The following is a 144,179-nucleotide window of genomic DNA, read 5'->3' on the forward strand; positions in this document are numbered from 1 at the left end:
AATCAAACTGGGAGAACAGAGGTAAAAAATAGAAGGGATGGATGTCCTGGGCACTTCTTGTTTGCGATACAATTTCTTTTTTTTTTTTTCTTCAAGGGTAAAAGGTTGATAAAAGGCAAGCAATAAAAGTGAGCCTGGGAAATTAAAAAGTGTGTTTCTGAGAGAAAAACAATTTTTCTTTAGGTCTATTTGTCATCGTTGACACAAAGATCCAAAGCTTGATTTAGAAGTAAGAACAGAAGCGGAAAGAGTGTGCAATTGTATACCACAGTGACAAAAAATGTCAAAGAAGCAAAGGCGAGTGACCAGTATGTTTCTGAGAATCATGAACTTACTTTGCAGTCATTTCCACTGAAGTATTTCCTGAATGACCTCCTGACTGGCTGTTATATTAGAAAATAGAATGATAATACATACGTAGAAATCAACATAAGTTGTGTTGCTGTGCCAGTTGCCTTTATCCTGTACTTCAGTCCTTAGTTTATAATTTTTTGTTAAACTTTAAATACATCCATTTTACATCTTCGTTGTTGAGATGCTGAACTAAAACTGGCAACTGTGCTTAGCTCTCTGGTTCCTCTTATGGAAACACTGAATGGCGTAGTTTGAGCTCAACTGCTGAAATGTTCTTTTGCTGTTGTCTGTAATATGAAATGTACCTGCCAATACAATCTCATACTGCTATGAAGAACATTGTTAGGACCAATTACTACTCCCAACCTCTGCACCCGCAGAAGGTGTAGACACTCGGCACCTTTGAGACTGCAGTCCTGCAGCATCCAGTCTGTCACGCACATTCAAAAGTCTGATAAAATCACTCTTTTCTTAAAAGTCTTTCTGACTTGATCTACTTGTTGAGAAAATTACTGTTTTTTTTAAGTCATGATTTGTTGGATTTCTTATCCTTTTGTGGTGTCTTCAGATCTTTTAATGTGGAGACAAGGAATGTAAATTCAGACAGTGCAAGCTGAGGAGGTTCTTCCCAGACATGCAGTGTGCCAAATTGCTGACGTGAGCTGTAGCTACAATGCCTCTGAAGGAACTAAGTATTCTGCCAGAGTGCCCCCTCCATCCTGCATTCCCAGAACAATTTGGGTGTTCTGTCATAGCCATGTGCCATTCTGAGATCTGCACAGACTTGCACATTTTCCACTCTGCAAATTAAAACATACCCAGCTCTGAAACAGGGGTGTCTGGGGGAAGAGGAGGGAATGTGCCCCTTCTTCCCCCTGGAAAACCTCAGTGCCTTCCACGTTTTCTCCCTAAATAAGGCAAAATATTCAAAATGTAGTTCTGTGTGTGTACATTCTTTTACTGAGTTATGTGCGCAGCTTTTCTGAAAACTGTGCATCTAGATAATTTATATTAAAAAACCTACTTAAATTTAAAGTCTAATAATAAAAATCTAATATATAACCACTTCATCTGTTGCTTCTTTGCTTGGTTCCTATTCCTGTTGTGTGATGACTTGAGATGAGATTATGAAACCTTTGAAACAGAGACAGTCTTTTAGGAAATGTGTCTGAAGGTGGTCTATCTTAGTATCCCACTTTCCCTGAGTGCTAATACGGCTATGGATACGATGCATTTTCCTTAACTTCAGAAATATATGTCTAAACCTGTCTTCTGGCCTGGCTTGGTTAGCAGTAGAGGAAAAGCAGTCATTTCTAGGCTGTGATTCCTCCTGTTCTCGGGTCGAGGACCATGTGGGCGCTTGGTTTCCGTCCCTGCCTCTGAGAAGCACTGAGGTGTCGTGGATAGGTTTATTTCAGGTTCCTCTTTTGTTAATCCAGTGTATGTGATTTCTGTCCTGATTATGGGTAAATAGGAAGTTGGTAGTTATTTGGTTACCAACAGAAACTGTAACTCTTCTGACTGAAAAAGATCCAATTCTAGATTATTGGTAGCCTTTAAGGACAAAAATGGCAGATTATTTTAAATTGCTGTAATACAGTTGTTTTTAATGTCATTCTAATGTGTGATTTTACAGCTGTCTTTAACCTAGTCTGTCAGTTACCTTTCAGTTATCCCTCAGTATCTTTAAAGTTACAACCTGTTTTACTATCAGGACCTCAAAGAATGTGTTCTGTGGTTTTGATGTGAGTTGATGTACAGTGACTATAATAATCTACCTAATAAAGCCAGCGGTTCTTTTCTTCTTGTGAAAGCTCTGAGACCCCATTGTCACCTTCTCCATTTGCAAATTACCCCAGTGAAGCTGTCTTTGCGGCTATTATTGTGTTCCGTTTTCTGAAAGTCGTAGATACCTGTAGCAAATTCATTATTTGAAATGTCTTCTGTATGATTTGTTAAACAGATTATATAGTGTTATTTATTTCTCCTTCCTTTATAAATAGTCTTATGATGCATATTTATGGTGTGTATAGTGACATATCAAATTAATACATTAAAAGGGCTCAAGCAGGCAAAAAGTTTTAATTCCCTGTGAATCACAGTGGTAGATACAATGAATGACAGAAAGTTGAGGGGAAACAAGCTGGAATGCTGTTTGTATTCAATACTTTCTGACTGAAAATTACCAAGAGATACAGATAGCTTTAATCAGCTCTTTGTTAGATTGCACTGTGTGCACTATTGGCTGCAAGAGGGATGGATGCAGTGTACACATGATGTGTGATATGGAGAGAAGGAGAAATTTCTGAAGTAGAGAGAAAACCTTAATCCTGCTCTGCTTTATATCCATCTATATTTCTTCTTCCAGTCTGGTATCCTTGGGCCACAGAGACAGCCACACTTTCTCCTTGGACAGATTCCCGGAAAGTGGATGAGGTAAGAGAGTTCCCATAGTATACAAACTGAGATTGTTTTTTTTTTCCCGTGTTGTTGGAATACCTTTACCAAAAAAATGTTTTTTGTTGTTTTGTCTGCCACTCTCAATTTAGATTTGATAATTTGTTTGATAATGAATATTCAGTATTGAATTCCTGGCTGGGTTTTGGAGTGGTTGAGGAGTGTCCTCCTCTTCCTTTGATTCCTCATGGAACTGCAGGATCCTTTGCAAAAAGCAAGGACTGTTTTTCAATGGCAGCTATCTGTGGATTTCTCCAGTTCTAGTCATTGTTTTCAGATTCCATTGGTGTTACAAAGATGTGCTAGAGCTGTAAAGCTGCTTATCATCTGTGATGTGTTTTGATCAGTTGCTTTTATTCCCATAGTTTAAATTATGAATGGGTGGTTGTAGCCATGGTGTTTGAATTGTTCTGTTTGACTTTGCTCCTTAAGTCATCTTTCTCTATGATTCAGCTTTGACTTTTTTCTAACACGTGCGTATGTTGGAGGAATTCTGAGCAGTTTTCTGGGAAAATAGTCTTTAGCTGCCAGTGCCCTAATGATGCATCTCCAAGGCATCTTCCTCTGCGATTATTGAGTGTTCATTCAAAGACAATGAAACATTCTGCTGATGCCATTGAATAGTACTCTTTGTGCTGCACTACTTGCAGATATTTATGGGGTTTGTTTTGAATTCTAAACACTGGCTTGGCTTACCTAGTAAGAAATTGTTTTCCATTGGTTCTTTATTTATCATCAAGATCGGATATTCCAAAATAACACCCACTACATCCTTTGCTCTGCTTAAATTTATTTGTTCTTCCACCTCCGTAGTGAGTAGGAATTTCCTGAAATCAGAGGTACTTCTTAAGGTATATGTTGCTGATTCCTTAAGGAGCTTTATATCCTTGTGCCACTGAAGTACACAATGGAAGCTTAAAGGGGTTGGGATATAGCTCCAGCTTTTTCAGATAGTAATCTGTTAACCATTATCTAGTAACTCCAAATCTTTTCATGCTGAATTTTTATTTGTCTGTAAAATATTGCTTGAGAGAGTGTTACGCTATCTAATTAAATATTCCTGTCATTAATTTCACTTATTCCAGTACTGTTCAAGCTGTAACTTTTTTTTTTTTTTTAATTGGCTGCTGTTTGGGTAATACTATACATTTGTTTAGGGCCCATCCATTTTTCTGGAACTGAATTAATGATTAAGTCTTCCTGCCAAAGGATAGCAATGAAGAAATAAGTCCATACACATTTCTTCCTATTAATACCTTCCAACCCAGGCTGATATACAAAACTATTTGCATTAACCTTCCTGCAGTATTCTATAGGAGCATCCAAGGCTGCTTCCGAGAAAAATCTCCACCTGCTCTGATACAAAAATGATCAGAATTATACTATTTTCTGTATATTTTATTTTCCTCTAATTCTTAAAAATACTTTTTTCTTTTTTTTCTTTTTTTTTTTTCATTTCTTGAAAAGCAAGCCTGTATATCCAGTGTGCTATAATCTGTGTGGAATGTATGTGCGGAAATGGAGTGGGTTGCACTCTGGTGTCTGATACAAGCCTGAAGTAATTCTGTGGGGTGAGGTTAATCATGGAGCTTAGCGTCGTCTAAATCACTGTGAGTCTGCTATTGTAGCTGACCTACAGTTATTGCAAAGGCATTTCAAACCTACGTATTCCATTTTTCCAAACATGAATAGACTAGGACCTAATATGAATTTCAAAATCAAGTCTTTCTTTTTGCATGTGGTCAGAAGCCCTTTAACGTTTTGAAGCTAAGGCTTTGGTACAGAAACAATGTTGGTTTTGGTGCCAATATTGAATTGCAACTGTGATTTGGATGGAGGAACTCTGCAGCTGCTTGGCTGCTAGCGTGCCCCACGGTTTGAGCAGCGGTGACAGATGAAGAGAACGGGCGTTCCGAGCTCTTGCTGTGACTCGCCTTCCTGAGCATCGCCAGGCTGAGCAGAGTCACAACAACTACCTGTATCAGCTGTTGCAAAGGAAAGCACAAGGAAGTTGGTGAAAAGCATTAACTGTTCATCAGTTTGAGAGTCCAGAGAATGATCTTCCCCTTCTACTTTGTAGGTTTGGAGAGAAGAGTAGATTAGGAATCCTAAAACAAATATATTAAACCTCTATTGTATTTCCTGAGAAAGGGATTCAATACAATCTGTCAGTTATCGTGGGAGGTTATGAAAGCTTCATAAAAACCTTTTTTCACTTTAGTTCAGAAAAAGAGATTACCTTCTAAGGAAAATATTACCTTCTGCATTCATAAAGATTATAATCTTTTAATGGCTTCATCAGATGAAGTTTTATCTATCTTATAAGAGCATCATCTTTAGCAACTCAGTCATCTTTCCACATTAGTTATCCAAGTGAAAACAACTCGCCAGTCTCCAGTGTGCTTTGTCACTGGGACAGCTGCCTAAATAGAAGAGATTTCAGTAGTAACAATTTTTTCATAGTAAAGCATTAGTGGGAGCATTAGGTTGGTATGACACCATCTGAATACATTCTCAGCCTCAGAACAATCAAGTTATATTCTTTATTACACACATAGGGTGTAATGTAGATACAAAAATACCTCTTGTGGGAAAGCTATGTTTTCTCTCCTAACTATTTATTTCAACTGCATGACTAATCTGGAATTGTGAAAAACATAAATGTGATGCCGTATCTGCAGTTTGCATATTTATATTGATAGTTTCTTTCTAGTTCCTATATAACTTGGGCAGATTTACATCATCTTTGTATGCCATGCTTCACTGCATGTCAGTTATGATGCACATTTGTGTTAGGATGCGCTTTAGAGAAGCATATTCTGAAATGCCAGAAAATAATTGAAGTGCTGCTTGCTGGCATTCTGCCTACCTGAAAAAAAGGCTGCTGGGTATATGGGATAACAGTTTTTTCACGCTGGTTTGGGTTGTTACTGAGCATATTTTTTATGTCCTTTTGGTAAGGAAATAGAGATAAGGTTTCCAGAACTTATCAGCAGCCTTCCCAAGCCTCCATTCTGCTTTGCTGATTACCAGTCTACCACTGGGACCCTTGATTTTCGTCATGGAGCAGGGAGGGAGCCATCAAGTGTGAAGCTGCATTGCAGTTGATGACAAGTGCTGTATGGATGGATTAAAATTTCAGACGTGTTATACAGCGATGACATCTAGAAAGAGGCACAGAATTATAGAGGGGTAGCAGAGGATGAGAGGATATGGAGACATTTGGATGAAGTGCTGGTTATATGGTGTGGGGAGAGACTCGGTAGCAAGCTGGGAGAGTCATGTCCACAGCCCAGGAAGACAGCTGCTTCTGCCCCTTTGCCACAAAACTCTGCTGTCAACTGATTCCTGACTTTCAGAAATACGGCAATTTCTTGACAAAGGTGGAACTCATTGTGTCCTGGCAAACTGAGCACAGTAGTGCCCAGACTGCTGTGTAACCCGGGGTATAGGCAGCAGCTTTAGAGCAGTTCAGAGCTTGCGGCAGAATCCTATGACTCTGCCAGCTAAGCAGGTTCCATACCACAGCCTTGGACAGAGTGTTCGCAGTGATCCAATGGCCCATTTTTTTTAATGAACAACGTTCAATTTCTTTTTGATTGTAATGCAGAGAAAATCCTGCAAGATTAGACAGATGGGGAAACAAGAGTGCTGTATTGCTTCTGTTATTCTCCAAATGGCAGCTCATGATTATTATGCTCTTCTGACTCAATCGTTGTGTTCTGAAATGGACAATAAAGATGAAGAATTGCTGTTTGTTATGCTGTATGGTCTCCAGAGTGAAGTTCTATTTATGTTCTCAGAAAGAAAGCTTTAGTTTGCTGTTATGATAGATACTTACTAGTTTTATGATATCTATGGAATTATAAACCAAGCTTGCTTAAGATACATTGTCTTCTGGGAATTTGTATGCAAAGACATATTTCTTTTTTTGTACCTTCACAAGATTAATACTATAAGCAAAACTCAAATATGCACTTCTATGATAAGCATTTTCACTTCAGGACATGGTTTAGCAGGCATAGGCATGGTGGTGATGGGTCGATTGTTGCACTTGATGATCTTAGAGGTCTTTTCCAACCTTCACGATTCTATGATCTAAGCTAGGATATTAACTGCAGAGTAAACCATTATTCTGGTAATCTTTAGTGGTATCAGAAAGACTATTCACGTGTAAGTAGCATTTTGTGATAGCTTCAGAATAGTCTGCCGAGGCCTCAGAAGTGATTTTTCAGGAGGTTTTTACATATTTGGTTTTGTTGTTATTCCTTAAAATGTCAATATTTTACTGATGGAACACATTCTAAGACTGTTCATTCTGCAAAAAAATACACACATCTGTAGTTTTACATAGAGCAGATTATCTGCAACAATATGGTAAAGAGCTCAAGCAGTAATTTAAACCTCAGTGAGATTTTTTTTATGGACATTTCATTGGAGGCTAGTAGTGGGAGTATAAATAGAATCTGATAATGAAGCTGCTGTTCTGTCAGGGGTTTTGGGTTGGGTTTTTTTTTTAGCCAAATTAAGTTTTAAATAGTGTACTGGTTTCTGAAAATGCCAGTCGAGGCATTAGATTCCTGATTTTGTTTTGTAAAATATAGAAAGCTGAAAAACTTACTGTGAGATGGCAGCAGTTGAGCAGAACATATCCAAGACAGTGTAACTGGTTCCTAGACCATAAGGTAGGAAGTATTTGCACAATACAGTGAAACTTTTTTTTCCCCAAATCTGTCTGCCGTACACGGTGAAAAAGGCATTTTGGATATGTTTGCAACATGTGTGAGCTACCAGCCAGATCCCGGTGATCCTGTATTACTGCACACACAAGAGCAGACTTTTAAGACTGTGCAGGGATGGTGCAGGACATCTGTTCAGCAGTTCGGCAGAGATGAACATTGCTGGAGTGCGGTGCCAAAGGAGACCACAAAAATGATCCGAGGGCTGGAGCACCTCTGCTGTAAGTAAAGGCTGAGAGAGCTGGGGCTGTTCAGTGTGGAGAAGAGAAGGGTCCGGGGGGGCCTTAGAGCAGCCTTCCAGTACCTGAAGGGGCCTGCGAGAGAGCTGGAGAGGGACTTTTTACAAGGGCATGGATTGCTGGGACAAGGGGTAATGGCTTCAGACTAAAAGAGGGTGGATTCAGATTTAACATGAGGGAAGAAATTTTTTACAATGAGGGTGCTGAAACACTGGCACAGGTTGCCCGGAGAGGTGGGAGGTGCCTCATCCCTGGAAACATTCAAGGTTGGGTTGGATGAGGCTCTGAGCAGCCTGACCTGGGTGAAGATGTCTCTGCTCATGGCAGGGGGGTTGGACTAGATGGCCTTTAAAGGTCTCTTCCAGCCCAGACTGTTCTATGATTCTGTTCTGGGGAGCCTTACACCTTTGAATGTGTGATGATCATCTTCTCTCTCATCTGTCCTTATGGGATGAGATGGAATGAGGTTTGTCCCCTGTACTTCCACCCTGCTCTACCCAAACCCATTACTGACAGTTTCAGAAGGAAAGAGTCTCCAACGTGCTGGCAGGGGACATCCATGCTTTTTGCAGTAATTTTTCTATTTTAGAGAGATGAGAACTTGACTATGATGGAGTTGTTTTCCTGTCTTCGCTTCTCTACTGTGCTTAACCGACTGCAGCAGAACTGCATGTATTAAATTCCAGTTTGACTTGCCCTGTTAGGCCACCCTTCAGTGCGCCGTGGGGTTAGTGTGAATTGCAGGTCAATGGCATCGTTAGGATTTCTGAGACAAAATGTGGCACCTGATGTGCTGAGAACTGTCACTGACAAAGCCAGGATCAGGAACCCTCTCTCCTAGGAAACTTGGCATTCGAAAAGCTGTGAATGTCTTGAGATCCATTTGAAATAGCAACAGGGTAAGACAGCACAATCGTTTTGTCTTTGAAATGGAAATGTCAGCATTTTAAATAACTTTTCTAAAAGACAGTTCCGAGTTGAGAAACTTCCACAATCTTCACGAAGTCTTCACATTCGATTCAAATCTGCTGTTCTTTGCAACAGGGAAATTCTGCAGAATTCATTTTCTTGTCTTTACTGTGAATTAATCGGGACCAAAACCTGTTGTGTGTATAGATACCCCACGCCACGGAAGGGTCGGCAGGAATGATTCGGGAAAAGCCCGCGCTCGGGCATCTCGGGCTGCGGGGCGAAGCGCTGCCGGGGCCGGGCGTCGGACGCTCTTCGAGCAGCTCGGCGCCGCGGCGGGCTGCGGAGCGGGCTGCGGGACAGAGCTGCTCTCACCGCGCGCTGCCGCTCCCCGCGGCCGCCCGGCCCCGCTCGGCGGGACGGACCAGGACGGGCCGGGCTGCGGGGGCGGCGGGGCTGCCCGGGGGCCCATAAATCCCTCCCCGCCCGCCCGCCGGCGGCCGGCCGGGGCGATGGAGGCGGCGGGCGGGCGGGCGCTGCGGTGGCTGCTGGCGGGCGCGGGGCTGCTCTCGGCGCTCAGCGCCGCCGGGACGCTCTTCCTCCTGGCGCAGTGGCGGGAGCTCGGCGCGGCGCTGCGGGAGCTGGAGGCGGCGCGGCCCGAGGCGGCCTCGGGCTCCCTGCGGGGCCTGCCGGGCCCATCCGCCCCGCCGCCCGCCCCCCGCAGCAAGCGGAGCCGCCGCGGGCATGTGCGCGCCGAGAGCGAGGAGATGCTGATGATGCTGACCTACTCCATGGTGCCGGTACGGCGGAGGCGCTCGGCCCGGCCCTGCCCGCGGGCGGTGGCGGCGGGGCGGCCCCGCCGAGCTGGGGCCCGGTGGGAGGAGGGGGGGGCCCGGCGGCGCCGGCCCTCGGTGCCGTGGGGGGGGATCCGTGTGCGGGGCCGGGCGCGCTCCCGCGGTGCGGGGCCCGGGGAAGGGCCGCTGCCGTCCGCACGCGTCGAGGTGTGAGGAAGGGCGGGCGGCCCGTGCGGCTTCCCGGGGGCGATTCGGCTCCACGGAGGCCGGTTACCCAGAAGAGTGCCGGGAAGGGCTTCGGCCGCTGGCGGCCTACGTTGAATGAAGCTGGTGGAGTTTCGCTGCCGTAAAAAGTCAGACAGCCTTCCCGGGTTTCGGGTTGTTAACTCTCCTTCCCGGTGCGTTTCTGCAGCTCGGCGGCCTGCCGTGAGGCGCCGGGTAGCGCCTTACCGTCGCGCTCCTGGGAGACCGGCCGCGCCCTCTCGGCGAGCTTTAGATCCCAGGGGAGGGAACCGTGTGGCCTGGCCCTGGCAGAGCCGCACAACGGCTCCGGGGAGAAGATTATCCCTGCTCCGTAGGAACTAGGCCACGTGGCTGAAAAATTATACAGGTCATATAGCTGAAAAATACTGAATAGCTTGGACAGCTTTTGAGTTCTGAGACAGAAGAAATGCAAAAAAAATGCTACTGTTGAGGCACCCTTGGTGGGAATCCTGCCCCGGTAAGGACTGCAGGCCTAGGCCCACACAAGAGCAGAGCCAACTCACGCTCTTACTGATGCGACTAATATTACTGGTTTAAAAAATTACTTACAGAAAATACCTTTCCAGTAATGTTCTGCTGGCATTTTTGTTAATAAACCATTGCAATGATATTTTACAGTGATAACTTCCCATTGATATTAGAGCTAATGAGACTGTAGAGCGTAGGTGTTCGTAGCATAGTGCTTTGATAATGCAGTTGTCTGGGATTTTAGAATAAATAATTCCTTTTTTTTTTTTTTTTAAGCTCAGAACACCCAAGTCTTGTGCTTTGAATGTAGAATTTGCAATAGAAGACGTGTGCAATTCAAAGATGAAAGACGAAGCTCCTTGCAGTGGGTGAGCTGATCCCCGCTGCTCTGGTGGGCCGCAGGGCGATGCCCGGCCCCTGGGCAGAGGCCTGGCCTGAGCAGGGTCCCTCTTGCAGCGGAGGCACAGGTCTCTGCAGGCTGGTACTGCGGGCGTAGGGATCCTTCTGCTCCACACAGCTGCTGGTCGGGGGAGACCTGTGGTGGCCCCCACTCAAGAATCTTTGAAATAATGACTTTAGGCATCAAAAATTATGTTTTAGCTTTAATAGTCTGAGTATATTTTTGGTTCTGTGCCTTTTGTTTATTTATTTATGTATTTATAAATATATATTTATTTTTTAAGAGAATAAAAATAAGAAATTGGCAAATCTGCTGCTGTACAAAGGCTGATGGGAAGGTAACAGTCCAGCAAGTTTGTGAACAGTAATTTTGAAAGTGAGATTTAAAACAACGTACGAAGTGGTGACTTGTGGACATCTAATTGTCTGAGTTGTTGCCGCACCGTTTAGGTTGTCTGTCTTTCTTTTTTCACCCTTCATGAGAAAACTAAGCTTTTAGCATTAAAGTAAGGTACTTTTCTCTGTAGCCGTTCTTCATGGCAAAGGTGATGCTGGCTGGTGCGATGACTGGTCTCCTCAGCTGTCATAGTGAAGCTGGAGGTTTGCTTGTAGGCTGTTTGCTATGACACACTCACTTCTTGAGTGCCATGGTTTTTAATTGTCACCTGAATTGCTCTGATTGGTAAAAATAATGCTGCTGAGATAATTGGAGGGCCCCAAAGCAAGCTGTAATCACTTTAGCAACCTCAACAAAACCATTTAGATTAAAACGCAGTTTGAATTAGAGCACACATGGACAATGTGTATTTTACAAATTACAGGGTAGAAGCCAAGTGTTTTTGAGCGGTGTGAAGGGAAAGAGAACAAGCAAATTCTGGTATTCAAAACCAGTTATCTCTTCTCAGCTAATTTGAATCTAAAACTTCTAAATAGAAGAGCTGTTCCAGTACAGTCTGGAATTGAGTAAATTCTCGGTATATATCTGACAATTGAAATCCGTTGTCAAATATAGTTTGATTTTGCAGCAAGAGAATACTTGCCATCAGAATAATTATCCTTTATTTGAGTCTGTTGGATTTGTCACTAGAAGCTAATGATGCATTAAAAACAAAGATTGACCATGGCGAATAACCTTGCTGGGATTAAACATCAGCCTGCCTCTCAGATTGACTGGCGCTTGTTCTGTGTTTTGGGACTAGTGCGTTCCATCATGTGTAAATAGAGTAATTGTACAAAGGTGAATACAGGGGCAACTCTGGGTAAATATGTTAATGAATTATCATATATTGCACAGCCCTGGAATTATAATCTTTTTCGTTCCTGACTATAAACATTAGGCTTTCGCATAGAGTTGAGACACTTCCAGTGCTCATATTCATAATGTTCTCATTTCTGCTGGATGTTTTGATGAGTTGCAAAACATTTTAGGGTGTCGACTCGCAGCATGCAGGTCGTAAAGTGACCATTTGCCCAGCCAAAACCCATGTATTTTGTAAAGATGGCTTTTTAATTGATAAATTTGAGTCTACTCTAGGTTAAAAGCATCTGTATGAATGTCTCTTCCAGCTTGGTTTTTATAAAGTCTGGCATTGTGGGATGAAGTATTCTGAGTGGACCAAGTTCCATTCCACGTTTGGAGATCTTGGTTATTGCAAGACAAGAAATCGCTTGCTCGGAACATAGGTCATCTTTCTCACTGCATATGCTATGTTGGAAAAGTATCCATCATTTGATACGAATACAAAATAAAATTGAATGTAACTTTTATTGGTTGATGTTGGCTTTTAATACCTTCCAGTGATAGAGTCAACGCATGGACAGTCACACATGTCTCACAGTAACGTGTGAACTTTGGTGCTTAGATGACGTATGGAGTTGTCGACACGGTATTTTCTTCATATCTTCAGTAAGGTTTAGAATGAGATATATTGAGCAGATTCCTATGAGAGAATCACTGCCTGAAGAGATGAATGGTATCACAGTGTTAAGGTAGCTCTAGATAGTTTATTCTTACGGGCACAGAGCAGAGAGTAGTATCTCTGGTTCTGGGATAATTTCTGTAGGCAAAGTAAATTAGATACTTTTATGGCACGTGTTGTTTACAACTTTACTTTCTTTGCACTGTTAGGTCCGAGTGATGGTGGATTTATGTAACAGCACAAAAGGGATTTGCTTAACAGGTAAGTTGATTGTCTAAAGCATTACACCTATGTTAGTTACCTTCAGGAATACAGAAGTACAGTGTTTTCAAAGAACTTGAGGTCAGCGACGACATCAAAGAACTACGCTATTTACTCTATCAGAATTTACATATCAATTGGGTTATTTATTTAAAAAAAATAATGGGTGCTACTTTGGGACTTATCTATTTACTATAAATGCTGAAATTTAAGGAGCTCAGTTGATGTTACTTGGAGCTGTTTCTTTCCCATTTAATTTTCATAAGCAAATCATACAGACTTGGGTGTTTAAAATACTAGCTGAGGTTTAGTCTTGGTATTGTTGTGTATGTCCCCACACTTCAGAGCTAACATGGAATGAACATACAGGGTGTAGAAACTTGCTTCCATTGCTGTAAGTGCTGTGGGGTAGTGGGACGTAGATGAGCAACGTGTTTGCTTCCCCTGCCTTGGACCATGGTAACAGGATGCTGGGTGTCACGTGTTACTGGTGAGGAGCTGGAGCAGCCGCTGGCTGGGACAAGAGAAGGAGGAGGAGTTGTTTCTATGCGATTTGGTGAAGAGAATGTCAGGTAGTAGCCAATTTAAGGGCTATGGTCCAGCTTTGAAGTCTATAACAGATAGAGTTGTGTTCTTTTTGAAATGAGAAGATAAGAAATAAGCTGCTTTTTAAGAGTGAAAGTACTTCACTTGCTGCCTGATTTGTATTTTCAACTGATTTTAGCATAATTGAGAATTATCGTAGTACTCACAGATGCTAAATGCTACTTTGGAAACTGTAGCTCGGCTCTGGCTGCAACTGAGGCTGAACGACAGACAACCTAAAAGGTTGTTTCTTTGGGCTCCAGACTTCTGAATTCATGCTACTTGGTGCCTTCTCCAACTTTTTGCTCTCTTGACACTATTAAATTTTGTATCTAATACTGGATTTCTCTACTATAGGCCTCTGTGATGTTTGCTACTTTTCAAGCACCTTTCTTATCTATCTTATGCTTATACAACGATAATCAAGATCCTCAGTTTTTGAGATGAGGAAGTAATTGAATGCACTAATGGACGTAACATCGTAGTGTGGGAAAAGTGGTCATTTACTGGAAAGTTGGCAGAAAGATATTAACTGCCTGTACTGATTAAAAGGGATAATTGCTGTAATGGTATTGTAAAATGGTTTTCACTTTACTCGTAGTGCTTTCTAATTAATGCTGAAAATTGTAATCTTTAGGGAAATCCAGTAATTACTGTTATTTTCTGTTGTAGAGAGTTTTGTTGAAACCAGACAGTACTTGTTGGCTGGATAAAAATGTTCACAGAACTAACTTGGCTCTTTAATTGCAACTACCACCTATCCTTGTAGTCTTCTAATGTGCTTTTCCTGTTTGTGTTTTTTTTATTTTAATGTGTATTGGGGATGACGTAAGATGAATCTTGTTACAGAAACATTTTCTGCTTTACTCCTGCCTGCTATGCTTTCTTCTCATTAAGGCCCTATACTTGAACTAAGAGAGAGCGAGACAGATCTTATTGTATTACAGGTTGCTGAATAACTGAAGCAAGTCCAGTCTCTAATACACTAGCCAGGTTCTGTGGGGAGATTGGTCCAGGCTGGAGAACAATTACATGTGAAAAGCCGGATTGTGATTTAGATGTAGTTAATAGGAATGACAAGACTTTTTTTTTTAATTTAAATAGTCTGAATCCTAAACTGCAATGAAATATCCATAAAACACAGAGAAGTGTAACATGTATTTTTAACGTGTTTATTTAACAGGATTTTTGATTGTGACATTGATCAGCATTGTAAAGCTATTCTTCTTCTACTATAGTAGGATCTTGGAGATCACTTGTGTAAAGGAAATGTAGTGACTGTTAGATGCCTTGCATCCACAGTATTGTAAAGGCACCTGAGCCCCTGACAGTGAGATTGCATTGCAGACGTGGTTGGCTGTCAAACTGTTGTCAAACTTTTATCAACTGAGATTTGCAAAAGGCAAAACGTGCATATGTAATTGCTTTTAAGGATACCCTTTCAGTAAGTCTGAGTTTCTGCTAATGCTCAAGTAGTTATTTATAATACAAAGCAGTGAAATCCATAGGTGTTAATTGTGAAATTTGAGGGGGTCCCCCCTCTCCCCCCCCCCTTTTACTGTTCTCATCTAATGCCTAATCAAATGAATTTGCCATTGCTTTTTGTTTTCTTTCTAGGTTAATCTCACCATTTCTCCTTTCTTGTGTTCTTTTCTTGTTCTTGTTGTAGGCCCCCCAGGTCCCCCAGGTAAGATACTTTGACAATTGCAGTAGCATTTTGGGGTAATTGAAACAGTTTCTGGTACAAAATGTTGAAATGTATCTTTTATAGAACAGTCTTCCTTTGCTAATTAGAATGAGGGAGGATTGCATGACTGATTTCCTTTATAATTTTTCTATTTAGGTCAACTCATCCGTTCTGAGACAGGGGGGAGGTTTTGGGCATTATGCTTTTCGGGTGGAGGGAACAGAATAGTTTCACATTTGCCAAAACATACTTGATCAAAACCAGATTGAATTAATTAAGAGTGTTTAAGTAGCATTTAGCTGAAGAGATGAGCATGTATTAAAAAAACCCCAAACCTCGAGTAAACTGATACTATAATTTAACACTAAAAACATCTCTAAAAATGTTGGCTACTGATTGCACTCTCCCACCTCCCTCGTAACTTTTCTTCCTTTCTTATTTAACTCTCTCTTTCTGCTCTCACTCACGTGGTTGCTAGGCTATATAAATGGTTACTTGCTTTATTCTATGCTTCTTTAGCTGTGGGTCTGTTTAGAATAATTCTATCAGAAAAGTATCAGGTACTTTTTGTTTGTGGGGGTTCAAATAGTGACGAAGAGGGAGTGATGTCTTCTGTATCAACCCATCATGGTTTGGCTCTACGTTATTCTGGACAAGTAGGTAAACGCTTTTGTGTGTTAGATTAGTCCAGCGAATATCATAAGAACATGAAAGCTTGTGTGGCTTGTGGAAGGTGTTATAGTCACTGCCAAATTCAGAAACAGGATGGGTTAAACTGTGTTTGTCAAGAATCATAGAATGGTGGGGGTTGGAAGGGACCTGTGGGGATCATCTAGTCCAACCCCGCTGCTGAAGCAGGGTCACCTACAGCAGGCTGCACAGGACCTTGTCCAGGCGGACAGAGAAGGAGACTCCACAACCTCTCTGGGCAGCCTGTTCCAGTGCTCCGTCACCCTCAGAGGGAAGAAGTTCTTCCTCATGTTCAGATGGAACTTGCTGTGTTTTAGTTTGTGTCCGTTGCCCCTTGTCCTGTCGCTGGGCACCACTGAAAAGAGTCTGGCCCTATCCTCCTGAAACACACCCTGAAGATATTTGTAAGTATATATTAGGTCCCCTCACAGCCTTCTCTTTTTCAGGCTGAACAAGCCCAGCTCCCTCAGCATCTCCTTGTAGCAGAGATGTTCCAGTCCCCTCACCATCCTTGTAGCCCTCCTCTGGACTCTCTCCAGTAGCTCCTCATCTTTCTTGAAGTGGGGAGCCCAGAACTGGACCCCGTACTCCAGATGTGGCCTCACTAGGGCAGAGCAGAAGGGGAGGAGAACCTCCCTCAACCTGCTGGCCATGCTCTTCTTAATGCAACCTAGGAGATCATTGGCCTTCTTGGCAGCCAGGGCACACTGCTGGCTCATGGTTATCCTGTCATCCACCAGGACACCCAGGTCCCTCTCCACAGAGCTGCTCTCCAGCAGGTCTCACTGAATGGCAGCACAGCCTTCTGGTGTTATCAGCCACTCCTCCCAGTTTTGTGTCATCAGCAAACTTGCTGAGGGCACACTCTAACTCTTCATCCAGGTCGTTGATGAGTAAGTTGGACAAGACTGGGCTGAGTACTGACCCCTGGGGAACCGCACTAGCTACAGGCCTCCAACCTGCCTCTGCGCCACTTGTGACAACCCTCTGAGCTCTGCCATTCAGCCAGTTCTCAATCCACCTCGCTGTCTGCTTATCTAGCCCACACTTCCTGAGCTTCCCTATGAGGGTGTTATGGGAGACAGTGTCAAAAGCCTTGCTGAAATCGAGGTAGACAGCATCCACTGCTCTCCCCTCATCCCCTGCTCTACCCAGCTGGTCATGCCATCATGGAAGGCTATCAGATTGGTCAAGCATGGTTTCCCCTTGGTGAATCCGTGTTGACTGCTCCTGATAACCTTCTTTTCCTCCACTTGCTTGATGATGACATCCACAATGAGCTGTTCCATAAGCTTTCCAGGGATGGAGGTGGGGCTGACTGGCCTGTAGTCCCCTGGTTTCTGCTTCTTACCCTTTTTGAAGACTGGAGTGACACTGGCTTTTCTTCAGTCCTTAGGCACTTCTGTTCTCCAGGACCTTTCAAAGATGATGGAGAGTGGCTCAGCAATGACATCTGCTAGCTCCCTCAGCACTCGTGGGTGTGTCCCATGGGGCCCATGGATTTGTGGATGTCCAGTTTGTTTAAATGATCTCCAACGCAATCCTCCTCGACCAAGGGAAGGTCTTTCTTTCTCCAGACTTTCTCTCTACCTCCAGAGACTCAGATACCTGAGGGCTAGCCTTAGCAGTAAAGACTGAAGCCAAGAAGGCATGAGTAACTCTGCCTTCTCTGTATCCTCTGCCACCAGGGCACCCACCTCATTCAGCAGCAGCCCCACATTTTCCCTAGTCTTCTATTTGCTACTGATGTACTTGAAGAAGCCCTTCTTGTTGTTTTTGACATCTCTTGCCAGATTTAATTCCAGGTGGACCTCAGCCTTACTTGTTGCTTCCCTGCAAGCTCTGACAATGTTCCTCTATTCCTGCTGAGCGGCCTGTCCCTCTTTCCACATTCTATAGACCTTTCTCTTCCATTTGAGTTTTCCTAGAAGCTCCTTGCTCATCCATGCAGGTCTCCTGCCTCCTTTGCTTGATTGTCCTTGAAGTGGAATCCAAAAGGCTGATCTGAGCTGGCCTTAATGCAAAATGTGTGCCGTATTCATTTCAGTCATTTTTCTTATGGTAAGGCCACGGCAAACAAGCACCTTACCTGTAAGTTTGGTTTCATAGTTTTTGGTTTGTTTGCTGTGGGTGAGTGTTTTTTTGTTTGTATTGTTTGCTTTTGTTTGGGGTGGGTGTTTTTTTCTGGGTTTTGTTTTTCTTTTTTATGGATGATACTCTATTGACATGGGGAACGTAATGGCCAACTAGAGGATTTTGTATGTCTAAGGAATATATATATATATAAACATACTATATGTAAATACAGTAGATTTAAGGATAAATTACATTTAACAATGAAAATTCAAGTTTGCTGTTTGGTTTGTTCAGGGCCTCCTGGACTTGATGGGCTGCCTGGCTACAATGGATCAGATGGAGTCCCAGGTATACCAGGACAAAAGGGAGAACCAGGAATAAATGGAAGAAGAGGAAAAATAGGTATTTATTTTTTTCTTTTTGTGGTTGTTTAGAAAAGAAATCCTTTCTCATTGTTATATTCAGATGTAGTTACTTTTAGACCTTTGTACAGGGAGAAGGGTTTCAGTGTTTACAAAGAAGTTTCATGTTACAGAATTCTGTAGCATTCATTGTCTTACACCAAGCAGTGGTGGGTTACTTCAGATTTACTCCACAGTGAGGAAGACGGTATAAATACATTATAGAATATTGCAAATAAAAGCTATTGAATGCACTTAATTGAATCTCAGTGTTCTGAACTTGCTGGTAAATACTGTTATTGTAAGAATATTTCCCTTCCTCAACCTGCCAACCTAATTGCCCTTTGACTTCAGATATCTTAAAAAAAGAGCCAGATTTTGGGGGTGGAAGTTGTTAGACGTTACCATGGTTTTGGTTCCAGATTTGTAATAACTATGGTAGGAACAGTATATTTCCATATTTTTCTTTTCTCTAGTGTTCATTTAGGCTGGAAACTCTTGGAGCAGCTTTTTTTTAGTCTCAGATAAACTTTGTCAGTAGGGTCTCTAGGTACTATTTTAATGTAGTTGACACAGATGGAGTAGCTCTGCTATATAGCCCGTAGGCTGTGCGTAGCCCACAAGCAATTTTTCCGTGCTGGTCGAGGGAAACCATTTGACCTGACTTACTGATTTCACCATGACGTGTTTCTTCTAAGAACAGAGAGAACCAGCAGCAGGAGTGCTGTCGTCTCTTGGCTGTCCAGCTCAGGAGCACGTGAGGAAATGGGGCAGGGCAAAAGCTGAATAGAACAGGAGTAGCCCTGGCGTGTCAGATTCAACAGGTCACTGCACGGTAGCTGAAGGGACAGATAGGCACTTGCTGTGCTCAGAGCCTGTAAAGTGCTGTGAAATTGTGAAGCTGCTGGCTTATCTGATGTGCAATAGCACTGTCTGCAAGCATTGGTGTGTAATTGGTGCCTTCAAGGCAGAGTGAGAAAGCAGCAGGTTGGGCAGGGAGGGAGGAGGGTCAGGAGACAAAAGGGTGTCAGAACAGTGGAACTGAGAGAGTAGAGAAGAGGAGGGGGATGTTGGTAAGTAGGCAGGCTGATGTTAGCAGGTTGGTGTTTATAGTGGCCCATCTGTTACTCTGGCTCTTGCACCTAGCCTGTGGGCTTGCTGGCAGGTACAAGTGGAACAATTGTCTGCTGTATCTTGAGACACCACATAGTCTGTCACTTCAGTATCCTCAACAAATTTTTAAAATTGGAAATGAAAGTGAGAACCAGTCCTCAGTATCAGGTGGCAGTTGTGCCAAAGACACATTTCGTATTTCACCCCAAAACTAATTCTGTTTCTGATTTCACAAAACCAATTTAAATAGTAAAACCGTAAGTAGAAAGCCAAGCATTTTCTTGTCAAGTATTAAAAAATATAATTTACTTGAAACCTATGCCTGCAAGAGCACTGACTTTTCTGTTTGTATGACTGTTATGCTTCTCTATCCTGAAGCAAGAAAGTCCTAACTGCCGCAAAAGTAGAGGGTGCAAGGTTTTGATGGGTCAGTTGTACACACACACAATTGTTGTCCTTATTGCAGAACTAAATCACACAAGACAAAGGAATATCATCTTAAATATGTTACTTTACTACATGATCAAGCACAACATGTATGTGGACTCATCATGCTTCTAACAAGTGTAGAGGGAGGGTTATAGCAGCTGTGTGGGAGTGTTACAAGGTAGCTGTATCTGTGCTGTGTTGGGCCAGTGGAAAATATTACAAGTGCAATGTGTGTTGTAATGTTAGTGCATAATTACTTTAAGATAAAGTCTAGAGGAACCATGAAAATGCCCTTCATAATGCCTTGCAAAGGTGAGATAAATGTATTGCTTCACATCTTTCCTTTAGTATTCCTACTTACCCAGAAATTCTCCAGCCAGTGTTAATGAGGCGCAGGCCTGTGTATTTCATGTCAAAACTCGGAGGTCACTAGGTAAGGAATGTATTACTTGCACCAAACAGATTGTACACAGTTTCCCTTTGTATTAGGTTACAACGTTGTTTTGAAATCAGAACAAATTACAGCTACCCAGATAAATACAGGTGAAAAAACCAACTAGAGTTGACTATATTTTGTATAAAAAAAAAAGTATTGACTGATGCTTAATACTGGAACAGTGTTCTTGGTGCTGAAATGCTTTTTATTCCTAGGTGTGCCAGGACCAAAAGGTGATCAGGGACAGAAAGGAGAACCTGGAGAAATGGGTTTACCTGGCAAGGATGGTATGCCAGGAGGAAAAGGTGCAAGAGGAGCAAAGGGTGAAAAGGGGGATGCAAACAATGACGTGATATTAGAAGGTAGGAAGAAGTGCTCTTAGGAGCTCTCTTGCAATGGTGGACTTGACAGAAAAAAGATAAACTCTGCTTCTAAAGCATGAATGTGATCTGCAAGAGCAGGACCAATCCACATAACCGTGTTATCCACAGTGAAGTTCTTGAGTATTGCTGCAGTTCAGATACTTGTGTCCTTCAGTAATAGTTTCAAAGGTGTGTGTAGCTCCAAAAGTTTAAAGCTCTGTCCAGGAGATTACGTTCTCTTTTTAATGCAAGTATCCACAAAAACTTTCTGCTTGGGCTTTGGATTGAGGTGTACGTGAACTCCTCCCTTTCCAGGACACTTCTAGACAGTTCATTTCCTGCCCTTTCTTGCAGTGTAGTGTTATTTTTCTGTTAGAAAATGAGGTGCAGATTTCCATTCAGGCATACATGAAGCAGCCACAGATATAAGCTGTGTAAAATTATAGCACTGTAGCCTCTGAAGTTGAGGTCTTAGAATGCAGTAAGTAAAAGGCAACGGTACTTTATAACTCTAATCTGCCTGTAGTCCAGAGGGGTAAATACATTGATGTCCTACAATTTGTGAAGTTCTGTATGGTTGACCTTCTAACAAACAGCTTTGCGGTGAGTTTATTGCACTGTGTTTCTGTACGCAGAAACTTAAGAGAGATGCTGTTTTAGAGATCTCTCCGAGTCCCTCACGTGGACACGTGCAGTTCTCTGCAGGTTGTCTGTTGCCTACAGGGCCTGTGATGTTGTACTCTGTTTTGTTGTACTGCTTTGTACACAGGTGCAAAAGGTGAACCTGGACCCCCAGGGCCCCCTGGACCACCTGGACCCCCAGGGCCTCCAGGAAAACGTAAAGGTAAAGCACAGCTTCAGGAGAACATATACAGCAGCAAATGCACAGGTGAGTTCTTTCCAGTGTTCTTTTTAGTATTATAAACAGGTTCAAGACCGAGCCTGCAGTTCCGACTCTCACAAAACAGTAAGCATGTGCTTAATTGTGCTGGCGTCAGTAAAACTGCACACGCTTAAAGCTGAGCATGTGCTTAGGGGTTTTGAGGAAATATAATCTGGATAAGGCAGCAAGCTATCTCCAGTGTGTATTAGTCTTTTAATCGTGCTATGCCAATGTTCAGGCAAAGCATTTACACATGGTGTTTTCTGTTAGATGGGGTACATTTGGAAAGTAAGAGAAATGCAGTTGAAATTTTGAGCTTTTAAATGCTGATTTTTAATTTTACATGTAAGTATTACACCTGTTAGCCAGGCTACATTTCACTATATTCTAGAAAATGAAATTGCCTGGTCATTGGCAGAACTGAAGCAAGGTTGAGCCAGCTAGGACTTTTAAAAGCTGGAGGAATACAAAAGGATTCTCTGAGACTTTGTGTCCATTTGAATATAAAAGTTTTGGAGCCAAGGTGCTCTTGAGTTCTTTTCCATTGTTGCTATTTATCATTGTATCCTGAATGACAGGTGGATCATGACTCCCTTTTATTTCCATTACTGTAGCAGTGTTGGTGAGGTTTATGGCTAATTCTAATATTCAGAAAGGAAAATAAAAGACCGTAGATTCTCTTCAAACTGTGGCTGCAAATTGCACAGCAGATACTGTCAGAACCAAAACAGCAGTATCCAGACTGCCAGGTCATAGACTGTGTGCTGAAGCATAGCAGCTGCTACACTTTTTTTTTTTTTAAGTCACTGATTACAGTGCTGACATAATTGTTTGCCATGAGATATCTCTGGTATGATTTTCAGGTGTGCTGCACAGCAGTAAATCCCCATGGATTGAACTTGATGTTGTGGGTTGTTGAAAAATCATGTCAGTGTTTCATGTCACAACTTCCATCCCTGTTTTAGATCTTTTTCTCAGAAAGATTAAAATTGTGCCTCAGATAAATCCCACGTGTGTGTGCATGTGCCCATGTGTGTTTTTCAGTGAGTAAAGCGCTGGCTCTGCTGTGTGGAGCATGTACAGAGAAAGTTAGTTGGCACATATCTCTTCCTCCAGCCCGTGACTGGCTGGAAGTACTCTGCTGTCTTGAACAGTGTATTTTGTAACTACATTGATGGATATAGTGTACTGAGCATGTTTTTCCATGCCTGAAGTTTATATGGATTTAAATGTATTAATAATAGCTCAATACTTTGTGGAAGAAAGTGTTGGTGTCAACATGACGGGAAAGACTATATTAATATTCTAAAAAACCTTCTGTAGTAAACACATTTCTTACCATATTTTTACAAATATTTATATTTGTCATGGAAAAATTGCATTTTAAACTGGATTCTTCAGATAGGCTTGAATCCTTTTTGCATGTTTGAGCAGGAACAGCTTCTAAGAAATTAACAGGGACATTGAGACTTTCTAAAAGTGTTTGCAACTTTTGTAATCATTTTCAGCAACATTGAAAAGAAAATGTAATCTCTGATCCTTCATTTCTCTAAAGCTCTAAACCATTCTAAACAATTCTGTTTTTAATTAGAAGTATTAAATGAGGGTTTGATTTTTCTAATACTTCTAGATGTTAGTTCAGGCACGTTGCAGGGAGGGGGAAGCGGGCGCAGCTGGGAGAGCTGGTGCTTGGAAATAAAGGATGCTTGTACTCATTTTGTTGTGAAAATCAGCAGCCATGTTTTAAAGGTATTTCGAGATGGATGTCTGCAGTTGCTGGACTTTTGAAAAAATGTTATGCATTCCTGAAAACTCTCTCTCAAAAAAAATCTAGCTTTGAGACTTGTATTTCAAATCATTTCGATGTACTGGAAGAGGAGAAGACTTTTTTATTTTTCCTTTTTCCCCTATAAAGGATTAGCAGTAGAGCATGAGAAGAACTGGTGGTTTGGATGCTCAAAAGCATGGGTTCTACAAACATTGTGGTATTGTGCTAACTGGAAAATTTTGGTTCAAGCTGAGCATGGAAAGCAAAGCGAAGCTGGTGCAAGAACAGCATTGTGCTTCTAGCTTACTCCAGCTTGAGAACAGAAGCAAACTTTTGGGTTTGGATCTGTGTCCTGAGCTAGCTGTCCTTGTCCTTTACCCCTGGACGGTATTGCATTCAAGACAGTGGCGGCTGTCAGTGACTGTTGCTACCCTCAGAGTGCTGGGATGAATATTCCTCCCAGTTGAGATGCCTGTTTTCAGGGAGGTCAGAGTGATCCTATAGAAGAATAGCAAAGGATGTCTCAGTTACTAATCTTTCACATTTCTGGAAAACTAAGAGTTATCTGTGACAGTGTTCGGTAAAGTGGGGTTTCTTTTGTAAGTGGGAGTGTAGTTTCTTGATAGGCGTACCAAAAGGGAATCGCACAAGAACTTCATGCAGTCATGAAGTGTGAAACAAGCAGAGCACTTTGTATGTCACACCATTAATAAGGTGATATGTTTCCATGTCACCATCATTCTGCACAGTTTTCTCAGATGAAAAATCTTTTTTTTTAATTATTATACATGCTATTAGCCAGTGAATATTTAATACTGGGTGAAGCATCTATCAATTATTTCCACCTCTTATTTTTAATACAGCACGTAATTGTAGTAGCATGTAAGAACCTCAGTCAGGAGATGCTGGGTATTGAAGTGTCAGAACAGAGCCCCAAGAGCCTCCTTACAACGGAAAGTAGATAGCTGGAGCAGAAATCTCATCCTATTTGAAATTATGAAACGCATGAACTGTTGTACAAGATATAATTGGAACATTTACTCTGGTAGCCTCTTTTCAAGTGTTGAAACAGACTGAAGTGCTTTGGAGGATAAGCACTCTGATGGATTTCTGATGGATTTTAAATCCCAGAGTGCAAATGGGGAGTTAAATAACTCCACAAAGAGATCTTCCTCAGTGAGCATTTATGTTTTATGAGTCAGTAGGCTGTGGGATCTTATTACCAAAATTCAAAGTATAAAACAGATTTTGTAATTAAATACTTGTATCCCTTTGAAGAAAAGAGAATACATATGCTGATTTACAACTGTAATTAACTTAGTATATAAGAATACAACAATGGTTTCTTCAAATTAAATTTTGAATCAGGTAAAACTTTTATTTCTTTAAGAGTAGAGAATAATTAGTTGGAAGCTCACGTGTATTTGTTCTCAATGGTACTTTTAGCTAATTCTAAAAGAAACAAAACATCCCTGCTCCACACTCCCTTGCTCCATCCTTCCCACCCTCCCCAGAGAGACCAAATCAATATTTTTAATGTATATAAACTCCATTAACTCTCAGTCAGAATATTTTATGATCAGAATCAGTACGATATGTATCTTTTTTGATGGAAAGAAAGCAGTGAAAATTTCACATAAAAGTCTCTGATTGAAAACTGTCTTTTTAATCTTATTTGCTTTGTGTTTCATGCAGCTGAAAGTTCTCGGAAAGTATTGCAAATATTCTCAAATCCAAATAGCGTACTCAGCTTCTCTACAAACACTGACCTGGTCCTTGGCTGTTCTGTAGTATTAAACTACTGTATAGGGAACTGCTCATTCAGTTAACTCTATCTGTTGGACTCAGCCCAAGAAAAAAAACTTGTGCATTGCAACTTCTAATTTCTGCTGAGTAGATTCCTTTTATGAGATCTATTGAGATTATTCTGAGATCAGAAGCTGGAAAGGGATCTACCAGGATTGCTAGATTCTAGCTATAGGCATTCATCTTCCCATGGCTGGATTGACTGTGCCTTATTTTGGAGATACACCGTGAACATTTGCAAACTTTCAATGTCATATCACCCAATGTCCTAGATAAAGGGGTGGGAGGAATATGTGGTGTTCTTGCTCTATCTTGGAGTGGTTTCCTTCTGCGTGAACAAAGAGAGGCTATAACCTGAAGGAGAAAATAATGATGCAGTATGATCTGTCTTTTCTTTCCTGAATGTCACGCTACCCTTTCAGCATTGCTTTATATTTATGTCATATTTTTACTATCTTTCTCATTTAAACTTCATCTCAGCCCTGTAAATCCCAGAAAGATATTGGAAGGCAATAAGGAAAATGCACGTCCGAAAGAATTCGCAGCCTGCATGTCAAACAGTGTGAAATGTTTAAGGAGATGAGTTAAGAATGGAATTAGAAAACAAGTCTATGATGAAATCTTCAGCAAAGAGCTGAGAACTGTTCTTTGTGGTTACTCATTCTCAGCAAACTGAAATGTGTTGCATTGTTTTAAAAGCAGAAGAAGTATCTGGGTTTATAGAAAAAGGTCCATAAATAATTTCATTCAGGCATTATTTTAAGAGTAAATGCTAAGAGAAAACCCAACCAGTTACTCTTTAAATTGTTGAAGGGTGGGAAAAGTGTTTCCAGGTGTTTATTTGTCTCTAATGTGAACCATTTCTATGTGTGTAAGGAATATGGTGTATGGTTTCCCTTAGTCTTCCATATTGCTGCTTTAACGGCACGGATGACTGATCTGCATTCTTACGCATTGTGTGCTCAGCGTATGTGTTAGTACTTTATTGCTGTCTTGGGCATTAAGAGCGTGAGCAAAACTTCCAGTGTTGCCTACAGAATATACTGCCGCTGCTGGTCTATGTCGATTTGGGCATGAAGCTTTTGAGTTTAGCCATCACTCATTCCCAGGAAAGCATTTTGGTATTACTGCTAAACCAGCCAGCTGCCAGCTATCTCAGTTGTCTGAAGTCAACTAAGGAAAGGGGCAACTCTCTTTCTAAGCAGCTACTCAGAAATTCGCAGCTAAGGAATTAAATCTGTTGAGCAAAATTAGTTCCTCCTCAGAGCTGACTGTCAGCCTGACAGTTTTGAGGAAACAAACCAGCCTGAACACTTCATTCCCTTGGCAGAAGTGAGAAGCTCATCTTTTGACCAAACCAACCTAAGCGTTTTTCCCCAGATGAAACAAAATGCCAGTTGTCATTCCTTTATTTTAGTGGAGTCACTGATGTGCACATCTGTCATGTCGGATACAGAACACTGAGATGTTTTACCCTTTCTCTCTCAACTCTAGGTGAGACATGTGCTGTGCCAAATGATGATACCCTGGCTGGAAAAGCTGAAGACAGAACCCCTAGTCCTTCAAAAAAAGCTGGTAACCTGCTACAGAGCGTGATTAACTGCTTACTGTGTTAATGTCACAGACAATGGACGTGTGCTTTTTCTCTACTAGAATGTGTCATAACATCTGTAGGAAGTCCTGTTCACTTTGTCAGTGTACAGCAAACGTTTGGAACTTGGATGCGGGAACCGGCAAATATAAGCGATGAAAGGATTTGGCTTACCACGCATTTTTCAGGTACGCTAGTAGTAGTCACTGATCAAAAATTAGCTGTTATACTAACATTGCTTTCTTAATTCCTTCAACCTGAACTAATATTTCTAGTCAAGTATGATGGGCTTCTTACCCACATTTTTTCAGAATATTTTCCATATTACCTGTATAATACTTGACTATGCATACGGTTATATACATTTGTAGTATCTTTAGACATTTTCAGAGTCAACATCAGATTTTGAAAATAGTTTGAGGATCTTAGGGTTTTTTAACCAATCCAAGTTTAAATGCCTGTTGTTCATGCCTTTTTATTTTTTTTTTTTTTTTCCTAAGTTTCCTATGGCTTTACTTCCCTACATAGTAGCTAGGAGTTCTACCTTTTCATTTAGCTGAGCATGCAGATAAATCAGGTGCTGCATGAACTACATTTAGTGCAGGAAAATATCTAAGACCTAAGTGGAAAAAGGAAATATTTCTTGCGTATTTACCAACTGTGTTCAGAATTAGGGCTCATCAGGTCAGTGGGAAATGGACACTTGAAGACCTCCATAGGTTTTTTTGGTGTTTGTCTCTGGATTGTTTTATCATGTTCCAGCAAGTTGAATCACGATTGAAAATGCAAATACGATTGTTATCTGTCAGATATTTCATTGAGACTGACTTTCAGTAGAGACTGAATTTTAGGTTAGAGATTTCAAAATTAGATGAACCAAATGATAGTCCTTTTTGTCATGTTTTCCCCTTCGTTTAGGAACATCTATTAAAGAATATGAGAATTCTAATGCCTTGCTGAATGACAGCTACAGGATCATTAACATCACAGGATTGTTCTATGGTTGTGGTCATGCAGTACAAAACAATCATCTGTACTACCACAAAGGAGGAACCAATGTCATTCTGAAGTAAGTCAAACACAGTTGGCTTAAGGCAAGCGATGTTGTGGAAGGAGAGGCAATGGGTTAAGAGTGGCAGAGGTGAACCTCAGAAAAGCAGACTGCTTTCCTTGTACCATTTTATGTTTCCTTTTGGTCCTACCTAGAATAGAAAGAGTATGGAGGAATGGTTCAGAATTCTTTCCAGAACAGAGCAACTAATTTTTTCCCATCTCTAACCAGAATGTGGGCCACCAGCCTTCCAGCTGTGTGTGCAGATGCTGTGTGAGGAGGGGAACTGCCAGGGCAGGGCAGGGCAGGTCCATTGCTCTGCTGTGACAGTCAGTTCTTTAAGCATTGTTCAGCTCTGTGTGCAAGTGGTTAACTTGAGTGGTTACTATATGATATGACAACTGGGCCTCCAGATTAACAAGATGCCATGTGCACAGGTGACAACAGATTTTTGGCTGTCCTGGGGTCCAGCAGGTTTCTGTTATACATTACATTGCGGTGGGTGTTCTTTGCTGTGTTCATAATTGCGAGAAAGAAATGGGAGCCAACTAAGGAATTTGGGGGTCAGAAAAAAGTACTTGATATAAAAAAATAAGCTGTGCATCTGCCTGCATCAGAGTAAGAACTGGTTCAGCTGCAGCTTTCGGGTAGTACTGTTCTTAGCTGGTCGGGGTTCAGTTAATGCTGCTAGTGCAGAGGAACGCACCAAGGCACCAGCTGAGGACATGGCGACCTGGTGAACTGCGCATTCCATTGTGGAGGAGTGGCTCCGCTGTTTGATTTCCTCGTAATAAGAAGTTCCTACAACTCTCCCAATGTATCTCCCTGAATTACATCTCTGTTCCCTGGGAATTACATCTCTATTTCACAGAATCACAGAATCACAGAATGGTAGGGGTTGGAAGGGACCTCTGTGGGTCATCTAGTCCAACCCTCCTGCCGAAGCAGTTTTTACTGAGGATAGAGACACACAATAAAAATCAAAACCAAAATCTCATCTTCTGGGAAGAGCCAAAGGAAGACAGTCCAAGGGCAAGTGAAAGATTGCATCTGCTTTCAGGTTCTCTTACATGACTCTGATGTGCGAGCCAAGAACATTACTATACTTTGATGTCTCTTCCCAACCAGGTGTGAGTGCCGCCTTCCTGTATTCATTTGGATGCCAAGGAATGTGAGCAAGCTGCTTGGATTCTATAATATTTATTCTGCCAAAGACAAGCCCACTTTTTGGCAACCTTTAAATATCTTTAAGGGCTTTTTGTTTATACATCTGTAAAAGACCATCTCTGTCTAAGCAATACACAGTGATAGGACAGAGGGTCCTCACCTTTGCTTGGGTACTGTTAATTGGGAAATGCCTTCATGTACAGATGAATGCAAGCTATTCGTGGAATTTTAGAAACCTCTCTAAGAAGTTGCTGAGAGATGGCCTTTCTGTTCTGTTATTCACTCTAAGATTATTTACCTTCAGTACAGATAGGATGAGGAACTATGACTTCTGTGATGGTGAAGTCCTTGATTATGGGCTGCAGAAAAGCTTCTGGGAGTTTTTTGTATTGATTTAATGGAAAGAACAGATGAGGATCTGTTTGGTTCGTTTTGCAAATGTTGAAAAAAATATTTAAAAGGAGGTTCCTGTCATATTTAAAAACTTACAAAACTAGGTTTGTCTGACCTTTGGCAGGTTTTCTCATGATGGTCAGATCCCTGATGATTGCTTCATCCTTTCTTCCTTTGTTTCATAACATGCTTTCCCACCTCTGTTCTTTGTGGTTGACTGCGTTCATCTTAGTGATCAGAGAGGTGTTTGTAGCTTGAGTTCTCGCAGCTGATGAAAATATTACACTATAGCTTGTCATTTACCTCAAGGTGCCAGAATATTAAGAAATTTATGAACCATTTGGAGTTCTAGGCTAGACTGTCCTTCACTGGAGGAGTGGAAGAGAACCTCAGGAATGAAACTTTGCTTTTTTGCTGCCTTCAGGATTTTCAGATAAGAGAGGGAAAGACAGGATGTTCTGTGTTGCAATTCTTGCACATTTCTAATGAATCTTGAGATGCTTTTTATCTTGTTGGCCTTTTATAGAAAAAAAACCTGAAGAAAATCTGCATTTCTATGTGACGACTACTGCTAATGGCTGTCCTTCTACCCCTTGCATGAGGTTACTCACAAACATGAAGCAAGATTAACTGGGTTGACAAACATTTCTCAGAAATCTTCTCCGGCCCTGAAGCCTTTTTTTATTGCACATACATGCTGCTGGAATATGGAGTTGCTGCAGACATGAGTTCTACAAAAGCTGAGGGGAATCGTCTAGTTCTAGTCATTCCTTACTTTTCTTAGGATGATTTTTCCAGTATATGCTATCAACGTCTCTTCCGCAGAAAAATTATTCTTCCAGTATTTTTTCTTCTATTGTAAGTTCCTGGATCTGAAATGTTCCTGTCATTGAGCCTGTCTTTTCAGAAAACTTTTGTAACTGTAGCAGATTCCTGTACTGAGTAATGTTTTTCCTCTATTTGAGGAACGGAGCTATACAGTTAGAGAGAAGTCAGACAATGAAATGTGCTTCATGACAGAAGGCATTACTTGAAAGGAAAAAGCATACTTTCTGCCTTTGCTAAAGCACTGCATTATTCAGTGATTAAATGCTAACTGCAAATGTGTCTTGATGGTAGCTGATTATCCTCTTAAACTAGTAGAGGAAGTCAGTTTAGCTGCTCAGTTCCACTGTCCTCAGATTATCATCCTATTAAGGAATTTCAAGGAATAATAGAAATTTTATACATCAGAGATGAGACACACAGGCTGTCCTGTTGGAGGCCAGCATGAGGTCAGAATTTTGGCTCTGCAAAAGCAGAAATTTTATTCCTTTGATGTTTACTTGAGTAAATCACTGCATTATCTGAACTGTTTTCAAAAGAGGAATTTATGAGACTAGGTGAACCTGCCCAGAATTCATGCTGGTTTGGTCAATCACGTTTTCTTCCTTTAGTTCCCACCTAGTAGAAAGCAAACTTCTGTACAGATTTCACTCCACAAGTCTGGGCCTTCATCTGGTATCTAGTTCTTTCTCATACCCATTCCTTTTAGTTCCTTCTTGCATCCTAGTGATAATAAAGCTCATAGACTAAATAATGTGAAACCTACCAAAGTGAGTTCATGCTCTGTACACCTTTTTAGATTGGGTATTACTTTGGAATTTTCTCCTGGTGTTTTGGAAAGTGCTCTGAGTGGAGTACTTTGTCTTAAAAGACGTCAGAATGGTCCTTGAACTCAAGTATTTACAACAATGCTTCTAGCAGTAATAATGAACTCTGAATTGATTCAACCAACTGGTGTGCGTAGTAATGAATTTTTAACACAACGTACTGAATACTTTATCTCATTTCAGACTTGGGCTTGATAAAGCATCGTTGGGCACACTGCTAATTGAAAATGCCTTATATCATGGTCGTAACTACCTCTTTTCTAACTCGAAGACGTATTTCAACGTAGCAGTGGATGAGAAGGGTCTTTGGATTATATATGCTTCAAGCACTGACGAAAATATAATAGTGGCACATATTGATGAAGAAACATTTTCAGTCATTCAGCATATCAACACTACATATCCTAAGTCCAAGGCTGGTAACGCATTCATAGCATGTGGCATTATGTATGTTACTGATACTAAGGATATGACAGTAAGTTTTGCTTTTGATTTATTGAAAGAGAAACAGATCGACGCAAGGTTTGAGTTACGGTCTTCACAGTCTGTTCTTGCTATGCTTTCTTACAGCCTAAGAGATAAGAATTTGTATACATGGGAGAATGGGAGCTTAATGATATACCCTGTGCATTTTGGCAGATGAATATATTTTAAAATGTCATGTATGGGAGCCATGTTTGACTAATAGATTGTTTAAACCTATATGATATACACATAGGGGTCTCTTCACTTCGTGTAATTTTCTGTTTGCTGATGGTGGTTTGTCTGTGCGTAAAAGGGAAATCAGGTGTCTTTGTATAAACACACTTCAATTACATAGGCCATTCTTGTCGTTCTGAAAGATGAGCGGCAGTATTGCAGCTGGCGCACAGTTAGCAGAGACTTGCTTTTGTTTCTCCCCTGTTATTCAGCTGATAATTGTATCTAATGTACACTGATTATTCCATGGTCATGTGCTCAGCAGAGACTATTTATAACTTTCAGTTGCAATCATCTTATCTGCAATCGTTTTCTAGTCAGTGATTATGGTCTAGTATAAATGTCTGTAAAATGAACTTTTGTGTATAAATACCTGTGTCATTTTCATTTAATACTTTCCACTGATTCTCTGTGAACATTTGTTTTTTTTGGACAAGGAGCTGTTAAAATAATGGGGATGGAAATAGTCGTTTAAATAGAAAAAAACCCAGAAGGCTTCAAATTTGACAAGTCCAGTGAACTGTTACATAATCAAAAGCAAAATCCAGCCCAAGTACAAGGAGCGTGGGAATAATGGCATTATTAAATACTGAATATACATGAAATTGTGTTTAGTAAACAGAGCGTGGAAAGAAAAGTAATGAGGTATAAAATTGAAGATGTAAAATTTATGATTAAAATTTCCTTTTTAACAGTGTTTGAGTTGCTTGTGTTGCTGCAGGCTCTTCTTTGCCCCTCACTGCCTTGTAAACTATACAACTATAACTTGCTTTATAACTATACTTAATTGTAGTAAGATATGTTTCTAAACAAAATTTTCCCCACGTTCGTCCATAGAAATGAAATCCTAAAAGGAAAGGTATACTTTTTTGCTGCTGTTCTTAGAAAAATAAAGTATCTGCAGCAGGAATGAACGTATTCATTGTAGTGCTTAGTGACTTAATTTGTTATTAATCTTAATTCAGAGGTTGCTTACATTCAAATTTTTGAGAGCTAGAGGTGAGAAATAACAGGAACTTTTTGATTTTAATTCTGTTTTGGTATTTCAGATTTCTAGATTTAACATTGAAACATAAATTCCTACTGTTGCTTTGTGTATCTACATTCAACATCACGCTCTCAGAAACCCCTACCTGAATTTCTAAGCTGCCTGCGTAGATTGGTAAAGTTCACAGAGCTCATCCAAATATTTAGAAGCAAAGTATCACTTAAACCCTGAACTGCACTGAGCTGCTTAATACCTATGTGACATCCAGCCACCATCAAAGGGATTAATGAATTTGGGAATGTCTGTTCCTGCAGAACCTTGTCTAGCAAATGTGCCGGAAAAATCCCTCTGTGGCAGCTAAGCTTCAGTGTGGGATACAGGGGTGGTTGGGCCTGGACTGCAGCCTCTTTGCTCACCGTACTTGCTTGTTTTACTAAGGCCAGGATTCAGGCCTCGCATGCTAAGGAGAGAGATACAGAGGGAAAGAAAAAAGCATAATTAATACTGTGAAGTGGTATATACATCAAAACTCATATACCAAGAATTCTACCCATACCTTCGAAGAGTGCAAAACTTCACAGTCTAGAGCTATGGTTTTGTCTATGTGGGCTTCTTCTGACTTTTGTGGGGGGTGGGGTTTTTTTTTTGGTTGGTAGGTTTTTTCCGAGTTTTTTTGTTGTTCCGGTGGTGTTTTTTAAATTGAATTTTGGTACTAATAAAGTAGATGTTTTGGCTAAAAAAAAAAAAAGCTTGGCAATATACTTGGGCAAATGCAGTTCAAGCCAGAATGGCAGAACTCAGAGGGTTGTCGTCAGCGGTGCTGAGTCTAGTTGGAGGCTGGTAACTAGTGGTGTCCCTCAGGGGTCAGTACTGGGCCCAGCCTTGTTTAACTTCTTCATCAACGACCTGGATGAAGAGTTAGAGTGTACCCTCAGCAAGTTTGCTGATGACACCAAACCGGGAGGTGTGGTAGATACACCAGAAGGCTCTGCTGCCATTCAGCATGACCTGGACAGGCTGGAAAGTTGGGCAGAGAGGAACTTGATGAAGTTCAACAAGGGCAAGTGCAGGGTCCTGCACCTGGGGAGGAACAACCACATGCACCAGTACAGGCTTGGGGTGGACCTGCTGGAGAGCAGCTCTGTGGAGAGGGACCTGGGAGAGCTGGTGGACGACAGGTTAACCATGAGCCAGCAGTGTGCCCTGGCTGCCAAGAAAGCCAATGGGATCCTGGGGTGCATTAGGAGGAGTGTGGCCAGCAGGTTGAGGGAGGTTCTCCTTCCCCTCTACACTGCCCTAATGAGGCCCCATCTGGAGTATTCTGTCCAGTTCTGGGCTCCCCACTTCAAGAAAGATGAGGAGCTATTGGAGAGAGTCCAGCGGAGGGCTACAAGGATGGTGAGGGGTCTGGAACATCTCTGCTACAAGGAGATGCTGAGGGAGCTGGGCTTGTTCAGCCTGAAGAAGAGAAGGCTGCAAGGGGACCTAATATATACTTACAAATATCTGAAGGGTGGGTGTCAGGAGGATGGGGCCAGACTCTTTTCAGTGGTGCCCAGTGACAGGACAAGGGGCAATGGGCACAAACTGAAGCAGAGGAAGTTCCATCTGAACATGAGGAAGAACTTCTTCCCTCTGAGGGTGACGGAGCACTGGAACAGGCTGCCCAGGGAGGTTGTGGAGTCTCCTTCTCTGGAGATATTCAAGACCCGCCTGGACAAGGTCCTTTGCAGCCTGCTGTAGGTGACCCTGCTTCGGCAGGAGGGTTGGACTAGATGACCCACAGAGGTCCTTTCCAACCCCTACCATTCTGTGATTCTGTGATTCTGTTTCTAGATAATGTGCCTGTCTTAAATCATGTTAAAATTTCTGAACGTCATTGCTGAGCCGCTCAGATCAACCTCTTGGAGAAGAAGGGCCACCAAATTCTATCTTGTCTCAGTGACAGAACCAGGCTGTGTTTCTTGCAGCTGCCTTTGTTGGAGATGAAGAACTAAATTCTGTTAACCTTATGCTTTTCTAGGACAGCTGAAAATAAAATGCAAACAGCTGATCCTTTTTGTCTCAGTACAGTCTGAGGTCATGTTAAAGCTAGCTCAGGCAGTATCCAGTCAATCTACTAGAGGTATAGTTAAATCTATTTAAATATAAGGAAGAGTTCTGGAATGGACTGTTCCATGAAATAAAAGTAATTTATTTAACTTACAAAGGGAAAACTAAACAATGACATTTACTCTTCTTTCTTTTCATACTTTCCGTACTTCACAGCTTGCAATTTAAAATCACCTTTGGAGAAAGGTGCTTTTTATTCTAGTATATTTTACAATACAGCACAGACGTCAAAATTTTCATTGGAGGAATAAGACAGTTTTTTAACATTTAAATACGCAGACATCCATTCCTATCTCTTAAGAACATGTTTTTTGTTTACAACAGAAAAATACATCTGACAACAGTAGCTAGTTATATTACAAGCAAACAATATTGAACTCTGCATAGTTTATACAATATATGGTGGTAATAATTTAATTACCAGTTTTATCCACTATTTACTAGCTGGCCACATAAAGCCTGACATTCATCTGAAGTGTGGCATTATATGTTCCACTGGTATTCTCTTAACAGCTTCATTTAACGAAGTATTTTCTGGACAAATGAATTTTAAATCAAAGCTGACTAGAATCATGGGTGTCTTCACTATAAACATTTAGTGCTTACAATACATTCCTAAAGTAAAGGCAGGTGTCCAATAGAAAACACAGCTGTCAGAAAGAAAGGAAAATATTGTGCAAATTAAAAAACATTGCATTTAAAAATGTGTTGATGTGCAAGTTACAGTATGAACTGTGTATTAATACTAACTGGGAAGAAAAATCTCAGCATAAAATGATAACGTCTCACAGTACGTTCTTGATTGCACATGTTCCACGGCATTTGCATCCATTACACTTTCTTGCAAAAATCAAATACACAGAGTACCCTTAATTAAAACGAAACTATTTTACAATGAAAAGTTGTACACATGCTTGAAATAGTGGGAAAAACTGGAGTAAAAATAATCGGAATCATATCAGAAATGCTTATTGACTTGTAGAGCCACAGTGCTTGTTAAGTGACAGAATTGTCAGAATCTTTACAATACACTTACTAAATGCAGATTGTGGGTTACTGAGCAATAAGCCCACCTGTGACTGACTGTACTGGGTTTAATTCTTTGCTTTTACAATACAGTACATGCATTTCCACCTCAGTGATCCTTGTGGGCATACTCAAGATATACCTGATGTGAAAGTGGGTTTTTTTTTTAAATCTTTTTCCCCATAATATTTAATGCTGCAGTAACTGCTTTGAAAGGAAACAGAATGTTACCTTTCCACAGTGCATATCACTGTGATTTTAGCTACTTAAGGGGACATTATATAAAACCAGGATTAGCTCGCATAACTCTACAGAATGTCAAAAATGCCTGAAGGTACATTGAAAGCATTGGGAAGAACCCTCATTTTCAGCGTGCCATCTGCTCCACAGGAGAAGATACGATTGTCTTGCACAGTTTCAATCTGGGTGACACCAGCACCAATATTTCTGAAAATGGACTGCTTAGCATGTTCATTTTTAAATGAATGAATTAAATTATAGCCAGTCAGTCTCCACACCTGTATCAAAAGAATGACAAATGACAAAAGGAGATTAAAATTAGGATTTGTATTTTTTCTCTAATGTTTCAGATTCCTGGCTGTTCTAAACCTTATTCAGCAAGATAAAGGGTATTTTTTGTTGTCTATTAGCGACAATTACAAGTCCAAGAGTCTTGAAAGGCTCCTGATGGAGCATAAGGCAAGACAGCATAAGGCTACCTTAATAGGGACCAGCTGGTTACTCAGCAGGCTGAGGCTGCCCTGTGCTACCTGGTCAGTAGTGCCCCTCCCAGCTTTCCCCCCATGAAAGCTGCAGAAACGCACAGGTTGCGTTTTTATCCCAGATGACTGCTGTCAGCTTTCCAGCAGCTGGAAATGCTTTTCTGCTAAGGAATGCTGCAGAGAGTAAGCTGCATAATTAATAAGCATGCAGAGTGGTAGCACAGCTGTCTGAGCTGTCTGTTATGTCCGAAGTTGCAGGAGCAGTTGATGTTGTTTCTTTCTCACTACTGTGACATCTCAGTAGCTATCTGGGGCTTACAGCATCAGGAGAAAAAACAGAGCTTGGTGTTACAGAAACCTCACACGATGTTAAAGCTCCTGAGCGCCCTCTGTATTACAAAGAGAAACAGCCAATGGCAAACAGAACATTGTAAGAGAGTAAAATAAAACTAAGATTTCAAAATAATGCACTTCACTTTATCCACTTAAAATCCAGTCACACAACTTTAAAAAGACTGTTTAATCTTCTTTAATGGAGAACAAAACCTATTTGCTTTAGAAGGATAGCAGTATATTTCAGTTTACATTATAAGTGTAAGGCAAGCATTCTGTATATCAAATGTAGGTTTGGGTTTTTTTGGGTTTGTTTTTGTTTTGCTGCCACATTCATCTGGCTATTTACAGCATGCTGATCAACATCTGTCAATACACTACTTCAGCTAGACACTCTCTTACACAGCTCGGCTCCTCCGGTACCTTACCTTCATGTTGCCTTCTGCTGAGCCTGTGACAAAATAGTCCTCAGAAGGATCCAGTGCAAGGGCCTTAACAGCTGAGTCGTGTGCTTGGAAGGTGTAAAGGGTTTGCCTCTGTCTGATGTCAAAGATGGAGATATGTCCCTTCCTACCTCCAGAAATTAGCAGTTGATGTTTAGGTGCATACTGAAGCACTGTGGCACCGTGATCATGACAAGTGAAGGCTAAAGAAGAACAATATCAGAATTTAATAGATTTGAAACTGTAAGTAGCTTTTGATCTTAACATGCATTTCTTCTACAAATTGTAATCTGAGTGTTTTCTAACTTGACAGATACATTCCTTCATATGGGTAACGTCGTGTCAGCTGACAGTTTTTTGCTCTCCTAAGAGCTATACAGATCTAATGCACAAGAAAGCATGAACATGCAGTCTAATTTATTTTAGAATACAAGCACGCACCTGAATTTAAAAAATCTAGAAAATATAAAATTTACCATATTAAGTTCAGTTAAATTACTAAGTTAAAAATAGTATAGCTGAACTAAAAAATTAAATGTTAATTACCTTATAGATATGTATTATTATATTCTAATTTCCTAACCTATTTTTCATAGGAGCCCTGACTCAGTTTGTTTAAAATGAGGCTGAACTTCTGTGAAATCTGCTAGTTTTAAAATATGAATCTCAGAATACACCTATTGCTTATTCAAGTACTTCAGATGTTTATGATGATTGAATTTGCTCTTTTGAAATCCCAGGATAGTATATTTGGATTTATATGTATTTTTCTTTTACAGCACAACATGATAGAATTTTGTTTTAGTTTGTTACATGAAGATGAAATTATTGAACTTGGTCAAATAGGCACCAACATGTTTTTAAGAATCCAGTCCAAGTGCTGAAAGACAAGGACAGTAGACAGAAGGAGTTGCTTCTATTATTACCTATAGTTGTCTTTTCCTCTGTGCTTCAACAGAGTACTGGATATATTATTTAAGTGCCAGTTTAAGTGAAAGCCTGCATACACATAAGAGTTCATTAATCCAGCCTTAGTCAGCTGTTCAGGACTGTATTCAAGTATTTCACATTTTATTAATACTGTCACAAAACCAGCTTTGTGTATGACCTTCTTCATACTTTTCTATACAGAGCAGCTTAACACCGTGCTAGAGACTACATAGTACTAGTTCTGGTGCACGCATTAGTGTGCAACACGTATTTAGACCAGTTCCCCCCATGCAAGTTTTTCCCCTTGCCCCACATACATACATATGCTGTATTTGCTTCGTCAATAAGTAGAGGTTTAATTTTCACTGCAGTACTTACCATGTACAAGACTGTTACCAGATGAAACCAAAGTATCCCAGAGGCACACATTTCTGGGGGGAGGAAAAAAGTAATTATGGCCTGTTGCTAAGTGATTCATGGGGTGACATGACTCAAAGCGTTCACATTGTATGTCAAAGCCCAGAAGGTAGAACTGAACAAGGAGCCCTCGACTTTCTGCAGTCATTGGAGAGCATATGCAAAGAGTTAAGTGCTTTAGATCTTTCTGTGCTCTTTTATGCTTCTTAGTGGAACTATACTTTCTACATTTAACTTGTGTATAATCCTAGGTTGTACCAAGAAATTAAAGAAGTTGTTCTTTTCAGAGAAAAAGAATTATCTTGCCTTTGCCAAACATATTTCTCCCTACAGCAACAGCTTCATGTCAAACTAGTTGTATTTGGAATGCACCTTGAAAAAAATGGTTAACTGTTGACCACTTCTCTCAAAAACTAAATTTAGGAAACAAACAACTGAAGGAATGATGTTCAAAGAAATCATCTGGCAAATTCAAGCTGCAACAAAGCTTAGAACACTGAGCCTTAAAATGTCAGCCACACATTAATGCACAAGAACTAGCAAGTTAATGAAGATGGAGAGGTAGCTTTGGTGAGATTCCTCATTGTTTCTTTAAACACACCTGTTATCATTGGACTGTCCCGATGTAGCAACTAGACTTGACGAGGTTATAAATGCAAAGTCACTTGTGGTTTTACTGTGGCACTGCCAACTCTATTAAAAACAAAACAAAAAAGATGCAATCTTACGAGCTGTAGTCTGCATCAAAAGTTACTATCTGTCTGATGTCACTGATAGCATAACACAAGCAGTCTTTTAAACAAAGTTTAAAAACTGACTGGGCAACGTGGTTTGAAACATCAGAGAATGAAGCAATGGATTAAAAATCCAGTATAAAATAAAAAGATACTAAAATAAGTGAACTATAACAAATCCACAATATAATGTATCACAATAGCCTGAATTTCCAGTTAAATGTGGTCTTCGTGCACTGTTAAGAAGCAGTGAAAAGAATAGAAGAGTGTATTTTTACTAAGTCTTGGGGTTGTAAAGTTATTACTGTCAGCTCTGATTTTTAATTTAATCAGGGGTAATGCTGAAGTAGTACTTGTAATTACATTGCAGCTTATGGTTATTGTACAGTTTTCCAAAGATGTATCATTGAAACTCTACAGTTGTTTTGATTAAGCATGCCAATTAAAAAGCAGCAAAATTAAATATGTCTCTTCTGCTCTTGGCCTATCTGAAGTCTCAAAGACTTAACTTTCCTCTATAAAAAGAAAGAAATAAACCCAAAAATTTCTGTTTACTTACCAGATAGGGCTTAGGATTTGAGGTGGTTTGGTTTACTTGCCAAATACTAAGAAATCCTTCACCATCAGCAACACCACACTGCAAGGATCAAACTGCATTTATTAGCGTAATGTACTTGTTACTGGATGCTTACCTCATGACAGTAAATGGCTGACGATGAGGAAAAAAAAACACCTAAAACACCAAACCATTGCCTGCACATTAAACAACAATGATTGTCAGGTACAGAAAAGTAGTTTAGAAGCTAAGTGAGTTCAGTGCTGATTGTTTAATGATTATTTAATGATTGATGCTCTCCTACATACCTAACTCTTTTCTGGAAATGGAGGCTTTTAAGTCTGCAAGCTTACCTTTCAAATCCTGATTTTAAATGCTAAAGCTCACAGAGGCATCATTACTCCATGACTCTACTTGTAAATGTTTAGTAAAGGAAGATGCATGACAGCATGCCATAAAAGCATGGTGAGAAAAATTATGGAGGGACTGTGCTATATGATGAATGGTAAAATGACCGAGTTATATTTGTTAACCAAAACGCATAACAATTAATACTGTATACTCTATACAGCATATTCTATACCTATAAATATGTTACAAGATGTTTTAGAAAGATTTAGAATTATTTTTTGTATTTTCTCCATTTAGTCAGCTTTCATAAGTACTGCCTAAGTAACCTCCATGTGAAGCAGTAGGGACAACTAGTACATCTTAATTTCTTAGTTAAAATTGATTCCCATATAATGTTAAGATTGCAATATCTCAAAACATAATCAAAACACTGATTTTTAAAAAATGCTGAAATGAGATTTTATGCTAGCTGAAAGTAGGTATGCCGGGAGATATTTTGTATTTCCAGCTATTTCTAAATGTTATATAGCTATCTTACAGTCATGCCCAAACTCCTTTAATTCACTTTTTATGGCTCTTAACTATAATAAACTTAAAATAGTTTGTCAGTAAAATGCAGACAAGACCTGCTAAAACAACAGAATGGGCAACATGAAAAACTGAAGAGCTGGGTATTCCTCCCAATTTCTTTCTTTGTCCACTCTGTTTTCTGCATCTCATATAACTCACAGAGTCATTTCTGGCCAAAGTATGTGGCTCTCTCGTACTCTCTCTCTGCTCTCCACTATACTGAAGTATACTTACATTCTTCAGTTAATAGGCTGTATTTTTTCTATCTATCTGTCTGTCTGTCTGTCTGTCTATCTATCTCTGCTAGGTAATGCATTCTGTCAAAACTTTATCTTGGCCAGAATGCAATGTGTGAAGCACTTCTTGAAGACCCGTGCCTAGGTTGATACAAACTGGCTTGTATGAAGTAAGTAAGCTCAGTATTTTCTGAATGTTTAATTTAAAAAGGTCACCACACGGGAATGCAGATTTCAGAACAGGGAGAACAAAAAGTCTGAAAATGTGGCAAATGGGATATCAGGATAGCGGTGCGAAGCTGAGAGAAGAGAAAGGAGAGTAAAGGTCAGTGTTTAATATAAAGCTTCCATGTGCAGCCAAAATGAATGATATGATAGTACTTATGCCATCACTCTAGGATGTGTTAACAGTTTTGTGTGTCACCGTTAAACTGTTTTAGAGGTTTCAGCACAACCAAATGTTTCCTTATGCACAACAAAACAAAACAAAACAAAAAAAAGGAAAAATCCTAAATGTTGTACTTACCTTATTGCCCTGGGAATTGAAATACATTCTTGTAACCCTGGCATTCCCAGCCTGCCGGAAGCATACCAATTGCTGTGGCCTTGTCCACTCAAACATTCGAACACTACCATCTTGTGCTCCTGTAAGATCTAACATTAAAAGATAGATGTTCATTAACACTACAGTATTTAATAGAAAATTATCTATTCTGTACTAGTACGTGTGATTCACTTACAATATTGATGGACTGGGTGTGAAGCCATTCTCTTGACGTTATTCAGATTTCTTTTAATAAGCTTCATATAGAACAAATAAAAATTAAAATAATTTTGAAAAAAATGACAGAAATGCACTTTTCAATTTTGTTTATCCTACTACATGGTAAGTGTCCGCCAGTTAAAAAAAGCCTGTTAAGCTAACATTATTTGCATCTAATTATGTTTAATTGCAATATAGTAACTAAAGGCTGTTTCTGACAGCTTTTTTTAGACAGGAAATTTCAAATAGTATTAAAATTATCTTCTCATATACAAAGAACTTAAGCACGTGCTGATGTGTATGCTTTTGATATTAGTCCCGAAGCAGGAATTTAAAGTTTGGGATTGTTCTGGGTTTGGTTGTCCTTTTGTGTTTGTTTGGTTTGTTTTGTACCCAGAAACTCCAGGTCCTACCTCAAAGTTCCCATAAGACAGAGAAAAGACTGACTGTCCCATTATTTTTTGTCACAATAATTCTATGCCATAATATACAAGAAAATGCTTAGTTTAGCCTTCATTTTGGCCAGGTCTTGGTCATTGCAGGCCTTTTATGTCAACATTGAATTAATAGAATGGTGACTAATGGAAACTAGGTCTCTCTACTAAATAATACACTAAAAAAAGTAACAGTCTCCTGAGCTGCATGCAACAGAAGTACTTACCACACCAGCTCCAGTGCTAGTTTGACCGCTGCCTAACCATGGCATAGATGAAGATGGTTGTATCTGATTCACTCCAAAAGATGGTGCAGTTGACTGAGTGAGTGTTGTGGTAGAACCACGAAAGTCAATATCATCAGAACTGTGAAAGAACAGCAGTGTTGTGCTTTAAACAAATGTTCCTTTGCTACCAATGCTGTTTGCTTATCTCAGTGTCAAGAGACTAATGGCAGAGGGTAAACAAAGTGATTCTAATGAGACTATAAACTGTAATTCCTCCACTTACATTGTAAAAACACTTTCCACATCCTCCAAAGCTATTGGTGTTTTACCTCGACAGATGATCCTAACTGTGGTAGACAGATGTTAGGAATATAAGCTCTCTTGAGAAGAATATTGTTGGAATATTCCTTAACTGTGTGTCTATATCTATTTTGTGCAGTGGAGCATGGTACAGATGAGTGCTTGCTGTAGCTGATACATTCACAGCTCTCAGCACAATAATGGAGGAGACAGTAATTCAGGCCGTTGCATTATACAACTAGGATCAGCTACCACTAGCCTCGACACTGCAATGATGCAACTGCAGTGCTTCTAAGGTAGCACTTCCTGTATCAGCTTGCACACCATGGGATTTTACTTCACTGTACAGTGCAGACATGCACAAAATACTCAAACCCTTCAAAATCTTAGTTTCTCCATGTGTAAAACAAATAAAGTAATATTGTTTTGGCTTCACTCCTTTGTAAAGCAATCTGAAATGAGCAATTGATTTTTATTTTGTATGATCCACTTGTGCTTACACAGGTATTAAATATGCAGCCTCACAGGAAAATGATACTCTTAATATAACCACAAAGAAACAATCCTACCTTTTAGACTCTCTGTCATATTCTTCCCCAATCCATATAAATGACTGAGCAGCCAGTAATGCTGAAATATCAAGTTCTTGAACATCATGTGTAGATGCCAAAACAACTTCATTGCTGTTTGCCTATGCAGCACAAATAAAAAAATTATACTAACTATAATTAAGATGTTTTTATTGCACTTATTGTAGAATTGTGGCTTACCTTATTAACTGCAAATGCCATTATCATATCTGATTCTTTGTGAATGATTTTTGCTTTTCCTCCAGGGTAGCCAAGATCTGCTTCAACCTACAAAACATTTGTAAGAAATTTCAATTAGCACAAAAATCCATTTTGTAGTGGTATATTCAGACTGCAAAAATCTATACAAAATTCATGCAAGAAAAGTTCAGTGGCCTCAGCATTGTTTAGGAAGCTAAACTTTAGACTTCTCATACTCTTTGGTGTTCTAGAAGCCAAAAGATACATTTGAGTATAAGAAACACAAAGTTGTGTGTGCAAAACTATTTACAAGGTGTTCACTCATCCCAGTTATCAGGACATCCAGAGTTAATTCACTGATTAAAAGCCTGCCACACAGACTACACAGAACATATAGCTTCTGTTAGTCACATTAGAGAAAGAAAAGCCAGTTCCACAGAACTTTTAAGAATGTGCTAGAGGTTTGGGAGAAGAGATACTACCTTGTTTTTGTGATCTTCTGCTACGCAGTTTTGTTTGACCTGCTCCACACGATCTTCTACAGACTACATAACATCACACAGTCACAAACACAAAACACATGCACAAACAAATATAAAAAAGAATGAAACATTCCAAACTAGATTTTAAAGGCCACTCTGTCAGTAAATGATGACAAATGTATTTTTAACTTTTTATAAAAGGCACAGAAACTAAGACAGGAATCTAAACAAACTCACTTGTAATGCCTCCTAGATGAACACAAAATGTATGATATAGCAAATAAATGGAGGAGTAATACACACACAAACTCCATACTTACAGGAATTCTAAAAGATATTAAATAGTATACTTATTTCCCATGGTACCTATGTGTTGGTTTAAATTTTCAGTTACAACTTGTTACAGTTATAACTGGTACAATTTGTAGAGCCCCATATTATATATTACTATATAATATTTATATGTATATATTACTCATGCATATATACATATACACAAAGTAATAGCATATTTAAATTTCTTTTTCAATATGACACACACACAAAATTATATGAATACTCAAATTTTTTACTTATTTCCCTTATTGCAAACATTCTGTTTCTTCATTCGGATAGAATTCAACTACATAAAGGTAAGGTGAGATATGTATTGTCTAAAAATATTCTGTTCAGTTGATACTTCAATAAACAACATGACAGTCATGTTGATTTAAAAAAAAAAATCCAAACACTGTTAAATGAAAGAAAGGAAATTAAAATGCCAACATAAAAATGGAAAGAAAAATTAAAAGAAATACTGAAGACACTGAGGAACAGTTATAATTGAGCTTTGTTTAAAAAAAAATTACATCCTTCGTTTACCTCACTTTGCTTTCTTTTCTTCGTAAATATATATCTTATGAAAGTCTCCTGAAGAAGTTCTTGCTTCACAAGAAAATGCCAGAGCCTTTTTGCTGGAAGAGCTGAATAATCCTTTGATCTAAGTAAAACAGAAAAGGGGGGAAAAAAACAGAACGGAAAAGCTTCAATGTAATTAAAGGTGGGGAAAAAAATATATCTAAAGAAAGACTCTGAATTACTTTAGATGAAATTCCAAAAAAAAAACCAACCAAAGTTTAAGCTCTGATTTGTTCAAGGCAAATATCAAATGATACTTTTTTTTTTTATGTTCTTTTAAAATCCACATTATGTTATTAACTTCGAAGTACTACAGTTCAATGTGCTGACTTGCATTTATGTCTATATTTGCACTCTACTAAAGGTGCATTTATATTGGAATTATGCTTCATTACATATTTTTTTCAGTATTCAAAAGAATTCTCAAAATATTTAGCTCATATATGAGACAAACAAAATTCATTGCCTCAGATTCGAGGATAAATATTTCTAAACTAGTGCCTATTTGTAAGAATATTTTAATAAAACTCTATAGGAGTATCAACCATGCAAATCCAAAGTCATATATAGTCAGCAAACTTAAAGTTGGATTTTAGTATGTTGAGAAAAGCAAATTATTTTGTAGTTAAAAACATGGTTCACTATCTGCATTTAAAGATACCTGCAAGACTGACATTGGTCTAAACACAGGAGGACTGGCTTTACAAGGACTGTACTACAACTTTCTTTCTCTCCTCCTCCTGACATCTGCATGTATTATACTTTTGTTGCTGAGGTGTGGTAGGAGACAGCTGCTACTGGAGAAACAGTAAAAGAGGTTGAATAGGGCCTTCCCAGCAGCAGCTGCTGCCCTTGATTTGTAGTCCTCCATGCTCTCTTTCTTGCTGCAGTTGTGAAAGGTGCAGCAGAGTAAGTAAAGGCTGCTGGAGAAGACAGCGGCATAAGAAGGAACAAAGGGACATGGGAAAGTGGTTTCTGTAAAGGTAGAACTAAGATCTAGCCAGCCTTTATTTGTCTGTTTAACTTTAGGTGGAAATACTTTTCAGTATTTCTACGATCAAAGAATATGTTTTTGCTAGGAAAAAAACACTTACTTGAATGGTGTGTTTTCAGGTTCAATCATTGCTTTATTGCGGAGAATAGCTGGTCCTGCACCTACACCAAGGTCACTTGGGTAAGTATTGATGTAGTTTGGTGGTGGGCCTTCAAACTGGTCCATTCTGTCTTGAAGAATCTGTTCCCAGTGTTCCAAAGTTTTTATTACAGCAATGCCCAATGGTGATGTTACAGGCAGATCTAAACAGAAATATTAATACAGTAAGGCTTAGAGAAAAAAATAATTTAAGTTACAGCGTGTATAAAAAACCCAGAATAATACAACCATCCAAAAAGAAAAGAAATGTACTTGTCAACAATTGTAAAAAAATAATGTATTAAACTATTTAAATTTAAAAATGAAAATTAAAAAGTAAAGTCTGACAGAAAGCTACCTATCCAGACAACTAAAACTTAAAGCAGAACTTAACATACCCGTGAACTCGAGACCAGCAATGGGAAAGAAGTTCTTAACATTGTGCAGAACTAATTTTACCATTGTCAGATGCAGAAGAGCCCAGCTGTATAAAGAGAATAGATTTAGTTGTGTTAAAACAACATTAATACAGTTATCTGCAGAACATTTTTCTCCTACCAAGGATACAGATTAGAAAAACAGTGTAGATGGTTCACTGAGGTTTACCAGACACATAAATACTTATATATCAGCTATGCTTATTATATATCAACGATGCAACATAAGGTTGCTTCTGAGGGCACATTGCTGTAAACACATAGTATCCCCTTCTCTCTTTTGCAAATCACATTATTATACTCTTCCCCCAGATAAAAGAATGTGTGTGCGTGAGCCTCTGCAAGACTGAGAATTAAGTACAAGCCCCATGAAACACATCCTGAAATTCTCCATGAAATCATGATGAATACAGTCAAGACTGTATTCTTGACTGGCTTCAAGTTGCGTCAGGGGAGGTTCAGATTGTATATTAGGAAAAATGTCTTTACTAAAAAGAGTGGTCAAGCACTGGAACAGGCTGCCCAGGGCAGTGGTGGAGTCACCATCCCTGGAGGTGTTTAAAAAACGAGTAGACGTGGCACTTCAGGACATGGTTTAGCAGGCATGGTGGTGTTGCGTTGATGCCTGGACTTGATGACCTTAGAGATCTTTTCCAACCTTAATGATTCTATGATTCTGTAAGACATTATTTGACATTGATGTTCATGGCAGAAGCTTTCACACCGAAATGGTCTCACAGATATTAAAAATACAAATCCTGTACAGTATAGCTGTAACGACTAATAAGAGGCTTGAAGAATGCATAAAAAAAGCCATCATTTTTCTCCATTATTATAATGCTGAGGTTGTCCATTATTTCATTTTATCTTGCAACATTTTCTCTTTTAAGTGTTCTATTTAATCTGCCCCTCGCTCAAAAACTAAAGATCATGCTTGAATCAGTAGTCTAAACCATTATTCTAGAGCTGGCATTGTGGTATCTCATGTTCTTTCTGTCTTTAAAATGAAGATAGGTTTTTTTTTTTAATCTGTTTCTTCCCCTCCCCAAAAACTACGAACCACACAGCTTTGACTTCCTAATCCTGTTTTTTCAGGCAAGTAAACGGGGAACTGTTACTGTGATGAGAATTTGTCATTTACATAATCCCATTGCCACAGGTAAGTCTATCTACAGTACTAAAATTATTTGACTTTAACTAGAGGGTGCAGAGGACCTGTATTTTCTTTAATTTGGAAGAAAATGTAAGCACATGACATAATTATTTTAAAACAGTGGCAAATTCTTCTAACCTGTAAGAACTGGCATCTTTGTGTTCCTGGATCTGTACATCAGAGAGGAAAGCATCATCCTCTTCCTCATCACTGTGAATGCTTTCATCGGAATCATATATAACACCGCTATCTGATAAAGGAAGAAATGGCTGCAATGCAAAATAAAAGTCTGCTGTAAAAGCAATTTTATGATCTCTTAATATTCAATTCTTATCTGAGCTGTCACTGTCATAGAGTTTAAGTGACAACAACTTAACCTCTATAAATAAGTTTCCCTAAAACAAAAATAAGCAGCAAGAGGAAAAGTGTTAATCTCTATTATTGGAAAAGAGACATGTTTTGAAAGTTAATAGAATTGCAGGCTCTTCATCTTTTATTACGAGGACAGTATTCTGCAGCTTACTATGAAGAATGCTCAAAATTTTCACATACTTTTTGTCCTTAGAACTTAACAGAGAAGAAATACGCTTTTATGAACTATATTTTCCCTTTTAAATTACCTTTGCCATAAAATAGTCCCACATGCTGAGCTCTGGAGGGATAAACTTTTCTTTGTAAGAGGGTCTTTCTGCAGGTACAGGTGGTGGTACAGTGCTGTCTTTTACTGGTCTTCCTGGCACTAGCATTCTCATATTAAACCGACGACGATGTTTATCCATTTCTTCTGATGGAAGAGGTGGTGCTAAATTCAGGTAATTTGAAAAGATGATGTTGATATTGCATGTTTAGAAACAGCTGTATTTTATAGTCAAAGCAACTAAAACCATTGTTATTGGTACTAATTTCTGTTGACTCAGAAGTCAAAGCCAGCCTAAATAAAGTAAGTGTAATCACACAAAGAGTTCATGTAGGATAAATTCAATACCTGTGGCATTTTTACATTGGATGTACAATGAGAAATACGTTTTATTATCTGGATTAAGTTCTCAGGAGATAAGCTTTTAAGAAAAAAGCTTTTAGCTGAAAAATTTGTCAAGAAAGATATTAAGAAAGAAATTAAGAAATTTTGTTGAGAAATAAAAGTACTATATAAAATTTCACTAAACTGTAAACTGCACAAGTCGTGGTTGTTACTCAAAATACAAGCCGAGGAACTCTTAAGACAGCGAAGAAAATTTGAATAGAGATACAGGCTTTCTGACAACTGAAGTCTATTTTAAAATGTTATGATTTAAAATATCTTAATGGTTATCAAAATATTAATGTGGTATTTGTTTTTCAAATTGTTATTGGCCAGGCAGCATTGAAGATCACACTTACTTTATTACAAAGGAACTGGATATTTAAAAACTTTTTTTTTTAAAAAAGCCACTACTAACGTTCATCTACACTGCAAGTTTTTACAAACCTTCATTACCATCCTCTGAAACATCAGAAGCTGTAGCAGCTTGTAGGTTAAAGCAAAACAGAATACGTCTCAAATGAAGACATGACTTTATGCAAGTTATTCATATTAACATCTTGTAAAAATAGCTGCCCTAAATGATCTTAAGTTATTCTATGAATGACAAATAGCTATTGTGTATACTTATAATGGTGCATTGCCTTGTTACTATTTTGTTTTGTATTTCAGATATGAAACATCTAATTTTTGCATAAGTTTCAAGCCTATCATTGTTTTGAAAGTCTGTGTGATACGATTTTGAGTATTGTTGCAGTGTGAAGTCTATGACAAATGGTTGTATTTGCCTTTGTCTCCAGAGCCTGAATTCAGTCTCCACTTTTGCTTTTCCTCATGCAGTACATGCTCATCTGTCTTTGCAAAATTTCTGGTTTTAGTTGGAGCTTACATATACATGAACTATTTTTCTGACAGATGAAACTGATATTTCTTCTTTGTGGTCTTATGCAAGGTGACATCATATCTTGCAACAGAAATCGGTTTCAGAAATACTGTTTACAAGTTACTGCAGTTGTTAAACAATAACATTCATCTCACATACAGAAAACCACAGCTACTAACACTGATTTATACCATCTGTTTTTTCACTAAAAAATAATGACTGAAAGTCCTGAAAAGTGTTACAAGTAAGCATCTAATAGTAATATTAGCCATACAGTAACTGTACATTTTTATGGTAAATTCAAAATGTGCTGGGTGCCAACACAAAGGACAACTGCGAGACTAATATTTTTTCTGCTTTTTAATTATTGTAAGAGTTTTCTTGCCAGTAGACACGTAAATTCTGCTTGCTTGGGTTTTGTCTTTAAAAGGAAGGAAATCTCTCCTATCAAGTTACTAAAAGGTATAAAATGCAAATCATTAGTATGACCTTTAGAGAACAAAGTACCTGGAATATTTTCTGAGTGCCTTCGAGGTTTTACAAGAAGTTTTGCTCCTCCACCAAAAACAGCAGCCCACATTCGACTGTTCAAAGGATGTGCTGCTAGTCGAAATAATTCATTACATGCATTGGTTGCAAGGGCATGTATAAGGAGACTCAGGTAGACAGCTACAACAGCTTCACAAAGTAGGACGTTTAACTTTGGTTGATCTTCATCCTGAGCTGAACTTAAAAGATTTATAAGTGAACTCACACCTGCAAAGAGAAAAGAGGAAAAGTTCTACATTAAATGAGTAGGAGTACAAATGGAAAAAAAAGGAAATGTTTCATCTGTTCATTTTATGTTAAACATATACCAATAGCCACGTGATACTTCTATTCAGATGAAACATACTATTAATATTTTTCTTAAATTCATAAAGATCAAAAATTTAAAAAAGCTTTCTTTGTTTTGGGACTACTGCATTGTACCTCTCTGCAAATACTATGAGCAGTTCAGCTTGCCTGTGAAAGTCCCGCACTGTTTCCACAGCTAAATTTATGCTTGTACATTGGGAGTAGCTGTTCTGATAGCTATACCAAGTAAAGCACAGATGAAAGACAGTACTTTACAAACAGCTAACAGAAACAGCTGTGCCTGGGGGGTGAGGCAGACTGGAGAAAAACATTTTAGGATGACAAATTATCAGGTTACTGAGTTTATCCTAAAGATCATAGTCTCTTCTTCAAGCAAGATGTTTGCCATATAGAAAGTTTATTCTTATTTATTTTGATATGTGAAAAAGTTAGAAGCTGTTATTAATTTGAGAACTAAATCAGAAACCCTTATCCATGGATGACCATCAACCATTTCATCTATCATATTACAGGACAGTTAGACAATTTTAAAATGTGGATCTGGTCCAGTGGTGCTTAAAGTAACTTTATTTTTTTCTCACCAGGCCACTGTGCAGGAGATGAGTTTGGAGTTGCGTGCTCTTCAATACTTTCTGTCCTCAGTCTGCGTCGATCACTTAAAAGCAGTCCTTGATAAACCATCCCTGTAAACTGATTCGCTTCTGTTTGACTGCTAAATATAAATTAATTTTTTTCTGATGAGAAAGGATTTTAGAATATTTTTGTCATAAAGTATAGTATACATACATGCCTCTCATTTAAATCAGAAAATGCAACGTTTAAAATTCTATAGGACTGTCACAAATTTTATAATTTCACAGTATACAAAACACATTTTTTTATTAAAACTTGAAATGTTTCCCTGCAGCATTATAAATTTTAATGTTATGTGCATAGCTCCAGATATGAAAAAGGCTTTTTCAAAAATTTTAATAATAAATTTCTGAAGAATATTTTTTAATGTTTTTACAGCATTCTCTATATTCCAAACTGGAACTGGAAAACTGCCTGAAACCTGAGTTTGGTTAGGTTCAAATGTTTCCACTGCACCCCTATTCAGCAGTGAATGTGCTGTGGAAAACAGCATTCAAATATTTTTCAGAAGCATCCCAAGTGAGAGTGACACCAGATTTTCTTATTATTTATTGGAAAAAATCTGAACGATTGGTGTCATTTTATCTGCGTAAACCTCATCTGGCATATCAAAGCTATCAACGTGTAAACTGTATAAGTATCTATATCCATACACAGATAATTAATCTGTTTTTTAGACACCTGCATGAAGAATTTCCATTTTGGATATGCAAAGTATACTCTAAATGTAGGACTGTAAGAAAACTTCTGTTTTTACCTGTAGCTGTGGCTGTCACATAGTGCTTGATAAATGGATGCAGAAAGTGAAGCTGCTAAAGAATGAAGTGTGTACACCTGAAAAAAAAAAGAGCCAATAGGCTATACGTAAGTTATATATAAAAGGTGAGTCAAGTACAGTTCTTCCTAGACAGCATTGGAAATGTGTTATGAAGGAATGTCCTAGTTTTAAATCAAGTACAGGAAATAGTATCTGAATGTTACTTTAATTTTACAGTACAGTACTTTGAAAATCACAGCTGCTTTTTCAAGATCTTTTGATTGCAGTCAAAGCCTTCTAATATTACATCAAGATAATTAACTTTATTCTAATACATTACTGCTGCAATGAATGAGTATACTGAAGGACTGTTAAGTATGTCCTGTTGTGATAATGAATTTGATAGAATGTTTTCTGGAAACCTCATTATATAACATTGCAGTTCACTGTAGTAGTAGTTGCTCAATATGCATAAAATATCAAAATTTGTGTAATCATTGTATGATTGTTTTATCTATAATCTCTTTTTACCTCAGTTATGTGCTTATAAATTTCCAGAAGTCTCCAGGAGTAACAAGAATAATATTCTGTTATTGCCTCACAACGCAACAGAAACACTCCAGTTCTTAAACAGAAGAAATGCAAGGATTTCTTGGAAAGTCCAATGAAATCCACAGCGTGAAGAAAATGGTACTGTCAAACTGTTAAAAATGTAAACTCTTTTAAACCCACCCTGTGTTCATTTCCATCTTTTCCTACCATCTTTCCATTTAATCAAATGCTAGACCTTAGATTAAAGCTATGAATTATCTAGGTAGTTGTTTTGCAGTTAGGAAGCGTCAGCTTTTATTTCTGAATTCTCTTTTAAAAGAAAATGCATGTGAAGTATGAGTTTTTAGAGTAAGAAAGATGCTTGCTTGTAGCATAAAGCAGTATGGAAAAGGAGTCAACTGATAGAGAAAATGAGATGTAAATCAGCTTGAGTTACAGTTTTAGAAACTTAGCTGCCTTGCAGGGGGACAACCCATTTAGTTTCCTAATTTTTCCCTACTTTCATTTAGTCAATAGAAATTCAAATTAATTTAATGAATAGTGATCTAAATGCACAAAATAATAATTTAGCTTCTTACTAATTAACTGTGTCATAGTCTCAGGCTCTGGCCTTTTTCCCCACCTCTCTTTACTGAATCTGAACAGAATTTATTCACCCCCAAGTATGGAGTCAGATAAAGTAATTCACCACAATTCCTTAAAAACCACTATACTTGAGCAAATTTGCGCTAGAGTAAGATTTATAATATCTGTATTGATAGAAGGTTATAATGTAACTTACAGTGTCCCATCTCTACTTTCATTAACGTCCCTACAGGATTTGACCAGAATGATAATAATTAGTTATATTACATGATCATGTTGTTTTAAGAGCCAAGAATTCAGTGTTTTAGTGAACATTCACATTTGGAATAGTTTCCTGGGAATGACCAGAATTTGGATGAAAGGGAACTAACAGGACTCAAAAAACTGTCAGAAAGCAAGTGGTTAAGTCTGGTGAACTGAAAATGCTGGTTAAGGGAGAAGGTCAGTACTGTGAAAGGGTAAGTGTTGGAAAGTTAACTCAAACACCGCATTTTATTTTTCGCATGCTCTCTCCCCATTTTATAAACAAATCAATTAGCATTTCCTGAAAGCTTTTCATTACCTTGACATCTTCAATATTAGGATGTGGTGGTGATTTCATCTGCACAATAGTGTAGAGAATATCATGGATGTGGTTGTTTAAATACAGCACAGGATTAGCTATCACGGTTTTTGTGGATGCTATACTTGCAGAAAGCAACGGTAGTGTTGTGGGTAATGGAAGGGGAGACTGAAGTTGTTTTACAGTAGTTTCCTGTTTAAGAGAAAAGATTTTAAATTACTGCTTTGAGAAAACAAGTTAAAAAAAAAAAAGAGAGATACTTTTACATCTTAAAAGTTTTTCTAGGGTTATTTATCCTCTTCCACTGCTGTCTACTCAGTACAAACAAGATTTTACTGTGACTGATGTCAATAGCAAGTTCTTACTTACTGTAATAACATGGATCAAACCTGATAGCCAAGTTTGCTGGAACACTTTTTGATTTAGTGCGGGAAGAGTATTTTCATGTGTTCATCAGCAAGTGTTGGGATTGTCTACTAAAAAACACTAACTAAAAATGCACTTACAGTCGCATAAGTTGACGTAATACTCTCTGGTCTGAGTTTAATAACAGAAGACAAATTTGCACTAATCTGAGTTTCTCAAGTGGAAACACAGAATTTTTTTTTTATTCTTTAAAGTCCAAGACTAGTACCACCAAAACAGTTGTCTACTGCTCTTATTTGAAATGTGAGAAATCTAGGACTAGAGCAAGTGAAATGACTTGCCCAGTATCAGATGATCTGCTGTAGCTCAGGTTAGTCATTAACATTTGCTGGAAAATATCTTTCTTTGTATGTAGAATGCAGAAAATGCCATACTATAGTAAAAGGGAGCACTACCCTGTCTGTCTTGGTATTATTTGTTGAGCCTTGCAGCTAAGATCTCATTCCTTGTAACTCCCTTGCATGATTTGCAGAGGTGTGGGGAATGAGATTTTTGTCATATTTCAGCAACTGTGAATTTAATTTATTATGTAGATGACCAGAATATTGTGATCAAAATTATAATTTCATTGGAAAACACACATAATGCTGCAGCTATAATATAAACAGCAACATTTATGTTCCATAATTATAGGTAGCCTAATCCTCAATGTCATATAACAGATTCATAAGAACCAAATAATCAGGATGTGGAAAAGCAGCACACTTAAATACCATGTTGTTTCCTCAAGAATGTTAAAATTATCTTGACCATTAGACTTGCAGAACATAAGAAGCATCTACCTAGGTACAAACTTAAGTGTTTGAAAAAACTGATACTTGTGAATAGAACTTAATTGAATTTGTTTTACCTGCTGTGACTCTTGCAGCAAGAACTTCAGCTCCATTCTTACAGATGCTAAACCACCACCTTGTGCCCCATGAAGACTACAATAACTTAGAAAGACTCTTAGAAGAGCTTGGTTCTTCTGCAGCCACCACTTCCGTCTTTCGGCATGCTCTCGTTTTGCTTGTAACCTACGTCTTTCTATCTGGTGCCTTTCATACGAACCAATGTCTGGTTTATCCATAATATCATCGTGATCAAGTAGATCCCCATTTACTTTGGTGTATGTTTTACAATAGTCCTTGCCCCCTGCGTCATGGTTGCATATTTCATGCATAGCAGCAATCTCTTTTTCAAGCCAGTTGTACAGCTGAAATCTGAGCTTTCCTCCATCTACTTCATAACCTGTAGCCAAAGTCCTCAGTTCAGTCATAAGGATCTTCAAACAGGCTCTGAACTTCAGTTGTTCAGCAATAACATCAACCTCTGCGTCTCCTGCATCAGTCGTCTCCCCATGTGGTGTTTGTGGGATGTCGGCATCTGAGGTTCTCTCATCATCTTCTCCATTCTCAAAATCAGATTTAGATTTTTTCATCATTATACCAACATCCTTGTCCTCTTCATCTGACCCATTTTTGTCTTCACCCCAATCAAGAGTAAGGGGCTCATCATCAAATTTTACTGCTGGCTGACTCCAGTCAAATTGCGCTGAGGATTCAACAGTATTTTCCAAAGCAAAAGTTGTTGAAATTGGCTTTGACCAGTCTATGTCACTACTTCCAGCACCATCCCTTAGGGCTTTGGAATCTGAAACACCAGGCTGTATTGGAGGACTAGATGAATCTTTCTCTGCAGGTACAGTAGACTTTTTTCTTACTTTTGGAATTTTGGAAAGGACTTCAAGAGCTAGTACAGGGCAACCCACTTTAAAATGAGCATTTGCAGTAGTGAAGAATAATTTTCTTTCTATAAGATTAATTTTATCATCAAAGCTTTTGTCAGTTTTTAGGCCTAAGGTGGCCAAAGTCCCTTCTGGTGAGCTGAAATATCTTCGGATGAGCAAAGGGTGGGTCCGAAGATAATTGTAAAAACTGAATACCACAGGATTGCACGACTTGACGATAGCTAAGGAATTAAAGATGAAAATGGCTTTAAAATGGTATTATTCTGTTTTGCATATTTCCTGCATTACAGAGATTTGTCAAAACACAAAACCAAAGACAGTTTTGGGTCTACTTGCCAAAACAAAATGAAAGAATTACTTATTCCCCACATAAAGATTAAAGGTATGAGCAGAAAGATACTAAACTTTCTCATTTGCCTTGCTGTTATATTCCACTTAGCTAAGCCTAAAAAAAGCTGAGATCAGTCAGGTAGAGATTTCCCCAAGGGAGGCAATATGCCACAGAAACCTATGTAGCCACCTGTCACTTTTAACATTAATCTCAGAAAAGGCAGGATAGGAAATTCCGATAGAACACTGCTAACTCCTAGAAGCAAAAATGAGAATTTAAGCCCACTGGAATAAAGACTAGCCAGCATTCAGTAGTACAGAGGTATTGAAGAGAAGTACCAAACAAAGGAGGCCTTCCTGACATTATCTGACATCAGAACTAAGTTCAGTATTGGGTGGCTGGAGAAAAATCCTTGGAAGAAATTGGAAAAAGATTTTTTTTTTTTTTTTTTAAAGAAAAAGTAGAAATTGAATGGGCCAGTACATAAGCCAATTAATGATTTCAGCATAATGGCATCTCAGGAGAAGGGACTGCATACATACACAGAAAGTATTTCTTCTTCTCTGCTTTGTCTTAATAGCTTTGTCCCATCAGACTAATGTTTCTCTCTTACCTGGGTTTTCGTCATCATCTTTAGGTGTTTGTTCCAATAACGTGTCCAGTGCTCTCGTGTAATCTTTCATTATCCAGTATGCAATGCTTCTCAGAAATGGATCAGAATGCAATTTAGTACAGCTGAACCCAGCTCCATCCTTATGGCAACCCAAAATCTTTTCATAAAGAATGGAGGTGTAGGTGACAGAGGTTTCAAACTCTGATTCGTATAAACGAGCAATAACCATAGCCAACTGGATGTCTTCCATTTTCTCAAGGCATACCTATGATAAGAAGTGGGGAAAAGGTTGCTTTGAGCAAAAGCTAATTCTTTAAAATAACAATGAAGTGAATAGCAATATATGTTTACAGAACAGATAATTTTTTTCTCATCATATCTGTTCTTTAAAGTATATATTCATCTTTGGGTCAAATATGCGGTAAGGGATATATAGCTAAGTAACGTATTTTCTTCTGTGTCTGGAAAGATGTTTACTTTCTTCTATTTCTGGAATTATGATATGTATAGCAGTACATCAGCATGTCAAAAATTAATATGGCAGAAGTAAAGTTAAAGATACGTAGCAGAATAAACATAACTTCCAACTTTCATGTTAATACATCACTGGTAAGATATTCTTCACGTTGTCTCATCTATAGAATTATATCTCTGAGGAAAATTCTTTGTGTTTTCAGGTAAAGACAAGCATCCTGCATATAAATAGGCAGGATAACTAAAGATTCTCTTAAGTCCCATTCTCTCTTGAGAGGTACTGCTTAGGTTATGATCCTGCTTACGGCTCTCGCCTCCCTTGTGGCAGGCAACATAACAGCTCCACTAAAAAGGGATCCTAAGGCTGCCTCAGAAAAGAACTCTGACTTTTTTTGACTTAATGTTGTAACAATAGGTCATGCAGAATAGCTGGAGGCTGAACAGAGTGCTACAACTTAACTGTGCTGATCAAACAGGAAGTTTTGCCAGAAGGGTCATGACTGGTATTCCCAAGCGTGCTTTCACTGAAGACTGATGTATCTGAACAATTATTTTGGCCTTCAGATCAGCTTCCAAGCTGCTTTTCACAGTAGTGTGGAGGTAAATGGTATGTCTGCAGGGCACAAGGGGGTCATGTATAGACACACCATATCATTTGTGCTGCCACAATTTGTGAAAAGGCCAGAGAACAGCTTGTAAGGATACAGTTACATAGTTCAAATTAGAAACTCAAACTTCATTTCTCAAAAGTGGATACCTCTATAGCATCTTTCAGTGAACCTGCTAGCAAAAAAAATGCAGCTGATTGTTCAAAGCGTTGTTTTCCCAACAAAGCAAAAGCGTTTTTTAAAGCAGCTTTGCGCCATCTATCTTCACTGAAGTTGTGGCTGAAAAAGGCAGTCATCTTTTCATCGTGCTGGGACCTGCATAAAGAAATGCAATGTATACAACTAATTATTACATAACCTTAGCATACAATCACTTGAACAACATCACTTTAAATTAAACTCTAATCTTGAATGAGTTCTGCTTTGCATTCCTGGTTCAATTAAGATTTAATCAAACTTATAGTTGGCAGAACTCACCTAAACAGACCCCACACCACTGCCTTTTTCTTCATAGCAAGGTAAAAAAGTGCAGCATCTAAGGCATCATTGTTCCTCTGGAATGAAGCTTTTGCAACCTGTAGTAAACAAAACCTACTATTATTACTGAAAATATAAAGGCTGCTTTTAGCTAGCCAAATAACGTATGCACTCTGTCAGGGAGGGTGGTCTAGAAGACTGTATTATTTCTATATTCAACAGTGATTTTCTATATTCAACAGTAATTTCTGTCTGAATGCTTTATTTATGTGACAGCTCTCATGACACTGTAAATGTTCTAGAGTCAGAAAAACAGCACTACTGCAGATATTAACCCCTCTCAGCCACAGTGGGACATTACAAATGTGCAAATAAAAATATTTTCTTTAAAAGTGTTAGAGTAACTCATACGATTCAGTGAAAATCCTCTTGCAATCCATTATTTACACATACTTAAGCTAATAGAAGTATTTCTTTAATGAACACTGTTTGGTTTTTGTATAGGACTCAGATGTAATTGCATTTGATATGGAGTACCAGGATAATTAAATTTTACTCCTGGATTCTCCGAGTATCCTGTAACTTCTTAAAATTTTTCTTTACAACAGATGATTTGGAAATTTACTAAACTAGTAAGTACTTCTGTTCCCTAGACATTTCAGAGATTGCATTATTTGTTGTAATTCAAAGCAAAAGCTAGTAATTATTCAAATCCATCGAACTTCAAGTTACAATAAAGCTGAAATTCTTACTAAAGTAAGGATTTAAATCTCACTGATACCTATGGGCAAGAGTTTGAAATATTATCTCAAAAATATATTGCGATTTATCCATTATTAGGCCTCCCACAGCAAGACTCTGCATACAACTGAGATTTGGTGTTATCTTGGTTTTACATAATATGGGTGCATATTTCTATAAAGCAGTAATTTTGTGACTCTTCACATGAGTAAAACTTGCATTTATTTCCCTTTCAGATCTTTTATGTTCTATAGAGTACTCTATTACAAAAAATACAAAATTTGCAAAGACTCTTTATATAGTTCTATTTATTTCTTAAATAAAACACACTACTGAACTCAAAGCATAATTCTCTGTTTCGTCTATATATATATATGATCTCATATATCTGAAGAGTATTTAATATGATCTTTAACATACTGCAAAACATGGTGTGGAGGGGGAGAAATTAGGTACTTCAGAAATAGCTTTTCCGCAGATCAACTGTATTATATCTCACTATTGAGTAACAAAATTTGTAAGCCAGGACTGCCAACATCAGCTGGCATAGAGAAAACTAGTTACGCAGTGTCCTGGCTGGGCTGCAGTACAAAGCAATCAGCTGTATACTAGCGGCCATGCATATCTGTTAAGGCATACCTAACAGTGTGTAACTACAATTTATAAGCAATAAAAAGTACCTTCTCAATGCATCTTCGGAGTGTGTTGATATTCCTGACCCACCAACCAATACCCATTGCTCTTAATTCAGACCACTGCGGGTCTCCCTTCTGGATAGCAGGAATCATATTGATCAATTCCTCCTCAGCCTCAGAATGAAAAGCCCATGCAAAATGGCAAGTAGACAGGCCTAAAGAATAATATAAGATACTAAAATTCAGAAAATTAAGACTGGTTAATAAGCAAACACTGTATGTCAGAGATGCAAAATGGGATCTCCAACCCAAGAGTCAGGTAGATCTGAGGTACTGTTTCCCTCAACAGGAAGCAGAGCTGCTAAAGGAACAGCTGAAATATCTTTTTGGTCACTAGGGATGTCCTCCCCTCAGTGCTTCTTCCATTCTTTTCCAGTACCCCATTCATAGAATAGTTTGGGTTGGAGAGGACCTTATAGATCATCTAGTTCCAACGTCCCTGCCAGGGGCAGGGACCCCTTCCACTAGACCAGGTTGCTCAAAGCCCCATCCAGCCTGGCCTTGAACACTGCCAGGGACGGGCCATCCACAACTTCTCTGGGCAATCTGTGCTAGGGCCTCACCACCCTCATAGTGAACGGTTTCTTCCTTGCATCTAATCTAAAGCTACCCTCTTTGAGCTTGAAGCCGTTACTCCTTGTCCTATTCCTACAGGCCCTTGTAAAAAGTCCCTCTCCATCTTTCTTTCAGGCCCCTTCAGGTACTGGAAGGCTGCTATAAGGTCTCCCTAAAGCCTTCTCTTCTCTAGGCGGAACAGCCCCAACTCTCTCAGGCTTTCCTCATAGGAGAGGTACTAAAGTTACATGGTGAAAGACCGAAGGAAAAATATTCTGTTATCTCAGAGGCAGATCCGTTCTGGGCCAGAAACCTTTCTGTCTGCTGTTTAGGTGGTAACTGCTTTCCTTGTCTGTATTTCTCAACAGCATTTACTCAGATCAAGCCAGGGAAAAAACCTGCTGTGATGAAAATACTAAAATACTCTTTAAAAAGTAAGATAAAGACATGCTCCTGTAAAGCAGTATCTTAATTCCTCCAGCAGAAACAAATAAATACATATACAATCTGTATGCTATCTAGTTGGGGAACTTATTCATGCCTCAAACTGAATGGGGCAGAATCTTTCTTCTATTCTAGAGCTATACATTTTTGCTATTCACAGTACATGTAAGGAAGCACGTACTAAACTTTTGCAAGATAAAGGCTGGAATAGATTAAAATCTAAAATGAATATGCAGAAAATGGAAATATCATGATACTATAAATCAAACATAACCAGATCCTGTCAGCTCAAGTGGATCAAATGAAAGTAATGCTTTGCTCTAAGAATTACCTTGGTGAAGCAGCTGAACTCGATACAGGGGTGGGAGAGATGTCAAAAGGCAGGTGTGCAGGCGCATAGCCAACAAATATCGTAAGCCACATTCATCTAAGGTATCTCTTCCTGTGAAATATAAAATACTGACTTTTGAACATGCAGGTGGCTACAAGAGGCATATATAAAACTTTTATTCAGGGTGTGAGGAATGAACATTTCTAAACTTGCTGAGAACCTGAACTACAAGTTAGTTATATATGAAATATAAGCAGAGATTTATATTTAAGGATTTTTCTCTCTTTATCTAATCTGAATAACTGATGCTAGCTTTCAGCTTTGTTATCCCAAAACACCCAAGGACTAAGTTTACCTTTGCTGAGAAGAATAAGAAGGTTAATTCAATAATATGTCAGTTACTAACCTGAGTAATTCTTATCTCTGTTCTCATCTAGTTCAGTGGTTGTCGTGGCCACAGTGTCTGCCAAAGCTACAAGGAACATCTGCTCCAGTCGAGTGAGGCCTGGCAGACTTGAGTGCATCAGGTGGCTTGAAAGGACACTAGCATGTTCTCGGCCAAAGTAAGTTGGACCATACTGTGACAGATTAATAACTTTGGATTTACTCTCCCTCTTTTCAGGCTCGAAATCAATGAAGTCATCAGTTGTAACAGGCTGAATCTGGAACAGATCTGAGTATTGATCTTCTGTCTTTCTCTTAGCATGATCTTCAGAGCCCTGAGGTATTTTAGAAGTTTCTTCAGAAACATAAGTGGCATCTTGATCTGCAGCAAGCAGCGCATATAGTGGCAGTGGGGGAATTGAGTCAATCTCTGTGTAGTCTCGAGTACCATCTTTTCCAGCTGTGATGGTATCCTTTGCAGTACTACCGCTTACACTAATGGTGCGAGAAAGATGGCGTTTAGGACCAGTTCCTTCTCCAGCTTCTGTGTCTTTAACTATTGCAACTTCTCCTGCAATACATTTAACTAAATGCGATAGAATGGCTTTGGCTCGGCGAACTTTACCCAGATCCATAAGTTCTAGTAACTGGGTTGGATGATATTGGGGGAGAGTGGGTGAAAGAACATGAGCAGCTTCAAAAAGGCCACCATCCTGAATTACAGTTGGAGTGCCAAAAACATCATCCACAACACTTGCCCCATCAATTACACTGGTCTTCTTTGCTATCAAGCTTGTTTTGAGTGTATCTTGTGTTGCTGAGTCTTCAGTAGCAAAAACATCACTTTCTCCATCACCAAACTTGACAGCGTGTTTCCACTGGGCATAAACATGCATTTCACAGTCCATTCCCACTACCAGTATACCATCTCTCACCCAGGACAGAGAAACAGGTAGTGAAGGAGTGCCATCTACAGATGATACCAAATCAATTGATCTAAGCAACACCCACTTTGACTTTACACCTTGTTTTATGCTACCACCTAGTGGTAAAGTAATGACAGCTACTCCCTCTTTGCTGCTAGTTTGATCAGTTACAATTCCTGAAAGTCTTCCGTACATGAAGATGTTGGCACCAACTCCAACTGTCAATATATGTGAACCATCTTCTTTTGATACCCAGTCCAAATGCACCAAATGTTTGATGCTGGGCACCAGGTAGTTGTCTTTATTCAAAAAAGCATCTGATTTACTGTAAACAAATAAATTACTATCTACACTGACCCTTGAATCAAGTACACTTCCAACCTTAACTAAATCATCCAGATGAATTGTCTGTTCCAAAACCCATTCTGATCCTCCTGTAGACTCACATTCAAGTATACAAACATGCATGGAAAATTCTTTGGAAACAAAACCATTATGCTGTATGGGTTGTTTGTATGCTACTGCAAGACGTCCTGTGTAAGAACAGCTAACAGCAACCGGCCTTCCTACTATGCTCACTGTGCTGCTGTTGTCTTCTCCTTCATCATTCATTAAAGGCCATTTTCTCCAATGATATGTTTCCCTTTCTTCATTTTTGCTGTTTAGGTCTCTCTCTACAGTACATCTCCAGAACCGCACTCTGTTGTCTGAACATGATGTTACTATCAGATAAGGTGCAAGGCAGACTGGGTATATTGATGAAGAACTCAGGTGACCTGAAGTTAGAACAAACATATTTACGTTTAGTAATATAAAGTAGAATGCCTATATGTTTAAGGCAGGCACAACGCTGTTTAACTACTGATAGAGAACTTTACCACCTAGTATTATTTTTCAAATTTGGAGTTGGGTAAGCCTTACAGCTTGAACATTACTAATCATCTGCAGTTCTGGTCACTATTCAGAGAAGATAAGCTGTAACTGATCTAATTCAGAGAAGGCTTGTTAGAATAATGAGAGGAATACAAAGCCTTAATCAGACAAGATTAAGGAAGTTAAGATTAGGTTCATGTAGCCTACCAAACCGAAACTTAAGGGGGGGTGGGGTGGGGGTGGGGGAGAGACACAGAAAGACAAACAGAAGAAGGGGTAAGTGCATCAGGTAAAATACCCACTGTATACCCAACACATTAATGCTGGCAGATGAACTAATGGGTATAAATTGTTCATTAATAAATTAAGACTAGAAGTTTCGTTTCCAACTATTAGAGCAGCAAGTTTCAGGAACAGCTTTCCTGTGGGGACTTGATACATTTATGAAAGGGTAACATGATACGGACACAATTATTTGACAGAGCTTTTTTAGTCCTGTGTTCCCTGTATCAGTAAATCAGAAAGTGACAGGATGAGGAGATGCATATATATATCCGAGGATATCTATCTATAATCCTATAAACTAGGAGGTAAATTAGTGGACCAACTGGATAGGAAAAAAAATATTACATTTACCTGCTGAAGGAGTTGCTCTTACTACTTCTACACCAACAGGAAGATCCAGAGGTTGGCTATACACAAGTCTGGAGCTCAGAATGAGTTTACTAGCAGTCTGAAGATTTGCAATTGATGAAGATCGTGGAATGGGACTTACACCAGGTGATATATCTGGAGAAGAATCCACAGTCTTTTGCTCAGGTACACTAAGCTTGTTCTCTGATGCAGAGGCTTCAGTTGGTTTTGCTGTATGTATAAAAAAATTACCAACAGTGTTAAAAAAAATGTTTATAAGTAAGGACAAGGCATGAATACCCTATAATCAGATTTATTTTTCTTAGCAGTGCTTAAGTTAGAAAATAATTACATGATGTGTGCAGGCTACATTAGTTTTATTGCATGCTATGACTATTTGTTTTAAGATACCCGTAACATTCTGAAATACTGATAGCTTAAAATAAAGAATCCAGTGCTTAAGTACATTACTTACCCTATCAACAAATTTTTATATTGCAATTGGTATAGAATGCAACCAATGTTTGTAAGGAATCTTACTGCTTCTATTGCATTGATAACTTTTTCCAAAGATTCCTGACTTTGAGGCTTCTGCTTGACGAAGGTGACATAATTTGTTTTAAAATAAATGACCAAGGCTTTAAGTTTTTTTTTATATTATTTAAAATAAATGCCTGTGTCTAAGAAAATTATAATCACTCACTTACCTAAGCAGGCTTGCACAGATTTGAGATGAAGATGCCACATTTGAAGAACAGAGCAGCCACCACTATCTTTTTCAATTACTACTAGGTAGAACTTTTCTGAGAAAGGTGGTGGACGATACCCTGTAATTGAAACATATTATCACTGTCATGAAGTTTAGGTTGAACATAAATAATTTTCAGTAACAGAAGACTCTCTAAAAATTATTGGTACTAAAAAACCTGTTTTCCTCTTTGAAAGAACTTGCTTGATTATAAACCAAAATATTCAAACAGTACCATTAATAACATAGAATCATAGAATATTTCAAGTTGAAAGGGACCCATACGGATCCTCGAGTCCAACTCCCTGCTCCTTGCAGGACCAGCTAAAACTAAACCATATGACTAAGAGCATCATTCAGACACTCCTTGAACTCTGACAGGCTCGGTGCCATGACCACTTCCCTAGGGAGCCTGTTCCAGTGGCTGACCACCCTCTAAGTGACGAAGCTTTTCCTAATGTCCAGTCTGAACTTTCCCTGATGCAACTTCATTCTATTTCCTCATGTCCTACCGCTGGTCACCAGACAGGAGATCAGCACCTCCTCCTCTGCTGCCCCGCTTAAGGAAGTTGTAGACCGAGATGAGAGCACTCCTCAGCCTTCTTTTCTTCAAGCTGAACAAGCCAAGTGACCTCAGCCGTTCCTCATAACGTTTGCCCTAGAGGCCTTTCACCATCTTGGTCGCCCTCCTCTGGACGCACTCTGATAGTTTGATGTCCTTCTTATATTGAGGTGCCCAAAACTGCACACAGTACTCGAGGTGGGGCCACACTAGTGTGGTGTCAAGTGGGACCATTACCTCCCTCAACTGGCTAGCTGTGCCTGATGCTCCCCAGGACACAGTTGGCCCTTTTGACTGCCAGGGCACACTGTTGACTCATATTCAACTTGCCATTGACCCAACCCCCCAGATCTTTTCCTGCTGGGCTGCTCTCCAGCCTCTCATCCCCTAGTTTGTACGTATAATCAGGATTACCCCGACCCAGGAGGAAAACCTGGTGGTTGCTCTTGCTAAATTTCATTTTTTAAATTGAAACTTTGTTTGCCTATGTCTACAGAAGAATTATGAAAATAAAGAGACTGACTTACAGACAACCCGAGTATTAGTGGCAAAACTAATTTATTTGATATATTTCCCTTCCCAGTCAGTTCGAACTACTTTGCTAGATTGTAAAGGATCCTTTCCACCTGCAAGCTTTCTGCCTTTTTCTTTTAAAGTCTACTACCAAATTCCCCAGTCACTTTCTGTTGTATTAACGTGGAAGTCAGATATATTTATGTATTGATGCAGAAAATATACTACTTTGTATTTTGTACATATATTTATGTATAACATACAGCATTTTGAAAGATGGACTTTGTTATAGAAGTTACAATGTTTCACTCTAAGCAAATCAGAATGCCCTTGTTTGATACTGTGTCCTGGATTTTGTTACCATGTAAACAACAATGTATATGAGCAACATGAAACAGCCCTTTTACTGAATTCTACAGATTCTCATTAAAAAGGAAACTAGCATATGCCTGCGAGATTTCAATATTCTCCAAGAACATTTTTGGTACCTACTTTATTCATATTAGTTACTTTTATGCTATACCTTGTGATGGCTGGAAAAATATCTCGGTTTCCTTCCCTTCTACATCTTCCTTATGTGGTTTGTATCCCAAAATGAAGTCTTCTTGGAAGACATGAAGCAATTGTGTGTTTGAGCCACACTGAAATATTAAGCAATAGTTGTGCTTCCAGAACAGTACAGCAACATTTTATTCTAACGCGTTTATTTCTTTTGTGCAGTCTAGCTACCGATGAGGATCACTTTCTTTTACAATGTTGAAAATTATTTTAATGCATCAGAAAAACTAAACATTTTCCTCTTACACTGAGAACAGCATATTCTAGAACCTATTGTTTGTACATTCAAAAAATTTCAGAGATCTACCATGCTAGACAAATTCTGTAATAACATTTTTGCCGCAGTTATTGACAGATGAATTAGTATCTGATTGGTTTTTATTTCTTTAGGTCTTGAATAAATGACAGTGGCAAAAACTTTTGGACTTTCATCCCTCTTCAATGGGAAGACATATCTGCAGTGAATTGCTTGTGAAATCTAAAAAACGGAATGAATTGCAAGTTTTCCTTCTCTCCGATATCTCAACAGCTGTCCTTCCTGACAGCAACAGATTTCTTTGCAGTACCTCTCTACAAAGGAGGCTGCTGGCAGTGCAATCCTTTCCTGCAGGCAAGGAAAATATGTCCCCCAAAGACAGTGATGGCAAAGTTTTCATGTTCCAAAACACCCTCTATTTTCCAGAAAAAAAAAAAAAAAAAACAGAAAGAGAATATGCCCCATACTCATCTATAAAAATTTCTAGAAAAACATTTGGTAAATCCGAACTTAAAATTGAAGATCCTACATGATTAATACTTAAAAGACATGGAAATTTATTGACAAATAGAGAAATACGTCTTTATATATGTCATAAACATCCAGATGTCTAATTAGGAACTGGTGAAACACACTGTTTTCACATGCTGCTTCCTAACAGAAAACAGCACTGGAACATGTATGATCAAAATAATTGTAAGAACAAGGTGTAATAATAATACCTCCTTATTGTTTCAAATGTATAGCTGTATTAGTTAACAGATAAATATTTGCCTTACAAGACAGACAAAAAAAAATTGAAGTCATACATGCCTACGATTCCTACATTTTGGAATAGTTGGGTCTAGTTTTTAGGTATGGGCTTTTTTAACATTGTTCATATTTTTGTTTGTTTGGATTTGAGTGGGTATGCTATTTTTTTCCTTTAAATTATGATAGTTTGTAAATCAGTCTTTAGTTAAGTCTTATTTTAGTCAAGATTTATGCTTAGAAAATATCGTTACACTCTGACAACAGGCTTTGAGCTCCTAGCAGCTAAAAGAAACTTGTCTGACTAAAATGTTCAAGGTATCTCAACATTCACAAAAATTCAAGGCAGTCATTATCACCATAGAGAAGTGTCACCTCTTTTACTCCTTTTCAACATATTAGGTTAATTAACAGACAAATCTATTAAACACCTTTATGTGATACCCTTAAAGAGTTAACCATTTATTTACTTTGTTAGTTATTGCATCGAGTTCAATAATGCATCCTGGTCGAGCAGTCGATTGTTGGCTCACAATGTTAAACACTTCCCCAATAAGTTTCTGAAACACAGCAAAATGAGAAGAGTTAGGATGTTTTTCCTTCAGACAGAAGGAAATTGCATTTCCAGTCATTTACAATAAACCAATGCTTTAATTTTCCTCATTGGCATAAACTGTAACAGACTTCTTCCTGTTGTCATTTTGGCATTTATGAATAACATGTTTATCAAGACATTTGCGCTGTTGCGAATCAGCAGCTATTCATGGGGATAGCACACCAGTTTTTATGGAAACTAAATGTTGTTTATTCAAAGATTTATCCATTCGTAACGTAACAGAAGAATGGAAAAAAGGAAAGATGTGCTTCTTTATACAATAACAGTGCAAGGTCATGCTTTACGTTGCTTAAAGCCACAGAAATGAAAGATAAAAAGGATGAAAAAATTACTTATTACAGAAAAAATAAAAGCTAATATTACCCTGAACAATAACCTGCTCTCTGATTCCTTCCTATCCTACCATCTCTGCCCTTCCTCATATTTAGATGTAACTTAGGTGGCTACACCATAAGTCTTGCTATTCTGTCTTCACCTTCCCACTTGCTCTTGACTCCCCTCTTTTGAGAAGACAAAGAAAGAAATCCTATTTTTCCTTTCCACACCTGCTACAAGTTGGGGAAACCTGTCAGGGAAATTTTGTTTCAGTTCAGTCACTTTTAGTAGTAAGAGCTGCATTTCTGTCTGCTAATGTTTACAGACAGCTGCAAAACATGTAATGATACAAGGTATAATGCATAAGTCCTTATACACGGAATGGCACAAAAATTACACAGAACTAAGTGAAGACAAACCACTGTAGGAGGAAAAAGAAGTTTCCTTAATTAGTTTTATTTTAATACTTTCAAATCATTGCTACATAAAACTTACAGATGATTCTGGGTCAGATAACTCATCTAGAAGTTTTCGTGCATCTACAACGGCTTGATAGAGTCTCAGGTTTTTGCCATCCGATGCAACAAAGCAAGCACTAGCAGAGTTGCAGTATGTACCTGTGAAAACACAAAAATTTCATAGTTAAAGAAAAAAATGGCAGTCAAATGGCATCAGGTAGTTCATTACAATCCACTTCATAATATCTGAATATAGTTATAATTTTCATAAAGTACTGAAGCAAAAAACCTAAGCAACTGTGTGCATTAAAAGACCTTTATTTGAATTTTAAAATAACTCCCTTTCTGCTCATTTGTGTAACTAAAACTCCTCATAAAGTTGAATAATCTGAACAGAATTCTTGTATGTGTACAAATATTGTTCACACATGCAAGAACCAGTATGAAGTACACCTAAGGGAACACTGCCATTCCTTAAAATGGTTATGTTCTCTTCACTGTCGCCTCTAAGGAGGTGCTCAGAAGGGCCAACTCTAGTTTCCCTACGTTCTCAGAGAATTTAGAGCAGGAGTCCCAAGGTAAACTCTTCAGAAAAGCTGTATTAGCTGTAGCTTTTTCCTTGTTTGCTGTCTCTAGGCTCTTTGGATAAAATTAACCTCTATGAATATTCCTTTCTACCCTCCAGTTAAAAGTGCAGACATAAAAGTGGAAGGAGAAATATATCTGCAGTAGTGAATAATATAAGAAGAACTGTAACAGCGTGTATTTTTTGCTTCTCTACTGTACATAAATAGCCTTGACACAAGGCTTTCTGTTCTGATGTATGTTTTCCTCTTATATTGTAATAGGGAAGCAGCTAGTTACTTGTGTTTAGAAGACTGTGGGATTCAGACAGCACAGAATGTTACTATGTAAGCAGAGAAAAAGGATTTATTTTATTCTAAATCAAAGATATGTTATGCATTTATTAAGCACATGTAGGATTTTTGAGGTTGTACAACATCTTTGACACCTATTTAATCATTGCAAAGGTCAAGCTGGCCCTAGCATAATAAAATAACCTGGCACTATGAGTATACAATTTAATGTTACATCCACAGCACAAATGACATTTTTAGTACTGTACACAAAAATGACAACTACAAAACAGCATTTTATGATAATTAAAAAATAAGTATCTGAGTGGTTGAATAGACTAACATCTGTAGAGACAATTTTCCTAACTGTATAAGAAAGCCCTAAAATTAAATACAAAAACTGAAGAATTGTCCTAGGGCATTACATCGGCTGTTGTACAGCCTGATCTCTGAAAAAGTATTTCTTGCAGTTATGTAAACATAACGTAGTCTACTTCTTTAAAAATGTTCTGTGTTCTGACTGGGCTTTTGTAAACCCCTAATGGCCTGAGGAATTTTGGTTTTGTTTCAGGATCTTCTAAGCAGTGTTCTTAGCCAGCATTTAAAAGAGTTTGATACTGTAAATTTTGGCTGAAAATCTTTCCCAATTCAGATATTCAGGTGGTCCAAATACTAGTTCTGTTCAACCCACTGCCTCCTGCAACTGTATGGGGCCAAGAACCCAGATGCCTAAGCCACCAGAACACCTGCATTATTAATACCATGTCAATGCAGAGAACATTCAGCAAAGCTGCCAAAAAAATGAGGAAAGGGATCGTCTTGTTCTTTGTGAGAGTGATAATTGCTTACTCACACAAAGAAGTTACTGAATGTTACCTGATCCACAGTAACTACAGACACACTCAGACCAGATAAAATGTTTTGAAGTAGCTTAGCCTCAACTGAAAAAAAAATGCTTAATTTGCATAATACAAGAAAATTGCTAAGAAGTTAATATATTTATACTCCAAATACAATAGTAATTTATTTTAACAAATCAATTATATGACTTACAGTATTAGCTCTATATGGAAACACGCTAAGTATACTCACCAAGGCAATAGCTGGGAATAAGTGTTGGAAGCCAGGCTACATTAGAGAAAGCGGAGGTATGAAGAGAATTAATTCGAGCCAATTCAGATACTCCTCCAGTGTATGACAAAGGTCCTATAGGGTCTACACGCCACAGAATCAGCTCACTATAGATTGCATTTGGGTCATGGAATGTACGGGTTGCTGCATTTTTAAGTTGCTGCCTAGAAGAACCTTTCACATGTTTAATAGGATCCATTATCCTGTTAATCCTGTCAGAGTCCCAGGAACTGTCTGATTCGGGAGTTAATAGAGCATTATGATGAGAAGAAGTTAGCAGTAATGGTAAAACAGAATGGCAAGCTAGATCATTGAGATGAAAACGGTGACCGCAGTACCTAAATTTATGTGATACAGTAAGCAGAGTAGTAAAAGCTGATTTATCAGCAAAAGTAACTGCCCACTGATTTAGAGAGCCATCTATATGTTTGGAAATCATCATTACTACAGGAGAAATTATATTCACATTTGCACTGTCCTGGGGAAAGCTTGGTCCTTTATTTGCTAGAGTCTTATCTGGAAAGTCCATTGTCTTCTGATGTACAGCATTACTGTTATCTTTTACAAAGACAGGGCAAGCATACATCATAATATTTTTGCTAAGGGAACTAGCATCTCCTGATGGAAATGCAACAGGAATCCTAGAAGAAAATGAAACCTAAAAGAAAAAATAAATAAAAATTAGAATATAACAGCCCAGCTTAAGTCTGAATAAATGTTAGCTGTTTCACAGAAAGTATTTAAAATTAAATTCATACTGATGTTCAGGTATAAAAGAAAGGACACAATGATTGTTGATTAAGACCATAAATAATAAAACAATTTCAAATACACAATACCTGAACTTGTCGAAAGATCCCTGGAGTGTATTCATCTAAATATTTCACATGCCACACCAAGAAGGTACCATCAATAGGATGGATAGTAAAAAGCATATCTGGATTTCTGTTCCATTCAGTTAGAAGCAACTCAATTTTCCGATCTAACAAAACTGTTGGAAGAGGCATGCGTGGGCCTGCTAGGAGCGATGTTTTGGGGCTTCCCTCTCTTTCTCCATCTTCGTGTTCTGAAGAGCCTGTACCAGTCCCTGTCTCTGATTCTCTATCTATAGACAAGTCTGCAACAGAAAAGAAATGGGCCATTTTATCCATTGCAAAGATTTCTCTATCAGTTTCTATTCAAAACAACACAGTATTTTTTAATCTGCTAATAGTACTATCGGATAAAAAACACAAATGAACATTGAACATTTTTCTTTGGTATGTCTGTATAAAAATATGAAGCTTTGGCCTTTGGGCATTGCTCCTAACTATGCAATACAAGTAATAATAAATTTAACTGTAAAAATCCAGATACTTAGAGCAATGCCCTCTCTAAGATTATTCTAGTCAACTATATAAACCCACACATTTTATATGAATGCTGGTTCCAAATTAATGTGGTGTTTTTTTTGTACTTAGAAGGTAATAATGAAATACATAGTATGTGATCACTGATGAAGTAGTATGTATTGAATATTCAGTAAGAATTATCACACGCTTAACTGCTACATTGGTAATCTAGATTAAGAACCTAAGCATTATAAATGACACAATGTATCATCAGTTTACTGTCTCTAATTGGTCTTACTCGTTTCTGTAGACAGATTTTTACTTCTACATATTCTTACTGGCCAAGTGACTCTCCCACAGCAATGTAAAGTATTCCTGGTAGGATATGTTTTCCATCAATAATTTCAAAAATATGTCTCTCCATTCCTTTGTGAAGAGCTACAGTTTGGACCATCGGGTGATATAAGGTTTAAGATGTAAATCTTACCAGTACTAGAAACAGTGCAGTTGCATTAAAGTGCAGCTAAGTCAAACACTTCTTAAAGCTTTCCATAAATTGGTATGTCATTACTCACCATCAGATTGTAAGGTAAATAGAACAGGTCTTGGTTGTAATTTCGTAGCTCAGTGGAATATATCCAAAATGCAAATGAAAGACAAAAGCTACCTTTCTTTTTCACTGTGTATATTACTGTTGCGTTCCAACAGAGAGTACATCATTGAATTTTTTATGCCTACAATCACAGCAGTCAAAATTTCAGCTGTAAATGTCTATTTATTTTACATTAGTGATAAAATGTTAGCACTTACAATTTTTGTGCTAAATAACCGCATTAATTATTGCAATTATGTGCTTCAAAATAATTCCTGTGCTGCATATCTCAATATTACTAACCATGATCTAATCTCATATGTAAACCTCTCTCTTTTTCTTCAATTTCTTCTTCCTCTTCAACCTCAACATCAAAATCTTGTTCTAGTTGTTGTTCAGAAATTTTTCTTAGCTGCTGCATAAATACTTCAATAGAGGACGTAAAATTAAATTCTTTATTATTCAACCAGTGAACAACGAAGCCTCCATTTCCTTCATCTATATTAAACGCTGTTCCAGCCAAGACTGATGGAATATCTGCGGACAATTTTAAACAAACAAAAAAACTATACATTAAACTGCCCATCTTGTTTATCTATATATATATACACACACACACACATTTCTTAATTAAGATAGTTAACTTGTTTTAGGGAGAACATAATTTGCGCCTGCAAGATTGAAAAGGTAAGCTGTAGATCCAGTTTCTACATGCAATTTTTAGGAAAAAAAAAGGGAAGATATTTTAACATGAATAAATTTACACAAAAACTGATTCTTATGTGAATGGTAAATAATACTCGACAGTTCTAACTGCTCAGTTTCGTACATGGCAGTGTTGTCACTTCACGTACAGATTTTAGGTAAGGCACATGGTTGCTCTTTAATCTCTTCCTTGTTTAAAATATTCTGAACCATTCTATAAAATGTAGCTGGTTTCCTACCAAAAAATTTGGTACAGCTTTTTTTCATTCACTATATATTCTGTAGGATGCAAATACTTTCTTAGTCATACACCATTGCCTCCCAAGCCCCAACAATCAAATGCTAAACAGACTTGAAATTCTGGTTTCTTTTGCTTTCTGATGTGCAAAGATGAATTTAATCGGCTTTTAAAACTCCTGAAGTTATTCAGAATAAATTCAGTCTCATTTGTCTTACAAGCTCTATGCCAGGTAACAGACTTGTAGAAGAACAGTTGCCTTACAAATTCCCTGTATCAAATTAAGCAAAGAATGTGCATCTCAGACCTCTTATTTTTTTCATTTTGTGCAAATATATTATTACAGTCTAATATACGGTTGTGTTTCACCTGTATTAGGGTTGATGCTTGCTGCTATATGGAAGTGACCAAGTGCATTTGCGTGATGAGAAATGTGACGCTGAACTTCATGAGTACCCTGTTGATCTGGCAATACATCTGTGTGGGTAACGAGAACTGAAGATCTCCTTTGTCCTTTTCTCATATTTTTCAAATGGTGAATTGTCTGGTATGGTTATAAAAATAAATTAAAAAATACTAAAAAACTGTAAAGTAAAAATTCACACTTACATAAAGCATAAAGGTTTTAAACTTCCTTCTACTTCAGAAGTGAAGACTAATTTCAAAAGCATTATTTTAAATAGATTTCAACAGAGATTAGTAACACTTATGTACATCAGTTCTGGCGAAAGGCAAAGCTCTTCTAAGAGTCTTCTGAAAGTTCCTTTAAATATCTTCTCCAACAACAACACAAAAATACATGCTATTTTGTGTAACACTCGTAAACAAGATAATAACAATCTAAAAGCAGTAACTTTTGCAATATCATTTTATAATTAATTATTTTTGTGTAACTGAAAATTCCTGAGAGCACGTGGAGAGCACAACCGATTCCACAGCCCAAAGCATACTTGGTTCCTCTCTCCCTATCTGTTGATGGTCATGATATATAAGAAGTAAAAACTTGGTCTGATTGCAATAGCCTACAAACGAGTGGTGCAGTCACTGGTTTTTTTCTTTTGTTTTCTTGTTTTCATATTGATAGGTTTTCTCTTACTGTAAACTTAACAGACTTCATATGACTGCCACTGAAATTTAGAGCCCCATAATATCACCTTTTGGAAATGCAGTTATCAAATCAGATAACTAACAATTAAACGAGTTTATTTATTGCTGTCACTGTTTTTATAATTACAGACTTTCAGATCCTATCAGAATGAAACCACCACTTACTATTCCATGTCAAACATTGTCTCTTCCCAACACTATTAGTTAGCTATAGAAAAAGTAGATTGAGTTTTAGGAACATGAAGCTTGGGTACAGAAATGCAAACTCTGACTTCTGCAGTGTTTAGTAACAGACTTCAAAAACCGATATGAAATAATTCAGACTATTCTGTTACGCTTATAAGAACTAGATAATACACATTCTTACTTTTATATCCTTTATATATTTAAGTTTTAACAATATTGAAATAAAAAAATAGACAAAATGAGCTTTTCCTTGTACCTCTAGTGCATGCTGTATTTTGTCCTTCTGCTTTCCAGATTGAGAGATGGTGCTGCTAATGCTGGAAGTGCTAGTTTCACAGATCTGCTCACCGAGAAGAGTGTCTTCTGGTAACAACGTCTCTGCCCACAGCCGACAGATGCCATCAAGACATGATGTGAGTAACACGTTACAGACCAAACCCCTAATGATAGACATATCAAGGTTACTACCCAATTAATTAAATTAGCTATATGGACACTGCAGAAATTAGGGGAGTATACAAGTATTTAGTAGTTATTGTTTCATCCACATTTCTGCCTCTCCCTTAAATAAAGGTTTTGTATCAGTAGTGATTTTTGGCATCCTGATAAACCCACAGATTATTGGCAAAAGTGGATGTGAACATGGAATGGTTATTATTTGATAAATACAACAGTTATAAAATTGCAGTTATGAAACTGCCTAAGCTATCTGACTTGCTGGACTATGTGAAGAATACGTAAGTTTTACTAAATAATGAAAAGTGAAATTAAACATCTAATTAAGAACCAGTATATAACAACAAAGCTCAAAAAATAGCTTATTAAATGCTAATCATTTAAACAAACATTTTCTTTCCAATGTCATAGCACCATTTGGTGAAGACAAAGCCTTACATCCATACTTCCTGGCATAACTTGAGAAGGCACTGAAATTCAGACTATATTTTAGAATAAATCTTGTCTGTTAACATTGACTGTCACTACTGTACTAGGTAATCCAGAAGCTTATGGGGAGATATTCCTATGTTTTAGTTCTCGAAAATATAAGCAGAGAAATCTAATCGTGTTCTTGATGGCCAAATTTTAAGCAGAGCATTAAAAAAATCTTGGTCAAAGGCTTGCTGGTGTTTTTTTTAAAAATAAAACTTTCTAACCTGGGCATGTACTTGCTAATGTTACGCCATGAAAATCCTGTCACTGCTCGAGGATGCGCCAAATAAACAAACGAGAAGCAGACATCCCTGGAGCATTTGTTCTTTTCTTCATTCTCTTGGGGCAGAAGAGATGACTTCCAACCAGTCATAGGATACCAAACCTTTAGGAGGCAGTCATCCTAAGTAAAGCAATAAAAAACCCATGGGGTTAGCAAGCTATAATTAAAAATGTCACTAAGAGAAAATCTCAAATAAGGAAACTGCTGTTCTGGTATCTTTCACGAAAACTTGATCTGTGGCGCAGAACTAATCTGCAGTTCTTCAGACAACCCATTTCTGAGACCACTTGCTTCATTCATCCTGGAATGAGTTACAGGACTCAAGAAACATTCTGCTGGCAACAATCCACTCCCATAAGGAATTTTTCTTCCAGTTCAATTGGCCCCCTACTTTCCTCTTTGTTCTCTATGCATTTTCTGCATAGCACATATGCACACTTAATTCCCACGTCCATTTCCCTGCAAAGGCAGAAGCCAGAAATAGGCTGCCACTCACACTACAATATTAAGCTCACTAACAGTCAGTTTCTCCACTGAGACAATTCATGCTCTAAGTCCCTGCTGGTTCCCATGCACAGAAAGCCTGACTTTTATGGAAAGCACTGTATCTACCGAGCATAGTAGGAACAACAAAAGGAGCAGATGCTTATTCCTGCATCAGAGGAGCAGATGCATATGACAACCTTCCCCTCCACCAGCACAACCGATGGTATCTTTCTGGTTTGAACGGTTGGACACCACTGATGTAATTAATGGAAACAAAACTGAAACGCTGGTACAGCAATACTACAAATGCTGATAAGGGAGACTGAAGTATGACTATACTGATGTGAGCTAAGGACAACATTACTAGTATGACAGCAATACACTGTACACAGCTGGATGCCACATCCCTGGATTTCCGGACTTGCTGCTGGAGTGGAGGTACAGAATAAAGTAAATAAATTAATAAATTACAGACCTCTGAGAGTACAGATAGAAGACAGTATTTCCTGACAAGCATCAAAAAGTACAGTATCTGACCACAGATTTAGCAAGAAGGAAGTCTGACAGGCAGCCCTGTTAAGGATTATGATCAAAGCTGTGCATCTCATGAAAAAACTAATACAGAGCTGTGTTACAGACAGAAAATGACTTATAGAACCATCTGCCTCATCTACTTAGTCAAATTCTTAGCTATATAAAAGTATATATTCATGGGAAATAAAAATATGGAATGAAACAAATCTTTTTATAATTTTCTAACCAGACTGATTCTAAATGTAATATTTGTTAGGGTGTTATAAGTACATTTTTAGTCATAAAACAATGCAGCTCACGATTTTGTTGTCTTCTTTAGTAAGTGTAAGAAAACAAAGGTGGTTAAAATTCATCTCATTGTTCAAACAACATTAAGTGCAAGCAATAAATGCTTACCTATCCAGACTTGTAAACCAAAGAGAATCACTCAAATGAGACGGTGACATTAAAGACAATTATTAATTGAAAACTTAGCTTGCATAGCAAGTTGACAAAAAATATGCCACACTGAAACAGAAGTTAAGAACTGACAACAGAACCCAGAATTCACTAAATGGAAAATGTCTTCTAATTTATCCACTGATGTGTGCATATTATACCAGTTTAAATGTCTATGTTTTCTATCATAATGATTTAATATTTACCCTCATTATTTCCAAAAGAAGTAGAAAAACATGTTTATGCATACCTGAAAGTTCATCTAAGTATATTTTATTAAAAAAAAATATATATATATATATATACACAAGTCTGTACCACTGTCACTGTGTTTCCAGGTTGATTCTTAAGTATTCAGTAAGAGTACACAGCTAAATCCGATTTCTTGTTGCTGAAATTCATGGAATTACACGAAAACAGAGCACTACACGTGAGAGAATTTAATTAGCTCGGACTACAATACAGTGTATGGTCCAGGACTATTCTATATTATTTATTTATTTTTGTCAAACAAATGCAAAACGTTTCAAACACTAATTGTTCTATTTTTTGTCCTTACCTTCCCAGCTGTTGCAAAGTATTCACCATCAGGAGACCATGCCATCAAGTGTACGGATACTGCAGTCCTAAAGAACACAAGAGTGAAGTCTTAAGTCGTAAGTAAAGCCTATTTATTCTACAGTATTATTCTGTACGTATTCGGTTGATTAAATATTACTGTTCATTATTTAAATGAAATCTGTTAGTATTTTATAGTTGTTTCTTTAAGCATGCTTTAGAAATAGCAGAAGCATAAAAAGTATTAACTACAATAAAACAAAGTATTTAGTATTTTCACAGTTTTACAGAAAAACAGCCCATAAAATAAATTAAGTACGGCAAGCCTAGGCTACATCTGATGGGATCACAGAAGTTTGTCCCACCTGTTCCTCTACTCCCAGTGCAGCCAAGACAAACAGTAGGAAGAAATAAAAGCCCAGATCTTTTAGATAACTTGTGATACTATTTGTCTGTGACTACACCTTATGGGTCAGCTGTCTGAAAGAGGAAAGCAGCCCATACAGTGCTTTGTGAGCACAACATCTAAAATGGCTTCAAAAGAGTCAAGAGAAAGCAGGTTCATAGGTAGCTGCTTCCCAAGTCTGCATATAAATATATCATATATAATACTTAATATATTATGTATATTATATATATAAATGGCTGATCATGAAGCACTTCTGTGACATAGATCTCAAATAAAACTAGGTAGAAAGAGTTTCAGGACCCTCTTCCTAAGATTCAGCAAGCAGCTCTCATCTCTATCAGTGTAGCATATCTGCCTGCTACAGCTCCTCTGTTCAGTCTCGTGCAATCTATCAGCACGCCTTTCAAAGATGAGAAAACGGGGGCAATTTTGATACATTGCCAGCACTACAGTTTGGGCAAGCCTTTGACTAGGTTATCTGGTGACAGGTCACTTGAAAAAGTGAGGAATTTTTATCTGGGGAATTTTTATCTGGAGTAACTTACATTGTTTGATTTTTATGGTATTTTAAGCTGATTTAAAAGCACATTTTAAAATATGGTTTTGGAGGGAAGATAGGGTTGATATATGAGGTGGCATTGCAATCTGTCTTAAAACGAAAATTATCTCACTCACTTGCACTGCCAGACACATTTCCAGTCATTTAGAACTGGGAGAACTTTATCATCTTTGATCTGATTGTCAGGATCATCATCTTCATCTTCTTCTAGAATGTCACTAGATGGAGGGGCCCACAGTTGCAAAAAGTCAGTTGCTGTCAATAGCCTGTTACCTGAAAGTAAGTAATATGAAAGCTGTGAAACTAAGATGATGCACATATATTGAAAGATTCAGCCCATCATCATATTTTGTAGAGAATTATTCAGAACAGGTATTCAATCATATTATACAGCTGTTTTTATTACAACACTTTGAATTTATAATATGTTTTAAGAAAGCACATCAAGGGGTTTTTGGTGACTTCAAATGATAAATCATATTTAATAATGAATGCTGCATATGCTAAATAGCCATTCACATCTCAAAAATATACACATCGTTATACATCTTACAAATGTCTGGGTACATTGTTGACTTTAATTGTGATAAAATTCTATTTAAATAACTATTAGTGGTAATTTAAGTCAGCTAGCAACTTAACACTGAGATTCCCAAACTAAGATCTTGCACAGGAGACTCAAACACTTGGTACAGCATCTTCATAAACGCTAACTGCAGCCTCACATTTTACGCAACACTGCCTGAAAACAGATATTCTAAAATTTCCATATTCATGTTCTCACTTTATTACAATAAAAATAATGTGTGTTTAAGTTCTACCAACTACAAATGTTGAACAAATACTTCATAAACTTCACTCACCTTGAGGATCCCATGCCAGGTTGTAAGTCATAGAACTGAGGAAGAATTGCCCAGTTTTAAGCCACTGACACTTAAGTTGCTGTAGTTCAAAAGCAGTAAAGGATTAATTCTCACACCAACAGCAAAATACAAAGGTATCCATATTTCCTTCTTTCTCTATGAAATTACTGTTAAGCCTGTTGCAGAAACATTCAGGACCCAGTGGTAGATGACTGAATCTAGCATTAATAATTTCCTTAATTGTTTTACAAAAATTAAATGCATCACAGAGTGCCCTGTGAACCAGATGTGGACCTGTCACACTTACAAATGTATCTGTAGATTACTTAGCGCTTGAGTGCTCAGCTGTGGCTGTGCTGTTAAAACAAGCCTGGGTACATGTATACAAGTCTAAGTCATATTTCTGTACCACAGATCTGAAGACCTCCTCAAGTTAAAGAAAACTTGTCACCATGTCATTCTAGTATGAGATTCAAGAAGAAGATGTTGTTGTGAACTTAGGAGGAGTGCAGTCCCCAGGGAATTCATGCAGTGGAAGTTTCTACCCATCCATTTTTATTACGGATGGTGGAAAATGTTTATCCACTAGTCTTTTGTGTGCCAATGTAATATAATAATAATGACTGGCAGACAGACTTGTGCCTCTTCTAAGAACCTAAACTGAATTGCAATCATGAAATACATACTTACACAATTTCTTTTATGAGAATTTATACCAAGCGGTTCAAAAATGCAAACAGCATTTCCATATGATGCTGCAATCTGGAAAAAAAAATACAGAAGACTCAAAATTTTAGGTTAGGAGGTAAGTGTAACTGCTCCTTAGTATTCCAAAGTAGCTAAAGAATTTCCAGTACATCTTCTGTGTGCCATTGTTCAACAAAAGTGAAATTAATACAGATGTCATTAAGGAATTTGAGAAATACATACTTCTGAACAAGTCCATCTTTAAGATTTTAACTCTAAGTAGGGAAGACGTCTTGTTCAGTGGGATAAACACTATCAATCAGATCTAATATATTCTTCTAGAGTAAGTACTGTTAACGCATAAGGGAAAGCCAATGCCTTCACTGCTCCTGCTCATGTTCTGTCTACTTCACAGCTAACTAGTAAATTAATTATTAGTGTCTGGGTCTCAGTGTATTCCCAGATTCCATTTTGTACCAGTAAATAATAATTATGAGAAAAAAAAAGAGATGTGATTCTATTTTGAACGGTTAAATACATTGTGAGGGGAGACAAATGGTAAACGGGAAAGCTGCGGTATTTACACCACTGAACCCCTCAGTTGCTTTCATCCACTTATTTCACAGAAGCCTCCATACACAAAATGGTACTTATTAGGAGTTTATCTGGTCATGTTCCTAATATCCATATGCTTATGAGTACTTCTGACTATCTCCAAAATTCCTTTTTCTTCCTGAAAAGATTTTAAAAACTGTTCAAGTTCTTCCCATTCAGGATCTAATTTCCTCAATACAGAAATGATACAAAAGTTTCATGGCACTTCTTATGAAATCTTATTTCCTCTTTAGGGGGAGGGGAGCGGGGGGAAGGTTGCAACAACACACTTCCAAAGAAATTAACAAACCGCAAGTTCAGAGTCCCAAATGCAGAACCATCCAGGGGTTCATGGTGATCTTGCAGGGGCCGCCGGTGCAGCTGGAATCTCTCTTCCAGTCCTATTGGGACCACACTGCTGCAGTGTGGGGGCTTTGCAAGCTACAGCTGCCCAAATCCTAACTAGGGCTTTCTCAATATTGCAACCAATTTTTAAATAGCTAACATTACTAGGCAGTGACAGCTGAAAAACAAAATTTGGTTAGTGCACTCCCTAGCTCATAGAAAGTAGTTTTTTCTCAGCAATCTAAACTGTCTCTTTAGCATTATTTAGGGATTAAAAATAAAACCACATAGCCAGTTAAGGGGCCATGCTGTTATGACGGCTCACACTGTAGCACTTCTAAACACATTAAACATGCCTAAGCTTTTCTGAAAAATAAAGTATTGCTAATTCATTACTCTGCAGGACACAAACATACACATGCACATATGTGTATATATACATGTACACATGAATGAGTCATCCATGTCTTCTTTAGCTAGTTGGCAGCATACAATAATGGAGACAATGACAATAATTTAGTATCATTCCAGTTCTTATACTATATTGTAACTAATACATAACGAATGCATATTTCCACACTTTGTGAGACCTGTTATTGCAGGTCCTGGAAAGGAACAAAACCCATTGTTACAAGATGCCTCTTGCCACCCCCCCTACCCCCCCACCCCCAGTTACTACTAAACTGAAAAAATTCTCTGAGTAACACAAGAGGTGTTACTCAGAAAGTTACAGATCAGTAAAAACTGATCTTTGTCATGAAATTAACTTGTTAATATCATTAATATATTATATTGCTGTTTAATTATTTCATTTATTCAAATTTTTTTAAAATTCTATACAAATTTATTAAAATCCTTACCCTGCCTTGTCGTTGGGAGCACTCCACACAACTGACCTGGATGTTTCCATGTTTAGCACCGGGAATAATTTGCACACATTCAAAGTCATTTGCCAGAATAACAATGTCACAACCAGAGCCATATGCCTGAAATATTTTTTTAAAAAAATACAATTAAAAATTTATTTTAAAAACTAACTGCTTACATATTAGAGGACTTTTGTTTTTGAGAGAGCTGTGATAATCTCATTGAAACAAGATGCTACTATGTAGCGGGTTTATTCCTCACCAACTCAGGAGCACCAACAGAATAAGCAACAAGTAAAAACAAAGTAGCAAAGGAGACATTAATTTTTCCAGGGCTTAAATCACGGCAAATAGAAACATGAAAAAACCAAAACAAACAAAAACAAACCCTAAACTTAAGCTCTGTGTGTACTTCCACTTTTGTGTAGTTTCTTTCAGTTTTAGTTGGATTTTTTCCTCCCCTCCAATCCTTGCCTCTTAGAGCAAGGCAGCCAGCAGTTTACTAGTCAGGAGCACTTACTGAATCCCACGTAAAACTCTTAAATACGTGTGTGTCTTGCCCCCCCTCCATTATTTTTTTATATTTTTTTTTTTTTAAAGACTATTAAGTGATTCTTTTCTATAAGAATCTAGTTTCTGGGCTTTTCTGAGTTTTAAGCAGTGCACATTACTGTAAGACCGTAAAACAACAAAGATTTGTCTTGGATATATTGTATCTTGTGCAATACATGCTACAGTCTAAGTAATTTGTTTAAGAGTAAGTTATAGAACAATGTTAACTTGCAGAACTTTTTATTGGCAGGATAAATATATATGTGTTCTAACCTTTCACTTGTCCTAGTGTGCCAGAATAGTCTAAAAAGTTTAATCAATCCAGATGATCTGTTCCACTGAACTCCCACATTCAGGCGTATAAATCCCTCCCTAGCATCAATCTACCAATATGGCTGTTTAAAGTCTCTAGAAGTCGCTTTCCTTAAAGTAAGTTTTCCGCTGATCCCAATAAAGCAGGCAGAAATTTCACAACAGCTGAATTAAGCAGAGTCTGCAAGTCCTCAACAGTCAATTTCACATGGTACAAAATTATTTTGTCATTTTAACTTGTCCCCTGCTTCTTTCACAATAATTTCCAAATTACTGAGTCCTAAGCCTTCTCTTTTGAGGTCAATAAGTTTAAGGGCTGCCTGTATTATTTTTGAGAAGTCTATGAGAAGTTGTAAGTATTTCTATAGAGTTTACAGGATCAATGCCCATTGATGGGCACACTAAGATAACGATGCAAGATAACCACTGGAACCAGAACGGACAATTTAGGTCTCATGACCTTCTCTGTCTACTTCAGATCTTCCTGGGAAAGAGCAACAAGTGAGAAATTCACTTAATTTAGTGAAAGTCCAGTCACTGCTAAAAACAAGAAAGAAACAGCAATAAAAGTAGCAAAGCAGAAACTCAGGCCTCAGAAATTAAAACACCATACAAGTGCACACACAAAAATGAAAACTGTGTACAAAACATAGATTGTCTGAAAGACTTTCAAGGTCATTGCGCAAAAATAAAGTGACATAGTGTTGTCTGAGTCTTCAAGCCCACAACCGTTGTTCTGGGAAGCTCTGAGGAACTGATACTGGAGTTATTCATAATGCAAGCAGGAGAGAGAAAAAAACCCCAGCCGCTAAAAGGTTGTTTAGAGGGAGATTATCTATGTAATAGAATATCCTAGCTCCTCGATGACTAGGCTATGCAATTATTAGACCCAGTCTGGAAGGGAGTAAGTCCTTATTAAAATGGAATAGGATGATTTCCAGAAAGTAAGAGAAAGAAAGATGAGATTCTGAGATAAGTTCTGGCATTGAACAGAAAGTAATTTTGTTTTGTTGTTTTCCTATTTTTTATATTGGAATTTGTTGCAAAACAAACTCCACCAGTGGCATGGAATACTGGACAGGCCAGCAGATGTTCCCAACTAGGAAGGCAGAAGATGGGAGACCAGGATGTGAATGCCCGTAAGCAGACAGAAAAATGAAAGCATGTCCACTTGTTGCAGTAAGTTATTGAGAAGTCCAATGTTCACAAGCAGTTGGTTCTCCTACTATTTACTTCAAAGGGCAAGCAATTAAACCAGCAAAGAATTGAAAGACTTACCTTCTTTTCAAGTCTGCCTTATAACTACTAATACAAACCTACTAAAAGACATGTTTAAATTGTTAACTAATACAGTAAAAAAAAGCTACTGATCAACCTCAAACAAGTACATAAACCTCTTGGATACCCTATTTTTTCATTGTCGGTATTGATAACTTGACTTGCAAATTTCAAACTAAATTAAACATAATTTATCACTAGTTGCTATCCTGTTAGCAGGAAATATGGATGTGTGCCTCAAAAATGATATATGGAAAGGAAAAGACTTCTCAGCTTTATTTTCCTTATGCTTACTGTTCTTAAACATGCACAGTTGCTACAGTTGTTAATGTATGAAACAGAAAATATCCTATACTTGGGTATGTCTGTTGACTCTGTGAAGCAAAAGAATTTAGTATCTACCTTTCTACATGTTTTAGTTTCTCTTCTCTTATCCCCTACCCGCACCTCCTATTACAGCAACAAAGGAGTATTTTTCTGGCTAATTATACTATTTAGCATATTTTTACAAAGTTATGTAAAAAGGCGGCTGTGAATTAAAATGGTGGTTTACAGTAAACAAAAAAATATTTTTTTTTTCTTAAAGAATCATCAAGATGTAGAGATCTCTTTCCTAAGCGAAATCTTATTACTGTCACTCATATCCTTCCTACTCTTTGCCTGTGTTTGGCACTGCACCAACAAATGACTTGACACACTTAAGTGTCCTATGCCAACAGAGAGGATTTAGTCTGTTAGAGACCTTAGTCAGAACACCTTCGCAACAGCAAGGTACTAGGCTTCAGCTCTAGGTTCTTTGAGCAAGTGCTGTCTCTGGGTTCTGGGATCATTTTCTGAGCGTAGATATTTATTCTGAGAATGCCTCTCATTTATTGAAAGTATATTAAAGTACGTTTACCTTTAATTTACTTTAAGTATATTTATTATAACCCCACCTTTGAGAAAAGGTGTCCCCTCATTTTAAAACAAGTGTTCGCATTTTCACATTTACAGTCTTCAAATGTCTCGAGACAGAAAAGGTCAATATACTTTTCTGCACTGAAAGTTATTTCCACATTTCACATTATACATCTAAATACAAGTTTTCCATTTGGTTACTTTTATGAGGCTTTTCTAATAAACTCAATATATTAGCATGTTTATACTTGAAAAGAACACATTTCTATTAAATCTTATTTTCATTTTGTCCTTTCACTCCTTAAACTGGTAATGAAGTAGAAGCACCCTACATTGACAAAGAATAGGGAAGTATCATAATATGTATCATCAGTAGTTCCTTCTTAAGGATTCAGCTGACATCTTCATGGAGATCATTCATGCCACCACAGGTCTCTCCTGCCAGAATAACAGTGGCCACAATATTTGTGGCAACAGACTAACAATCTGCATAGCCTGATAAAAGGAATGGAAAATTGGTAAGCCACACAAAAAGGAAAGATGGAAAATAAGATGCTGAGATACTGTAATGGATGAGAGCAGCACAGAGGTCTTAGACAAACAGAATTACAGGCAGTGACTGAATGACGCAAGTGCAGTAAAAACCACCCACATGGACTATCTGCCAACCGCCATTTCTAATGTCACTGATAACTTCAAAGAGAAAATTAAATGGAGTTGCAAAACTGCCAGTACGCAAGGATGACTTGAAGGATCCAGAAGCAACTAATAAGCTGTAGTTTGCCAGCGTCTGCTCTAATGGTCAAGATCTGGGACCACTGCAATGAACAATGACAAAGCTCTAATTGAATGCTGGAGCACCAGACAGAAGCAGGACATTCTGTCCTACTGTAAGAGTTTATGCTATATCCTCAATTTTCAGATAATATAAAAGCAGCATGTGCATCTTTGTCTTTCAGCTGCCCATGTTTTCCTGTTTGGTTCTCTAATTTTACTGTTGAACACTAGAACTACCAGACAGGGAAACAATATTCCTCCACATTCTCCTCTTGTTTTTCTTTATATAAATATTTTTCTCTGTATAAAAAATGATTCATCTCTTTCTATAACCTGCAACTCTTTACAAATTTGGTGTAAGTGAAATAGACTAGAAGTTCTCAAGCTCCAGTGTGTGCTCTTAGAGGTACAGAGGCATTTGAAGACAGTAAATGATGTGGAAGAAACGGAATCATCCCACAGTGGTATTTAAAAAAAAGTTCAAGTTTTTGGCTACAGATGGTAAATATGTAAGATGCAGAAATTCCTTCACCTTCCTATTAGTGATGAAGACACCTGAATTCTGAAACATTTCCAAACTCTCATCAACGGACACAACATTTACACTTCTGCCCTCCCCCACCTAAGTACCAGTAGAATGACATACACTTAATGCAAACTAGCAAAATAACTGAAAAAAACCAACCCCAAACCACTAATAGCCTGTGGCCTGCAGAACAGGCTTTCCTAAATCGACATTTGAGACTAATTCATGACAAACACAAGCTTCAGAGAAAAAAGAACATAGTAAGGATTCAGATGTAAAGTGTCTGTAATCCAGTTCACATAAACATGACACAGTGGAAAACATATAGATATATGCAAGTGGTAATAAATAACAGAGGGATTTGCCAATAAGGGTTTTAATAAGTAGTTTTTCAAGGATGAGGTAGAGGAGAACCCTACACAGCAGACAAAACCTATTCTCAGTTGCTGTATCTTGTGGACGTAATGGTGTGGATGAAGATTTTGCTGTTTTCAATGAGGTAAAAAAAGTTTACATGGATGCGGGAGACTTCCACTTGCAACAGCTTCTGAAATTCATTACACACAGTTCCAGGCCAAGTGTCAGTATTGGCATGAAAGACGCCAAGAAGCATTTCATTTTTTTCAAAAAAATGAAAAGTAATAAATTTAATTTTTTTCACTTCTATCAGAAAAGTTCTTTTGTACAGATACCCCTAAAATCTGATATTCTGATTTTTTCATTAATAATGGTTAGAGTTGCACATTTTGTGCATTTAGTAACACCTCTTACAAGAAGTAAATATTCATTATCTTCTGTTTGTGGGACAGTAGCCAGAGCTTGGAATTTTTATTCTTAGAGAATCCAGCCTTCAGGTAATTGACATACCTATGGATTTTTATTTTTTTTTAAACCTAGACCAGCTACTTGCTGTTCAGAGTTTCAGGGGGAAAAAAACCAACCCTGAGCTTGGACAAAGGGCAGAAGTCATATAAACAAAATTAAAACAGCTTGTCTTTATCTGAAACCACCTGACTCCACATCATGGAAAGTCAGGTTGGTAACATGCATCCTGTTCAGAGTTAGGGTCAGTGACTGAAACTGGCTCAACACAAAATAGCTACTTAACAACAAAAGCTAAGTGAAATCATCCATGGTTTGAAAAATGCAGTTTACTATCATTAAAAACTATCATTAAAAACTTATTAGCTGCCAGTTAGACAGAAGTTCAGATAACATACCCTTCTTCTGTCTAGGCAGGGTGTGTGCTGTAAAGCCCTACTGCATACAGCTTAACTCTGACCTTCTGTAAACTCATTTGTGAAACATGGTTAACAGTATTTGCTGAAATGAGAACATGAAGCAACAGCAAGTTGAACAGTGCACAGAATTATTACCAGAAATTACAAAACCAGAACTTTGTCATTTAGTACTGAAACCCTCTGCTTATGCAGTATCCTGTTTGGAGCTCAAACGAAGGGACTGAGGAGACTGCCTGGTAGAAAACAGCATTATGAAGCTATTTTGCTTCTAATCACCCTTCAAACAATTTTTCCTGTGTATTACCCACTCTACTAGACTGGACGCAATACAGCTATAACATCCACAAGCCAGTTTGTTAACCAAACATCTCTGTGCTTCATCCCTTACTTGGGAAATGCTAGATATATGTCAGGATTGCTGCAGGCAGATGTGGGCGCATAGGGAGGAAAGAACGCTATGTGCATTTCAGATAAAGACTGCCTAAGCCTAGCTCTATTTCTTTGCATTTGTTTTGCTTTATGGACTCACTAATACTTGTTTTCTAGCAGGTAATGAAAAATGAATGGCAAAATTATTTCTCTTCCCTTTCTTATTCTCAAGATAACTAGAAGACTTTCACCAAAGCTTTAAAAAAGTACAGTCGAGGCAGAACATGTTATTATCTTAGCTCTAGCTATGCTGACTTGGAAATTAAAAGTCTACTTTTATCCCCAGCAAGAAGCCATGTAAATAAGCCAAGAGCAAACCATAGAGGAAAGGAAGGATGAAGAACCTGAGAATTGTAATGTCCCTAATCAGGTCAGAAGAAAATGTTTCCTTCTCTCAGAATCCTAAGACTGCTGGAGTTAGGCAGCTAACGCAAGTTCATCTTAAGAGGGCATTTTTCCTCCTCCTTCAAAAAAAGGGAAATAGCTCCAAAACTATTACTAGTGAATTCATGTATACACATACCTAAGCTGTTGTTCTACTATTAAGTGGAGCAAGTTGAACATGAGTGAGTGATTTCTGCACACAAAGCAGCCATATTTTCAAGCCCCTATGATGAATCAGTTCTAGCAATTTTGAACTAGTTCTCACACATCTTAAACATATGACCTAGCATCAACCAAAATATAAGCAAGCACATGCACGCACAAACAGCGCCTCCTCTGCCACAGCCTAACTCCATATGGATTCACGTACTACAGCATATACTCTGCAGATCTCCCTTAACCTCTTGCCTTTTACAGCTTCTGCTGTGTTTTAGAGGCTGACAGGTATTGGGTCTAAAGAGTGTGTCTATAGAGTCAGGCTCTGCCACCAGCACAGACAACTTCTTGCCTAACCTGTAAATCCTGCTTCGGGATCTGAGTTAAAGTTAAGCCTCAAAACAGCTTAATGTTTTGGGAGGACAGACCTATGTCAATACAGTGTTACTGATGCTGACCAACAGAATTTAAGGTTGGGCACTAACGAAAGTGACACTTGCAAGTGGATGGTAGACTGTGATGCTAGTGAGAATCACACAGCTGACTGATTGCCTAAGAATGTGGATACAAGACCCCAAGCTGTTTACAAACAGATGTTTTTAGCAGTACAGTTTACTGTAAGATCAAGGTCTAGAACAGCAGGAAATAATACCACAAATACAGAGAAAGGAGAAAAAGGGAAGAAGAAAGTTACAGCTGTGGAAGTCCAGAAGATACTTTTATTAAAACATACTTTTATTAAAACATACTTTATTAAAACATCCCTTTAGTTCCTTCTTTACTATATTATAAAATATTGGATGCAGAAGACAGAGAAGACAGTGAGACATGTTATACTCAGTTCCATAGTTAACATGCTACCAAATGATTCTGCATTTTGTTGTAAAACATGACTTTTGTTCTTGGAAAATTCTTGTATAAACCATAATTTGCTTCATTATTAATTTTTGATGTTATCAAAACTATTATGAGAATTAACATAAAGTTGTCTTTTATAATACCGGTTGATTGACTTTTATAATTGTCACAGTAAAAAGAAACATATTAGAATATGAGTAAACAACTTCTTATATAAATATCAAAAGTAACAGGGGTCCCTTTAATAGCAGCATGGCTGCATAGCGGCAGAACAACGAATATACAGACATGGCACCTTTTATTTCCTAAGGCTTTCAAGCATTTATTACTGAAATTAGACATCTGTGATAATCTAAAGTAAGCTTTAAATGTTTGAGAAGTCTGCTGACTGTTATCGCAGACGAAAAATGATGCTCTCCATCATTTAGCTTGGAAGTGGTTTATGCCTGGCATATAACCTTGTAAGTCTTAATACAAAATCTAACGAGACAATTTATTCCCAAATGATCACATACTGATTAGATGACAGTATGCAAAACATTGCAAAAGCTGATCACTCATTAGAATCAGAGAAGCATATCAGAAGCTAAAAAATTGGAAATTGACATTAGGATTGACAAAAACAGCCTGCAGATGCTAAACATATTTTATTATATAAAACACTGGACTATTGAAATTTACTTAGGGTGTATTTCTTTCCATTTCTTTTCTTCTCCAGTTTAAGAGGCACATTTGACAAATTTGTGTTTTATTAACCGCAGTAATTGAAGCCAAACGCTCATCAACAGTGGACCGGCCTAAGAAGCCTAGGGCAACAGGCAGAAGGACCATACCCACTCCCCCCCCCCCCCCCATAAAAAGCACCCAGCAAAATTTGGGGGCGCACAATTTGGGGGTCTCGAGTCCAGCCGATCCACGGAGTGCTCGCGCGAGGAAGGGCGAGCAGCGGGGCCCTCCCGCAGCGCGCGGCGACGCTCCGCGGGGGGTCACGCCCGCCGCCTCCCGCCCCGCCTCACCCACCCCCCCCCCGGTACGCCTGACCCCGGTACGAGGGCCCGCACCCCGGCAGGCCCGGCCCCTCCCACCGCTATCCTCGGGCCTACAAGCCACCCTGCCCCCGCCTCAGCCCGGGCGCCCCCGCCGCTCCCCTCGCACCGCCACCATTACCGTGAAGGGGATGTCCTCAACGCTGCCCACGGAGTAGCAGTTGTCCCCGGGGTTGACGGCGCCGGTCAGCACCTGGTGGAGATGCATCGCGGCCGCCCGCTCCCCTGGGAACGGCAGCGCCGCGGTCGCCGCCTCCGCCGGCGACGAGCGGGCGAGACCCGGATGGCTCCGCGCTCCCGCCCGCCGCGCGGGCCCGGGCCCTGCTGGCTGCCGCCGCGAGCGCGCGCACCGGGGAAGGGGGGAGATGGGGGGGGCTTGGAGGGAGAGGCGGCGCACGCGCTGGGCAGCGCCTGAATCAGGTGAGGCGCGCGCAGGCACCGCCTCTGCGCGGACAGCGGCCTCTGTGCGCGCGCCCGCGAAGCAATTAAAGGAGGGGGGGGGGAGGCGCAGCCCGTCAGCGAGAGGCCCGCGGCGAGGGGGTCGGGCCGGCCGCTCCCCGCGCCGGGCAGCCCGAGGCGGGCGGTGCGTCGGGGGAAGCGGAGAGCGCCGGGTTTAAAAAAGGGAGGGACGGCTGAGGAGCTGGGCGATGCGGCGCGCTTGGCTGGCGCCCCGAGGTGAGCCGGTGGCCGGGCGCCTCACGGTGGGCGGGGGGGAGGGAGGAGCTGGCGGCGGGGATTGCTCTGCCGTGGCCGCGTCCCGGCTGTGAGGCGGGCTGGGGAGGCGTGTCCCCCGAATCAGGACGGGGGGTGCCGCCCGCCGGAGAGAGCGCCTGGGGCGTGCCGTGACGGCTGGCAGCCGGCAGCCGCCCCGTCGAGCCGCGGCAGCGCGGCGGGCTGTGAGGCGGGGCCGGTGCTCGGCGCGCGGCGGGCTGTGAGGTCTCGCGCCTCGGCCTTTGATCGTTCCTCTCTAGCGCTGCCTGAGGGAAGTTTGGGTTTTTTTTTCGTGAAGGGTCCTCGCGTCTGGTCGCGTCTCACGGAGCTTGTGAGGCTGTTGGAAATCCCTGAGCGTCCCTCCGGCTGCCCGCAGCGGGTGCGCGGAGCTGCTGAGCAGCGCGTACCGGCTCCTCGGGGGGTTGTAACCCCCAGTCATTGATTCAACAGCGGGCACGATGCTGCAAGTCGGAACGGCTTTGTGTCCGTGAGAAAGAGACGGTGTTTTAGGGACGTTGTAAGCATCCGTTTACAGGAGGTTGGTGAGAAAATTACCAGTGCTTGGTCCTGTAAGAACAGCAAGAGGAGGTGGGGGACCTGGTGGCATTTTATGCGCGTTATGCGACCTCACGGAAAATATGGTGAGGCTTTTGCCACTTCATTTGTAATAGCTAACAGACACTGTTGAAAACAAAAGCCTTTAAATCTGCCTATCCTTTTCTGCCTCAGAGGTGTGAAGAAGGCTGGATCCTGAAAATTGGTTGGACGGGATTCTAAACTCTGAAGGGGAGAAAAAAATAGTCTGTATACAGGCTGTCATGATTTAAGGAAAATTCTCCATTTTCTTGTACTAGGTGAATATGGTACTCTTGCAGTTGTACTATTGGTGATAATGATTGAAGCTGCAAAGCTCAGTCTCCTGGAAAGTTTATGGCACTTTTTGCCTGAGTCAGGGCTGCAAAGGTTCATGTTGCCTTGTACTGCTTCTTGGACATGTACATCTCGTACTGAATAAATGGGTTTACTCAGACAGTAGAGGTAAATGAAGACATGATCAAGATACCTTTGAATGGAAAAAATGTTATCATCATAGCACTTAAGATTTTTAACCACACTTGTTAAAGGGAACAGGATCTCTAGCTGGTGTGAAACGGGAAAAAAAAAACCAAACCAACATTTCGATCTTCAGTTGACCTGGTTACATATGTGAAGCCACTATGTAATATTCATATGCTTCCACTGATACTATGCTGTAATGCTTCTGACTGGAAGTTCTTCCCCATAAAATTTACGCTAACTTAGAACTGATTTTTATTTCGGATAATATTTTTTCAAATGCATGCAACAAGACTTAGAGGAAAAAGCAGTGTGGTGGTTTGGTTTTTTTTGGGGGGGGGGTTGTATGTTGTGGGTTTTTTTTTTTTTTAGAGTGGAACAAAGTCCAACTAGCTTTTCGATTGGCACAGGCAGTCATCATGTTAAGCAAGATGACAGCAGAACACTATGACCTAAAGGAAAACGCTTTCCTTCTTTTAAGTGTAGTAAAGATATCTGGTTTTGATGGCAACAAGTTTTAAGTGAAAGCAGAGTACCTGCAGGATCAGTTCAATCTTCCCAAGTAACAGACAGGGTGAGGGAGGGTTCTGGTCTTCAGCCCAGTCGTCTGCTAACTAATCAGAGTCAGACTGCTGGTAACTCTTGGGCATGCCAGCTGTGAGAGACTTCCATCTTATTGCTTGGATTAGTAAGAAACTTTTCACGGTGTTTGACTTGTGTGGTACTCCAATTCCACTGAGACTTTAGTGTGGGACAGAGAATGAGTTTTATCCTAAAGCAGGTAAAGTTCCTCTTTGAAGTGAAAGTTATGGGTGTAATAGTGAAATACTCTATTTGTGGCTGTGAAAAGCTGTAGACATGGTCAGCTGTGTGCATGGAGCTTTAGCCAAGAATCATTCTGCAAGTAGCTGTAGATAAGGCCTTCAAATTCTTCTGGAAACAAGTATTCTCACCTGAGTTTTGCTGACACATTGTTTTATTTACCTTAATTGATTCTTCCTTATCAGTGACTTAAATACCTCACATTAAAGTAACTTTCAGTGCATGTAACAGTGATTTTTATGCCCAAGAGCATGAAGCAATCTCTCTCTCGTATAGATATATAAAGAAACAAAAATCTAAGGGGCCTTTGTTCTCATAATTTTTCCTTTCATTCCTGACTATTTTCTTGTTTTGTTCAATTACTTTCCTTTTTTTTTAACTGTAAGAAAAAGTTCCTGCAGTACCTCTGCTGGAGTCTATTTATGCAGGAATTCCCTGTTTTGGCTTGAAGTTAATAGGAGTTGTGAAAGGAGAAGTTCTGTTACCTCAGGAAAGTGGCTGCTCTGTAGACCCAAAAGGTCTATTTAATTTATGCTGATCAGCTGCAGCCTTTAGGTGGAGTTTTAAGAATGTGTTAGGAATGCTGAGGGTACTTTCCTCTTCGCTAAGTCTAGTAGGGTGGATTAGATGACCTCTCAAGACTATGTCTGCGTCATGTATTAGGTTGACTGTACTGGTTTGCCTTCTGCTTCTCTAACTACAGGGAAAGGAAAAAAAGTAATAAATCCATAGGTATTCAAAGGTTGTGACTTTAATCTTCTTTTCTGCTGGTTCCAAAAAGGGAGGGAGGCAAAGGAGAGAGGTCCAAATTTAGAAAACAGAGTCTGAACTACCCAGTTGCTGTGGAGGAATAACTTGGCTCCATTTGCTGTAGGAAGAAGTATTTTTGCTTGGCAAAAGAAGCTGGTATTTATGCAAAATAATCAGGAGGAAATACTATGTTTTGATATAGAAACCATGATATTAAAAAATTAACTATTTTTTCTAGTTTTGCTTAGTGGTAAAAGATAGGAGAATTTTTTCCTTTTGGCAGAAGGTGGAGTGTTTTATGGGAAGGGAGGAAAATCCAGAAGACCCCACTGTGAAATTTGCATGGGGAAGAAATCCTAAAGCACGTGCAAGAGAAATCTGCTGGACACAGCCTAGGGAAAGAAAGCAAGGCTCTTAAGAGGCATTATGCAAGATAGCTGGACTGCCTTTTATTTCAAAGGTGAAATGCTGCACTGCAGCCTTGGTGTCCTGATACATGAGGAACACACTCTGTTTTGACCACTCTTGTTTTCTGTGCTCCTGAAGGCCTTTACCTTTCCACAAGCAACGGAGAGCTTCTAAGCACAATGCTTATACGATTCTGTGAATATTTTCCGCATGATTCGTGATGATTGTCTCAAATCTTCACTGCGTTCTTGAATAAATTGTGTTTTTTCCCTGAAGAAAAGCTACTTGTCTGTTTTTTTTCTAGAACTCGAATTCAGCTGTTAACTTAGATTGGAGAAAATCATGTGCTTCAATCTGTAAGATGCAACATCTGTTCTCTGCTACAAATTTCTGAACTGTAATGTGGGGCTTTTTCCTCTACCATTGTTATTACTGATAGAACAAGATTGCCCCCATAACAATCTTAATTTGTGAACTGTTGTTGGTTGTGTGTATTTCTGTAGAAGACCTTAAAGGCATTCACCTGTTAAGGATGGCAACTTCTATGCTCCTGAAAAGGCCTTGCTACAGTGCAGTTTTTGCTTGGATAGTCTTAAAAGATCGTGTTCATGGAAACTGACAGTCTTTCTTTCCCAGGGGTATCTAAATGCTGAACACTGGAAGAGTATAGGTGTCTAAACATTTCCCCCTTTCTGGACCCTTACTGTCCTGTAATCACGCACACTTCCAGTTCTAAAGAATAAAAATATAATCCAATGAAATGGTGGAGTAGCGCAAAGGACAGATAGTTTAAACGGCACAGAGGAGTAGAGGCGCTTATTTGAATGTGCTGATTTTTTCCCTGGTTAAGAAGGCTGTGTCTAGGAGTGCTGTCTCTTAATTCTTTTCAGAATCTTCAGGGCTTTTTTTTTCTTGCTGGTCTGTCTAATTGTGATGGCAGTTCCAGACCAGTAGAGCCTTTTTGGGGAACGGGACAGGATTTTTCTAAGAAATCATTGAGTTGCTTGGTGATTGTTCAGTTGTAATTACTTAGATGCTAAGAAAGCAGAGGCAGAATAAACATTAATTACTCCTAGTAGTGATAATGTGGTATGACATTGGACTTCAATAGCGTAGGGTTAAGTTATCTAGTTCTGTTGGCTGAATTTTTTCTATGTGCTCTCTGCTAAATGCTTCTGCTGTACAGGAATGTAGTGAAACTTTTAATGAACAAACATGTTTAGAATAATTCTCTGGATTATCTGGAGTGTCTGGATCCTAATATATGGTAGGATGGTGATACAAAACTGGGAGCAGTGGTAGATACACCAGAAGGCTGTGCTGCCATTCAGTGAGACTTGGACAGGCTGGAGAGTTGGGCAGAGAGAAACCTGATGAAATTCAACAAGGACAAGGGCAGGGTCCTGCACCTGGGGAGGAACAACCCCATGCACCAGTACAGGCTCGAGGCGGACCTGCTGGAAAGCAGCTCTGTGGAGAGGGACCTGGGTGTCCTGGTGGATGACAGGTTAACCATGAGCCAGCAGTGTGCCCTGGCTGCCAAGAAGGCCAATGGGATCCTGGGGTGCATTAGGAGGAGTGTGGCCAGCAGGACGAGGGAGGTTCTCCTTCCCCTCTACACTGCCCTAATGAGGCCCCATCTGGAGTACTGTGTCCAGCTCTGGGCTCCCCAGTTCAAGAAAGATGAGGAGCAACTGGAGAGAGTCCAGCGGAGGGCTATGAGGATGATGAGAGGACTGGAGCATCTCTCCTATGAGGAAGGGCTGAGGGAGCTGGGCTTGTTCAGCCTGAAGAAGAGAAGGCTGAGAGGGGATATTTTAAATGCTCACAAATATCTCAAGGGTGGGTGTCAGGAGGATGGGGCCAGGCTGTTTTCAGTGGTGCCCAGCGACAGGATGAGGGGCAACGGGCACAAACTGAAGCAGAGGAAGTTCCGTCTGAACATGAGGAAGAACTTCGTCCCTCTGAGGGTGATGGAGCACTGGAACAGGCTGCCCAGGGACGCTGTGGATTCTCCTTCTCTGGAGATAATCAAGACCTGCCTGGACAAGGTCCTGTGCAGCTTGCTGTAGGCGACCCTGCTTCAGCAGGAGGGTTGGACCACGTGTTCCCCAGAGGTACCTTCCAACCCCCACCATTCTGTGTGGAGACACTGTTGTTTTAATATAAATATTTTTCTTTAGATGAAAGAATTAATACTTTGTACTCTGGCAGTTCTGATCATCTGTGTATTTTGCCTTTCTGTACGCTTTTTCAGCATCTGGAAAACAGAATCCCTACAGTGAAGTCACAAATGACCATGTGCAATTAATTATAAGTACATATTCTTTAATTTCCACTCTAAATGATGATTTAATAGAATGACAAATGATTTTAATGTCAATTGCACACAGACAACTTTCCTGACATAAGAATGAGCATTCTGTATCAGACTCAGTGTTCTCATGGCACTAGGTGTATATGAAAGACGTTCTGGGAATTTCCCCTAGTCCTCTTTTGCTGAGGGGAAAAAAAACAAAACAAACCTTGGATACATACTGAATCATACCATGCTGCAGCAAAGATTTCAGTTCTGCATCTCTCAAAGGCAGACATTTCTGTCCTTAAGGAGGTAATGAAAGGTGTTGCATGGGGTTGTTTATAGCACAGACTCGTATCCAGGAACTGACGAACACCGGAAGAAGATGCCCGTTATGAACTTCTGATGACAGTGTTTTGAGACACAGACCAGCTCTTCAAGACCATCCATTTCGTTAGCACCACAGGAACAACTCTGCAGCAAAGGCTGAGGAAGACTTGAATTAAAAGCCCTTCTGGGGAATTTAAGCCAGAATGTTTTGGACTGACATTTGAAAAGCTTGTCATTTGTTTAGGTTTGTGTTGCTTTCTTAGTAGCTCTTGTAGTGTGTATTTCTTCAGCTTTAAGTTGCCTAACTTTATAAGATAGCTATTATTCTTCTAATAAATTATTCCATTACAGATTCTTTTTCTTTTGTGTTATTTTCAGTTTGCTTTACACATGGTACCCTTCTTGAATTTTACTGGCACTTATTTAGACTATTTTAAAACGTGCATCTGTGTGTTATGTGCTGCGTCATTTTGCCTAACTTATTTTCTACAGGTACCTGCATGTATCCTAAACCAACATATTTTTAAGACTTACTGGCTTTTGGTAAGACCCGAACTACTTTAAGCCTATTATAATATTATCTATGTTTCAAAAGATTGTAGGGTGGGTTTTTAAATTGTAAGTAAAAACAACCAAGCTTGTAACACTGTAACTGTCATTTTTGCTTCCTTTGAACTGCAGGTGCAAATAAAGTATGGAATCATTTATGGATTTAACTGTTGAAAGTCACTATGAACCTCTTATTTCTTCTGTCTGCAATATTAAAACCAAAACAAGCACTGTCTTTCAATCCAAAGGTATATTTGCATTGGGTGAAGAAGAAGAGTGGAAACAGTATCCACAGAGTTTAACTTTTGGTTTTTATATGCTCAGCCGAGTCTCTGAAGTGTGTATGTGAGCAACATCTTGTCTAGACTACCTGGCTAGGTTTTTCAAACTGCCTTCTGGAATATCTGACTAGTTTTTTTGACTACACAGAGAATACATTATGAGAAGAGGTGTGTAAAATAAGGCTGTGAATTTGCCCCTTGTGCAATATGTCACAGTTCAGTGTAACTAATGTATGGTGTGCCAATTACTGGGGTTTAATTTGGTTTGGTAATTTTTTTGAGGATCTAATTGTTAACTCTTAAGTAGTCTTGTCTGTAGCTTAAACTCTGTGACCTTGTTGACACTTGAGCTGAACCGTTGTTAATCAACCCAGTGGCATTTTCTTGTGTTGAGAACAGTGCACTGTATTTATATGGGCTGTGGCTTAGGCAGTACGAATGTGTTTACTGTGGGTAATTTTAGAACCACAAGTATTTAATTTGCTTTATGCATTTATAGTGAGCCTGTCAGGACAGATATGAATCATCTGAAGTGAAGTAAAATAGTTATCAATATTCCTTCTTACTAACATAACTGTGAGGCATCTCTCACCAACTCTGCTTAGTGATGAAATTTCTTTTTAAAACTTGAGTGAGGCTCTCATGTCTAATTGAGTTTTAAAAACTTGGGGATATAGAACAGAGGACATGTTTAGTGATAAATGGGGCTGTATATGAGTGAATATTTTCCCCTCCCCCCATCAATCAGAGTAAAAGGTTGAAAATACAGAATCTCCTGTGAAATGGAAAACTAAACAAACAAATTCTTTTTAAGGGTTGGTTTTTTTTTTTTTTTCAAATACCTCCATTTGGCTGCCTTGCAGCTCTAAGAAGCAAAGAGCTGATATACTTCTCCAGCTGAAAACTAAATTCATTGAAATCAGTTCCAATGAATATTATTCAGCTGTTTTTTGTCCATTCTAAAGCAGTCTTAGTGAAGTAAACTTTAGGAGGTAGTAAGAAACAGTAATACCAATGAGCAGTGCTTCAGTGAGTTAGGTTTGAGTTACTGACACTTTCTTAATGAAAGAAATGTCAAATTGTAATTTTTAGCATTTCTTTAGATTAAAGAAACAATTAGAGGCATAGAGTCCTCTGTTCAGTGTCAGTTGTGAATTGCCTGATTAGGAAAGGGTCAGACATATATTTGCTTGGTGTTTGACTCAATGACTTATGAATGGAACTTCTGGATGCTACTTCTCTATAAGTGCTAGTAGCTGAAGTGGCAAGTGGGCAGTTTACTCAGAGGAGTTAGAGACTTACTCAGAAAAATAGACTGCCTTTTTTTTTTTCTTTGTTCTTTTAACAGTGAACATGTAAGATCTCTAATAGATGTCCTAGGGAGCTTGCAATTGAAGTTGGTATTTTGATTTATATTGTTCCTGTGGTTTGTTTTTTCCAAAGTGCTAAAAAGTCCTGCAACTGAGACCTCCATATAGCCTTTCTCACTAGGCCCATTTAGTCATAGTGTATTTTATCTAGAACTGTTGCCATCCTAATTTCTTCTTCAGGAAGGCAGGTGCTTGTCATCTTTACTTGGGGGAGTTAGTGAGCTGTGACTGCCACGGAGTTCACTGAAATTCAGCAGAGGTTTCTTGGGTTAACACCTGCTCATAATTTGGGTCCACAGATGAGTCTTTGCAAATCTCTTGCAGTAATAGAGCACTAATGTTTAAGCTAGGTGCACTATATATTTGTAAATTACGTTCTAGAAGTGGCATCTAAGGAGCAAGAGCAAAGTGCTGTCTATGTATTTGGTTGCTAAAATAAATCATGCATTGTATATGGTTTCTCAGAGGTAGCATTAAGTTTAAGGGTGATGTGATCTGTGAAGCTCTATGGACTTCAAAGCTTTGAACTGGTGACTGACTTATTTTGTGGGATTTGCATCACTCAAAAAATAAAAAGCAAGTTACTGTTGACAATAAACTAAATGTATTTCCCAGAAAATTATATATGGAACAACTCAGTTCTTTGTACATTTTCTCCAAAGAATGTGAGATATCTGTAGAGGTTTCTAACTGTGGAGATTCTCAGTGCATAGACAGTTAAGGGTGGTTGAGTCCTATGTCAACATTTTGGTAAGGAACACGTGGATTTTAGTCTAGTCTTCAAACTGATCTGTAGAATGCTGCAGTATGTGTTAATGTGAAATTTGCTTGACTCCTTTATAGTATAGCTTTGAGGATCTCTAGGATTATTTTGGGATGTGAACTGTGTGTTCTGATCTTGCAGACAATTCTGAGATTGTAGTAAAAATGTATGCTTATGAAAAACATCCTCTCAGTTCCTACAACTGCAAACAGGATATGAGAAATGAACTGAATGCTAGCCATGATTAATTATGCTGTTCAATGAATTCGCTGAAAGTGCACTCTGGCTATCCAGTCATATACCTTAAAAGAAGTCAAGATAAAAGGTGAAAATTTGGACCTAAATAAATGAATATTTTTTTCCAGTGACTTGGTTGGTGGGAAGAGTGTTTTGGGTTTTCTTTAATTTGTGTATGTGTCTTCAGATTTTGTGCCTTTTTTTTTTTTGTGCTTTTAGCTTGTGTCCTGCCCTGCCCTTTCCTGTCTTTCCCTCCCTCCATCTCCCCAAATTCTTGAAGTCTATAACTCTTGTTTAATCAAATGTGGATATCCCTTGTACATATTATGGAAATTCCTGACAAGGTAGAGAAGAGGGACTTTAATTAGGCCCCTACTGATGGAAAGCTGCAAGGAGAAACTGATAGTTTTGTCTTGTTTGGCATAGGAGGAAAATGGAAGTTGGTACCTTCGGTTTAAGGAAGGAGGTGATGGTGCTAAACAGAAGGTTGATGGCACAAGGGACGTGGCAGGGCAATAAGAAGGGGACTGAGGAGGTGGCAGCCCATGGGCAGGCTTTGCTTAATCCACTGCTCGTGTAACAACTTATCTCACAGAAAACGGATCCTCTAGTGTTACCAACCAAATGCATGTGGCAGCTGGTTTCTTGACCTGTCTTGGCTTCCGTTTCTTTTGGCTAAATTAGAACGGGTGAACTGGGGTTGTGTCTGCTTTTGCCTGAAAAAGAGGGAGATGTTGATTTTTTTGTAGTCATTGAAGCAGTGATGAAAAACTAGCTGTTCATTGTGTACATTATAAGAAGAAGCTAGTGTTGAGCCCTCATTACTGATGAGTGGTATGTGCCGAACACCTCTGACAGGTCAGCAAGGCATACGTGTGTTCTGAGGGTGTGCACAGGAATAGATGAGTTAAATGGTTGTGATATTTGCCAGCAGTGTGATATGGAAATGCTGCCCACTGCATGACACAGATCTGCTACCATCTGTTCACAAAGGATTGCTGCATTGAGAGGAGCAGAAAATTGTGTAAGTTTCCTTATGTTAAAGCTTGTGGAAAAACTTGCTTTTGTTTTTTTCTCTGAATATTTATTTTCCCTGAATTCAGATCAAGTCTCTTTATTCTTAATATTTTGAAATTTCCACGTACGTTACAAATTTAAGCAAAGGGGCCTTAATTACTTAAGTAGTATTTTCTTCTCTGTGATCAACCTTGATTTTTTTGTTTTGCTTTGTTCTTCCAGCAAATATATAGACCCTGTAATTAAGATAGCAGGACAAGCAGTCTGTTAAGTAGATTGCATAGTATTTTTTATATCTTACTGATATTGTACCCAAAAGGGATCATTTCATAATGACCTTGTAGTTGTAGTTATCAGGCAGTCTGTATTTTCATTACCGGTAGCACCACAGTACACCTCAGCTGTTGCTGTGAGTAGTGGGTTAGGTCAACCTTGAATTTGGCCTGCTTTTTATCAAAGAGCCGAAGTAACACTGGCAGGCTCAAGAGCAGCCAAATGCTCTCCATTTGGTTCTTGAACTTGGCCTGGTGCCAGCAGAAAGGTTAATTATTCCCATTATATCTTGGTGCTAAATAAATAAATAAAATGTTGAAAAGGAGGGACGCTTAGGAGAGATAGTTCAACATTGCAAATGCCTGGATTATTTGGTCCTGCCGTGGCCAAGAAATGCAGTAGGTATAAATCAGCTACTTTGCAATCTAGTTATATAGTAATTTATTATGGTTTGTACAGCTTATTTTGGTGCTTGGGTGCTTAAATTTCTAGCACCAATGTAAATACTCCATCTGTGCAGTTGTGCTAATGAAGTGAAGAATTCAGATTAATTTATAGAGCTGGCTGTTGACTGGAATCCCTGTTCTGAAGAAAACTCTGAAACATTTTATTGAAAAAATATAAGCCAGAACAATCATGAACCAGGAACTAAAAAAAATCAAAGAAATTTTGAAGAAATAAGTCTTTGAAGTATTTGGGAGTACCAAATGCTGAGCTGCCTGAAGTGTGATTTCCCCACCGCCACCACCTAAGGTGGGTAACTTGGGAAACCTGGAAGCTGATGCTGCAAAAGCACCAGGAATCCTTTCCAGTTCCAACTGCAGAGATTGAAAGAGACTCTAATTTTTTTTTTTTTAATGGGAAAAAGAGGCGAGAGGGTTTATGTGTTTTGCTATATAGAGCCCAGAGGCCTAAGGGCATTACACTGTTATCTGTACTTTTGTTCAGTCATTTTAAGGTCACGTTGACCTGGTTCTACAATTTGTATTTTTTTGATGGTGAAAGATATATATGCAACATGTATAAATTGCCAGTGCATTTAAAAAACCCCATATCTATAAATAGGATTCACTTCTAAACTTTGGTCTCTTGACTGCTCCAACTTCCAGGGAACAGAGTGGTCAAACGTTGCTGGCTTTTTCTCTTGTTTCCAGCTGAGAGAAACTGAACAGATGGGAGTGGGAGAAAAAATGACAAGTCAGTGCAGTGAGTGTAATTAATTTGTTGGGTTTGGGTTTTTTTTGTTGTTTTGTTTTTAATTTGGGAGGACAGTGCAGTTACTGCAGAAAAGGCAGCAAAATATGCAAATATGCTTTGAGTGTTTTTGTCCATCCCTTTCAGTTGCTACCTGGATGTAGTGGGAAAGGAAATAGTCTATGCTACTGTATTTAGAAAGGGTTGCATCCGTAAGGTAATATAACCACCAGCATTTCAGAACTCTGCCAGATGGTGTTAGTAGTGAGAAAGTTCTGTGATTCATTTGTAAAATGTTTGCCATGGCAACTGAGGAGCTTCAGACTTGTTAGTCCTTTCCATGGTAGAAACCACCATTGGTCTCACCAGGTGTGATGCTGGACATAAAGGAAACTTCTCATGATGCTACTTTTCAGCCTGATTACTTTGCACAAAGCCACTTTTGCATGTGGTTCCATCTCAGGGTTCAGCAGACCTTAAATTTGCTATTTCAAAAACCTGGAATATCTACTAAAAAATATCAAACGTATTCATTAAATTTTCCTTTACCTGGTGTTTGCAGTAACTGATCAAAGGAGAAATGAGTTTTCACTTCAATTCTCTCCTCCTCATTTTGGAACAAACAGGAGGAAGATTAGCCCAGGAAGGGGATATCTATTAGAAGAACCAAAAAGAAAGGGTGGGGAATGCTGGAACAATGCTGGACTTTTTTTTTTTTTTTTTTTTTTTTCCCCTCAAATAACTCTTTGGGAACAAGATCTGCAAAGTAGTATTCTGATGATCTATGCTAGCCAAAAAAATATACCTTTGTATAGCTTTGTTCTCTGTTATGCTCTTCTCAACCGTTTACTCTTCGGTTTCTAGTTTAGTGTCCCAATGTTCACATCTGTCCCTCCTTGCTAGTAATTAGTAAGTAGCAATACTGTGAAATGGATCAGAATAATTTCCCAAGGAATACTCTGGTAGCTGCCTTGGAAAAATGACTAAGCATCCTCAGAGGCAACATCGCATAGCATGTTATGTTCCAGGAAGGACATATGCTGACAGAATGCATGTCTAGAGACGTGCAACAGAAGCCTTTCAGACATTTTATAAGCTTTTATAAGTTAAAGAAAATATCTCTAGGGACATAGATGCTTGCAAACTAACTCCCCTCTCACCCTTAAAACTGAAAGAGTATAAAACCCATGGAATGTCCAAGGCCATTGCAACTCACGTAGTCAGAATCGCCTGTTTAGGAATAGGGATTCCTGTGTCGGAGTGATTATGGAAGAATTCTGCTTTCCTCAGTCTCAAGAGAGAGGCAAGATCTTCAGCTTTCTCCATTAGCGCACATCAGGCTTTTAGCTCTGTTTTTTCCTAGAATTGGGTGGGTTTTGCTGTTGTGAAATTGACAGATGTCAGAGAACCTTCAGTTATGAAGTAATTTTTGTCATCCCAGAATATCTTTCTTGATACTGTAATAAAGAAAAATGTATTTAGAAAGAGCCTGTTCCAGAGACCACCAGCTCTGGCTTGCTGTCTTTTACAGACCTATATCTGCTTACATCATTTCAGTGTCATTCTGAATCTCATTAAAATGTTATCCAAATATATATTTTCTTTATGCATACATATGTATCTTTTCATTCTGATAAAAACAGAATACATATTGTAATATCTAATGAAAAATATAGGCATGGAGGAAAATTGCAAGACAACTTTACTAGGTTGTGTGTGCTTTATCTTGACCAGACTATTTCTGTTCATGTCATCTTGCCAGGTTTCTTGGAGTGAGTGAATCATGCTGAATGTTAAAGTTTCAGAGCCCTGGGGAAAGGGAAGCAGTAACGTACACAGAATGTGTATGTACATATTACATGTGACCCTACAGAGCTGCATGTTAGATATGTTAAAACAATCACGGAATAGTAGAGGAAAGAGAAATAAACATTCTGTCTTCTGTCAGTCAGTATACGATTTTCACAAAGGGGAGCCCCTATTAAGTAGGACATGCTGAGTTTGGAATGATGTATGAAAGAAATGGAACCACTGGTGATGGTATAATACTTTATACTGAGGTGTACTGTTATGAGTGTAACATTTTTGTATTTGTATCCTTAATGTATTCTAGCAAGACTGTGAAAAAGTAGAAAACTTATTATTTTTGAACAACAATAAATTTTTAAGAATCAAGGAATAGGTCATGCTCTACTTCCTACCAACTAAAATAGCAAAGAGAATAAGAATTAGAATTACTAATGAGAAAAGAAAGTACTTAAACTGCAAGGATAAACTTGATCTCAGTAGCTTTAGATTTAAAGCAATGTTTTCACAGCTGATCCTTCCAATACAAAATCCCCCCCAAATATTTAGGTATTACACTTCAAAAACTGAATATTGAATGCTGTTCTACTCTGGTAGAAGCTATATCTTATTTTATAGTGAAAAGGTTTGTTTGTGTCATGAATGATTTATTGTTTGTACATCTTTTATTAAGTGATTAGAAGTCTGACAACCTGACACTTGACAAACCCCTTCCCTAAGCCTGATGAAAGAAAATCCTTTTAATTCATTTGCTTTATTCAGGCTAAAACAGAGTATTGCTTGTGGGAAGTTAATTTGCTGGCAACAAAAAAAGAACTAGTTTATAGAATCTCACATCTAAACCTCCCTTACAGATCAACCACAGGGACATACAAAGCACACTAAAAAGTTCTTGTCAGTGCTGGGTTTTAGTATTGGTTGATAAAAAATGATAAAGAAGGATCTGTTGATTTTTTTTACCATAGGAGTACATTGGCTTTTTTGTTCTATTTGACACCAACTAATTAGGTTGATCTGTTCTCAAAACGACTGTATAGAAACAATTGCTTTCATGTATTGTTATTCTATGGCAGGATTTCATTGCTTACTAAATTGAATCCTATTCGGTTAGAGCTGAGGCAGATATAGTATTGATTCTTGGGAAAATACACAGAGCTCCTGAGATTCCGTACTCCCATTTATTCATCTGTTTAAATTTAATGCTGGTCCTAAATATGTGGGGATTTTACGAAGGCTTGGGGATTGCCAAAGCACGCTGCAATATTTCCGCCAGAAAATGTATGTAAAATGCAATCACTTGCTGCCTTTTTTATGGAACATTAGTGACACCCAGTGGTTATATTCGGCTGTGGACTAATACACATAAAATTTGTTCTGAACGTTTTTTCTGTACAAAAGCTGGAGCTCAGAGAACCCGTGGAAAAACTGTTTGAGGTCCATGTACCTTTTTTCAGATATTTATTCTGTCTGTACTTTCATCTCACAAATTTGAATAAGCTTAAATAAAGGGAATGAAAGGAAAAAAAGCACTTGAAACTTGTTTTGAAATAGTTCTTGTTTTATCACAGGCTTAATGACAATGGGGGAAGTGTTCTTGTCCTATAAGGAACATGCTCTTTTTCCTTCTTTCTTTCTCTCCCCTACATCTCCTCTTTGTTTCACATTTTAAAATAGTATACTGTATTAACATATGATCTATTCTTCTCTTCTGCTATGGCTTGGGTAAGTCTGTACAGAAAACTGCATTTACCATTTTACGCTCCTGTCATTCCTCTTTTTTACCTTGCTTGTTTTGTTAGAACTTGATGTTTTGTAAATAAATTTAATAATTGATTAATGTTTGGAAAGTGTTTTGAAATTATGGATCATAAACTATTTATCTCTTTCTGTCAACTGTTGCCGCCTTCATAAGGAAAACCTGATGCTGAAGTCAGTGAGAGTTTGTCCTAGTAAATTCCTTAGGATTGATATTTTTGATTCAACATGTAGCAAGAGGTCTGAGCATTTGTTTAAAATCTCAGACTCGGAAATAGATCTCCTAAATATGGGTTGTCCCAAGGGTAGTGATTCCAACAGAGGATATGAAAGGGCCAGAAAGCAGGACTTCATAATTCAGTGACACAAAGGTGATACGCTCTTACTAGTACCCTTCTGGGCTTTAGAAATTTGGAAGAAGAAAGGAAAAGATGAGTTGAAAGGGAGATGGAGGTGGAAAACCAAAGGTAATCTAATGTGTACAGGAACTTAGCTTATGAACCTATCTCTGTACGTCTAGGGGATGATGTAAACTTTAAGCTACATGAGGAAGATTTAGATTCAGTTCCTTACTTTTACACGTACTTGTTCAAGTTGTGTAGTTCTAAATATGTCTGGTCTTCATCTGTAAAATGGTGATATCAGCGTTTCTTGGTTTTTGAGAATAAAGATACTAAAGTCTTGTGACAGTATTTTTTATGGGAGCCAGGCCAGTGCAGTATGCAGGTGCTTGTTTTGGTGGACCTAAAATGTGCCTTGTCGCTCACTGGGAAAGGAAAATGAATCTTTCACTGATAGGAATGAAAAAAAGAAAGGCTTTGTGGAGGAGAAAGCCTGTTGGTACTGGTTTTAATCAGGATAAAATCCTACTACTGTTAGGGAAGACTACAAGATTTCAAGACTTCATTCAAAGGCAGACATTGTTTACCAAGCATGGTAAACCCAGCAGTTGCTTTTATCTCCATTTTAGAAGGAAAGCTTAGCTAGGATGACTTACGACCTTATTTCAGTGTCATTGCCTTTGTATGAATTTTTTCAAAAGTTTTATTGCCTTTATTTCTTAAAATGAAGTGTCTGTATGTTTCTTGCCTGGCAGTGTGCTAGTCACTTTTCAGAAGATTCTAAGGGTAATCTGAGAGCAAGGCTGCACTTTTTCAGCATCTGTTTCACAAGAGATGCTGTAGTGAAGGAGCTGATTTTGAGTCTTGGAATGAGCAGCAAAATGGACTGACCATAAACCTGAAAACAGTCACTCAGCCCTCAAAGTTCGTCTCTCAGGCACATAGTATTTATAGCCCTTACTGTCCATTTCAGTGTAATATTGATCAATTTAGAACAGGTAATATTTCCATTCAGATTGGCTAGTACTGTTTTATGATTGCGGAGGAGAGTCCATGAAATTGAAATGAGACTGGTGTGGGATTGGTTTTCTTATATTTGTATTACTTTATCAAGACTTGAGCTGAAATATTCAAATATCATGGTTTTTTTCACATGCATGCCTTTAACTACAGGATATATTTATCATGTCTCCCAGTGAAATGAATAATACCATGAGGGGCTATTTAATCGTGAGCCTAGAGATTGCTCTGCAGATTGTTGTGCTATGACAGTGCCAGTCAAGATGGAATAAGAAAAATAATGCTGGGAAACAAGGTGTCAGATTCATAGTTACTTACAAAGAATTAAACATAGCCTGTACTTTCTAAACAACACAGAAAAATATGTACAGAGGAAAGTAACATCTGTTCTTATCAACTAAACTTAGCAATACAAAATTAAAACTTACAGTTCTTTGTGAAGTCTGATACATCTCATGTTATCAATACTGGGCGGCAGCCTTGTTGAGGAGACTGTAATTAAGCATATTCTGAAGGCAACTGAGTTATTTAATCATTTAACATTTAAAGTACTGAGCATATATTCAATTAAGCTACGAAGCTTGACAGACAGTCATAGTCAGTCAGCTCCAAACCTCTAAAAACTCATTTTCTTAAGCTGATACTGTGTTTTAGCAGTTCTTCCTGGTATAGTCGCACAATGTATTTTTGTTTTGCTGCTGGATAAAGTCACACTGGTATCGGCTGAACTTGTGAAGGTGCAACATGTGTATGGTGTATGTGTTCCAGTGTGGCAGCACTAACATAGTTGTGATGAGGTGTATTTCTTTCACATAGACGTGGCCTTAGGCTATCAGCCTTTATCTTATAGATGACAGATGTGAGGACTCCTATGCACAACAGGAATTTTAGTGGAAGAAATGGTGCTGTGTGGGAGCCCACTTCAGCTAAGTGAATGGAATAAGATCAAGGGGGAGATCAAGTGTAACAATATGTCTGCACACCTCAGCAAGATGAAGCGGAGATGCTTCACAGTGACAACTATAGGACTTCTGTTGCTTAGTGTGATATTTCTTAGTGTCACAAAGATGGTCTGTGTTCTGGTTGTCTACAAATCCCATCTGCTTTAGTGACAGGTCTTTCAAGGAAGGACTTTCTAAATAAAATGAAGAAAATATCTGCCTGCTGTTGTTCACCTGACATCACCAGCAGAGTGTATGGATATGTGGAGGCCCACCAATTTTGTGGGTTTAAATGTTTTTGCCTTATCCAGTGGTGGAGTTCACGTTTGTACCAAGCGAGTATAGATACAAGGCAGAGTTTGGACTGGAGCACAGCTGTCAGTTCAGGTAGCACACAGTTATTGCCATTAATGAAATGACGTGGTTTGCACTGGCTGATTGTGTGTGCACTTTGTGGTTTTAAGTCAGGTTTTAATCTCTCTAAATAAGAGCTTTTCTCTTCTCTAATCATGACTGATAAGAAAAATTTCAATAAAATGACATGGGAATTTCTTCTGCTTTTGCATGAAAAACCTATAGCTGAGGAGATGTATTTAAAATTCTTGGCCAGATTCAGCTATTTGGAAGAACGGAATGTGAATAAGAGACTTTAGGTGGCTCAGTCTGCACCCTCAGAAGTCGATGGTAATAAATACAGGAACATCAGTGTGAAGAGGAACAATTACTAGGAGGAGTAGGCATCTTCAACAGCACTTCTGCAACAGCCACTGTCTTTAAAATAGAAACACATCTGAATGGCATGGTCTTGAGTAACTTTTTTTAAAAGGGAGTTTTGGGTTATTTCAAGAATTTGTTAGACTCTACCAAAATTTTAAGTCTTAACTAATGAACACTGAGAACGTAGTTTTTAAGTCTTTTTTTTTTTTGTCTACAAATCAGACATAGGCACCAGCCAGCAGAGATGATGAGGTTGGTACTGAGGATCCAATTTTCAAGCAGTTGTATCTTTCTTTTGAGAAGTGTTTACAGTTTCTTGGCACTAGCAGGCGGATAAGGGAAATGGCTGAGGCAGTGTGGTGTGGTTTGTTTTTTTGTTTGTTTTTTTTTTCAAACTGTTCATTTTTGGATAAAGAGAATGTATGAAAAATTTCAGACCGATGGTATATATTTCAAAAAATTATACATATGAGAAATGCTGTATGTAAATAGAATGGGTGGAGTCATTCTGCTGGGTGGGAGCAAATACAACGAAGTCTTTTCAAGTTCACTTGAATTCTAAGCAGCAGTTTGGTTTGGTCTTGAACAGGACATTTGTATTTGTTATTCCTACCTCTGGACACAGGATTTTCCAGTCCTAACTGTAAGAAGAAACATACATGTGCATGTAATGTGGATTGGTTAACTTTTATTTGAAACTCTTTTTCATATTATCCTTCTGAATTCAGAAGAATGAATCATACTCTCAAGGGGCAAGGTAGATACTAATTACACCATAGTAAAAGGGGAAGAATGAAAAGTGCACAATTCTTGATCAAGCTGTTGGCTCACGTATTCATGCAACTATACGTTCATTATTCACAGTTGCTTAAATTAATAAGATACAACATGAGCAATTCAGGAAAAGAAGAATGGGCTAAATTTAGCAAAGTATTTGTTTATTACAAATACTAGTATGTCTAATTTCAAACTAATAGAAACCGTTTCCAAACATAACAGTCACTGCCAGAGACTGCTGAAGTATTTCTTTACATTTAATATATATTTCTCAAAATGAAACAGTATGATAAGCTGTGAAATTGCAGGTTTATATATTTTTAAAGCAATAACAGCATTTACAAAACACAGCAGTAAATTTGAACTAAATATGCCTGTGATAAAAATAAAAATTAAACTCAGAATTTAGAGGTGAAGTAGTCCTTAAAACCAAACCAAATAAAAAAATTCTGAAACTGTTCATGCATACACAATCTCCTACAGCAGTTAATAATTATGCAATGAGCCCTACTGCTCGTTCTGAGTTCTGTACATGATATGAAAAAAGATATAAGATTTAGACATGCGCATAGTCAGAGATTTACCCAGCATGGGAGTAGGAGCTGAGTGCACAGGTACTTTTATTGAGAAAAATATTCTCAGATTTAAAAATGTAGCATAGGAAGCAAACTGATGGCATTTGCAGTAAAGGTAACACTTATAAATATTCTGCTATTAAATAACATAGATTCAGCAAATAATTTCTCTTATTTATATTTACTGAAACTGTTGAATAGCACTTATCGATAGGACAGAATCCATTAATGTGACATATTTTGTGGCTGTATTTTGTCACATATAATGTGACATACTTTGTGTACCATATTTTACGATGGTATTAGGAAAAAGCTCCGCAACTTTTTTATATTGGAGCTTGATTCAAAGCCTGTTGAAATAAAAAACATTGATTAGTCATCTGGTAGGATTATGTCTTTTATACTTTAATTTCTGGCATCATCCCAGAAATTATTAAAAGCTCTAAAAATATTATTTTATGAAAGCTGTAACTGAAATACAGTATTTGAATGAGTATTACTTACTTGAATGAAAGGGCTGCCACTATAACGTTCCCTTGAAAAGAATCATACCTGTAATACATAGAGTGCTTATATGGGTTTGCTAAATGGATTAAACTGCTAATAACTGATGGCTATGCTATCTCCTTCAAAAATGAATCCTTGGAAAAAAGAGCCTGAGTCAAAGGAAACCATCTCGTTTCATTTGGTGGTCTGCTGGCGGCTTGCTTTAAGGTAAAATCCTTTAAGAGGAGGTCATCTACAGAAAATGTTCAGATTACTTGGGAGTAGATCTTTGCTACTTATGCCATCTGAAGAATATTGATTTGAAGGAAAAGATACAGAAAATTGATTTTATTTTTTAAATGACAAAACTTTGGAACAATATGTGGGAACAAGTTATCAGAAAAAGCAAATCTGAAGTAAGGAAGCATTGACTTGATTTTTATTTTTATTTTTGTAATTTACTTTTTTTAAAGTGCTGTACACCATTGGTGGGCTCAGACATTCAAGGAAGAAAAAGATTGATGAAATTTCTGTGTTCTGTTCTTGCTGTAGTAAGACAGCACAGCAACAAAAAAGATCTTAATGGTTTTGACAATCTCAAGAGAAGCCTGAGACATAGGATAGGACAAATATTAAAGCTGCTGGGTTGTTACTTCCAATACAGCGTAACCCACAAGTTTTGCATGGTACGGAATTCCAGTCATTTTTGATGCTTGTTTTCTGTTCTCTTCCTCACCAATGCTTACCCTCTGTCTTCACACATTTAGATGATCATTTTCTTCCTAAGGAATGACAAGGAAATGACAATCATCAGTGCTATTTATTTGAAGTTGCTTTTTTTTTTTTTTCCTTGTGAAAACTGTGAGGTCAGAGTAGCTGGCAGACGCAGTCAGCATAGTGACTTATTGGGAAACGTAGGTAATGATTAGACCAGTCATGCTTCCCAGGTACTGTTGTAAGCATCTTCTTTGTTCTTGGGTTTATTTGCGTTTTGGTCAAACATGTATGGCAGTTTAGTGCATGCTGCCAAAGTACTTCAAACGTTTAATGAGTTTTGATTCCCAGTCCAATACCTTACTTGAACAAAACTATGGTGATTTCATTTAAAAAAGGAGACTGCCCTGAAGAGCAGCTGTGATCACAGAAGATGTTGCTATATTTTAAAGTGGCAGAAAATACTGGATTCTCTTATATTCTTTAAATTAGAACTGTAAAATTCTAAACCCCAAAGTGTTGCAGAGAAATCAGCTAGCTGGGATTCACTCTGAAACAGCTCTGCAGAGTATCCCCTACTCAGAGGTTTCTGTTTATTATGCAGCTGTTTGTGGAACTTGCAGGGTTGTTTGTTTATTGTTCCTCTCCAGGTTTGGTTTTCTTCCCATATTTCTGTTGAAGTTATCTCAATTTTCAGATCTTCTGCTTTATTTTTTAAGTTCCTCTACCTATTTCTTCTGAGTTGAACAAGTTTGTAAATACCTTTTCATTTGTTGTTATTTCTTGTTTCCGGTCACTCATCATATGTCCAAAGTTCATCAGTTTGACATTCATTCTGAAGAGCCCATGCCTGGACTGAAAAAGTAATAATTGCACAGATGCTAACATTCCTCAGTGTTCACAGGGACTTCTTGCTGTATTGCCTACATGTTCTGGGTGGAGCTTGCTTGTCAGATGGCAGTCTTCAGCACTGCTTACAATGTGTGCCTTGTGTGCATCAGCCACTTGCAAGGGAAAACTAGTGATTCAGACAGGTTTTAAAATGTAATTTTGTAGTATTTAATGTTTATTGCTGGACTACAAGCTTTTTCATTTTAAGGCTTCTGGTGCAGAGATTTTGCAGGTGTTTTAGCTGCTTTCAGTTGAACAGGATTGCTATGCTAAATACTAGGTGGCCTTCACATGAAGGGTCATAGTAGTCTGTAATAGAAAACTGTCAATGTGTTGACATGGGCTAGCACATTGAAGTGAAATAGTCCATACTGTTAGCACGCTTGCTGCTATGGTTCGTGCCAGCTGGCACTCATCCTGTGTACACGGGCATAGCATGGGTGGGTGCTATTCCCAGTAAGCAGCACTGATAAAGCTTGGCAGTTATGAACGCAGGCTGCATCATGCTGAAGAGTACAGACCTTTTTATATGCTAGAACCTTACAGACTGAACAATGGTTGGGGGATACAGAAAGATTTGGGGTCCCAAAATATGACAGTTTTGCTGCTATTACATGGGTGCATTACAGTGATATTGCTCATAGATGAAACTTTATCCTAAATGGCCAACCATACGAAATACTCTTGCATTCTAATTCTGCTTGTGGATGAGCTGGTTTTGATATCAACAGCGATGGGAGAATTTTACATCTGACCATCCAAATGCACTTGATTTCGCTAAGATTTTCAGGTTTATTCCCGGTCCAGAGACTTGGGATTGTCACAAGGGTTGTGTTGATCCAGCTTCAATTTGTGTCTGGCTTTTTTTTTTGTGAGAAGTACACAATATTGAGACTAGAGAAAGATGAAAATTTTTGTGTCATACTTGAAAGTGTTGGTCTCTTAGAGCCATAGGAACAGAAGAGTTGTAGGAAGGTCCTTCTGCCCTTTTAACCTCCCAGCAATAATCCTGACAGATGATGCCCTTTATCTCAGCTGGCTGCATACCAGCTACACATGGGCGCAAACAAAATTTAAAGTACTGTAGAGCTGGAAGGATAACACTTTTTTTTTTTTCCACAAGAGGAGACACAACACCGAAGGGTGTCTGAATTGTACCTTGCCGATTGAAAGCAATTCTCAGGATTTCATGGTGTGCTACTTTTCCATTTAATAAGATCTTATTTTTTGACTTCCAAGTAGGCTACTGTTTGCAAAACTCATTACAGTTTGTTATTTTCAGAAAATGGGTTCAATCATGATGTAGTTTAGATAAATAAGTTGAAGACTGTCATCCTAAATTGTATGATGTAGCTATTAAACAAAATACATACCACATTTAAGAAATTGCTCTTTTGATGTGTTATTCGTTCCTTTTCTGATTGTTCTTCTGATGACTCAAGTGGAATTTTGGTAATTGCTTGTTGGAAACATTGGAGTGGTTTGAATCTGGATAGGTGTCCAACCCAAATTCATCACCATCTGTCAGCTGTATTTTGGCAGCAGATACTTCCAGCAGGATTGATGTGTCTCAAAAAATTAATGTCTACATATACAAGTGTAAGAAGTCGGGCAGAGAAGGGAAGAGACCGGCATGGCTGAGGCAAGAGATGCTGGTCAAACTAAGGAAGAAGAGGGAACTGCACAGGCAGTGGAAGCAGGGACTGGCTTCCTGGGAAGAGTATAGGGAAGCTGCCCGGTTGTGTAGGGATGGGGTCAGGAAGACCAAGGCACAGCTGGAGCTGAACTTGGCAAGGGATGCAAAAAATAACAAGAAGGGCTTCTACAGGTATGTCAGCCGGAAAAAGATGGTCAAAGAAAGCGTAACCCCGTTCATGAGCGAGACCGGCAAACTGGCAACAGCAGATGAGGAGAAGGCTGAGGTACTCAACAACTTTTTTGCCTCAGTCTTCACTGGCAACTTCTCTCCTCACCCCTCCCGAGTCGATGAATGGCATGAAGGAGACCAGGAGGGTAAAATCCCTCCAGCTGTAAGTGAAGACCAGGTTCGGGACCTCCTGAGGAACCTAAATGTACAGAAGTCCATGGGACCTGATGAGATGCATCCCGGAGTCCTGAGGGAACTGGCTGATGTAGTTGCCAAGCCACTCTCCATGATATTTGAAAAGTCATGGCAGTCAAGGGAAGTCCCCAGTGACTGGAAAAAGGGAAACATTGTGCGTCTTTTCAAAAAGGGTAGAAAGGAAGACCCTGGGAACTACCGACCTGTCAGCCTCACCTCTGTGCCTGGGAAGATCATGGAACAGATCCTTCTAGAAGATATGCTAAGGCACATGGAGGCCAGGGAGGTGATTCGAGACAGCCAGCATGGCTTCACCAAGGGCAAGTCCTGCCTCACCAACCTAGTGGCTTTCTATGATGGTGTAACAAGGGTGAACAAGGGAAAATCAATGGATGTCATCTATCTGGATTTTTGTAAAGCCTTTGACACGGTCCTCCACAACATGCTTCTCTCTAAATTGGAGAGCCATGGATTTGATGGGTGGACAGTTCGGTGGATAAGGAATTGGTTGGATGGTCACAACCAAAGGGTAGTGGTCAACGGCTCAATGTCCAGATGGAGACCAGTGACGAGTGGAGTCCCTCAGGGGTCCGTACTGGGACCCGTGCTGTTCAATGTATTTATCAATGAATGGACAGCGACATCGAGTGTACCCTCAGCAAGTTTGCAGATGACACCAAGCTGAGTGGTACGGTCGAGACACCAGAAGGACGGGATGCCATCCAGAGGGACCTGGACAAGCTGGAGAGGTGGGCCTGTGTGAACTTCATGAGGTTCAACAAGGCCAAGTGCAAGGTCCTACACCTGGGTCGGGGTAATCCCCAGTACCAATACAGGCTGGGGGATGAAAGGATCGAGAGCAGCTCTGCTGAGAGGGACTTGGGGATACTGATAGACGAAAGGCTGGACATGAGCCGGCAATGTGCGCTGGCAGCCCAGAGGGCCAACCGTGTCCTGGGCTGCATCAAGAGAAGTGTGGCCAGCAGGTCGAGAGAGGTGATTCTGCCCCTCTACTCTGCTCTGGTGAGACCTCACCTGGAGTACTGCGTTCAGCTCTGGAGCCCTCAGCACAAGAAGGACATGGAACTGTTGGAGCGGGTCCAAAGGAGGGCTACAAAAATGATCCGAGGGCTGGAGCACCTCTCCTATGAGGACAGGCTGAGAGAGTTGGACTTCTTCAGCCTGCAGAAGAGAAGGCTGCGGGGAGACCTGATTGCAGCCTTTCAGTACTTAAAGGGAGCCTATAGGAAAGATGGGGACAATCTTTTTAGTAGAGACAACAGTGACAGGACGAGGGGTAATGGTTTTAAACTAAAACAGGGTAGGTTTAGGCTAGATATAAGGAAGAAGTTCTTTACAATGAGGGTGGTGAAACACTGGAACGGGTTGCCCAGAGAGGTGGTGGAGGCCCCATCCCTGGAAACATTCAAGACCAGGTTGGACAGGGCTCTGAGCAACCTGATCTAGTTAGTGGTGTCCCTGCTTGCTGTGGGGGGTGTTGGACTAGATGACCTCTAGAGGTCCCTTCTGACCCAAAACTTTCTATGATTCTATATTTCCTCTATATAGATGTTTGCTTGCATGTACTTACCCCAGAACCTCTGTGCTCCAATATGTTAGGGGAACCTCTTTGCAATGTTATACAGTGGCATGGGTTATACTAGTTGTGAAACACTTCTACAGAACAGCTAATTTCACCAGTTTTTCGTCTTAGGGGACAGTTTTCTTCACATTAACTTGGTTACTTGCTACGCTGTTACTGGTTCCAGCCATCAGTTTGCACATAAGCATTAATTTCAGCATCCCTAGAAGCTAAAATTTGGAGTGTATCTTCAATGTATCTATATGTGGAAGTTCTTATAAGGTAATTGCGTAGACTCACTTTTTCTCCACTTTGAGAAATAACAGGCTTCTAGAATTTTGTTGAAATAGAGCATTCCTTCCCTCCTTTCTGAAAAAAGCGCTAGGAAGGAGGCAATGTGTGCATTAATCATGAAAATTCAAGCATGATAATTTTTAAAGTTGTCATCAACTAAGAGCTTAACTAGTAACTGTTATAATCCCTTGACTTCAGGTTGCAAGTCACTCTCAAAAATGAAGCCCTTACCCAAAGTGAAATTTAACAAATTATTGAGGCAATGCAGCATTCATTATAAAAATACTGAGCTGTGTTTAGGTTAAAGTCTTGACCTCTCCTGGCAGGAGGAGTCAGAGAAATGTACTGTAATAATACTTCATCCTTATGCTTTTTTGGATTGTGTAGTAGGATGGATTTTCCAGCAGAGGGAGAAGTATACTGAATTATTGGGAACTGAGCTATAATTTTGGAATCCCCAGTTTAGCAAAGCTTTATGCAAAGATGAAAATTCCCCTTACTTTGCTTAGAAGACATACTTATTTGTTCTGACTGATGTTCTTTTGAAATGTCAGTATATTTTTCTGCCAAATTTATTACCAGTAATTTTTATATAATCATCATTTTAGTATTTTTAAAATATAATCAAATAGCTAAGTGGCTGTTTTATAGGGGTTTTTTCCACATCTATGATAGTCTGGTCTAATGAGTTGCACTCTTCACTGATTGCAGTGATAGCTGTTCCTTAATTCTTAATTAAACGATGTTAAAATATGCTTTAAAGGGACATATGTGTGATAACATTGTTTGTCTAGTCATTGTCAGGGTAACTGATGGATAACGGCTGGGGAAAAAAAAGTACTCTTTGGAACAGTGTGTTATTTGAAGAGAAATGTGAAGAGTACAGCATGCCCCGGGTAAAGAGCAAATTCCTTGATGTGTCAAACTTGGTATATGGGTTTTGTCGTCACTGTTCTTCCTCTACTGGCCCCAGATCAGTTCTCTTCCTTGCCCCTTGCTCAGTAAAGCACTTTAGCCATGTGCAGAGTGCTGTTGATGGTTAGTGACTTGTTGGCAATGCATCGTTTGAAGTATGTATTTTAGTCTGTGGAGCTACTGTATAGTCTTTTAGGTGTTATTTTATGAGAAGAGTAGTGTCATCCCCAAAGACTTTTAAGCAATAGAACATCTTGTTGCAGAACATGATAAATTTTGATCGCTGCTGTCTCAGCAGTTTCAGCTTTGTTTTAAGAGACTATCACACAGAGAGAGGGTGGTAGAAGTTGTTTAAGCTTTAGTGAGGCCACTTTTGCTCTCTGTAACAAAATTAACCAATATGGAAATAATTATTCTGCAATAACTAAATCCTCTGTCCTTCTTCTGAAAGTGGTCATGTTCAGCAGTGAAACTAGTGGCACTGGGAATACTGCTGGATAAGTTGTCCTCAGAGATCAATTCATGTAACATTGTCAAATTACACAATGTCAGTGCAAGCTATTGAAGAACACATTACAATGACAAATTAGAAGTGCAAGGTCCTTTGAATAATGTAGTTCCTGTGAAGGTAGAAACTCATTTCACAGTAGCTCTTGGGACTTCACAGGCTACCTGGGATTTATGAATATGGCTAGCATTTTGCTTTTAGGTTCTGGGGGAGAGGGGTGTGTAGCTCTACAGTAAGGCTTTTGTTTGAGGTGAACTTGCTTGTTCATATGAGAGAGCAATACGTTCTGCTGTCTCCCTTCTACAGGGAATTTGTGTATAACAATTGTTTAGGTAATTCTTTAACTCACAGAATAAGAATTGAAAATTTAATTTAATTTATGGCAATAAGGAGTTACTGCAGCTCTGTTAATAGAATCAATGATGTGTAGGAAAGTACAGTTATAGTACTAATCCTTTGCAGGGATATAGCCTGCTTTAGCTGTCACTGAGTATAGCAACACTGAGCAGGTACTGGATCTCTGTGAAAGGACACCGAAACTTGCATAACCAAATTGTACTGGGACTGAAGAGAAATAAGATAAAAACCTGGATACATAAAAGGATTTAGGAGCCCAGTCCAAAATTGCAGTCCTGGAAAAAAAACTCATTTGCTTCTGAAGCTTGGAACAGCCTGCCAGAAGTCCAGAAGAATTCAATTTTTCTCAGTAACATTTCTTAGCAACTCTTGGTCATGGTTTTGGTTCAATGTTCTTGATAAAGCAAAGCAGTCAGCCTAGTGGCCTTCCATCATTTGGGCCTTTTGAGGCTAATCTCAAGATGTACTCTTAGAATATGTCTAGCAGATCATGCTTCTCGGTGTCTCAGAAATATTTTCCTGGATAATAGTTTCCCTAGTGAGTTGGCATTTTCCACACACAAACCAAACTAGGAAGAAACTATAGTGTGAGGTTTCAACAATAATCCTGTTTTTCAGAAGGTGGAAGTTTAAGCTGTTAGTACCGGCGATGTGATGAAGCTTTGGACAGTACAAAGACAGAAATGTCTATGTATGTTTAGGCAGCTTTTTAATTTGGGGAAGTACTCTTTGTCTGTTCTATCTCAAAGATGATGATGCATCATTGAACATTGTGAATTTAAATCTTTACTAGCAAGTTTCAGGGGTTTTACTGAAATATTTGAGCAGTGTTTATGAAGGCTTTTTTCCCCTAGGAGTCTGGTGGTGTTTGGGAATGGAGTGGCTTTCTCAGTTATTTAGATGTATGTAAAGTGATGTGCTTGCTTTTTAGAGTCCAAGTGTTGGTTTGTTTTTATCTTTTAAATCCTGGATCCGCAGTAAGAAGCACAGATTTGCTTTTGTAACAGTTTAATTGATTTTACTTGCTTACGCATCTACCTCTATCGTCAAAATTGAATAAAACTTAGAACTTCAGCTCTTCACCTGTATTCCACTGAAATAATGTGAATTGGCCTCTTGCTTATGGTGGTACTACAAAGCTGTAATTTTGCTATGGCTCATGTCACAACAGACCTGGAGCATCAGAAGATTTAGCTTACCATGACCTGAGTTCTTATTGCAAAACCTAAAAATGGGCCAACTTGCATGATTTCTTGCTTTATTATGAATATTTCATGACGAGCTGGTTTGGTTCAGTGGTTAGCAAATGGGTTGACAAACATTCAGTGTGTTTTTATACTGGTGGGTTCATCACTTTGACATCTGCAATGGTATTTGAAAATGTAAGATTATTTCCTGAAAGCCATTTGTTAATTTGTAAGTGCTTGTGTTTTAGCAGTCTAAGGATATTGAAGTAAAGTTTTTCTCCACTTTAGTTTCTTGGTAGTCTTATGAGCAAAAATGCCAAAAGTCCCTGCTGAACAGTGTAGTTCAGTGATCCTAAGTCAACAGCAGCTCCTTTGGAGAGCTGTCAGCAGTGATGATGAGGCAGCTGTGTCTAAACCACATACCTAGAGTCCTTTGACCTTCTCCTTTCCCCCTGGGAAATGGCATACTAAACAACATGACATTGTTAAGCTCGATTTAGTAAGTGGACCAAGTGAGGGATAGACTGTGTCAGAGAAGCTTTAAACGTGAACACATATGCACAGAGTTAACTGAGGCCTACCCCAGTTATCACTTCAGCAAGTCAAGCCTGGGGGACTGGACACTTACTCTGACTTGTCTCAGTGTAAGGTTGTGGTGGCAGCTCAGAACCGATGTATAACTGTTTTACCTTGCACAGTCCGCTTCTACGCAGTGACAGGTGTATGCCCACCAGCTCTGTACCCATCCTCCTGAGTGGTGTGGTTTGGTTTTTTTTTGGTTTTGTTTTTTTTTCTTTTTTAAGTGTATAGGTGTCAGCACAGGCTGCTGATCAAATTAGTCCGTGCTGGTATCAATGGTACAACATTCCAGCAATTCCAAGTATTCTCCTGTCATTTGTTAACCCAGAAATCCTACCGAGGCTCATTATGCTTAGTCGTAGCTTGTGCTGTCCTGTTGGCCATGGCTCATTATGCTCAAGTCCTCTTTGCATTGTCCTGTCATCCTGTCATCACTCAACAACTAGCTCTTCATGCAGGCGAAGCTGCTGTGACACCCTTTGTCAAACAGCAGCAATGTGAAGGCTATGTGTAGGTGAGAGACATGTAGTTGTTTGGGCCGTATTTATTTTCACAGGGAGTAATTAGATACTAGCTTGTAGATTCTGTTGGCCAGACCCAGATCTTCAACCATTAAAGTAACATGTCTATATAGATGTCTCTGAGGTAACTGTAGGAAATATTGGTTATTAGTCTCAACAATAGAAACTATATTTAGATAGGAATGATATGTAAATCAAACTTGTAATGAGATGAGAAAAATATGGGAAAATATAAGAATTTATTTTAGTGTAGTACCAGACCAGGAACATCTAAAGGTTGACTGGAGACTGTGTACAATAGCAAAATTCCTTTCTCTTGAAATTCTTGGTAGTATTTAGCAACTTATTTCAGAAAGAACTGTATTATTTAATACAGTGAAACAGCTGACTGAGTTCTAATGACAATATCATCCTCAATGTGTGGGCAGTTCATATTATTAATAAAAAAAGTTGTACAGCTTTTTGTGTTCTGTGCTGCAACATTGGCTTGTAATGCTTGCTTGTGAAAAGTGAGGTTTTTGTTAGTGGACAAGTATGAAAATGAAAGATACAAAATTGTTTTCATCAACAACAAAGTTTTTTTTTTTTTTTTAATTAACCTTTGGAACCCTGCTTAAAATTCTAGATCAATTTAAATATTTGACATAGTATTTTTATTCTTAGACCATGCAGAATTCTTTTTTCCTCCTTTGGCCAAAAATATTTGCTCTGTTCATGAATAGTTTTGATTAACTTGAAACTGGGTTTACCAGTGACTCGCTTCCTTTGTGGAGTGAGTTTTTTTTGCTGATTTCACTCAGCCTGCTCAGCATGAGGGTACACTTATGCACAGTTAAGCTTGGCCTAAGTGCATCTTTGCAAGGCAGTTCCCTTTAGGACCAGTCCATACTACTGTAAATTGAAAGGGAAAGTGAAACAAAGGAGAAAAAAGTGAAATGCAATCATTCAAGGAAAAAAAAATAAAAAACAGGAGGAAAGGAAGCAAGAAAAAGGGAGATGCTATGTGCGTTCAGCACTTTTTAGCATGCTTAGTGCTGCCTTAAATATTTGGTAGGCATTGTCAGGAAGTGGAAGTGGCCTGAATGCCTTGATAATACTCAAAGAAGATAGATAGGCCTCTCTCTCTCTGAACTCCTCCTCTTTTCTTCTCTGACCTCTAAGCTTTTATTTAAACCCAGTCACTGCTGCCAGGGCCTGCTGAGCTCATAATTTGATCTCGCATTCTCTCTCCCTCTCTTCCATTACAACACAGCTTCGCTAAACCTAGAATAAAATCCTACATCATCTGGATGTGCTGAATATGGTGGCATGCATGATGGGGACGTGTAAAGTTGTGATTGCATTGTCACTTTCTTACCCTAGCGTGCTAGGGGAGTGAAAAATACTGAGGTGATGGCAAGGTTTTGATATTCTTTGTCAGGCATTACCTGGTTTTCTCTGAACTTCCGGTCTGTCATAACTGCTGTTATTACAATTGTTAACATTTTTTAAATTTCTTTAGTGTTGCTAATAAATTACTGTATCCAGATCTACAGTTGTGGCTGGGAATTGTGTTTTCCTTTTGCAAGTCTGCTTTTATATGTTTGGTTTTGATGCTTTTATTTCTTGCACAATATAGTACAATTTGCAGATATTTCTGCCTAGGGTCATACTGACTCTTGACCAATTAAACTCTGGCAGTTTTATTCTAGTTAGCATCTATATGTGATGTCATATTTTGTGTACTTCATCTGTACATCTAAATCTGTGTTGTAGTTTGACCTAGAATATTCTTAGGTTATTTGGCTGTTTTAATATATGGAGAGATATACTCTCCACCTTGATCTGCTGTGAGTTACAGTACCTGTCACTTGCATTTTGAAGTCTTGGCTAAAAAGGCATAATGAACACTTAACCAAATGTCCCCCAGTCACATCAGATACCACTCCAGAGATGTTACATTTAGCCCTTGCTTTCTCTCTTACCAGGAGACACAAAGATCTCTGACATTGCCAGGCTGTCTGACTGCCAATTGGCAGTGTGATCCTATCACCTCAATTCAAGTGAACTTCAAGGTGCTTTATTAATGCTTTGTGCCTTCGCTTCTGTTTGAGTAACCATTATGTAACTGATTTCACATACTGCAGCAATGAAATTCACCCACAGGCACCTCCTTTTAAAAATGCATGTTATACAGTAATTCTGTAAATAATCCCAGCAACAGTTTTCCCCTCTACTAATCTCCCATTCCTTCTTTCCCCTGGGAGAGTGAAGGAGGGAGCTGCAGAATGGAGAAAAGTGAGTGGTTCCTTGGCCAATGTGGCTGGACAGGAGAGGCTGCCACACCAGCACCCTAGGCTGGCAGTTGGGCATAAGAGAAGGCATTTTGTGGATTGTCCTGCTAGAACAGATGCTCCCCTGCTCCCTCTGGGGAAGAGCGTGGCCTCGATGAAAGCCGTGAGGTCATGCTGGGCTAGGGGACCTCATGAAGTCCATGTTATTTTATTCAGACCTCATCTGCTGCTCTTGTTTGCTGGATTATTCTAGGCAGAACTGAATATGGACTGGATAGGGTTTATGCTTATCTGGATCTATTACAAACAGCTTCTGGTCTGATTTTATACATTTGTGGGTACTTGGAATCAAAAGAATCTATTTTGCTATACATACAGCTGTGGTGACTGCAACTTGTATTAATTTACCTGAATTGTCTTGGATTACAGCTATGTAGCAGCACAGAACCCAAGGCTGGCTACATGCTATTTAACCAGTTTATTTGTCCATTTTATTGCACTAATTCTATACGTGCATTTATGCAGGGTAAAACTCTTGGAACCGAATTGAGTCTTGTGCTCACGGGCTGTGTTGCTGCTGTGAGCAGAGCAACTTGTCTTAGCTTAAATTCAAACTAGACAACAATTTTACAGTAAGGGAATTGTAAGTTTCTCAATAGAATTTCTTGGTCAAAATTTTAGTGGGATATTTCACTCTTGCATATAGCTGAATATATATTAAATGTTGGGAGGTATTAAAGTATGAATGAAGTAATTTAGACTGTAAGAGCTATGTTAGGGACAGGCTATCAGGTCGTATTCCTCAAGAAAAGGATTATGTTAATGAGGAGAAAAGCTAGGCATGATCTCAGTGATAAAACATGTTTGCTGATGTGAAACTTTCTGCATCAGTTACTCTTGCAAGTTTTCTCCTCTTGTGTGTGCTGGATTACCTCTGCACCTAGTCTCTTTCTGCAGTTTTTTCATACTAGGCTCAGAAGCTGTGAGTATATTATACATGGGATGGAAGGAAGGAGATTTCAGAAAAGTTTAATGTAAGAGAAACTGGAAGTTTTTCTGTGTTTACATCACTGACCTAACACTTCTGGTTAGTGAGCATATTAGATCTGATCAGTTGTCTAATGCACTAGTTACCATGTGAAATTGTCCACACCTTGCATATGGCGAGACAGACTGATGTACTTTTGAAGTAGCCAGCTATTGTGATGTAGGTAGAATTGTCTCTGGAGTAATAACTTACGCCCTGGTACTTGTTTCAAAATAAAATTCTGTAGTTTACTATTTTTGGGGGTGCCCACTCCTTGTTCAGCTGAGGGGGAATATCTCTGAATTGAATTGAATTGCTTTCTCATGTTCCTCAGCACTTAAAGGATAGAGGAGAAAAAAAGTGATATTTGGAGGGAAAAATGTGTGAGCGAGATGAATAAAGAAGATGAAAAAAGAGAAGTTTGCTTATGACAGATGCATGGACTAGTTATGTCAGTTCTTCAGTTCATTTCTCACTGGCACTGCAGAAAGAACAGGTCTCCTGTGGCCTTGATTTTTCTCTTGTGTTAGTGTTGCATTCATAGGCTGGATGCTTGACTAGTGTAAATCAGCGGAGTGCTGCTGGAGACAGAAGTGGCTGAGGAACTGCTCCAGGAGGCATTATTCTGGTGCAAATGTGGTGTAAGCAAGATGAAAATGATAATATTGCCTTTATTTAACTCAGGTCCTTGAGCAAAGGGATGGCCAACAGACAATGTTGTTAGTAGTGCCTGCAGCACTTCTTGGCCTGAGGGAAAATCGAAGTGATCAAAAAAGCAGAAACACTGGAAGTAAAAAGCAGGCAATGAACAGGGTAGAGTCACTAAGCAAGAAACACTTTGGTAAGGCAATCAATACTTCAAGGTAAATTGCAGTTAGTAGAAAGGAGCTGGACCTTGGAAAAGTGGGAAGCACCAGTTGGTTTCACATATCATAACCACACAGATCTGTAGGGGAATATTGCTCCGGCCACTCAGTTGCGGTACATAACTATGTTATTCAAAGATTTTAAATGTGGGCAGCTACTCGTTGAAGTTATCAGAGTGCAGTATAACCCCATATCTGCCTAGGCAAGTTTATGACCTGGATCGAATCTACGGCTTTGTGTTCTTTAAAGAATCATAGCACATACATCCTTTCTACTCCTCTTCCCTTGTTAGTCACAAGACATGAGATCAATAGTCTGAAGTTGTGGGTTTTTTCTTCTTTTTTCTTCAAAAGCAGGAAATGTTAAATATCCTCAAGACAGCATTTGTTTAAAAACTTTTTTAAAGATGATGTGTCTTTAACTGTTGTTACTGGTCCTTATTACAGTAACACTGCAATGGTTAAATGAATATCAGGAATCCAATATGCGAAATTTTGTATATACACAAAGCAAACTCGCTGATTAGCTTTCAAGAATTTACTATCTGGATAGAATTATAAGTTGACGTTGTAGACGCTCTTCCCATAAATGACACAAACTAGTCTGTTGCCAGAAGCAGATAATCAATGTGCCCACTATATAGCTATGGCAGGCTACTGCAGTTAGTTTTCTCTGCGTTGTTCTGAGGATACATCTAAGGAATCAAACTAAGCCTTGTGTGGTCAGGTGTGCCTGAAGCAGGTATCCTGACAGAAATTCTGGATGGTGCAGTAGCTTACTGTATTCCATTATGCCAGGGACACAACAATTTTGGATGGCTTTTTTATACTCTTTAACTAAGTGAGATAGATATCTCTGAACTATGTCAAGCAGGCTCCTTTTGCAGTGGGAAGCTGTGCAGGTGATGCAGGTTTCCAGAGCTCAGCAGGACCCGTTACCTTGAGTGCAGTACTGCACTAATGCACTCTGCACTCTTGCAGAGTGGTACTGTGCTATGCTCTGTAGAAGTACTGCTTGGATCAGCCCAAGACTGGCTGTCCATCCTATGCAAACATATCCTTGGCTTCCTGTTCCTCACTGCTACAAGGCCATTAAGAAATTTCTTAGACTCTGCTTGGTAAGTAAGAAAAGCAGGCCTTGTCAGGTATCTGTGAGAACTTTGTGCCTTTCCACAGCTGAATTTTTAAGTGTCTGTAATGCTGAGTCATGCAACTCAGTAGCTGGGTACAATCAGAGTTAATTTTGTTTTGCCTCTGGTCTTGACTGGTGTCCTGAAAAGAAAGGTTGGATTAAAAGAATGTTTCAAAAACATATCCTGAGGGAACAAATACCACTGATTAACTGAATAGGTGAATGGGCATCATTGCACTACAAAAATACACCTCTAAATTGGATTCTCAGTGCAACAAGTCCAAGCCAAGGAGCTTGACAATGACAGATATTTCTGCGTGTGGTTTATTTGTAGACAACGAAATGGTTCGCTTAGGTTTTTTGGGGTTGTTTTTATTTGTTTGTTGTGGGGTTTTTTTCTTAAATACCCAAGGAAAACCTGGGTATTTTTATTTATTTTTATTCACTTATTTATGCTTTAGATATTAAAAAGCAGGAAGCTTGTTATTTAAAATGGAACAGAATCAGTGTAAGGAGCTGGGTGTAGAGAAAGTGGGGAAAATGCCTGTTTTTCTTTGGTGCCATTTTTGATGTTTCTGAGACCCAAATCATTCCCTGTAGCATGCTGGCTAGGACTGGTTTTGTGTTAAAATTGCTGATCCTCTTCTGTCTGTTGGCTCTATCTTTTACACCAGGCAGCAGAACTCATGATCTGGCTCTCTTGGGTCTACTGGAGAACCCAACCCTGAATGCAACATTGAAGTTTGCAAGTATTTGCCTGTGCTGTATCTAAATCTAGATAACATATACACTCAGACCATGCTCCTATCAAAAAATGTCATGAAACCTTCTTAGAAACAGAGCCCTAACTTTTCAAATTTGCTCATTAGGTTGCTTCCTACGACAACAGGATGCTTCATTTCTGTGGTTCAGAAGGATTCTAGGCAGGAGGCAAACATCTGGGTGTCCCATGTGCCCTGACATTGGCATAGAGGACATTAAGTAAAATAGGAAGGCTGTTGGGCTATTATTCTAGGGCTATGCGCTAAGTCAGACCCGGCTTCTCAGCTTATTTCCTTTACTGCATCTAGCCCTTCATCTCCTATAAACTGTAAATTATATGCACTGGGACATGTTACAATTTCTTGTTTTTTTTGGTTTTTTTTTCCCAGTATCTTTTATCTTAGGTTAGAGACCTCTGAATTATTTCAGAGATCTGGAGTACTGTGTCCAGTTCTGGGCTCCCCAGTTCAAGAAAGATGAAGAGCTACTTGAGAGAGTCCAGCGGAGGGCTACGAGGGTGGTGAGGGGACTGGAGCATCTCCCCTACGAGGAGAGGTTGAGGGAACTGGGCTTGTTCAGCCTGAAGAAGAGAAGGCTGCGAGGGGACCTTATAAATGCCTACAAATATCTGAAGGGTGGGTGTCAGGAGGATGGGGACAAGCTCTTTTCAGTGGTGCCCAGTGACAGGACAAGGGGCAATGGGCACAAACTGAGGCACAGGAAGTTCCGTCTGAACATGAGGAGGAACTTCTTCCCTCTGAGGGTGACGGAGCACTGGAACAGGCTGCCCAGGGAGGTTGTGGAGTCTCCTTCTCTGGAGATATTCAAGACCCGCCTGGACGGGGTCCTGTGCGGCCTGCTGTAGGTGACCCTGCTTCGGCAGGAGGGTTGGACTAGATGACCCACAGAGGTCCCTTCCAACCCCTACTATTCTGTGATTCTGTGATAAGTCTTCTTTACATCAAGTATCTATTTTTTCCCAGATATGACTGTAAATATCTGTGTAAACTGATCAATGATATAGAAATTTTTGTTTCTAGTGCACTGTACTGAAGTATCACTGCTTGTTACTGTGATCAGCAAAACCTTTACTTCATACCTGAACAACGACTGGGACAACTCACAAGAGAAATGCTAACAGAGCTCTTATTTGTTCAAAATTTGCCCTTGACTTTTGTTTTGTCCATCTACAGGCAGTCTTCTCTGCTTCAGGGAACTCAAGTGAGTTGCTTGTAGAAATCCAAGTTAGTATTTTTTTCTCTTTTACACTAAGCTTTTGGGATAATATACCTTGTACGTGTGGAAATCCAGTGAAGAATTTCGCTTTTTGCTATATAAGTTTTATCTGCAGCCTACCTGAGGAAAGATGTATGTTCATAATTTCTGGTATTTCTGCACTAGTAAACACTCCAGTTAATGTTGCAAACAGACTTTCATTATAGCCTTCTTTTTATCCCCACCAACTACATTTTTGAAAAATTTTGCTGTCTCAAAAATGCCATCATTAGTCTCAGCTCAAAAGTTTCCAGGAAGATTTCAATTAAATGCACACAGCTATTATGCAAGTGGGAGGAGAATGCAAAATTTCTATTACTTTTGTTTTGCACATAATAGCTAGAAAATAGATACATATGTACTTAAACTCTGGTGAAACAAGATTTGCACATGCAGAGCTGTTCATCCCTTTGAAGCTTAGAGTCGGATTTTCTTTCTTCCTATCATAATAATTAAAAACTAAACTAACCTAAAATCCAATCAACTTGGTTTTCCCACATTTTGGAAGCATTGTTATAAAATGGGAAATGCTTTGTTTTGTCTATTGTATGGGTGAATTAGAAAGACATTCAGCTGTTTATCCAACAGACTGTATCTGTTTAAGATTTTAACTCTTAAGGATACTCTACAAGTGGATACAAAAAAGCACTTATGTTTGAATTATATTTGAAACAATATTCCATTGCAAATTAAACGTATTTTTTATCATGAAATCACATCAGTTTCAAAGAAACATCTCTTAATTCTCTCTCCCTTCAATACTTTCAATTAAAACTGAAGTTTTGTTCCAATATCTTTTTGAAGATATTTATGTAATTATTTTTTTGTAGTATCCTAATAAGTTAGTGGTATTGGGACAGGAATCGTATACCTTATTATCATAGAATGATTCATATATCTTATTATATCTTCCATGATTTTCCAAAGTGTCAGTAGTATTGGCACAGGAGAAGATAGACCTCATTATACTGCACTGGGATACACTATGTACTGTTACTAACATTTCCTGACAGAGAAACAGACAAGCTGGTGTATTTTTTAATTTTATTTAAAAAACCAATTCTTATTGATAGCCACAGTTTAGCACTCACTGAAACATCCTGTAATTAAAATAAAGATCTCACATTTGTATTTGCAATGGCAAAATCTGATATTTTGACACTTGATGGAAAAATAGAAAATGAGCGCTCCATGAATTAGAGGCAAAGCTGTCTTCAGAACTGTTATGTTAGCTCATAATGTTCTAAAATTTTGAGACAACTGTTCTTCAGAAAAGACTGTGTTTCATATTAAACTTTGAGTTAATTTCTAAAGTGGCATTTATTTTCCAGATTTACTCTAGTTTGGAAGTTCTGAGGTCTTTTGGTGGGGAAGAAAAAATGGCAAATTTTGATCAACTCTTTTTGTAGCACTAATGTGGTCAAAATAAGTATTCTGTATTTTTGGAGTTATTTTACTCGTATAGCTACAGAATTCATAATCCTTGGATTTTGTAAAGGTCACAGTGGTATTAAGCTCTTTCAGTGGTACATTGCAAAGAATACAAGTGAAGGGTTGGTTAAATTCATGATTTTTAACATACTCTCCATTTTTAATATGAGATCAGTGTTGATAAGGATAGAGGAATATTCCACTTATCTGCTTTAAAATTAATGCTATTTAAATTATTATAGATTTTTGTGTGTGTATGAGAAAGTGGGTTTGCAGTAAATATTAAAACCTTTCATTAATCTTGAATATTTTTTTGGTTTTTAATATATAATGTATACCTATGTAAAAAATACAGCTGTTTTTAAATCTCTCAATGTTTTCTATAATGCCCCAGACCTCTGCTGCAAGCACAGCATGATAGTCAAACGAGAGAAGGAACCTGTGTGAATCTCTGCAATATATGACATGCACTGTGTTCAATATAGTAATAAGTTGAGAGCACCTTCTTCAGATACTGAATGCTAAACCTGTTTACAGAGCAGATCTCTCCTTATTCCAGTGCCTGTCTGCCTTTTTCTTTACTTTGCGTCATGGTCAGTCCCTATCTTCTGTGATGGCAACATTTTTTTACTAATCTGACCATGGTCCTGTGTTCAATTTTCAGTGCCCTAGACTCTATCAAAACTGTTTTAATCAGTTGCTGTCCTGAAGCTCTTAAGTGAGAGCAAATATTCCCTGTCTGTCTTTCAATCAGTGCCAGCAGTGCTTTTCCCCAAGACTCATGGAAGAAATCTGCCAAGTGGCAAAAGCAGTCAGTATTAACCACATGTAGATTCATAGCTGTGAGCCTTTAGGTGGCAGGGCTTTTCCCTCAGTGCTGCTGCAGCCCTGGGTGAACCAAAGGCCACTGGGTTGTTGACTGGCAAGACAAACTTTCTCAATGTGTCCATCAACCTGTCAAACGTATCTCTGCCTGCTCCAGACGAGCACTGAGCGATGTCCAGAGAACAAATGCATAGACTTGGCCTCCTTTTTGATTAAAATTGAGCTAATACCTTCTGAATGGTAAATTAGTGGCATGGTGGTGATCAGTTGACAGTTGGACTTGATGTTCTTAGAGGTCTTTTCCAACCTTAATGATTCTATAATTTTATGATTCTAAATAGCAATATAATAGAAATATAAACAATAATTACTTCTGTTGGTTCAGAGCTTTTGCTGTTGGTAGTTTCATATGTAGCTTCTGCCCTATACAGCTTTTAGAATTTCCCAATGAAATTTGACTCTCAAAAATAAAATCCTGTTTCATTAACACATTTAGAAATATGCCTTAATGATGTATGACCTTCAAATGAGTCTGCATTTCAAGTAAACAGAAAGTGTTTTCCAGATGCAGTATGTTTCTGTAGATCAGGCAGTCTGCAGCTCCACTGCTGAAACAGCTCCCACATGCTGGGACTGGAGCAGGTGTTTCTCTCTTCACTCAGTGCCACCTGGTTGACATCTGATTTCCAGATGCTCTAAAGTACTACCTTATAACAGTCTGTTTTGTGCACTCCTGTTCGTGTTCTTATGTTCTATTAGCTGTTTTCAAGATATATATTAGTTTCCTCTGACAAAATAAAAAAAGTGATGGATTTGAAATAAGCTCATGCACCTTTGAAAAGTTATAGGATGTATGTGACCAAGCTTACATCAAGCTGCAACTTTGGAAACTTATTTCTGTGGCCACAAATGATTATACTAGTGCATTGGGCATCTCAGCAGTGCTTATCTACAAGCTTTTAATTTCATCTGTGTGATTAGTACTGTTTAATTTTTCTCCTGAAACCCTGTTATTTTTCTAGCTTTCACCTGCATTTGTCCTCTCATATGTCCCTAATTTCTTTCTATATTCTTGACATCTACAGCAGGTGCCTTTGGCCTGAATGCTCCTCAACACCTGCTACCTTCTTCCAGATTCCCTTTTAATGAGTATCTCAACTGCTACCTATTGGGGGGGAGAAGGGTAATTGTTTACATATTATGTGAAAAGTTGTGGTGATGGTTTTTTTTGACAAGCTAATCTTCCAGTGAAAAAAATGGAATCAATTTTTTTCCTCACTTTCACTTTTCACCTGTGTATATGTGGAAAAACACAATACTTTCCTTTTTTATCCTACTAAATAAATGGACAATGACCAATGAGATAAGATGTGGAGAAAGACTCTCTTACTTTCTTCTGCAGGAATGAAATGTCAGTGTTACTTTGTGTTGCCTTTTCTTGTTTAAGAGAAAAGATGTAAAACATACAGGTCTTTGAAATGCGTTCTCCCTTGTACTACAGTAGGAGAAGAAGCAAAAAGCTAAGACATTTGTATTCTTCCGTGCTTCACCACAAATAATGATTTCAGTTGTGCAACATTGGAAGGGTTATACTGTCCTGAGATTCTGAATATATAGCTGGTTTTCTGTGAAACTAGAAGATATCAAAAGAAAGTTACTGCAGATTCTAGACATGGCAGTGTTGTTGTTGTGTCAGTGATGGCCTAGGATTTAAGAAATAAAGTGTTCATAGGGACAGATAGTCCTTTTATGAGACCAGCTAGAATATTTTCCTCTTCTGTCTGCTTTTCATAACTGATCTAATAAAAGATAGCTTGTTATTACAAAGCTCATGTCTCTGGACTTCGGCATTTTTTCCAATTTTTTTTTTCCACCATCCTCCTTTATCATTGGATTCGACATGTGTCATCAACTGTTTCTCTCACAGCAGTGTTTTTCAGAGAAAGAGCAATGATGACTACTATTGATTTCAGTGAAAGCTATGTATGTCCATCACCTCTTCTGTCCCAGGCTAATCACTTGGGAGTCCAGACCTGATTCTCCTCAGTTTGAGAAGAATTGTGGCATTCTTCTCTATTGGAAAGCTTCCACCCTAGGTACCCTCAAACTATGAATCTGGCTTTCTCAAATAGAGAGTGGGGACAGTCAATTCCAAGGTAAACTTGATCTGAAATTAGTTGTAATGATTGATTTATACAAATAACTGCATCTCTTCACTTTAGGAGTTCTGACTTCTGGGTCCTGAGGCTTTGAGGGCCATGTACTTTTTGAAGGTGGGGTGTATACAAATAACTGAGATCACAACACTATTAATATATATATATATATATTTTTTTTTTACTTTAGAATGTAAATCCAACTTTTTTAGTCATGTTTTTTTTTGTTCACGGAAGTCTGCATAAGTGCTTTGGATAGTAAATCTGTAGCCTGGGCCAAATCACTGTTCTTTCAAAGTTAGCAGACATATGAGATTTTAAGTAGTTTCAACAGTGAATGAGGAGGGAGAAGCTTTAAAGGCCTGTTCCTAAAGGATCATTTTATGGTACATAGACTTTTTATTAAAAAAAAAAAAAAAAGAAGGGAAGGCAATAGTTTTAGAAAAAGCCAACCTCTCTTCCCCAAACTAAAGCACAAATTTCAGCATGCAAGGTGGAGATGGGCACCTTTTATTTTTATCTAACTCGGCCAGTTCTATGGAAACCTTGTTACAGAGTTTTTGGAGTCCCTTTCCTTACAGGGAGTGTTTCCACTCACAACAGTATGACTTGCATCAGGACTGGTGTATGTATCATTGCATATGTTCCCCTCTTATCTGTTAATAAACAAACTTCTTGTTTGCCCTGGGAGAAAATAAGTCTATGAATTTCACATGTTCACTGAAAAAGGTCAGTGTAATATTTTCAATAGAGAAGTGCCAGGAGTACAGTTGTAGAGAGAAAAGGAATGGCAAAAGTATGGGAAATACCTGTCTCTTAATAGTGCTATGGTTTGAGCAACATGTTTGACTGGTATCCAAGTGCTAAATAAACAATTTGTCTCTTCATAATGTCTGTAAACAAATAACATGGCTCATTTACTTTGTGAAGCCACTGTGGTCGCTCTACCTTGTCGTCAGAATCCACATGGACATGTAATACTAGGTCATGAATGAAGAGTGTTTTCTGATGGGCCTTGAAGGAAAACAAAACAAACAAACAAAAGAACCCAACAGTGTTTGATTTGCAACCTTGGAAGGTCTAAGCTCCGCGAGATGTCATTTTCAAATATTTCCTGTGTTTTACTTAGTCTCAATAAGTCAGGCTCAACTAAATGAAGAACTAAATTAAAACTGTCATTTCAGCTCATAAATAACAGATGTCTCACCCATTTAATTATTTATAGTCTTGAATCTTTCAAAAATGAAAATGGCTATACACATTTTTAATGCAGTTCTTGGTAATTTGCTGCATGAATGATAAGATCCCAGCACACAAACATGAAAAATAAAACTTTGACTGACTGGCTTATCTTATGTGACTGCTTCTTCAACCCCCTGTGACTTTTTTTAAATTAAATTTTAAGTGAAATCTAATCACAACAAAATGATGTTCATACACTTGCATTCATAATTTATCTGCTAGAGATCACAGTACAGGTAGTATGGACATTAGAGATTCATTTGCTGCCTGAAAATCAATGCTTTCTCTTTTTGGTAAGATTCATCTTTTCATCTGTGTGAACTGTGTTTGGATGGATCATAAGTCTGAAATATTAATGTTGAAAGAAATTGAGACTGTGCCAATATTAAGAAACCAACATCCCACTCCTCCCAAAACCACCAAACCCCACTCTCCTGTATTCCTGAGCTAATGATAAAATTATGTCACTTTGTTGAATGACTTATTCTCTTTTTAATAACATAGCTAATGTAGTGAAATACACATTTATTGGGTTAACAAAGATTCACTGGCACAGCACACAAGCCAAACATACAGTGTGTGAGCTGAAAGAGGAAACATACGAGTGAGAATGCTACAATTCCCCCTTTCCCCCTTTTCCTCACCTCCTGTGCAGCACAATTTAAGTTTCTTCATGAGAAATAAAAGGGAATCACTGACAGTCCTCACATAAGGAAAAAGCGTTTGGGTTGTCTGGATTGTCTGGAATCTATGCTACGTGGCCTGAGAATATTTTATGTTAGAGCTAAGAGGTCAAGTGTCATTCCTCAGGTGGAAGAAGGTCTACTTTGGGGGTGGGTAAACTGAGAGAGGCAAAAACTCCAAAATGCGATTAGGAAGGAAAGATATGGATGGTTAGAAAAGCATTTGCAGAGGACCTGTTGAAAAAAACAAGCGGGAGTTAGCATCTTGGCAAGTTGCAGGCTGCCAAAAGGCTTAGAACAACGACTAAAGAAATTGTATTGCTGTTTGGTTCACTGTGTGTTCAGGAACACAAAATCTATTTACAATCTTTCAGTAAACAGAAGCAATATCCAGCATCTGATCATAGAATTCTAGTTAAAGCGATCTTTGAGACTCAAACCTTTCAAAAATGCTTGAAGATCAGAAACGTTGCATACAGAAGGCTTTGGTAGTTAAAGCAAAATGCTTATACAAATAAAAAAAAAAAAAAGGAAATCTGACTCGCTCTACCAAATTTCTTCCAAAAAGGAGGGAATTTGCTACTTCTAATCAGGTACAGCAGCGTTCATTAGCTAGGCATTAGTCAACAATGTTTGCAGGTGTAAATCAATATAGATTCTTTGATTAATAGAGTTGCTCTGAATTGCACCTGCTAAAGTTCAAGTCCGGTGTTTTCAAATGGGAACTGCCCCTTGGAGAGGGGAGAGGCTCTGCCAGTTAAAACAGAGAGACTGTACCTGTACTTGGCCTTAAAGGGCAGACTGAGAGAAATAACTTGTACCTGCAGCATATTGAAGGAAGGTATAACTACTTATCAACTCTTGGATTACTCTAAAGGGAATTAGAAAAGCACTGTAGCACTGTCTACCTTTTTGGTGGTTGTTCAGGCTAAACATTTTCCTGTTCGCCATAAAGAATTGTGCTTACAGTCTCTCATCATGATGCATCTAGGGGAGTGTCCTGAGCAGCTCCTCGGAAGCAGCCGAGGGCAAGGTATACTGACTGTAATCTGGGTTTGTGGGAAGTGACAGATGAGCAATCCAGGGTGGAGCTGAGTGGACTTCAGCGCTGATGTTTCTGTTGACAGGGAGATGGGACTGGAGAGTTTGGGGAGGGAGAAGCAGAGGATGGGAAAACAGAGCTGCTGTGGCCTGAGGGAGAAATGGGTAAGAGCAGTTTCTGGTGTGTTCAGTAAGGACCTTGGCGTGTAGGATAGCCAAATGGTGGCCTCCTTGAGCATCAGCGGCTACTAGCTACAGGACGGGGAAGAAAAGCAGCAAAAGCAGCAGGCTGTTGAGTGACTACAAAAAATACAACCTGAATGCTGTGAAGGAGGGAGGATTGCCAAGGACAGGAGAAAAATGTTGAGTCGAGGAGCTGAGGAGGGCTGCTGGGCCTGGCTTATTGATGTAAAAGGCATCTTGTGTTTTGAATATGAATAGCTGAAATAGTCACATAAACTGATTAAGACTTTCTTGGTGCTTAATAAGCTGAACCAATGCTGATGAATAAATGTATAAAAGCACTTTTATACATGGCCAGGTGACAGAGCTAGGAAAATCAATCTTTTGCAAACACCACCCATCCAAACTTGGCTTCCAGCTCAGTGTGTTTTGTAAATATTATGTCAACGTGATACTGCATAACAAAGGAGAAAGAGTATACTGGCATCCATTTGCTCAGCTGCAGGGAAATTTCACTGGCTGTTGTAGTAGGAGAATGACAAATCAGGATTACAAACAGACTTCTGTTTTCAGTTTGCTCTGTGTAAGGATTGACAAAGGTAAGTAAAATAATGATTTTAACAATCTGATTTAAGCTGTGGCAGTGTCCCTTTAATGATGTTTTGCATCAGTGCAGAACTACATATTGCAGCTTTTTACTAGACACTGCCCTTTGTAAACTTTCTGGAAAATATTTTCCATCATTTTGACATTTCATTTAAAATGACATATAGAAGATATTAGAAATTCATGTTCATGACAGGTATTATTTGTTTGACTTTGAAATATACAGAGAACACACATTAATGCACAGTGACTGAAGTGTTACTGGGATGTGCGTGTGCATATTCATGGGACACTTCTTTACTCCACAAGAAACCATTGCAGAATCAGGAGTGACCTTTTATAGTACTAAAAATCTGTGTGTGCAACAATGAATAATTTAAAAAGGGACCAGCTGAGATGACCTTCTTCACAATATATATATACACACACGTGTGTGTGTATAACCAAGAAAGACAGAGTGTTATTTTTCCTTGCAAATGTGCACAATTCCACAATATTTTCTAAGTTGTTTCTGTTTATACATTCAGCACAGAAATTCGTATCCAAACTGTTATATTCATATAGGTAGATCTATATGTTAGCTATAAACCTAAGATAAGTATTTAGGGACTTGTACAAATGTGCCTGCTATGAATGCTATTCCATAGAGGGAGAGCCAGGACCGAAACACTGTCACTGTGTTTGATCTGCAAATCAACTGAAGAGACGTGTCTCCTTTCCAATCCTCTTTTTGGAGTTCCACGTGGGGTATATGAGGGTGTCGTGGGTCAGGGCTGGAAAAGGGGTTACTGTAATTTTATACTGAAGTACAAACTGGGAGTTAATAAGGTGGACACTGAATGGGGTTTTTATTAAAATGCACAGGCATAATCAGAGCAGTAGGTTGTACATTGGTTGAAGCTGTTATGAGTACAACAGAGTATTGATTGACAGCTCCTGTTCGTTGACCAGATAAAGATAAAATCCATTTGAATTTGAATTGACAGTTGCCTTCCTTTATGGTTTAACTGCTGTGTAAAGAACTACTTTTCACATTTTTTAATGACCTAATTAATTGTTTTACAAACCCAATGCACATTGCAGGTGTGGTGAGGAAGGCGTTTTAATCTTTTATTTTTTTCATATCAAATGTTTCCTAAAGAATATATTGTTACCGAGGAATGCTATTTTGATATATACAACTTCTTCTGAGGTTGGGTTTGTCAACAATTTGTATTGAACCTTGGGCTCAGCTGACTTCTATATTTAATGTAGTGGCAAACTTCAGTGTATAATAATTGTAAAGATTTCATATTTCTGGTCCTGAGCTTGCACCTGTGCAATCACTGAATTTACATGTGCAATTGTACAGTTAGGCAATACCCATGTTTTTGTAATGCAGATAACTTTTGTCAGTGATATGCATCGTAGCAAAGAGAATATGCATCTAATGCAGAATAACTGATTATATCATTAAAAGGATGTAAAATCCTTCTCTAACAGGATTAGTAAGTAGGTATCTTGTTAATTGGGATATGCTTTTTTTAAATGGCTGGTCTAGAAGGAACTGTACTGGTCTGCTGCCCAGTCTGACTTGGACCATCTGGAACTGATGTCTGTCTTTAGCACTTTGTCCTGGTTTCGGCTGGGATAGAGTTAATTTTCCTCCCAGTAGCTGCTGTGTTTTGTATTTAGTACGAGAAGAATGTTGATAACACAGATGTTTTTGGTTGTTTCTATAAATCGAGGACTTTTTCCAGTTTCTCTTTTTCATTTAATGAGTATGTGTGCAGGAGGGAGCTTAGCCAGACAGACAGCCAAGCTGGCCAATGGAAATATTCCATACCACAAACGTCGTGCTCAGTTTATGAATGGGTTTGGCCAGGGGGAGAAGGCTATTGGCTCTTCTCAGTTTCCATGAGTTTTCGAATCTGCTCTTGGCTGGGAGTTTGAACTTTTTTTCGGGCTGCAAATCGGTCCTTGAGTGGTGAGAAAAATTGTGTTGTATATAGTTTGTTCTGCATATTTGTTATTATAATTGTTATTATCATTACTATTATTAGTAGTGTTAGTATTTACTTTTCTGTTGTATTAAACTGTGTTTATCTCAACCCATGAGTGTTTCCTTTTCTCCATTTCTCCTCCCTGTCCTGCTGGGGAGGGAAGGAGAGGGGTGAGCTAGCGGCTGTCTGGTGCTTACTTGCCAGCTGTCAGGTTAAACTACAACACTTTTACACCGTATTTGTAGGGTCCCCAATGACTGCTGAATAAAATAAAGAGAGTCAGTAGGGAAGAGACAACCTTGTATATATGTATCTGTCTGAATGCTAGTAAAAGTCAAAAATAATAATAGTAAAAAACACTTATCAGTGAATTTGCAACTAACATCCATAGACCAAACTAGATGATTAAGTCAATAATCCCTTCTCAGTCTGAAGTGTATGAAACTTGTGTGATTGTATTATTTTGTTCAAATGCAAATAAAATAATTTTTCAACTTCCCTATGATATTTTCCCCGTAACGTTAGTTTCCAGTTACAATTGTTACAGACCTTACACTTTTGAATGCCAATGCTGAATTGTTTTCTCATGCAAAGTGGTTTCTGATCAAGAGCAACTGATTATGTACTCTCCCCACATGCATCAGCATGTTGATTATGTGAAATCTCATGAAGAATTACAGTCAATGCCAATCACTGTCTAGCTGAAGGTCAAATTTTACATTCCTCTACTGATGTAATAATTTTTTTCTATACTAATCTATAAACCGTGTAAGGAATCCTTGGATACATGTTCTTAACAAAATGTACTTATGCTTTCAAGTGGTGTTTTAGCATGCAAAAACAGAGCTCTGTTCTTGTTCAGCATGCTATTTCTATAATGTTTATTGATACTGGAGAAAGGAAACACAAAGAAGAGCCCCAGACTAAAGAGTGTTTAAAGCTGAAGAGTGATGCTTAGTTATTATGCCTGTTTTGTGCAAGGTCTGCATGTGGGTACTACGGAGGGGTGTATCTATGCTCAGTGCAATTCTGTTATTATTAGTCATATTTGTTTTTGAGTCTGCTGCTACTATTTTAGCGTCTGAATGGTGTCAGCACTGCAGATGATGCTTTGGGGATTAGTGCTGTGCTTGTGCCCTGTAAGTCCCAGGAGCACAGCACACTGGCTCTTAAGTAGATTGGTTAAGAAAAATATTTTGTTCAAATGTCCTTAATTGGTGCTGCACCTTTTCCAATTTACTTCATTCACATTTAAGATACCTGATTAATTGCTACCTAGTGATTGCTTTGTATTGGGCTCCCATATGAGGCAGTCCTACATATGGCAGATCTAGGCAATCAAGAAACGCTTTCATAAGCTTGATCAATAGAAGGGTATCTTTGTCTGAGATCAGACACCAGATCTGGAAATAGCTATGCAGTGTAGTAAGTCAGTGTTAACTCATGAAATATTTGCCTAGTTAAGCTTGTAGTAAATATAAATTGGCAGGTCCAAAAAAAGGCAGAATAAAAATCCCCTCAAAATAGAAAAATACTGACAGTATCTTTCATGTCAGTTCCCTACATTTGAAGGGTCAAGGCCAGTGAACTGAGAGTTAAGCTATATCATATATGTGATGTCTGCATGTTCTATGAAGACAGCTTATCTTGCATCCATATTGTTCAAATATGGAGACCGGAGTTATGCAAGCAGAATACAAAGATTCCCCTCTTATACTGTATTTCTGCTCATTTAGAATAAAAGGCTACTTCACGCCGCAGCTCCATTCCAAGTTATTACCTGTGTAATAGAAATAATAGTAAGACCTTGTGATTAAGAACTAAACTTTCATTTCCAGATTCTAATATTTTGCTACCAGTTTTCAGAATGCATAATTAGTAGGAAATTAATTTTTCACTTTTTTCAAGAATGCTATACTAACTCCATTGTGTCTACATGGTAGAAGTCCAATATTTTCCCTGGTGAAATAGATGTGTTTCTGTTTAGTTTCTGTACTGGCATATAGCTGTGTACAACAGGAAGCTCACTTAAAAGGCTAGCTGAAAACCTTTTCCTAACAAGATTACATAGGCGAAAATCTTTGTACTAGGAATCATGTCTTTGAACATATAGGAACATTCACATTGAAGGAATTGGGTGCAAAGGGTAACAATAAGTTTTTGCAGTGGGGTATGATGAAGTCAGCAGTTGAGAAAGTAGACGTGGGTAGAGATTGTTATGCATGGCAGCCACACTTCTTAGTCAGAAAGCGAATTTCATTTCAGCCTTTGTCTTCCCTCAGACGAGTTATATATGAAAGAGATTGGAATGACTTGACTAGTATTTCACTAACCGTCATTGCCAAACTTTTTTGTGTTAGATGCTTTAGTGTTGCTAATAAAGAAGAAACTCGGAATATTTGGAAGATTTCCTTTGAAATTGCTCTTAATGGAAGACTAGGGTTTTATTATTTTGTGTTTTTAGATAATTTTCACTATGTGTTGTAAGTAAACTTTCAAAAAAAAAAAAAGTATAGGCTTTTACAATTTTGCTGATAATGAACTATGAAATCCATTTGAATTCTGGCTGACTGCTTCTGTAATATATAGAAATTGTAAGTTGGATTTTTTTTTTCCCCCCATCCATGTTAGATTTTATTTCTTAGGATTCAGTATGATCAGAGACCCAGTCATTGATTCCCTTTATTAGAAGGGAAAATGGTATGTTGTGGGAGGTAGAATCTATCTAGACGGTACCCATTCATATTTGGTTATACATACTCACAGTGCCTGTGATACACTGGTGATGATGTTCTAATAAATATTTTTCCAGTGCTCAGTAATGGAGACGAATAGATACGTTGTTGAAAAGTCAAAATTTCATGTGGACGGGACATTTTCTTGTAAATTCTAGATATGCCAAGTCTTGTGGTATTACTTAAAGGAGGACATGGTGAAAGAAATAGTTATGTATTTTTTATGGAACTGAAGTCCCCAAAATACAGGCTGTGTTCTGCTTTGGCAACCTTGGCCAGATTAATCCCAAATATGTTTTCCTGCAGTTTGATAAGTAAACTAGGATTTTGCCAGTGCAGAATGTTTATAGAGGTTTCTCCTGGTGTGATTTATGTCAGTGTGATTCTTAGCATTGAACTGATTTTTCAGTGAAGAATCTTTTTTCTTGTTAATATTTAATGCTGGTATGAAAGGAAGACAGAAATGGTATTTCTCATTTATTAACTTGCATAGTCAAATTGATGCCATTCTAAGAAAGATGGCATTTCTCATTTAGTCTTTTGATTTGCATAATTTAGATGTAACAAGTCAATGTGGTAAAGAGTATGGTACTCTAGTGTGGTCGCTTTTGGAACTGCTCTGCCCAGTGTCAGTCAGTAGGACAATAGACATGACTGTTCAGTCCAGAACTGGGAATTCAGGATCATGGATTTCTTTCACATTAACCATTCCCAGGATTACACTGCACCTAGCCTCAGTGTCATAGCTTCATGGTTTGAAAAATTACATTTGAATTCTTAATCTTTATATGGAGCTAGTACTGTTGAAATAATTTTCTTGACTTGGGGAAATATCCAAAGTCATAGCTGGAGGAACTCATATCTCTAACAAGAACATGAAGAAAAACCTGAAGACGTGAAACATTTTTTTTAAAAAAAAAAAAAAAAAAAAAAAAAGAAAAGAAAGAAAGAAAACAGCTTTACCTTACCAGGATATATGACAATGTTCAGTATGTATTTCCATTTTAACTTGAATTGCACATATAGTATTAGTATTGTATTATATTCGCATTCACTACAAAGTCCAGTGCTTTACCTTGGCCAGAACATACAAATAGATTTTGCTAGATGAGATTTTGCTAGATGTCCAGTACTTTTCCTTTTTCAATGCCTGTAATAAAGTTTGTGGGAAACTCACATGCCCTCAACTCTTACTGTTTTCTTTGGGAGCTGAAAATATTCCTTAACTTTTGCAAGTGAGTCTGCCTGGCTAATGAAGTTGATCTGAGCCAGCCAGACTCATGATACCTCTACATTCGAGTCTGTGAGAACTCCTTGGCAAGAATCTGCAGTCTCACCCTGAATTAATCTTTTCCGAGCCCCTACCCAAAAAAAATGTAAAAAAATTTTTAAGCAGCTCTGCATTATCCACTTAGATCCATGTCTAGCAGGTTCATTGTGTAAAACAGCATTCTCTTTTGTGTCCTCACACAGTTTTGTTATTAAGCAATAACATGTGCAAACATGTTTCAGAACAATGTTCCAGACTTTGTCTGTAGTTAATTTCTGAATGTCATTCAACACCATTTTTTGTGTCTAGATATATTTGGAAGCAGAAGAAGTCTTATAGCATCCAATTTGATTGTGTATGTTTTCTCTGGACCCTTATGATGTTTGTTTATACTTTTCTACAGGGTAAAGCAAGTCACAACAAAAATATCCTTTGACTGTTAGGAAAAAAAAAAAGTCAAAATATAGAAGCAAGAACAGTCTACGCATGGTATGCCTGTAAGCAATTCAGTAAAACAGCAATTTCAGTTTCATTGTTCAATATTTCACCAGAAATTATTTATTTTATTATGGAATTTAAAATTGCTGCTTCTGTACTGTAAATGAGCATACATATACCGTGTGACTTCATAAGTGCACTCATAATTTATAATTAAAAGAAAGTTAGATCTTATGGCAGATCTAAGACTCCCAGTGACATTCTAGTATTATTCGCTGAAGGTGGGTAAGATGAGGAAAACTTCACTAGGTCAGACCAAAGATCTATCTAGTCCAGTAGGAAATTTTACAGAGAAAGTATAGAAGGACCCTTTTGAGGAAAAAGTCATTGTATATTCCTGCAACTTGCGCCAGTCAATAGTTTAAGGACTTAAAAGGTATGTCCTAACCATCATACCAAATATCCAGTGATAGACCCATCCTTCAGGAATTTGTCTAAACCTTTTTGAAGTCGTTTATAGTTTAGCCTTTACAACACCTGTGGCACAGGTGCAATTTTTCACAGGGCATTTATGTGTTGTGTGAAGAAATATTTCTTTTGGTATGTCCTATGCTTGTTACCTGATAATACAGCTACATAGTCCTGTTTGCACTGTCTGTGCTCATTTCCTTGCACTGCTTCCCCGTTAAGCAGCCTGTCACCTGAGGAGGGAATACATCTGGCTTGAGATGCTGAACCAACAGTGGCTGCCATTTGAGCTTGACTTTCAGCATGGGAGAAGTCTCACTGAGCAACATTTCTCATTCTTAGTAGATATACCTGTTGCTGATGATTTGTTACATTAGTCTTCGTCATGATTATTAAGGATGGAGGTCTGAAAATTCAGAGAGTCTGTGAAAAGAACGTCTGTGATTTGCATGTTGATCATTACACGTAACTATATCGCATTAAAAACACAGCTGTCTATTTGCACAGTAAACATTCTGCGATGATTGTCCCCTGGGTCACTGCATCCCCAGTCTATCAGACCGTTTTGACTGGGCAGGCATTCCCCTTAAGCATTTTTTTTTCTTGCAGATATACTTTAGTTTTGCCTCCTGAGGCATGATTTCTGTTGAGGTTGCCGTCCCTCACAGAGAAACTTATTTATGGTTACAATAGTTTTGATGAGTGCTAATGGTATGTTTTGCCTTTATACGATGCTTTTCTGTTTCTTTTTTTATCCACAAAACATTTCAGGATAAATTGTTCATAGCTCCAAAGCTCCGTGCATTTCTCCCTGTGCCAGGAAGACTAGGAGATGAGTCAGTATTTCTTGATAGCAGCTTTGTGTGAAGCTGGGGGTGAAGGATAGAGAGGATAATGTGTCTGATTTTAGTTCAGCTATTCTGGGCCACCATGCAGACTTAAGCAGCTGCACAGAATCCTGACTTAAGCCACTTTGGGTTTGACTCAAATCCTTCTAGGGAAAGATTTCATAATTTAGGTGACATTTGAAGTCCTCTTTGTTCTTTCTTAGTGTAACCTCCGCCTGTTC

General features: G+C 38.7%; 2 protein-coding genes across 3 annotated transcripts; one reads left to right on the forward strand and one right to left on the reverse strand.

Annotated features, from left to right (window-relative positions):
* The first annotated feature begins 9,338 nt into the window (after positions 1 to 9,338).
* On the forward strand, positions 9,339 to 32,289 carry GLDN (gliomedin). Its single transcript, XM_075432010.1, has 10 exons — positions 9,339 to 9,498; positions 12,752 to 12,803; positions 15,058 to 15,075; positions 18,136 to 18,243; positions 20,436 to 20,582; positions 21,352 to 21,471; positions 26,534 to 26,614; positions 26,693 to 26,818; positions 27,549 to 27,699; positions 31,077 to 32,289. Exons 1-10 carry the CDS (start codon positions 9,466 to 9,468, stop codon positions 31,534 to 31,536), a joined length of 1,296 nt encoding a protein of 431 aa, XP_075288125.1. The 5' UTR covers positions 9,339 to 9,465; the 3' UTR covers positions 31,537 to 32,289.
* A 2,084-nt stretch (positions 32,290 to 34,373) lies between these two features.
* DMXL2 (Dmx like 2) lies at positions 34,374 to 90,918 on the reverse strand. Of its 2 annotated transcripts, XM_075432007.1 has the most exons (44): positions 90,749 to 90,918; positions 82,166 to 82,291; positions 80,370 to 80,441; positions 79,680 to 79,758; positions 78,933 to 79,089; positions 77,850 to 77,916; positions 75,774 to 75,952; positions 74,876 to 75,059; positions 73,696 to 73,870; positions 72,687 to 72,920; positions 71,300 to 71,577; positions 70,422 to 71,118; positions 68,510 to 68,631; positions 67,554 to 67,643; positions 66,043 to 66,160; positions 64,404 to 64,523; positions 63,700 to 63,927; positions 61,287 to 62,966; positions 60,881 to 60,991; positions 59,536 to 59,705; positions 58,115 to 58,212; positions 57,787 to 57,952; positions 56,556 to 56,820; positions 54,733 to 55,832; positions 53,457 to 53,648; positions 51,758 to 51,834; positions 50,949 to 51,079; positions 50,017 to 50,265; positions 48,226 to 48,407; positions 47,744 to 47,874; positions 46,414 to 46,499; positions 45,978 to 46,179; positions 44,848 to 44,965; positions 43,987 to 44,049; positions 43,505 to 43,591; positions 43,304 to 43,425; positions 42,435 to 42,573; positions 41,751 to 41,811; positions 41,537 to 41,664; positions 39,857 to 39,934; positions 39,165 to 39,256; positions 38,525 to 38,577; positions 37,202 to 37,419; positions 34,374 to 36,236 (listed from the first exon to the last, which is right to left on the reverse strand). In XM_075432007.1, exons 1-44 carry the CDS (start codon positions 90,833 to 90,835, stop codon positions 36,027 to 36,029), a joined length of 9,222 nt encoding a protein of 3,073 aa, XP_075288122.1. In that variant the 5' UTR covers positions 90,836 to 90,918; the 3' UTR covers positions 34,374 to 36,026. The 2 variants fall into 2 exon arrangements, with proteins under 2 accessions (XP_075288122.1, XP_075288124.1); XM_075432009.1 differs by lacking the exon at positions 43,987 to 44,049.
* Positions 90,919 to 144,179: the final 53,261 nt, after the last annotated feature.

The sequence above is a fragment of the Opisthocomus hoazin genome, chromosome 10 (genome assembly GCF_030867145.1).
Source record: "Opisthocomus hoazin isolate bOpiHoa1 chromosome 10, bOpiHoa1.hap1, whole genome shotgun sequence".
NCBI classification, from domain to species: domain Eukaryota; kingdom Metazoa; phylum Chordata; class Aves; order Opisthocomiformes; family Opisthocomidae; genus Opisthocomus; species Opisthocomus hoazin.

What these genes read in the sequence shown, in the direction of transcription:
- DMXL2 (XM_075432007.1), bottom strand. Translation starts at nt 90,835, where the DNA reads ATGCATCTCCACCAGGTGCTGACCGGCGCCGTCAACCCCGGGGACAAC. An exon ending in AGAAAAGAAAGCAAAGTGAG is followed by an intron (nt 44,050 to 44,847) that starts GTAAACGAAGGA and finishes GATGTTATGTAG; the next exon opens with TCTGTAGAAGATCGTGTGGA. An exon ending in CAAATCCTAAGCCCTATCTG is followed by an intron (nt 39,257 to 39,856) that starts GTAAGTAAACAG and finishes TGTTTTTAATAG; the next exon opens with AGTTGGCAGTGCCACAGTAA.
- GLDN (XM_075432010.1), top strand. Translation starts at nt 9,466, where the DNA reads ATGCTGATGATGCTGACCTACTCCATGGTGCCG. An exon ending in TGGAAGAAGAGGAAAAATAG is followed by an intron (nt 18,244 to 20,435) that starts GTATTTATTTTT and finishes TTTTATTCCTAG; the next exon opens with GTGTGCCAGGACCAAAAGGT. An exon ending in TAGTCCTTCAAAAAAAGCTG is followed by an intron (nt 26,615 to 26,692) that starts GTAACCTGCTAC and finishes TTTCTCTACTAG; the next exon opens with AATGTGTCATAACATCTGTA.